This window comes from Cervus elaphus, chromosome 31 (genome assembly GCF_910594005.1).
Source record: "Cervus elaphus chromosome 31, mCerEla1.1, whole genome shotgun sequence".
Taxonomy (NCBI): domain Eukaryota; kingdom Metazoa; phylum Chordata; class Mammalia; order Artiodactyla; family Cervidae; genus Cervus; species Cervus elaphus.
The window spans coordinates 3,081,587-3,225,765 of record NC_057845.1 but is presented as its reverse complement, the minus strand read 5'-3'; the positions used below and the strand labels follow the sequence as shown (position 1 = coordinate 3,225,765).

At 47.1% G+C, this 144,179-nt stretch overlaps 1 protein-coding gene across 2 annotated transcripts; it reads right to left on the bottom strand.

The window, feature by feature from the left end:
• Positions 1-27,969: 27,969 nt before the first annotated feature.
• On the bottom strand, positions 27,970-143,627 carry RCAN1 (regulator of calcineurin 1). Of its 2 annotated transcripts, none has more exons than XM_043892716.1 (4): positions 143,195-143,627; positions 35,288-35,461; positions 32,547-32,706; positions 27,970-29,744 (listed from the first exon to the last, which is right to left on the bottom strand). In XM_043892716.1, the coding sequence occupies exons 1-4, from the start codon at positions 143,438-143,440 to the stop codon at positions 29,572-29,574; spliced, it is 753 nt and encodes a 250-aa protein (XP_043748651.1). In that variant the 5' UTR covers positions 143,441-143,627; the 3' UTR covers positions 27,970-29,571. The 2 variants fall into 2 exon arrangements, with proteins under 2 accessions (XP_043748651.1, XP_043748652.1); XM_043892717.1 differs by lacking the exon at positions 143,195-143,627 and adding an exon at positions 38,701-39,008.
• Positions 143,628-144,179: the final 552 nt, after the last annotated feature.

Here is a 144,179-nt window from a genome sequence, read left to right as displayed (position 1 = left end):
GGCTGCACTGGGCCTTAGTTGCATCACTTGGGATCTTTAGTTGCAGCATACGGGATCTTGTTCCATGACCAGGGATCAAACCCAGGTCCTCTGTACTAGGAGTGAGGAGTCAGGGAAGTCCCCAGACTGAGTTTTTTTAACTGGCAACTATGGCATGAGAAGTTAAAAAAAATGTTCCTGTTGGGGAAGTTGAGCAGATGATGGCTATGTGATGTCATGTGTGGGCTTGTGGGGTGCAGTTAACATTATATTTCTTCATCCAGTTTGTGGTCACAGGGATATGTTCCTGTTACGTAAATTGATTGAGCTGGTGCTCATTTGTCTACTTTTCTGTACAATTCAATAAACCTCAATGATGGAAAGAAAACAGGGATGCCTAAAGAATGACTCAGAATATGTTTCCACATGGGTAAACATAAGAAACAATTTGAATTTGAAAAGTACTCTGCCAAATAATACCTAAAATATACCAATTTTTAAAAATATACCAACAATAAAACAAATTATTTCTTACTTCCAGACATAAAATGTAATCTGAGTATAAAAACACACGTGAAATTATAAGTAGCAAACTCGTCATAGCAGTTGCCTCTACAGAGAGAGGCAAAGAAATAGAATCAAGTTGGGGGTGTAGAGGGTTTCTATAATATTTTATAAATATGAAACATCTGGAATACATGTTGCAAGATGTAAGTTGTCATATAGTTGGGTTCAGCTACGTGGTTAATCATAACTTTATCCTCTATTCTTTTTCCTAGTAACACACACAGATATGTACATATGTATACAGAGAGATAGAAAGTTCTATAAGAACATGCAACCCATACCATATAGAACAATAACAACCTAGGAGAATTAATAAGTGTTTTATGATCAATCCTTGGCCTCGGTGTTTCTGAAGAGAAATGGATGCATAGATCCTTTGCAATATGGAAATTTTTGGCTTCTTTTTTATAGAGAGTTCCAACTCAAAGATTAGTTACCTTGACATTTCACCAGCCCCTTGTTAATATCACATCTTTCATGAGATGTAATCACAAATTTTCCTGGAAGATAAATTGCATCTGCTGACAAGGCTCTTTAGAACCCCTGGGGACGGCCAGATATCGGAGGTCAGTGAGAGACCAACCCGGCTACTTGTTGCTTCCCTCAGCACCATGGACCATGTGAGATACGGTGAGATCTGAACTAGGCTGGTAGCAGAGGAGAAAGAAGGGTGGGGACACCAAATAAATAGAAATATTCCAAGGCTGAGCTGCCAAAAGTCAACTGAATGTGTTCTGAATAACATGGCAGAGCCCAAGAGTCCAAGAAGTGAGAAAAGGAATTTAAGAGGATAGTTGGGGTAGCAGCAAAGGCTGAGTGGCTGTGTGTCACTAACTGAGATGAGGAAGATGGGAAAGAATTTAAGAAGTGTGTCTTTTGAACATGAGAGTGAGGGATGCCTTTCAAAGTCCAAGTCTAGAAGCAGGCACTTGTGTGTTGAGTGTGGAGCTCAAAGATATACACACTGGGAGGTCGTTAGTATTCCAACAGTGCTTCAGCCAGGGACTTGCTGAGATGCCTGCCCCCCACCCCCACTAGAGAAAGGGTAGCTAGAGAAGAGATGTCTGCAGTTCAAGCATGAAGACACTCTAGGAATTCGAGTTTCACAGTTGCTCAGTCGTATCTGACTCATTGGGACTCCCATGGACTGTAGCCCACCAGGTTCCTCTGTCCATAGAATTCAGACAAGAATACTGGAGTGGGTTGTCATTTCCTACTCCAGAGTATCTTCCCAACCTAGGGGTTGAACCTGGGTATCCTGCACTGCAGGCAGATTCTTAACCATCTGAGCTACTCAAGAGAAGTGCGGAAATAATGAGGACCAATCAGATGAGAAAAGCAAAGGCTATTTACTCAGAACTTTCCAGCAAGAGAGTCAGCCACCACCACTTGCATTTTGGCAGAGATTCAAAGGCAGGACAAAGACTGTGAAAACCTCAGAGTGGTTAAAAAAACAGAAGGCTTCAGTGTGCCCTAATTTGAGGCTGTGGACTTAGGAAAGCTGTGGGGGCGTGTGTGCAGGGTAATTATTTTTCTAAAATATTTTATTCATTTATTTGACTGTGCTGGGTCTTAGCTGGGGTACACAGGATCTTTTAGTTACAGGATGTGGGATCTAGTTCCCTGAGCAGGGGTTGAACCTGCGACTTGTGCATTGGGAGCACAGTCTCAGCCGCTGGACCATGGGGGAAGTACCTGGTTATCGTCGTTTAGTCACTAAGTTGTGTCCGACTCTTTTGCAGCCCCAGGGACTGTAGCCTGCCATGCTCTGTCCATGGGATTGTCCAGGCAAGAATCCGGGAGCAGATTGTCATTTCCTTCTCCAGGGCATCTTCCCAGCCCAGGGATCAATCAACCCAAGTCTCCTGCATTGGCAAGTGGATTGCTTGCCTCTGAGCCACTAGGGAAGCCAGAAGTACCTGGGGGTGGGGGTGGAGGTGGGGGGTGGGGGAGGTAATTACAGCATTCTTATGTGAATGCTTAGGGTGTATACTTGGCTTTCTCTGATTGGCCTTAAGTTGGAAGTGGGGACAAAAATTGGAAAATTGTCAATTATTAAGTCCTGGCTATTTGGGGCCCGTTGTTGCTGAAGTTATCAATGAGCTTACTGTGTCATTAGTGGAGATGGCAGTCTGACTGCCCACACGTCTGACAGTGGGCTGGCTTCCTGGGCTGGTTACTGAAGACAAGGAGTTGGCTTTCTGGACAGATTGCCCAGGCTGTGAATCAGGGTTCTCTTTTTATATGTGATCTGACTATTGTTTATTGTATTTTCAGCCTCTCTGGAGAGGAAAGCAAGAGAGGAGACTGAGAGGGACCTGCAAGAGGTAGGAGGAAGAGCAAGAAAGAGTACCATCCTGGGAGTCAGGAAAATAAAACATCTCAAGATGGAGTGGGTGGTTAACTGGCAAGCGTTGCTGAAATGTCTAATAAGACAAAGATGCAAAAGTAAATCAAGGTTTTCCAGGTAAAAAAGAAATGCAACCATCATTCTTGATGAATTCTCACACATGAGAAACATTTTTTGTGGCAGTGGTTGGAAACAGGAGCTAAGAGGATGAATTGGGAAGAGAGGATACGGTCCATCCCTGCAGGGGGGCATCTTACCTTCTGGTGAATGTAAGGGTGCAAGGAGGCCCGAGCAGCAAACACTGCCCCCTACTGGCCAGAAAAAAAACTGTGTTGCTGGAGAAGACTCTTGAGAGTCCCTTGGACTGCAAGGAAATCCAACCAGTCCATCCTAAAGGAGATGTGTCCTGAATATTCATTGGAAGGACTATGCTTAAGCTGAAACTCCAATACTTTGGCCACCTGATGCGCAGAACTGACTCATTGGAAAAGACCCTGATGGTGGGAAAGACTGAAGGCGAGAGAAGGGGACGACAGAGGAAGAGATGGTTGGATGGCATCACTGACTCAGTGGACATGAGCTTGAGTGAACTCTGGGAGTTGGTGACGGACAGGGAGGCCTGGCGTGCTGCAGTCGATGGGGTGGCAAAGAGTCGGACATGACTGAGCGACTGAACTGGCCAGAAATAGTGATTGATTAGATCACACCTGAGATGTCCATGAACCTCAACAGGTGCCCAAGACTTAAGCCCCACCCTAAATGACAACCCACTCCAGGATTCACGCCTGGAGAATTCCATGGATGGAAGAGCCTGGCGGAGTACAGTCCATGGGGTTGCAAAGAGTCAGCACCTACTGAGTGACAAAGCCTCTGTTATTTCATTTTAGAAAATTTCACTGCTAAATAGGTCGGAAAACTGGTCCTTTTCCTTCGCAGACTGTTGGAAACAAGGTGAAGAAAACTGAAGACAGCAATCCTGGGTTTGATCCCAAGCATCCCATCCCAGGAACTTCAAATCTGCCACAATAACTTTAACCACGAGCAGAAATTGTTTAATGATGCTCTTTACTATTATAAATCTGGCTTTCCTTTTAGCTATGCAATGTAACCATGTTACAAAAATGGGTACAGATAAAATTATCCAGAATCTCTCACTCCTACCGTTGTGCTGTTAGGATCACCTTGCACTAGAATTTGATGGATGACGTAAGCAGACATTTCTGCCCTTTCATGAAGGGACATTTGCCTCATCTCTTGATGTGCACGCTAACTCCTATTCTTCTAGAAACTGACTTAGAGGCTGCAGAATCTGAGAGTAGAAAGACAGGGAAAGGACAACCTTGAGCAAGGTCAAAGCCCTCTTTAATCCTTCTCTGACTCTTCCTCCTGACCCTGCTGCTCCAACCCCAGCCCAGGCTCTCCCCAGGATCACCCAACAGTCTCCTACCTGGTCCCCAACCCGTTCCTCTCCTGGGTACCCTCCCCAAGATGCCCAGAGAGATAGATACTGCCGAACGTCTTTTCAAGTCTCCAATCTACTATCCTTCTCCCTTCTCAAAGGCTCCAGTCTGCACTCCTTACTAATACACAAAGATCCTTCCATGTCCTTCCTCCGTCAGTGGTTTTCAACCGACACTTTGGCTACACTTTAGAATCCTGGAGAGCTTTAAAAACTGCCCAGTGATTGTGGGTTAATCACCCTGGGGAGGGTCCCAGGCATCTGGATTTTAGTTCATTTCCCCAGGACCTGGTGACACTTTCTGTAATTATTTGCAGATGCCAGTGGCTCAAAAATAAGAAAGACTTTTGTGTTTCCAAGGTCACTCCATGCTGCAAACGATATGTTTCAGAAGGAGAGAAGAGGGTGGAGATGAGGAAAGGAAAATGTGGGAACATGGATTGGGGAGGGGGCTTGTGAGACAAGTGGTCCCCGGACTGGCCAGTGGCCTGAGAATGAAGGCAGCCAGCGAACGTGAAAAGGAGAGCCAGTGAATTGGTGCCCCCATGGTCTAAGGGGCACTTCCGGCTGGGGCATCATCCTCCCAGGCAGCTCTGCCCCCTCAGTGGATCCTCTCTGCTCCTGACATCCCTGGGCAGCGTAACTGTAAATACAAATGAAAGGAAAAGATTTTCCCTGATGCAAAAAGGGAAAGAGAACTCCCTCCCTCCCTCCCTTTCTTAGAGTATTTCCTTTAGAATCCTTTCTCTGGGGACTTCCCAAGTGGTCCAGTGGCTGACTCTGGGCTCCCAATGCAGGAGGCCGGGTTTGATCCCTGGTCGGGGAACTAAATTGTGCATGCTGCAGCTAAGACCCAGTGTAGGCAAATAAAATACACAGATTAAAAAAAAAAAAATAATCCTTTATCTGTCTCTTTGAGACGTGTGTAAACTTAAAAAAAAAAAATTAACCAAGCTCTTTACCAATTTGGTGTCCCAGAAGTGTCTTTCTTGGGGAACTGGAAATGTAAACAGTGAAATAGATGGTACCCTGACTCTGGGTCTCTTTTGGAAGTGAGCCTGGGTGCCTGACTCCCAAGTTGTAACTTCCTGCTTTCACTAAGATATGAGAATTGTAAGTTTCCTTAAAATGAGGTGTCACCTGCCAAATTGCGCTTTGGAACGGGTGAGGAAGGTGAGACGTTATGGGACATTGCTCCAGGGTCAGCTGACCACAGCCTAAAGCTGCAGGACTCGCCTTGGTTGATCACTGCTGAGTTTTGGAGATATGGACTGTAGACAAGGAGGAATATGCGTGTGTGGATGCCAGGTAAGGAGCTGCACTACCATGGAAAGCAGATGGCCCAGGAAGCACACAGGAGCTGACTGATGGAGGCCACCCCAAATATGGAAGGGGGATCGGGAACTCATATACATATCACAGCGGAGAGTAGGCCTAGGCACATCAAGGTTATCTGATACAGTAAGCTGCTGCCCAAAGAAAAGGTGATGGAAAAAGTGTCCCCACATCCTGAAACACAGAAGTTGCCTGCTCCAAACGGAAGATATGAGCGACTACCATCAGGGTAGACCTTGATGACTGCTGCCCATGGCTCTCCTGTACGGAAGTGGGGACAGGCATTCATTGGTCTGGAAGGACGTGCCCAACCCCAGGACTCCACTCTTGTTATTGCTCTAGAGGTAGATACTCAACCGTCTGAGAGAGAAGATGAGGTCATGAGATCTTGCAGGTTTCAGGCCCCAGAGGGCTGGGTGGAGGTGAATGAGAAGGGTCTTTGGGTCCAAGAGGTGTGGTCGGTGAGAACATGGGAGTATTAAAGAGTCATTAGAGGCTGGGAGTGTAAAGGTGGGTACACAGAAGAAAGCTGTGGGTTCATAGGCCCCATGCCAGTGGCCCAGGAACAAGCCCAGACGGGAGGACCCACCCCTGAACGATGAGCTCATTCCCGGCAGTTGGAGTGTCCGTGACTTCTACACGCTAATGATGGCCAGCATCTGTTACTCTTCAGCTGCACTCTGAACTCCAGAAACAGTGAGCTTAATAGTAATCCTCAACCTCTGTAAGCCTTGGGGGGCACTGGATCCCAAGGTGGGCTTTGGCTTGGGGTTATCACCAGCCATGGATGTAGACCTGGAAGTCCCATACCTCAGTAAGGGTGTGAATGTTGATGTTCTGGGAACTGGAGACAGACAGGATTAAACACTCCACTGCTGTGAGTCTGCTGTTGTGTCAACTGTCTAAAACACCTTTCCTTTTTTTTGATCCATGTGGCAGAGTCTTTCCTGTGTGCCAAGTGTCACCATTAGCATCAAGCCACTGCAAGAGTCTTTCCTGGGTCCTCTCAGGTCGAATGGCCCAATCCTTCCTCTTGTATTTGGTCCTTGTTGATGAACCCAAGTTTGTGTGTCTGATGGACTGGGAGGCGAAACAAACCAAAATGTCGGAGATTGAGGCAGAGAAAGGCTTATTGCTAGGTCGAGCAAGGAGAACAGATAGATCATGCTTGAAAAGCCCAAAGTCTCCAACAATTTTGGAGGAAAAGATTTCTTTTTTTTTCTTTTTCTTGGCCATGCCACGCAGCGTGTGGATCCTTGTCCTCTGGTCAGGAATGGAATTCATGCCCCCTACATTGGAAGCGTGGAGTCTTGACCACTGGACCGCTGGGGAAGTCCTGGGGGAAGAGTTTTAATGGGCAAATTTTGGGTGGGGGCAGTAAGCTGAAGGGTATGTGACCTTCCTCTGATGGCGGGTGGTGAAGTAATAGGGTGATGTTCAGCCTCTGGTCCCAACCAGATTGGAATGCTCCTGCTAGGTGGGGGCCTTGGTTCCTGTAGAAGAACTCAGAGATATATCGTTAAGTATATCTTCAGGAGGAACTATGACTAATGCTGAAAACTCAGCTTCTCTGTACACCAGTGCCAAAGTGAATCTTGGAGACAGATTTTGGGTGAAGTGGAAAAGGACAACCTTGTAACTTTGCTAGGCAAAGGGGGTCACAGTGAGCTACTGACCTTAAAACCATGTGTCTCAACTTGGGGGAGAGAGTGAGAAATTTTATAGTAACTGTTGAAAGAGGGTGTGATCAGCTCATGGACATTCTTCTGGGGGTTGGTGGTGAGGTAAGTTGGCAACCTTCAGGTCCAACTGGTCTACCGTCTACATCCTTGTGGGCAGCATACCACAAAATAGCTCAAAGACACTGTTGTGTGTGTTCACTGACGGGGAAACAGAACCTCACCCCAAGGCTGCTCTTAACTGTTTCTTCCTGGTCTCTCATCCCCTCCCTTCCCTATTTAACAACTGCTTGAGTCTGCCCAATGGAACTCAGGGAAGGTCATGGAGGCTCAGTGAAGGCTGTTTCCTATGATCAAAGAAATGGGGAGCACAGAAAGTCTTTGTGTCTAGGAGCCCTGCTCAATATCAGGACTCCACCCCACCCTGGCCCTATTGTTTCTTGATTGCCTTTCTTTTGTTTCTGCCTTGCGTCTTTCCTCTAATCATTAACTGTTTCAATCTGGCCTATGGGACTCAGGGAAGGTCTAGGAGGCTGAAACCATTTTCCTACGGACAAGAAGTGGGGGACACAGAAAAGCTTTTACACTCAGAAGGGCCCCACAGAGTCCTGCTTGGTTTCCTCCTGGCTAGATAGTAAGGATTTAGACTCATCGCTCTAGCTCCATCATTTTGCCCCATATCAGGCACCACGCAGGTGTCAGTAACTTCAGAGATGAATGACTGAATGAATTCAACAGGTGAAGAAACTGGCCTAAGGGTGGTTTGCCATTTGACCAAGTCACCCAGGTTGTTAGTGTCTCATCTCTTTGCACCAACCAGGAATAAACACCAAAACTCAGATTGGCTTTTTCATTTCATTTCATTATTCCATTTCATTTCATGCCCTATCCGTCACACTGGTATAGACATACCATGGAGTTTTTGTTGGTGGTCACGCCTATTATTAAATAGGAGTTTATTATTAAATAAACCCTAGTGCCTCCTGGATGGAGCTCATATTATTCGAAGAGAAGGAAAGCCCATGCCCCGCCCCACCCCACCCCACCCGATGCACTCAGTCACCTGACCCCACCCGATGACTCTGTCCCTCCTTCAATAAATAAGAGCAATCGAGGACATGCTGTCAACCGTTCACTACCGAGACAGGTGAAATGCCGAGAGTCGTTCAGGGTACAGGTCCATGGCTGGGATGGAGCCAGAGCTTGTCAGATGACCACGTGATCAGAGGCCACAACACTCCTTATTAAGCCACAGCTGTTTCTCTTAAGAGGCGCAGCTCTAGAATTTCTGAGCTTTCCACTCAAATCTCACCATGGCTACCATCAGGCAGGGGTGAGTTCTCATCTTCCAAAATCTCCTTCTTTAGAAAAACCACCTGCTTTACTCTAAGGGAAGTACATCCTTAGGAAAAGCAAGTTCTTTGAGGGTCTAGCATTTGAACATATGCCACCAAACTCTTTTCCTCCTGACATTTTGGAGTAGCTCCTCTCCTTGTGAACTGGTCACACTCCAACCTTGTAGAGGCACACATTTGAGCCCATGTTGATACTAAGAGTTATCTCCTAGTGATCTCCCTCCCAGAGTCCAGTTACACGGACGCAAGAAGATGGAGGGATGTTCCTCTAAGCCACGGGTGTCAGGAGTCCTCCCTTTGTCAGGAGAGCCTTCTTGTGGCAGGCTCTGAATCCTGGCCCTTGTGTTGACTGGCAAGGGGCTTTCAGAGGAAGAGGACGTCACTCCACGTGGTCTGGACCCAGATGAGCATCTAGGGTGAGTGGGATTCAGGACGATATAGGGTGAGGAAGGGGGCAGGGCGAGTGAGGTGGAAGATGAGACCCCCCTCCTCTCGAGTCAAAATGAACCACCAATTAAGTGCAGGAGAAGATGCTCAGCTCCACTGGCCACCAGGGACAGGCAAACACACCATGATGAGATGCCTCTTTGTGCCTGCCAGGATGACCAGAATGAAAAAGGTAACAATAAACAACACGTTCTGGCAAGGACTTGCAGAAACCGGAACATTCACACGCTCCTGGTGGGTGTGTAGAATGGTTCAGCTGCTTTGGAACACAGAAAGGCAGCTCCTCCAATGATTAAACATCAAGTGACCATATGACCCAGCCATTCTACGCTTGGTGTCTTTCCAAGAAGAACAAAAATTTTGTTTGTCCACATAAAACTGCACGTAGACGTTCGTAGCAATGAAACACAGCAGGACTGTATGGTCCTTGCCCCCACTCCCTGCCCCAACCATGTCCCTTGCCTGCCTTTTGCCTGTGGAAAACCTTAGTCAAGGAATAAGTTTAATCAGAGAGGTGAGAAATGCGGAAACAAAGGAAAACAGTCAAAGGAGACTAAATAATAATAATGTAGTTATTAAGCACAGTCAAGGACCTTTAGTGCTTTCTCAAGGGCTGTAGATAATACTCTGAGCCATATCCTGACACCAGGTGGAGAAGCTAGCTACATGACAACCAGACGGCACCCAGGACACGAGCTGCCACAATTCTGAGAACTGGTCGCATCATAAAGATACGGGAACAAGTGCACCCTGGAACTGAAGATTATCTGTACCTAAAACAAGCTGATGCTGGTGAGACCACTGATAACCAATTTAAAGACGACTGTTAGAGACGACTATGCTGTTTCTGCATGGAGCGCACTGCCCCCCGCGACTCTGTCTATAAAAGCTCTCACCCACTGCTTGTCAGGGGTGGGGAGTCGGTCTTTGAACAGATGTCTGCTACTGTCCCCCGCCCCCCAGTTGCTGGTATTGGAAATAAAGATTTTCCTTTCCACCAACCTGGCCTGTTTATGGACTTTTGAGCAGCAAGCAGGCAGACCCCACACACAGACTCTTTCAGTAACAGCAACACTTTTCATGAGAGCAGAAAAATAGCCCAAATGTCCATTAATGAATGAACAGATACACAGAATGCTGTATATACAAACACACAATGAAAGTCTTTGACCGTAAAAAGGAATGGAGTACTGATACGTGTTACAACGTGGAAGAATCTCATAAATATCACACTAAGTGAAAGAAGCCAGTCACAGAAGATCGCATGTACGATTCTGTCCCTGCGAAGCTCCTGAACAGGGAAGTCTATACAAACAGGAAGTAGATCGCTGGTTGCTTGGGCTGGGCTGGGGGCAGGGCAGGGGAAGGATGAGATAAGGGAGGTGATACTAAAGGGTTTGGGATTTCTTTCTGAAGTGATGAAAACGCTCTAAAATTGACTGTGGTGATATACCAAGAACCACTGAACTCTACACATTAAATGGGTGAATTGTACATCTGTATATCTCATAAAAGTGTTTCCCTGTGTCTCAAGTGGTAGAAAAATGTCTCAGGTGGTACAGAATCCGCCTGCCAATGCAGGAGAGGTGGGTTCGATTCCTGAGCCACAAAGTTCTGGAGGAGGAAATGGCAACCCACTCCAGTATTCTTGCCTGGGAAATCCCATGGACAGAGGAGCTTGGCGGGCGACCGTCCATGGAGTCACAAAAGTCAGACAAGACTGAGTGACTGATAGTAAAGACATTAAAACAAGCAAAACATAATCAAAGGCCTTCTTCCCATCCTTTTGGTTTCTTTTGGCAGCTGATTACTGAGGCACACTTTGTGACCTAGGAGGTGTGGATCCAAAGAGAGGCCGAGGCGGATGGGCAGAGAGTAAGACTGGAAGCCGCAGGCTTCACGTAAGGCTCACAGTTTCCTAAGTTATGGAGCTGGGGTTTGACCTCTCCCAGGTCTTAGAGACTCAAGCAGGACCAGTTGACATATGAGGATGCAAACCTGCCCTCTAAGCCACACCGCAACTCCAAGGAGCTGGGAATGGGCTGGTTTCCTTGTACTCATTTTGCTGGGTCCTGAGTATGATCAGCATCACCATACAGATTCTCCACCTCCCCTCTGTCTGATTAAAAAAAAGTCCAGTGCATGCAAACACTCGCACTGGTTACTCCAGCTTAAAAGAGGCCAGACTACACGCTTGCAAAGGCCCGTCTTGGGGTGTCTGCTAGTCATTTCCACACCGTTTCCACCTCCAAGTTGGTAGAAATTCCTAAGTTTCTTGAGCTTCATGAGACAAGACAGAAGTTTCTAGGGGAAAAAAAAAACTTTTTAATGGGAGTAATTTTTGAATGGAACATCGTGTAGAAGTCATTTCAACATACACTCTTCGTCAGTTGAGTTGTAGAGTGCTTGCATGTAAGATGCCTTACGATCGGAGATTATTTTGTTTTCAGGTGCTAAGGGGAATGCCTCAGGAATGAACCACTATTTCAGGTTCAGAATTATGTGACGGCAACGGTTCACCAACTCAATGGGCGTGAATTTGGGCAAACTCTGGGAGACGGTGAAGGACAGGGGAGCCTGGCATGCTGCAGTCTACGGGGTCACAAAGAATTGGTCGTGCCTTATCAACTGAACAACAACAGTGGTTCAATATTGCAGGTCAAGATAAAAAATGCAGGAACGTCCCTTCCATCCCAACTCTTCATGGTTGGTTCTACAGATCCCAAGGGGACAACCTTTCAGAAAACCGCTGAGCGTCTAGACTAATCATGTTTTCTCATCACTCAGTGATTTCTTGCTTTAGCTTAATTCTGCTGGCTAGATCGATTGGGCAGATAATAATATGAACACAGCCACGGGGTGAGGAGATGGGAACCAGCCTCTCTTAGATACAGCTGGGGAAAGCCAGGCCTGTGTTTCCATGTTGGCACACAGTCTCCATTGAGAAAACACCTGCGTGAAATATTCATATTCATTGGGTTCTACCTGCCCCTCCCCCCTCCCCCTCTCAATTGTGTTTGAGGGACCTGCCTCCATTTAGAGTCAGAGAAAAAGGAATGCAGGACCACAAAACCTTTGATCTGCTGCACTTAATTCTTTCCCTTTCCCTGTTAACAGCTGAGATGCTGCGGCCATGCAGAACCATACCGACCGCAGCTCCAACCTCTACTTCCTGGACATGGCATTGCCTTGAGTTGCTGCGTGAACAAGTGAAAAGTAAAAGTGTTAGTTGCTCAGTCATGTCTGACTCTATGCCAACCCATGGACTGTAGCCTGCCAGGCTCCTCTGGCAATCCTTGCCAGGATTCTCCAGGCAAGAATACTGGAGTGGATAGGCATTCCCTTCTCCAGGGGATCTTCCCAACCCAGGGATCGAACCCGGGTCTTCTACATTGCAGGCAGATTCTCTACTGTTTGAGACACCAGGGGAGCCCTATGAACTGCTGTATGAACAAAACTGATTATAATCCCCAGCATCTACGCAACCTCACCATGGCTGCCACTAACGTGAACCAGACTCTTGTTATGATCGGGTGACCAATTTCTTGCAGACCAACATGGGACTCATCACTGGAGTGACTTTTGGAATCACATTCCTTCAGCGGCATGGCATGCTGCTGGCCTGCTGTCTGATTCAGTTCATCACGGCCAACTCGTATGAAACGGTGTAAGGAGGCTTTCAAGACTGATGGAATATAGGACTTTCCTGGTGGTCCAGTGGCTAAGACTCTGCACTCCCAGTGCAGGGGGCCCAGGTTCAATCCCTGATCAGGGAACTAGATCCCAGATGCCACAATGAAGACTGATGATCTTGCATGCTGCAACTAAGACCTGGCATGGCCAAATAAATAAATAAATTTTTTTAAAGGGTAAAAATTAAAAAAAAAAAAAAAGAACGATGGACCAAGAGACTTGTTTTCAAAAGGAGCTGCAGCGATCTTTCAAAGACTTCCAAAGAATCTTAGAGCACAGTACATAACACACCCATCCTAACCTCCCACCCTGCCTACAGCTGACACTCCTACACTGCCTCTGTACCACCTTCAGCCTGCATCACATGTAGTGTTCCCTTGTGTGAGGCCCCGTTGTGCCAGAGTGTAGCCAGGTGGCTCGCATCTAGTCCTAGGGGTCCCCCTGCCCTGAGGCCCCATGCCTGCCAGCTCCTCTCCCAGTACTTGCAGCCTCTTACCTGGCAGCTGGCTGCCAGGAGGGCAGAAGCAGAGGTTGCCAGGCCCTCTGAGAGTCAGAACGGGCAGAGGGTCACTCCCCCCATGTTCTGTTGGTTAAACCAAGTCTTGGGGGCCAGTGCAGATTCAGCGTGGGAGCGGGTGTCACCACGGCATGGATGCTGGCCGCTGTGCCTCCTTGGGGGCCAGCTTTGCACACCGTGGAGGAGGGAAGTGCAGTGAGACTGTTAGAACCGCAGCTCTGGAGGCAGGTTAATATGGGCTGAAATCTTGACTTGACCACTTCTTGCCGAGAGTACCAGATGTGACCATGTGGTGTAAGACATAAAATGAGACTCAAGATTATGTGACCTTGACATCTGATGAAACTAGAAGCCCTCTTCTGACCCAAATGCAAGTTCCCCTCCCCACTCTGCTCCTGTGGCTAAAGTCCCCCAATTAAACACCAGTCTCTCATCAAACAGACAGGGCTTGGTTTCTGCTTACCCCCTGAGTAGTGGGCTTCATCACACGCCTGGCTGGTAGAATTACCAAACAAGGCCATTACATCTTCCCATGGGAACCAGGGGCCACTGCACTCTCTTGTTACTACAGAGCCTGTATATCACAGCCCAGCTTTTTCACCGTGTTCTCTGTGATCCCCACATGCTCTTGCCTAGTGTGCACTGACCCCTTCTCCTGGGCTGTGAGTATAGTGTGTACCAGTCACTCAGTCCTGTCCGACTCTTTTCAACCCTATGGACTGTAGCCCGCCAGGCTCTTCTGTCCTAGGGATTCTCCAGGCAAGAATACTGGAGTGGGTTGCCATACCCTCTGCCCGGAGATCTTCCCAACCCAGGGGTTGAACCTGGGTCTCCTGCATTGCAGGCAGATTCTCTACCACTTGAGCCACCAGGGAAGCCTGGGCTGTGAATTTTTGTGACTGATAAACCTCTTTTCATCTCATCTGTCCTATGTTGGGTGTGCTATCTTTATCCATCCCCATAACCCTGGGGCAGGACTCTCTCGTTCGTGAATGGTGTGAAGGGGAGGTGGTTAAAACAGATGATAAAAGCAAAGAGCTAGAGTAACAAATATTATTTTCCCTGTATATTGTCACCCTGCTTATTTAACTTATATGCAGAGTACGTTATGGGAAATGCTGGGCTGGGTGAACACAAGCTAGAATCAAGATTGCTGGGAGAAATATCGATAACCTTGGATACGTAGATGACACCACACTTATGGTAAAAAATGAAAAACTAAAGAGCCTCTTGATGAAAGTGAAGGAGGAGAGTGAAAAAGTTGGCTTAAACTCAACATTCAGAAAACAAAGATCATGGCATCTGGTCCCATCACTTCATGGCAAATAGATGGGGAAACGATGAAAACAGTGACAGACTTTATTTTCTTGGGCTCCAAAATCACTGCAGATAGTGACTACAGCCATGAAATTAAAAGATGCTTGCTCCTTGGAAGAAAAACTATGACCAACCTAGAGAACATGTTAAAAAGCAGAGGCATTACTTTGCTGACAAAGGTCTGTCTAGTTAAAACTATGTTTTCTCCAGGAGTCATGTATGGATGTGAGAGTTGGACCATAAAGAAAGCTGAGTGCTGAAGAATTGATGCTTTTGAATTGTGGTGTTGGCAAAGACTCTTGAGAGTCCCTTGGACAGCAAGGAGATCCAACCAGTCCATCCTAAAGGAAATCAGTCCTGAATATTCTTTGGAAGGACTGATGCTAAAGCTGAAACTCCAATTCTTTGGCCACCTGATGTGAAGAACTGACTCATTTGAAAAGACCCTGATGCTGGGAATTATTGAAAGTGGGAGGAGAAGGGGACGACAGAAGATGAGGTGGCTGGATGGCACCACCAACTCAATGGACATGAGTTTGAGTAAACTCCGAGAGTTGGTGAAGAACAGGGAAACCTGGCGTGCTGCAGTCCATGGGGTCGCAAGGAGTCGGACACGACTGAGCGACTGAACTGAAATGAGAGTGACACAAAGAAGGGGTCATAAGCCAATGAATGTTGGTGGCCCCTGGAAGCTGAACAAAGCAAGGATTCTCCCCTTGAACTTCCGGAAACAATGTAGTCCTGGGATACCTTGATTTTAGAAATCTGATCTCTAGAACTGTAAGATAAGTTAATGTGGTTTCAAGGCACTACGCGGACTCAGCTGTGTCCTACTCTTTGCAATCCTTTGGACTGTACACCTCCAGGCTCCTCTGTCCATGGGATTTTTCAGGCAAGAATACTGTAGTGGGTTGTCATTTCCTTCTCCAGGGGATCTTTCCAACCCAGGGATCAAGCCTGCATCTCCTGCAATGCAGGTGGATTCTTTACCAATGAGCCATCAGACTGCATTCGTGGTAATTTGTTGCCAGCAGCCATAGAGAACAAATATATCATGTTTATCTTCCTAACATCTCTCACTATCTGAAGTTTTTAAATTAATTTATTTGTACATTTATTGTCTAGTTCCTCCTACCGAGCTCTGTGAGAGCAGGCTGTGTGTTTGGTCTCCATCACCTCATCTCCAGCACCTGGAATATCTGGTGCCAAATAAATACCTGCTGAATGAGCCTTGAGTGAAACATGACGATAGCGCAACGGCCTGTGTGTGGCCTTCTCTGGGCTTCTACCCTTCCAGTGGTTCTGATAATCATGGGAAGCTTGGTTCTTAAAATCATAGTAGCATTATTTGGCACAGTTTATAACAATGCTTTGTACTGAGAATATTGTGTTCTTGGGGAAAATTTTTTTTTGCAAAATTGCTTAGAAAAGTGTTTAATGTAACTATTATGATGTATTTACAAATGCATCATTAGAAAGGAGTCAAGAAGTCAGTGTTGAAGTCAACATGGGCTGCTGCATGCAGTAAAGAGATGGTCTGGGGAGAATTCAGGTCCACAGGGGCTGCCAGCTCACAGGTCTGCCCCAGAGATGCTGGCCTTGAGCATGCTGTGCGGCGCTGTGGATCTAGCCAAATGGAGACATCACAGCTCCTCTCTAGGTTACACCTTACACCTTTGTATTAGCCTTGTATCACTGCCCCATGCATTGCTGCCAGTGTGGAAGTTTCAGACAACACTCATCACCTTACAGTTTTGGAGGATCAGGATCCAGGCCTGTGACAGCTGGGACCTCTGCTCAGGGCCTCTCCCCAGGTGAGACCCCCTTGGCGTGAAGGTGTTAGCCAGGGCTGCCATCCCACCCAAGGCTCAGGAGTCCTCTTCCAAACTCATGCAGTTGTTAGCAGAAGTCATCTCCTCGCAGCTGTAGAACTGACATCCCTTTCTCCAGCTGGCTGTTGCTGGTCAGGGGTGGCTCTCAGCTTCTAGAAGCTGTCCCTGGGTGCCTGGCACACGGCCCTCCTCTCATACTCTGCCTCTTCCCGGCCGGCAGGAGAGCCCAGCTGAGGTTCTCAGCGCCTTTCAGGACTCGCCCAACTAGGCCAGGCCCACCTGGGAGGAGCATCTTCCTTTGGATTAACTCAGAGTCAACTGAGTTGGGTACTGAGTTCTAGCTGCGAAATCCCTTTTGCCGTAACAAGTGATTATCATCTTGGGGGTGATGGCCATCACAGTAAATATTTTGGGCCCTGTAAATGAATAGGCAAAAATAAGAACGTTGTGGAGGCAGTAATATAACAAAAGGAAAAAACAAATTTACACCCTTCTTACAAAATTCAAAAACTATTGAGTACATTTTTTGTAATAGAGCTCTGTCAATGGAATTCTCTCCTTTTGAGGGAGGGATAACATTTCACTTAAGTGGAGTTCAAAGTTAGTATAACCTACAATAAAAATCAGTTGCAAATGTTCATCTGTTAATGCTGATTTGTACTGAGATTTTACCAATTTCATCTTTAAAAATGCCCTTTCATATAGATAGATATTGTCAAGTACTGATACTAATTCATGGGCACATAATTTTAATTGTGGATATTCATCAATTGGAAGACATTTATAATGTCACAGGCCTTGCCCAGACTCACGGGGAGGGGGTTGTTCCCTGGCGTGGGGTTGGGGTGGGCTTGGAATCTTGCAGGCCAGTTTGGCCAGTCTGCCAACCACAACCCCTCCACCCAGATTCACAGCTGCATTCTCACCGATTCCATCCTTTCTAAACCCAGGAGGCGCAGTCTCCGCCGGACTTCTGCTAAGCTCCAGGAACTCTCTTCATGACTGGGACAAGGCAGCTGTCTCATCAGACCAGGGGTGGCCTCTCGCTGGGTCCTCTACCTGCCTGGGTCCCTTCTCTGTCTCCCCTCCTCTCCTCCTTGTCAGTTCAATTCAGTTCAGTCGCTCAGTCAGGTCCCACTCTTTGTGACCCCATGAGCTCCAGCACGCCAGGCCTCCCTGTCCATCACCAGCTCCTGGAGTGCACCCAAGCCCATGTCCATTGAGTCGGTGATGCCATCCAAGCATCTCATCCTCCGTCGTCCCCTTCTCCTCCCGCCTTCAATATTTCCCAGCATCAGGGTCTTTTCCAATGAGTCAGCTCTTCACATCAGGTGGCCAAAATATTGGAGTTTCAGCTCCACCATCAGTCCTTCCAATGAATATTCAGGATTGATTTCCTTTAAGATGGACTGGTTGGATCTCCTTGCTGTCCAAGGGACTCTCAAGATGTCTTCTCTAACACCACAGTTCAAAAGCATCAATTCTTTGGTGCTCAGCTTTCTTTATAGTCCAACTGTCACATCCATACATAACTACTGGAAAAACCATAGCCTTGATTAGATGGACATTTGTTGGCAAAGTAATGTCTCTGCTTTTTAATATGCTGTCTAGGTTGGTCATACCTTTTCTTCCAAGGAGCAAGCATCTTTTAATTTCATGGCTGCAGTCACCATCTGCAGTGATTTCGGAGCCCCCCCCAAAAAAAGTCTCTCACTGTGTCCACTGTTTCGCCATCTATTTGCCATGAAGTGATGGGACCGGATGCCATGATCTTAGTTTTCTGAATGCTGAGTTTTAAGCCAACTTCTGCTAAGCTCTGGGAAGTCTCTTCACGACTGGGGACGATGCAGATGTCTCGTCAGAGCAGGGGTGGCCTCTCGCTGGGTCCACTGTCTGTCCGGGTTCCTTCTCTGCCTCCCCTCCTCTCCTCCTTGTCGGGCTTCATCATTTCCAGCCCCCACGGGCTGTGGTCTCTCGGCTCCCCACTCCCGGAGTGCACAGCTCACCACGGGCAGCAGGGGGCGCTGCTGGCCTTGGCTGGCCTTGGCTGGCGGGCAGCCCCAGGAGTCGGGGGTGTCAGCTCCCAAACCCACCGCAGCTCGCTGAGATCCCCGCGGCCCACACCCCCGGCTCTCTGGGCAGAGAGGCGGGCTGTGCTCTGGGCCGGGTGGATAAGGAACACAGGAGGAGGGACAGGTCTAAGGGTCCTGTGTGGAAATTAAGAAAAAAAAAAAAAAAGAAACTCTAGATTATAGCACATTTTTGTCCAAATGAAAAGCAAAATTTAAAAAAAGACCCTGATCCTGCGAAAGATTGAAGGCGGGAAGAGAAGGGGACGATAGAGGATGAGATGGTTGGATGGCATCACTAACTCAATGGACATGAGTTTGAGTAAACTCCAGGAGTTGGTGATGGACAGGAAGGCCTGGTGTGCTGCAGTCCGTGGGGTCACAAAGAGCTGGACACGCCTGAGCGATTGAACCGAATGGAAAAAAACCCAGACGCCCCAAGAAGAGAGTAAAAAGGAAACTCAGGAAGGCGCCTTCAGAGCTTGGCTGGCACGTCAGTGGAGGTCAGTGCTGGGGGCTCTTTGGGTGAACACAGGAAACCTGGGGCTCTGCCTACCACCTACCCCACCCCTACCCCTGCCTGGCTGTGCCATGGGAGAGTCTACGCCTTCCTCCGTAGGGGCTACCCCTGCCCTTGCTCAGGCCTGCACGGCCCAGGCAAAGAAGAGGCTCCTGAAGTGGGAGCCACCATTGACTCCCAGTCTCGCCAAGTTTAACTTCACACTTGGCGCTGAAACCCTCACCAGGATGAGCCAAGCTCTTCCAAGGTCAGCTCTCTCCATTTGTAGCCCCTTCTGTTTCTCCCACCCCAGCTCCAACCAGTCCTGTCCCCTCCCAGCTCTGAGCACAAATTCTTCACTCTGGCTCTTTTCTCAGACATTGGAAGCTTGACCACCAGGAAGCTCTTGATCTTTCAGAGACGGGATCGCCAGACCCCAGGACCTCAGATCCTGTTGACGTCATCTGGGGGCTCATGGAGCGCAGGGTTAGGAGCACATTATCCTGGTTCAACACTTTGGAAGGGGAAACTCTTCCCATAGTTTTCCTAATAAGCCTACAGGGATTTAAAAAAAAAAAAAAGGAGAAAACATCCATGCAAAGGAAACTTCTCAATAGGTTATGACACTAGACTCAGTCAGAGATACTGCGTAACTTTGGGGAACATATGACATCCGCTTTGGTGAAGCCACAAACAGTATGAGCGTTAAATTCATCAAGAATCTGGAATCGATCAGGCCTCAACAAAACTGAGAGGCAAATCATTTATGAAATTCAGCAGAGCGAACTTGAAGTTACTGATTTGAAGCTGAAGCCACTCAGAGTCTAGATGTTGCCCAGTTAGGTTTAGGGAAACAGTAGATGGGCAGTCAGATGCCAAATGAAAATACGTCACATCTTGGTGTGGCTTTTAAGACCCCTTTCCTGTCTGTCCCTGGTAGCTCAGCTGGTAAAGAATCCGCTTGCAATGCAGGAGACCCCAGTTCGATTCCTGGGTTGGGAAGATCCTCTGGAGAAGGGATGGGCTTACCCACTCCAGTATTCTTGGGTTTCCCTGGTGGCTCAGCTGGTAAAGAATCCGCCTGCAGTGCCAGATACCTGGGTTAGATCCCTGGGTTGGGAAGATCCCCTAGAGAAGGGAACGGCTACCTACTCCAGTATTTTGGCCTGAAGAATTCCATGGACTGTATAGTCCGTGGGGTTGCAAAGAGTTGGACACGACTGAGCAGCTTTTGCTTCCTATCTATCTCCTGGATTTGGCAGGACGGTATGTATTCTGCTGGGTTTCCCAAATGGCCCCCGTGCTAAAGAACCCGCCTGCCAATGCAGGAGACATGAGAGACACTGGTTAGATCCCTGGGTCAGGAAGATCCCCTGGAGGAGGGCATGGCAACCCACTCCAGTATTCTTGCCTGGAGAGTCCCATGGACAGAGGAGCCTGGCGGCTGCAGTCCCTGAAGTGACAAAGAGCTGGACAGGACTGAGTGACTGAGCCGCGCTACACCTGCGGGCTTTCTGCTACAGACAGCATGTACGCGGCTACTTGTCAGTACCTCTGCCACCAGAGAGCTGCCGGAAAGACCAAAACCTGAAGCTGGGACTAATGTTGCCTCATTAGTTGAAACACACCTTCAAGTTAACACAGTTAAGAGAAGTCATTTGGCAACTTTTTCTATAATAAAACTGCATAAAATGTTAGAGTTTTGTAAGGCACAAACATTCAGATATGACAAAAGCCACTACTTATAATGGTTGTTGAGGATCTTCTATAGCTTTTAAAAGTTATGTCTCCAATACTCACGGTGCTTACAATTTTGTTAATGACAAATGGGCTTCTCAAGTCCACCAAGTATTTTTTTCTTTGTTTTGTGTTATTTATTTTTATTTGTTTATTTGACTGCATGCAAACTCTTAGTTGCAACTTGTGGGGTCTAATACCTTGACCAGGGATCATACCCAGGCACAGGGAGTGCAGAGTCTTAGCCCCTGGATCACCAAGGAAGTCTTGTGGTGCTTCAATGTTTTTATTTTTTTTTTCCATTTATTTTTATTAGTTGGAGGCTAATTACTTTACAATATTGTAGTGGTTTTTGCCATACATTGACATGAATCAGCCGTGGATTTACATGTGTTCCCCATCCCGATCCCCCCTCCCACCTCCCTCCCCAGCCCATCCTTCTGGGTCTTCCCAGTGCACCAGGCCCGAGCACTTGTCTCATGCATCCAACCTGGGCTGGTGATCTGTTTCACCCTTGATAATATACATGTTTTGATGCTGTTCTCTCGAGACATCCCACCCTTGCCTTCTCCCACAGAGTCCAAAAGTCTGTTCTGTACATCTGTGTCTCTTTTTCTGTTTTACATATAGGGTTATCATTACCATCTTTCTAAATTCCATATATATGCATTAGTATACTGTATTGGTCTTTATCTTTCTGGCTTACTTCACTCTGTATAATGGGCTCCAGTTTCATCCATCTCATTAGAACTGATTCAAATGAATTCTTTTTAATGGCTGAGTAATATTCCATGGTGTATATGTACCACAGCTTCCTTATCCATTTGTCTGCTGATGGACATCTAGGTTGCTTCCATGTCCTGGCTATTATAAACAATGCTGCGATGAACATTGGGGTGCACGTGTCTCTTTCAGATCTGGTTTCCTCAGTGTGTATGCCCAGAAGTGGGATTGCTGGGTCATATGGCAGTTCTATTTCCAGTTTTTTAAGGGATCTCCACACTGTTCTCCATAGTGGCTGTACTAGTTTGCATTCCCACCAACAGTGTAAGAGGGTTCCCTTTTCTCCACACCCTCTCCAGCGTTTATTGCTTGTAGAATTTTGGATAGCAGCCATCCTGACTGGTGTGTAATGGTACCTCATTGTGGTTTTGATTTGCATTTCTCTGATAATGAGTGATGTTGAGCATCTTTTCATGTGTTTGTTAGCCATCTGTATGTCTTCTTTGGAGAAATGTCTGTTTAGTTCTGTATGTCTTCTTTGGAGAAATGTCTGTTTAGTACTTTGGCCCATTTTTTGATAAGAAGAAGAAGGATGCACATTTTGTATACTTTGCAGGAAAAATGTTTTAGAAGCTTCAGAAAGAAAGTTGACCTTGCAGAAACATACTGGGTTTTGTTTTTGTTGTTGTTACTTTGCTTCTTTTTCTAATAGCTCATTATTTTCAGATGCATCATTATGGATGTACTTTCCTGGTCCAGTATGTCACTCCTGCCTGAGGCCTGATGAGAGTGTGGATTGACTTTAGAGACCTGCTAAAATGAATTTCACATACCACTGGTTACTTGTGGATGCTTATATTCTTGAAGAAGCAATTGGTTGGTTCTGAACATGTGAAAAATTAGTCATGTATTAAACTTTAAGAAATATGACTCAAATTGATTTTTAAAGTTAAGAAATTGTCATGGGCATATCAAATTCTTCTAGGAAAGCTTAATCAGAATGAGCGTACTCTTTGGGAAGCTGCTTTGCCTTGCCGTAAAGCTCTGTGTTTAAGAATGTCGCTGTTGTTGTCTAGATGCTAAGTTGTGTCCGACTCTTTGTGACCCCATGGAGTGTAATCCTCCAGTATCCTCTGTCCTTTGGATTTCCTAGGTAAGAATACTGGAGAGGGTTGCCATTTCCTTCTCCAGGGGATTTTCCTGACCCAGGGATCAAACCCACGTCTCCTGCATTGGCAGGTGGACTCTTTACCACTGAGCCACCGGGGAAGTCCTTGAGTATTTTACCAAGCATTACGCACTTGAAAAATGACAAGGATATGGTGAACATTAAGGCCTTCCCCTAACTTTTGTCCTTTGTCTTAAGATTTTTTTTCCTTTATCCTGATTTAAAAAATTAAATCAACTTTATTGAGATACGCTTTACATAAAACGAAACACACCCGTTTTAAGTCTATGGTTCTTGATGAGCTTTGGACAAATGCACGTACTTGCTTTACAACTACTGGGCTGTTGTTACTGCTTCTGTTGAGGCATTGCTCCAGATAGAGAACATTTCCTGAAAAGTGTTTTGATGATTCAGTCACTCACCCTATTTTGAAAAGAAATGTTAAAAACAATTTTTTTTTCTTTTCTCATCTATTGATCTACCCCAACACACTTGTGTCTCCTTTTCTTTCCTTTTGATTATTGCTGCTCTAGCAGTCTGTCAGTTTGCTGGATTCAAACAAGGAGCTGCTTATTGGCTCTACTGACTAGGCAGAGGGGAATATGCCTTACTATTTTTCTATTTTGTTCTCAGTGAACTCTCGCACACCCTTTGAAATCCCCATCCATCCATCCATCCATCCATCCATCCCACCCCCACCACCCACGTTCCATTGATCCCTCCCTCACACACCCAGCTATCCATCCATCCATCCATCCATCCATCCATCCATCCATCCATCCATCCCACCCCCACCACCCACCTATCCATTGATCCCTCCCCTACACAGCCAGCCATCCATCCATCCATCCATCCATCCATCCATCCCACCCCCACCACCCACGTTCCATTGATTCCTCCCCAACACACCCAGCTATCCATCCATCCATCCATCCATCCATCCATCCATCCATCCATCTATCCATCTCACCCCCACCACCCACATTCCATTGATCCCTCCCACACACACCCAGCTATCCATCCATCCATCCATCCATTCATCCATCCCACCCCCACCACCCACCTTCCATTGATCCCTCCCCCACACACCCAGCTATCCATCCATCCATCCATCCATCCATCCCACCCCCACCACCCACCTTCCATTGATCCCTCCCCTACACAGCCAGCCATCCATCCATCCATCCATCCCACCCCCACCACCCACGTTCCATTGATCCCTCCCTCACACACCCAGCTATCCATCCATCCATCCATCCCACCCCCACCACCCACCTTCCATTGATCCCTCCCACACACACCCAGCTATCCATCCATCCATCCATCCATCCATCCATCCCACCCCCACCACCCACGTTCCATTGATCCCTCCCTCACACACCCAGCTATCCATCCATCCATCCATCCATCCCACCCCCACCACCCACCTTCCATTGATCCCTCCCACACACACCCAGCTATCCATACATCCATCCATCCATCCATCTATCCATCCCACCCCCACCACCCACCTTCAACTGATCCCTCCCCCACACAGCCAGCTATCCATCCATCCATCCATCCATCCATCCATCCATCCATCCCACCCCCACCACCCACTTTCCATTGATCCCTCCCCCACACAGCCAGCTATCCATCCATCCATCCATCCATCCATCCATCCATCCATCCATCCCACCCCCACCACCCACTTTCCATTGATCCCTCCCACACACACCCAGCTATCCATCCATCCAACTTTTTGTTGAATGTCTACCATGAGTCACGGGTCACCAGGAATCCCACCACCACTTAATTTATGTTCTACCAGGGAAGCCAGACAGTTTACCAACCACACTGAGAAGGTCATACATTTATGATGGGGAAGTCTGGGGTGCAATGGGTGACACAGCAGGAGTGGCTTGGAATGATTCTCGGGGAGGGGGGGACATTAATAATGGAGATGGAGGCCAAGGATCATTGAGTTGGTTGATTATTTCAGGCATGTTTATTGAGCCCTGCAGGCTGGGCACAGTGGTAACTGCAAGGGATTCAGACACAGGTGAGTAGGGAAGACATGGGACCAGTCTCATGGGATACACATCACTGTGGGGTTACCCAGGCAGGGCTGGGCAGTGGGGTGATGTTTTAGGAAACACATTCAGTGGGGCCCAGGGAAGAGACAAGGACAAAGTGAGTTAGCAACACTGCAAATTCCACATGACCAGAGCTTGAAAGTCAATCGGAAGGTGCAACTCTGAGCAGGGGCCATAGCAGTCACTGGGCTCTTAGTCGCTGTGTAGAACGTTATCTAATCTCTGATCAGAATCTTTAAACAGAGACGAGGATTGTAGGCGCCTCATCTCAATCACTTGCAAATAATCTTCTCTGTCTTTCACAAGCATAGTCATGATTAAAATGACCTTTCACGAACAGTGGGGAGGGAGTGCTGAAGAAAATAAGGTATGTGAGAATAAAATTCATCGACCTGATTGCCATGTAACATTTGGTGAGTCATGAGAGTGAGAATTTCAGATGTGAATTAAAGATTGCCAAAAGCAGTGGCATATTTGAAATTCCCGGCGTCCTACTTTAAAATTAGAAGACAGGAGAACTGGGAAAGAAAAAAAATGTATTTTTTATTTGCATTCTAACTTCTCAAATCATTTTAATGTAAATTATCTATGTAGTTTCCATCTGAATTGTTGACATTTAGATGAACTTTACTTGATAGGCACTTGGAATAAATATTCCACAGGATTCTTTAAATGCTATAAAATAGGACATACTCCAGCTGCTGATTCAATTTTGGTCATAACATGGCCATAGAGTGTATTTATTTGATCCTTTGCAACATTTGAGAAGATCTATTTAGTTAGTGATGAGGTCTGTACAATTTCACGTAAAACTAAAGCTCTCCAAAAAACGCAAATCTCCTCTGGGCACTAAATCTCACAATATTCTGGAAATGACAAATCCTAAATTCTCGCTGACTGCAAGTCAATGTTTTTAGCCTGAGTATTAATAGCTGCATGAAATGTTATACTTCTCTCATCATTTACCACCCTTTGTTTGGATTTAGCACACATTTTGAGTATGCTGATTTTCTTTTCTGGAATGGATGGCTCTAAGCTACTTACCAGCAGATGAGAAATATATTCTATCAAAATCTATTTAAGGAACACACCCAAACAATGGCAAAGGATGCATTCTGCATGATTCTGCCTGTTTGGTGTCTGTTGTTTTGCATTTTACTGAGCCCACTCACTAGGAGGCTACAGAGATGCTTGAATCCTGGGCACGTTCATGATTTAGGGGCCTTTGCTGAAGAACTGATGCTTTTGAAGTGTGGTGCTGGAGAAGACTCTTGAGAGTCCCTTGGACTACATGGAGATCAAACTCGTCAATTCTAAAGGAAAGTAACCCTGAATGTTCATTGGAAGGATTGATGCTGAAGCTGAAGCTCCAGGACTTTGGCCATCGGATGCAAAGAGCCCACTCATTGGAAAAGATTGTGATGCTGGGAAAGATTGAGGGCAGGAGAAGGGGGTGGCACAGGAAGAGATGGTTAGAGAGCATCACCAACTCAATGGACATGAGTGTGAACAAACTCTGGGAGATAGTGGAGGACAGAGGAGCCTGGTGTGCTGCAGTTCATGGGGTGGCAAAGAGTTGGACAGGACTTAGCGACTGACCAACAGCAACATAGCCGTCTGCCTGGAGACCAGACTGTGAGCATGCTTAGCTTTGGAATCTGAGCCAAGGCCGCCACAGGTACCTGAACTCAGAACCACTCGTCAGACATCATCCATCACGAGTGAGGCTGTTTGTTGACTTGCGGATTTCTACTCTAGGATCTGAAGGCTTCCTGGGCAATGGGACCAGCCACCCATATTTCTCCAGTTGTGTAAGGGGACCTGCAGGAAATCTGAGTTAACTGACAACACAATTCAATTTTATTCTATTTATGAAATAGAACCCTGGACCAGCACATTTCCCAATCCAGTTCTGCTCTGCAGTGGCTGCTAGTTATTCAACATGATGACAAAAAACAGCCTCACCCTCCTTCCCTGGTGGTTAATTAGCGAATCTTCTCAACAATCAGATTCAACCATCTTGATGCAAATGAGGATTTTCCAACATGCTTAGACTTCAAACATATATGAATTTAAAATATGCAGGTGCTCTTGCAGAATGACAGAATGAGGCTGCTCTTAAAAGGAAAGCAGAGGAGGATGCGAATTTCCATGGAAAAATGCCTGATGTTCATCTTGAAAAAGATGCAGACATCACTCGCAAATAAGAGAGTGTGAAAGTGGAAGTCCCTCAGTCGTGTCCGACTCTTTGCAACCCCATGGACTGTAGCCCTCCAGGTCCTCTGTCCATGGAATTCTCCAGGGCAGAATACTGGAGTGGGTTGCCATTTCCTTCTCCAGGGGATCTTCCCAACCCAGGGATCAAACCCAAGTCTCCCACATTGCTGATGGATTCTTTTACCATCTGAGCCCAAAAGATAAATATATATATATATATGTATGTGTACACATATATACATCATTTGCAAATAAACAGGCCTTTGAGTGCTGGCCAGGAGTGCACCACCATTTTTGATAAGAGTTCCAGATGAAATTCAGATAGGAGGCTTACAGATAGACTTTCTGAACATAACTGGCCTTTGCAACTTAGTATGTTCCACAGGCCTATTTTCTATAGGAAAGAAAATTCCTCAAATTAACAATCAGAAACATTGTTTAGAGGGGTGTGTGTATGTGTGTGTGCGCATGTACTCGGTCATGTCCGACTCTTTGCCACCGTGTGGATTACAGACCGCCAGACTCCTCTGGCCGTGGAATCTTCCAGGCAAGAATACTGGAATGAGTTACTGTTTCCTACTCCAGGGGAATCTTCCCGACCCAGGGAGGAACCCACCCATGTCTCTGTGCCTCCTGCATTGGCAGGTGGGTTCTTTACCACTGCCCCACCCGGGAAGCCCATTGTTTAGCGGAGCTGATGGCAAAAGGGATGTTCATCTCAGCATCCTCTCCCTGGACAAAGGAAACTCTCCAGACTTCTGATTTCAGTTTTATCCATTTTCCTCTTTGCTACGTGATGCCCCATTAGTGTGGCCGACAGCCTGTGAACCACAGCAAGGACCTGGGGGTTTTCAAACCCAGACTGATAAAGGAGTGCATCCTTCTGAGACTGCAGAAGTCAAAGGGCTCACAGGCTGACCCTTAGAAATAAAACAACAGAAAGCTTTTCCATAAAGAGCATATTGTGTCGATTTATTAGAGAATGCAGTTAAAAAAAATATCTCGAGGTTAGCCTCTCCAGTTTAAAAGCACTGAACTAGGAACACTTGAACGGCTATGCAAGCGTCTCTTGCTCATTTGTCCCCCACACCCCACCAGGTCCTGTAAACAGGGTCTGGAGACCGTTCAGTCAGTTTCTTGATAGGAACAGCCAAACGCCTTTGCTTCTTAAAGAAAGCCCTCTTCCCCTTTTCCAAAGCATGCACTGTTACTTGGCCTCAGGTATTTCCAAAGGACAAACATGGTTACAGTATCGTAAGGCCAAAAGAGAATACCTATGGACCGGACATACACAGGACAGCTAGAAAAAAATTACAAACAGTAACCTAGTGTGACAACTCCACCAGGAATTCATGGGAAAGGCACTGCTCCCTTCTTATACCCACTATCCACTTCACGTGCTTTGAATTCAAGTCCCATCAAACATCGAAAGGCATTTTCTACAACATACAATTCACAGGAGGTTAACACAGCTGACACTAGTCTTCCACGGCCATATACGTCTCACCCAGGTGCACAACAGGTGTGAATATATACTGTCGGCTTTATTTACAGGTTTATCTTGATGTTTTAGTGGGGGTAAACAAATTAATGATCTCAAATGACTACTGCCCCCGAAAAGGGTTTTGGCTATGATTCATGTTATATAAACCACCACGTCAAAGAAAGAAATGAAACCCATGTATTGTCTGATCTAAAACATCTAAACTAAAATTTCTCACCCACTAGAAGTTGGCAGTGAAAGTGCTATTTTCTGAATTTTATAAGCGAAATGCTACACAGGAATTTCAGATTGACTTCTTTTGCAAAAGCACAAGTTGTTGGTTGCATTGGACAGGATGCAGAATGGTGTGTGTATTCCATGTAGAATCCCCTCCACCCTGCCGTGAGTGCTGTTGCAAAGACAGTCATGAATCTGGAAAGGTGATAGACTTTGCGGATGCCTTCCTATCTCCCCAAAAGATGTAAAACAGCAATGGCGCAACTCTATATACGAACAAAGCTTAGTTCTGAGAAATCTGAGAAATATACATGCACAAATACCAGAACATGAAGGGGAAAAATGAAACGCTAGTTTCCACGTTGCACTGTTGCTTTCACAACCTTTCTGCACCAGACGCCTTGGGGCTTCGCGTGGTGCCTTTTCCCACCAGGAGAGAGAGAGAGAGTCTACCTTGTAGACTGATTAGACACAAAGACTCTCCCCGGGGTCGGTGGATCAATCTGCCCCTGGCCAAGACAGAACCTACCGGAAGAGAACAAGTACAAAACACTATCGTTACTGGTTTTCTCAAGATGCTCCCAGATGTCCTTGCGCGATCACCCCAAACTCAGTGATCGGCTCGGGGCATGGCCAGGAGCCACGAACACTGACTGAGGCGCAGCGTTGGAACCAGGGGACGAAGCCTCGATTCTCTTCTGAGCAACGTGAACTGGAATTTCCGCCACAGCGGTCACGGCTGCCGCCTCCAAAGCTGTGACCGGCTGCTTCCACAGTAAAAGATGCCTTCTCGCGAGCATGGTTCGGAGCACGTCTTCGTCCCGGGCGCCAGTTCAGCTTAAGTGGATGGGCGTGTACTCCGGCCTCCTGGTCTGGATAATTTTGGGCTTGGGTCTCTTCATTCTTTCCATCTCGTCTTCTTCCTCATTCTCCTGATCGCTCTCACAGACATGGACCACCACGCTGGGGGTGGTGTCGGTGGCTGCGTGCAGTTCATACTTTTCCCCTGGGGAAAGAAAATAATTGCAGGGTAACTCAGGCAAGGAGATGAGGGCCAAAAAAAGCAAGAGCAGAGGGATGTGCAGGCAGAAGCCAGCTCGCTGAGCTTCTGTGGGCATCCACTGGGGACCGAAGGACGCAGCCAGACACACTCTGGATGGTGTCTCCTTGGCTCAGACAGTAAAGCATCTGCCTGCAATGAGGGAGACTGGGCTTGATCCCTGGGTCAGGAAGATCTGCTGGAGATGGAAATGGCAACCTACTCCAGTACTCTTGCCTGGAAAATTCCATGGACTGAGGAGCCTGGTAGGCCACAGTTCACGGGGTCGCAAAGAGTCGGACACAACCCGACTTAGTCAGGTTAGTCAGCAACTAACACTTTCACTTTTTTTAGCATGTACACTAAGCTTTCTCTGAACTACCCAGGGGGCTTCCCTGGTGCGGTGAAAGTGGCACCCATTCAGGAAAAATCGTTGTATGAATAAAGGTGTTAGGTAAGGCCCTCTTGGGCACCTCTCCCCACCGAAGGCTTTCACTGAAGCTCACAGCCCAGGCTAGAGACAGGAAGCATGGGGAAGCCTCTTTGCCCAAAAGACACAGATGTGAGTTTTGAACCAGGTGCTCCAAAAGCATTTTTGACCACAGCATCCTTTTCCACACGATTATCAACCCCCTCAAACCTGGAGAGTCCTGCTGGTGTACGGCAGCCTGAAATTTATCAGGCTCAGTCAAGGGGCTTTTACTCATAAAAAAGCTGTTGCCTCTTCTCAAGCTCACACGTGAGACTGGGATGTTATTGTAACTGCCTCTGAAAGGGCTTCCCTGGTGGCTCAGCTGGTAAAGAATTTGCCTGCAATGCAGGAGACCTGGGTTCAATCCCTGGGTCAGGAAGATCCCCTGGAGAAGGGCATGGCTACCCCCTCCAGTATTCTGACCTGGAGAATTCCATGGACTGTATTAGTCCATGGGGTCGCAAAGAGTCAGACATGACTGAGTGACTTTCATTTCACTGAATGGGTGAGCGCTTCCCAGATGGCCCAGTGGTAAAGAATCTGCCTGCCAATGCAGAAGACATAAGAGACAAGGCTTCGATCCCTGGGTCGGGAAGACCCCCTGGAGGAGGAAATGGCAACCCGTTCCAGTATTCTTGACGGAGAATCCCATGGACAGAGGAGCCTGGTGGGCTACATACAGTCCATGGGATTGCAAAGAGCTGGACGTGACTGAGGACTGAGAGGGTGAACGAGCTTCAATATTCTCAGGGGGCAGAAAGTTAAGGTAGAGGGTCAGATGTATCACCCAAAATCTTGGTCACGATCCTCTTTACAAATCTTTATCTCCTGCCAAGGAGGCGTAATCCAGAAAGCAAGGGGATGGGATCACATTTGCAAAATCTTTGCAGTCTTGTTGGCTGAAAAGCACAGCTGAAATATGAATTACTATTCAAGCTCATTGTTGGATAAACTGAAAGCAAACTGATGTCTATTCTCTAAAAGGGCTTCTCAAACAAGACATCTGTAAAAAAAGCGGTAGGTTCTAGAGTGTAAAGAATGTTCATTAACAGCACTTCCGGCCCCTGGGATACTTTGACTCCTTTCTCTAGGTGACCATCTCCCTTTTCCCTTCTCTGACATTCCAGAAGTTTCCAATCCTGGGCTCTGCTAATGCACCTTAGCCTGGAGCTGCTCGGAGGAACACTGGCACTTCCAACTTGACCTTCATGCCATGGTGAGCAGCGGGTAATGTGATCTTTGCTTTCTACCATAGAGGGAATTTTCTGTCTGAGAGGTGTTAACAGCAATGTCACCTTTTTCATATGAAACTGCTGATGGTCCAGGAAAACAAAACTCTCCACTCAAAGGAACATCAATCAGATTATTGGTCAAGGAGAAAGCTGATGGCCTCGGTGTTTATTGCATTTGCCCCATGGATAGGGCAGAAGTGGGGCTCAAACCTGGTCACTCCAAGACCCCTGCCTGCACCTTCCAGTTCAACCAAACCCTATCGATAGGATGGGAACCACCAACATTTTACTGTTTCCAGAAAATAGATCCTGAGCTCTGCTGATGAGCCAGGCACTGTATGAAGTGCTTTTTACATGATGATCTTGTATACTGCGTCCAGCTCTACCGGGGAATACCCATTTTCTGGATGAGAAGCCTGAGGCCAGAGTACCTTTCTTCCCAAATGCTCACACCTTTGTCCCTTCAGAGGCACAGAGCCTCTTCATTCCCTGGCAAGCTCAGCGGGTGAGCACCCGTCTGTGGGCCTGTGTGCCTGGGGCTCCTTCTCCTCTTGTGATCTATGGGTCTCTGACTGCTCAACACCTTCAAAAGGGCAGGTGAGGACCAGGTCGATGGACAAAATTCCCTTGACTAAAAATGAAACTTAACGGAAGTGGGGAAAGGCCCATTTTCCCCTTTCAAAGTCCAACAGCTCATCCCCGCTTGGAGCAACAGGACCTGTGAGGGGGGTCTTGGGTCTCCCACCCCCCAACCATGGGCTGGGCTCAGTGGGTGAGAGGAGGGAGTCACGTGATGCGATGCAGAGAGATCACGGTGATAGATCCCCAGGACCAGCCTGCCCCTCTTCCTAAGGGAGGAGGCCAGAGGCGGGCGGGTGTGCATGCTCCCCGGCAATGGGTGACCCTGATGCAGAGGCAGAAAGCCAAACAGAGACAATTCTCAGCGCGCGCTGGCATCCATCCTGTGACCGGGTGAGGGGGCGCTCTGATGGACGCCCTGGGCACAAGATCTCCACGGGTCCTCACCACCCCCACCCCTAGTCCTTACCCGAGGGCAGGGCTTACCTGGCCCCAGCTTGGAGATAGCATATAAAAGGTCATAATTTATGACGGGAGTAGCGTCTTCCACTTGTTTCCAGCCGACCGGCGGCGAGGCGGGAGGAGAGATGAGGAACTGTTTGTCTGGATTCGGAGGGGCCAGGTGCGAACTGCCTATGTGTAAAGTCTGGAGGAGAGAGGGAGGAGGAGATGTTTCTTGAAGAGGGAAGGACTGAGGCAGCGTGAGGGCGCCTCACGACCGCCTGCGGAAGACAGGGGTCAGGGACGCAGCCGTGTCCACAGGCTCAGCCCGGGATGAATCGCCATACGGTTCACAAGCGGCGGGGAGATGGAACTTAGATCACCATGCAAACGTGATTAGAGCACCCTCCCGGGATAGGGACTCATAGGCACCGTGGACCACGAGAAAGAATGCTTGACCCAGACTCATTGGAATAGACCCTGATGCTGGGAAAGACTGAAGGCGGGAGGAGAAGGGAACGACAGAGGATAAGATGGTTGGTTGGATGGCATCACTGACTCAATGGACATGAGTTTGAGCAAGCTCTGGAAGTTGGTGATGGACATGGAGGCTGGGCGTGCTACAGTCCATGGGGTTGCAAAGAGTCGGACACACGACTGAGTGACTGAACTGAACTGAGACTAATAGAAAATATATAGAGGTAATTTTAGTACAGATGGAAAAAAAAATAAAGCGCTGTGGCCAAGGTCAGAAGGGATTTCAGAACCAATTGCCTGCAGCTCCTCATGTTACGGAGGCATTACAACATATCACAGACGCTCCAAAGGCTAAGCAACACCTCCAGGACCGACATCAGTTTTCAGGGGGACAAAGCAGGGATGGGGACTTGCCACGCTCTCAGGCTTCCCTCCCCCTTTGGGGCTCTAAAGGGAGGAAGGAAAAAATAAATGCACCTTCTAGGATGTGTGCATGCACGCTAAGGCGCTTCAGTCGTGTCTGACTCTTTGCGACCCCATGGACTATATAGCCAGCCTGACTCCTCAGTCCATGCGGATTCTCCAGGCAAGAATACTGGAGTGGGTTGCCATGTCCACCTCCTGGGGAATCTTCCCGACCCAGAGATCAAATCATATCTCTTCTGTCTCCTGCACTGGCAGGCAGTTTCTTTACCACTAACACCACCTGGGAAGCCCAGTTTCTAGGATACATATTTTAAGAAAAAAAATAATGATAAGGGACAATAACTGAGATCCTGGTTCTAGGGGCTTAAAAGTTATGCCAGTGAATGGAGGGCTGTCTGGAGTCATCTTACATTCAAATCTGGCCACTTTGGATTTTGTTTGTTCTTTAGTATCCCACCCCTCCTCCACCCCCCCCGCCTAAAAATTTCACAATGAACATGTCTTTACTTTAATAAACCAGAAAAGGTCATGGGAGGGTCTAAGCAATCACTTAAATGGAACCACACCAAACGCAGAAGGGCATCTGTTCCCAAGGATTCAAGGTCTAAGGCTTGGATCTACCAGGGGGCAGGGCATCCGGCTCCAAATTTACCCAGGCAGGGCTGGCAAGTTTGCCTTCCCCGCAGGGTCCAGAAGCCCCTCTACAGGGTCTGCTCCGAGAACTCAGGGCCCCCAAGGGGGTCTTTTTCACCAGGGAGCAGGAGCTGAAGGGCTCTTGCCCTCTTGCCAAGCTGTTAAGACTTCTATAACACCCTCAAGTGGAAATTTATGAGCTGCCTGGAAGGTGGGTGGTCTACCATCAAGGGGGGGAAGGGGCAGGAAGGGGGTGATGGGCAGGACAAAAAGCAAACCTGCCCTGGAGCCCCCCACCCCACCTGGGACTGCCCTGGTGCCCAGACCCCTGCTTACCAGAAGGATTTCTTCCCAGAAGGACTTCTTACCATTTTGTTACCTGCCTGATGAACCCATCCCCCCCGCCCCTTTCAGACTGGACCTGGCAGCCCCCGTGTTGATGTGCAGGGTGGGTTGATATGCAGGGAGTGTTGATGTGCAGATAAAGGTTCTCCAGAAGTGAGCAGGCTACTGAGCCCTGCACAGAACCTGCATAAAGCCAGAACCGCTCTAGTCTGGGGTTCTAGCAAAGTCACGCCCACTACCCTGTGGTCCTCCACCTTCCAGAGTCAGAAAAAGACTCTTTTTCCCATCATCACTCAACTCAAGAAGGTCATCTGTGAGGTCAGGGATCAACTACACCCCACTATCTTCTTAAAATAGGGGATGTGATACATTTCTAGTATGAATTTTGCCCCTCTGAAGATGATTTCTTGGAGTTTTCAATCAACATATAGGTAATGGGTGTCTAGGAACTTCCCTGGTGGCTCAGTGGTAAAGAATCCACCTGTGATGCAGCAGACCCAAGTTCAATCCCTGGGTTGGGAAGATCTCCTGAAAAAAGAAATGGCAACCCACTCCAGGATTCCTGCCTGGGAAATCCCATGGACGGAGGAGCCTGGAGGGCTACAATCCATGGGGTCACAGAAGAGTCGGACACAACTTAGTGCCGGTAACAACAATAGGTATATACACTGTTTTATGGGAAAGCTGGTGGCTCAGACGTAAAGCGTCTGCCTGCAATGCGGGAGATCCGGGTTTGATGGCATGGGATTCTTGCCTGGAAAATCCCATGGACGGAGGAACCTGGTAGGCTACATACAGTCCATGGGGTCGCAAAGAGTTGGACACGACTGAGTGACTTCACTTTCTTTCACTCTAAGGGTGAGAGGGAGAAGGGGGAAGCGTGGGTATCAGTGCAATCTACTCACCTGAGCAAAATATAATTTCATTTCCTTTCCAAGAAATTCAGTCTTATGTAGCTGGAGTCTGGCATCTGCTGCAGATAAGGGGTTGCTGAAGTTTATTCTGACCCGTTTGAAGCTTTTAAAATACTGAAAGGTGATATCTTTGTCATAAGTCCTAAAGAGGGATTCAAATTTGGCCTGAAAAATAAAAAATGAAAGGAATTGGAATCTACCTGCACATGACCTTTGACTGGACGGCTTCATTACAATTCTTATGGAGAAACTGAATCATTCATTGTTTCAAAAACTTCCAACTTCAGATCCTATTGTTCCATGATCCTCCCCAATCCAGTTCCAGAATCCCACCACTCCGCTCAGGACAATGCCCTGTCCAGCAAATATTACTTAGGGCTTTCAAACACTGGAGCTAGTTTGAAAAAAAAAATTTTTTTAATTGAATTGGGAAACAATAAAGTTAATTTTAAAAAGGCTTGCATCTTTCTTTTTTTTTTTTTTTATGCCCTATAGGTGGTAAAGGTACATTTTCCCTATGGTTGTTTGCCTTTTTTCTTTTTTTTTTTAATTAGAGGATAATTACTTAACAATATGCGATGGTTTTTGCCATACATCAACATGAATCGGCCGTAAATATGTTCCTTCCTTCTTGAAGCCCCTCCCACCTTCCTCCCCATCCCACCCCTCTAGGTTGTCACAGAGCACAGACTGTGGGTTCCCTGTGTCTTACATCAAACTCCCACTGTATGTGGGAGTATGTATCTATTTTACATATGGTAATGTATGTTTCAATGCTGTTCCCTCAAATCATCACACCCTCTCCTTCCCCCACTGTGTCCACAAGTCTGTTCTTTATGTCTGTGTCTCCTTTGCTGCCCTGCAAATCGGATCATCAGTACTATTTTTCTAGATTTCATACATACGTGTTAATATATGATATTTGTCTTTCTCTTTCTGACTTATTTCACTCTGCATAAAAAGGCCTTGCATTTCTTAATGTAAAGGAAGCAGTTTAAAAAAAAAAAATTCCCAATAGTATTTTCCCATTCAGTCGGTCATTTTTTAACTGTCTAAAATAGTACTGGTTTTTAAAAATGAATGTACTGTCAAAGAACCTGTTTCTACACACTGGCTTTAATACAGGTACGCATTTAGCTCTAGTGTTTTAAGAACTAGTGAACACTGTGAAACAGCATGAGATCTTAGAACTGAAATGCCTGAGTTCAATGATTAAAAGCCTAGATTCAGGAGGATGTTTCATCAGAGCTCCTGGGAAAAGTTCTGCAGGAACACTGCTCCCCCCCACCGCCCCCACCATCACTGGTTTGGGTCCTGGACGGGGGTGTCGTTCTGGGGAACTGGGAGACCACTGCCATCTTTTCCAACCAGAGGGGAAGGTGTTGATGGACAGTCTTGAAACTTGTAGGAAGATTGTGCAGGGGCTGTCAGTTACCAGGTTTCTGAATCTTTTTTGCAGACTAAACTCTGGGGATGGTGAGAAGCCGATGGGAGTGGCTGAGAGCTGGGCTGGGGCAGGCAGCGTGTCCTCTACCCAGGTGACTGGCGAGACGAGGAGGCCTGGAAGGACCCTGGAAATCTATAGAGGGCATGCTGTTTCTGCAAAGGGGAGAGAGGATTCCAGCAGAAGAGGAGAACGTCCCTGAGACTTTTTGGTGCTGGGAAGTGGAGAAAGGGATGGGCCTCCGGATGGATGGGTGGTTGGTCAGATTCTGCTCCATCGGGCAGGGATGTGGGCAGGGCCTCCCTTCCCTCCTGGCTGGCATCTCCACTAGGCAGGTGGGAAGAGCTCACAGAGTTTCTCTCTTCCAGTTCACTGGCTTTTCTTTAGTTGATGGAAAAGTCTGTGACTTTCCCAGGAGAGGTGTCGCAGAGAAACAGAAGGAGAGCAAATGTGCAGCAGATGGTCAAGCTTTGAGTTCATCTGGCCGCGCGTGACTCGGTTGGTCTCCGCCCCTCTGTGGAGCACGGGCGAGTCCGGGGCGTGAGGGTGTCTGTACGGATTTGGAATTTCACACGACCTCATCCATAGGCACTGTGACCAACTGTTTCGAGCTATGATTCATAACTTAAGAGAGATGACTTTGATGGATATTTTTAGACGGCAAGTCAGGGCTGAGGACCAGAGCGCAAGAGAACCCACACTACCTTGTTAATTTTGTATTGCTCTCCTACCGTGCTTTTATAAAATAATCTTATTTGTTATTACAGTTGTTGGGTGGCATCTCTACTGAAATGAGTAAACAGTGATTTTACTCACATAAGGCTAATACTAAATATATAGACTTTGTAGTAGGTTTACACATAGATTGGACTTCCCAGGAGCCCCTAGTGATAAAGAACCCACCTGCCAATGCAGGAGACTTAAGAGATGTGGGTTTGATCCCTGGGTCAGGAAGTTCCCCTGGAGGAGAGCATGGCAACCCACTCCAGTACTGTTGCCTGGAGAATCCCATGGACAGAGGAGCCTGGCAGGCTACATACAGTCCATAGGGTTGCAAAGAATTGGACAAGACTGAAGCACGCATGCAGAAATAGACCGTGCTCTAATATCTAGTCAAAAACCACGAGTCTGGCTTGTAAGCAGACTACATGATTAGGGAGTTAAATTTGATTAAAAAAAAAAAAAAAAGAAAGAAAACTTCCCAAGTCTCAGTATGGCTTTAGGCATAAGGATATAACATGATCACTGCCCCCTAAAGAGAACACACAGAATTCATTCATATACAGTCTTGTTTTAGAGATCAGTTAGATAGCTTCATAGCTACTGATGGAAATCTTGGCATTTTAATCAAATGAAGAAGTAAAGCATAGTAGTTAAAATCACTATTTATATTAATAAGTTATATTAATAACCATTGATGACAGCTGCTTTCCAGGAGGTAGGATATTTAACTTATCTATTTATTATTTGCTATGGGTGCATTTTCTCCCCCTGGAAAGACCTAGAAAGTTGAAGACAGGCCCTTATAATTACTGCAAACATTCAAATATCTCCACAATAGTGATTTCCTAAGATAAAATCAAAGTATCCTGAACTTGAGATGTCAAAGTGAAACATTCTGTGCACTGTCAGAAAAGTCCTCCCTCCAAAAGTTTACTTACAATCTACACAGAATGAAAAAAAAAAAAAAACCACCATGCTGAACCCTGCCTTACTAACTGGCCAAGGGACACAGACATTTTTAAATACTGGGCTTTAAAAAATTCCTTCAGAGCTAAATCCTCAGGCAACACCTTTTGATTCTGAAGGCTCAAAGCATTCTGGATGCATTTCAAAAATCCCCAAAACCCACAAAGAGAACCACACATCCCCATCAACTATCTCAGCTAATAGTACCAATTAACATCATGCTTTGAAAACTCTCAAAAAAAAAAAAATCACATTATATCAGAAGCCTTACCCTGGTTTCACTTTCGCTGAAGATCTCACTGTTTGCCACACAGGCAATCAAGGAGCTAAAACTGTAGTTAAAATTTCTAAAGTGCATCTTGCTTTCTTACAGTGAACGCTACAGCGACTCCCGCGGTCAAGCCCCAGGTGGACGGAGTTCCTTTACCAGAAGCTGTTCGGTTCTTCCTCGAGCTGGCACTTATAAAGCAACGAGGTCCGGCTGCCCCCGCCCCCCGGGGGAAAAAAAAGCCCTGCTTCCAGGGCATCCTGTTTGGACACCAAATTCCTGAGTCAAGCCGTGCTTGACTCGCAGGCGGACAGGGACAGAGTGTAAGTTTCTACTGGAAAGAAGTGACGTCAACACCTTAGTCATTTTCCCTATGCTAATTAACTTTGCTTGGGGAGGATGGAAAAAACGGCCGAGGTCTGCTTCGCAGCTGTTTTATCTCTCCCTATTGCAGCATAGTTTCCACTGGTAGTAATTCCATTCAGCCACTCAGTCACCAGGCTCCGCTGCTGAATGGGACGACCCTTCTCAGGATGGAAAATGTTACAGACAGAAGCAGGAAGGGCTACAGCAGTAAACAGTAATTAGCCTGTGGGGAATTTTCAAGGCTTGGAGATACCTGGAAACTGAAGTCTTGGGGAATGGTTTGATCCCTGTAATTTCCTCAACACTTAAATCAAAGTTTCATACACCGGGATATTAGAGAAGACATTTGGAAATCTGTCTTGGTCAATGACCTCTGTTTTTTAAAGAAAAAAAGTAGAATTTGTTTCGAAATGTGCCCTATCCCCTTTTCTTTTTTTTTTTCTGATGAAACTTTATTGGTTGAATGTCCTAATTCCCACTTGTATTTCATAGTGAGAATGTGGGAAGCGATCCTAGGATTTTCGTTGGAAAACTTTATAATTATAATTGGAGAACCAGGAATAGGCAGCTCTTTGATCATTTTCTAACACCTACTGAATTCGGAAAAAAGATACGAAAACATTTTAGAGTAATCTGAACCTCTGAAGCTGAGAAAGAAAGCATTAAGAGGCTGTCTGTTTGGAGACTCAGAGACTGAGTGTTTTCGGTTTTGTTTTAAATAGGAAAGGATGAAGAAATAGAAAGAATGGATAGTACAGTTGAAAAGCTAGTTCAGTTGGCCTTTTTGCAGGTAAGAGGTCTAGAAGATTTTTTGTAGGTCTAGAAGAAGCATACCGGAATAGCAGGATACCAGTTCTTTGAAAAGGCTGCAACTCCTTTTTTCCCCCAAATTTTCATTTTACTATTATTTTTTTAATTGAAGTACAGTTGATATACACTGTTGGGTAAGCTTCAGGTGTATAGCAAAGTGATTCAGTTATACATGTATGTGTATCTGTTCTTCTTCAGATTCTTTTCTCATATCAGTTATTACAGGATATTGACTATATCTTGTGCTATACAGCAGGTCCTTGTTGCTTATCTCTCTTAAATGTTATTATCACTTAGTCACTAAGTTGTGTCCAACTCTTTGCAACCTCATGGACTGTAGCCCACCAGGCTCCTCTGTCTGTGGGATTTCCCAGGGAAGAATACTGGAGTGGGTTGCCATTTGTTTCTCCAGGGGAATCTTCCCAACCCAGGGATCAAACCGGAGTCTCCTGCATTGACAGGCCAATCCTTTACTGCTGAGCTACCAGGGAAGCCCTTAATCCCCTTAAAATGCTGCAACTCTTTGAACTTCCAAGTACTTTGTCAATTTAGGTCCCTATGGCGGTCTGAGTGCTAGGTTCTTCCCACTCTCTCCAATTTCATTATCACTTAAACGCGGTCACGTTATTTATGAAAAACATTCTCTAGTCTAGAGGCACACATGGACACCTCTTAAGCTTCCAAAAGTTAAGTGGAATCCTGCTGTTCACATGAAAAAATTAACTTCAAAGATTCATTAAAGTCAGCCAATAATGAAAAGAATATATGCAATGGGAAAGAGCAAACCAGATTATTTATCCCTCCATAAAAGGAAATGCAAAGTCTTCCTGGATGAGTGAGGGTTGCTTAATCTCCATGCGTGGTTCCCTGCTGCCAGCTGTAGGGTTATGTAAGAGACCAGTTATGGTGTTTGCTTTGCCAAATCACCTGTAACTCTCAACCCAGGAGATTTAAATGCAAAAGACCTAGAAAAGTTTTGAATGCTGTAAAATAGTGTACGTGTGTGTGTGTGTCTGCTCAGTTGTGTCCAGCTCTTTGCCACCCCATGGACTGTAGCCCACCAGGCTCCTCTGTCCATGGGATTTTCCAGGCAAGAATATTGGAATGGGTTGCCATTTCTTCCTCCAGGGGCTCTTCCTGACCCAGGGATTGAACCTGTATCTCTTGTGTCTCCTGCATTAGCAGGCAAGTTCTTTATGGGTGCATCAAACACCAAGAGGACAGGGTCACGTTGGCGGGTGCTTGGTTCCAGGGACTGTGCACTTGGACTGGCTGCATTTTCAGCGCAGAGGCTGCAGGGGACCCTGGGGGCACATGCAGGCTTTGGTGGCAGCATGGGTATGGGAGGCGTTGGTGGAGGGAGGCAATGGGGAAAAGGGACAAGGAGGTAGAAGACACAGAGGTGCCCTCTACTCCCCCAGCACGCCTGTCCCTCCTCTCCTCTCTCTCCTGGAGTCCGCTTCAGTGAACAAGAGCTAAAGGGGGATCAGAGGAGGAAGAAGAGGTTCATTTCTCCATCTCCTCCTCACTCGCCTCCCCCTCCTATTAAAACTCATGACATGAAGTTCCAGCTCAATTGTGTGGGCAAACCTGGAACGTTTCTGTTCATCTGAGACAACAGCGCTGAACACACTCGTTTAAAATTGTGGCTTCACAGCATGTGTGCTCAGGGGTGTCTGACTCTTTGCAACCTTTTGAACTGTAGCCCTGCCAGGCTCCTTTGTCGATGGGATTTTTCAGGCAAGAATACTGGAGTGGGTTGCCGTGCCCTCCTCCAAGGGATCTTTCCCACCCTGGGACTGAACCCACATCTCCAGTGTCTCCTGCATCACAGGGAAAAATTCCTTACCCTCTGAGCTATAGGGGCTCATAGTGGGGGAAGTCCATGGTTTCATTATATGGATGGGAAAAAAAAAGTTATCATGAGGTATTTGAAGATGGTTCAACTGTCTTTGCTCAAAGAAATCAGTGATAAATGATAGATTTTTCATCAGGCTGTCCCTAAAGCCTCCCAACACATGCCATTCTATACCTGCGTTTGAATTGATGGTGAGCTCCATCTGAATTTCAGACAGTAAAGAAAGAATCTGCCTGCAATGCGGAGACCCAGGTTTGATCCCTGGGTGGGGTAGATCCCCTGGAGAAAGGAATGGCTACTCATTCCAGTATTTTTGCCTGGAGAATCCCATGGACAGAGGAGCATGGCAGGATACATGTAGTCCATGAGGTCGCAAAGAGTTGGACATGACGGAACGACTAACACTTTCACTTCCATCTGAATCATATTTAGGGAACTTGAGTGCTTCCATTTCTAGAGGAAAGGGGCTCAAAGTGGTGCTGATTGTAGGGAGGCTAGACTGGATGCTGGCAAGAATCACTGGGTCACAAAGTGTCCCTGAGCCCTGGCCCAGGAGAGGGCACCTAGGGTCCAACAGCACAAGTGTCCCATGGAATGAGAGGGACAGAGCACGGCCCTTCGTGATGTCCCAAAGCCCCAGCTGGCACTTCATTTGCTCACCTGAAAGTTCTTGTTAGGAATGTCCATCTTGGACTGTATGTCTATTATACATGAACTTGCATTTCTAAACATCCTATGGTATTTGTATGAGCTCCCTGTTGGTTCAGATGATAAAGAATCTGCCTGCAATGCAGGAGACCTGGGTTTGATCCTTGGGTCGGGAAGACCCCCTGGAGAAGGGAATGGCAACTCCCTCCAGTATTCTTGCCCAGACAATTCCATGGACAGAGGCTACAGTCCATGGGGTTGCAAAGCGTTGGACATGAGCGACTAATACACATGGTATTTGTATGTCGCTTGTGGTCAGAAACTCAACTACCTTCTTAATTCTTGTTTTCAAGTTGGATGTAAGTGATTTGAAGAAAACAGTGCCCACCGAAACGTCTCATTAAAACTCTCGAAAAGCATGCTAAAAATTGCACTTAAAATAGTAAAACTGCAACCAGAAGTTAGAGAAGCACAATGGAATGCTTTTGTCCTTTGAATGCTTTAGATGGTTTGCATTTCTTCCATTGATACCATTCAAAATTTGAAATAAAGCTCTTCAACCTGCATTTCTGGCTCCAAGCAGTCAGAACATATTTTCATTAAGAAGTTTCTATTTTCAGCGAGGAAAAAATGAGGTTTATGTTGAAATTCATCATTCCCATTACAGCACGCCTAAAGCTGAGTGAAAATGACCTCATCACACCCATTACATACCCCAAGGGGTTCACAACCACGCCAAGAATGTGCCACCTGCGAAGCCTTCCATGGGATGACCAGAGACAGAAAGAGAGTTCTGACTGTGTTTCGCAGAGCAGAGCAGAGGATGAAGACATTTGCCAAAGATCTCCTAGGAGGGAAAATGACACACCCAATGGAGATCAAAGATATCAGAGTGTTTATCTTGAACTGCAGGGAAACTCACATTTTAGTGGCACCTTTAGCTTCTGAGATAATGGACTAGCTTTACTGTTATTTAATATTTACAGTCCTTCCCACTATAATGTGAAGCATTGTTCCCCCAACCTGTTATTGCGCAAAAGAAAAACACAGCGGCCACTGACTCACCTTGATCACTCCCCAGTCTAAGAGGTGTTATTCACCGAAGGGACGTTCTTGTGCTCACCTTGTCAACCAAGTAAGTGTTAGTCGTGCCCGACTCTTTGCGACCCCATGGACTGCAGCCCACCAGGCTCCTCTGTCCATGAGATTTTCCAGGCAAGGATACTGGAGTGGGTTGCCATTTCCTTCTCCAGGGGATCTTCCCAACCCAGGGATCGAACCTGGGTCTCCTGTACTGCAGGCAGACTCTTTACCATCTGAGCTACAAGGGAAGCCCAGGTTCATGTCAAATTCCGAGTGGCCATGAAGACTGAACCACGAGACACAGGCAGAGAGCCCAGGACTGGACCCGAAACACTGTCAGCGGTTGATGTGTTGAGCTTCTAGTTCCTGTCTCATCCATAACGATGCTGAGGTTCAGAGGGGGTCACTGTCTTGGGGAGAGTCAGGGCTCGCCCTGATCCTCTGACCGCCAGGTCCCTGGCTTGTTCCATGGACCCCCTCCTGCACTGCAGCCTTGTCCCTGAATGTTCACCCATCTACGTTCTCTAAGTCTCTCAGGCATCTTGCATGGCTTCCTCTCCTAGGTGCCCTGCTGGTCAATGGAGATGTCTCTAGGTTTTCTGGACACCCCCCCCCCCCCGCCAATCTGGCCCTCCTGCACCCCACTTCAGGCAGCCCTCTGCAACCACGGTAGCTTTCTAATTGGCCTTGTTGTGGCCAATTTCTTATTGCTCCCAGATAGCATGTAACTCCCACAACAAAATATTTCCCGAAGCTGAGCTTGATCACATTCCTCTCCTACTAAAACTATAGAGATTCCAGTGACTTTCTGTTGCTCTGTAGGTTAAAGATTAGATTTTCACTTGGTATTCATCCGTTCATCCATCCATCTACTTAATTTTTTATCCAAGCACAGTTCCAGGTACTGGGGGTTCAAAGGTGAAGACAGACAAAACTCTCTGCCCTCATGAAGCTTATATTCTAGATGAAAAAAGAGAGAAAGAAATGAGCTAAAGGGGTAAAATACACAGTATGTTTCGATAGTGGTAAGTGGTAAGAGGAATAATTAAAGATGGGAAACGGAGAAAGAAAGTGAGAGAAAGAGTGTGAAAGAAGGGGGGAGGAGGGAAGGAAGGAAGGAAGAAAGGGAAAGCAGACAGACTCCCCAAGGCACCCCTGAGAAGATGAGAGGTGGGCACATCAAGACTTGAAGGAAGGAGGGGAGTGAAGCAGTGGATGCATGAAACAGCGTTCCAGGCTGAGGGAACAGGGCACAACGTCCCCGGGCACATTCCAGACTTTGCAGGAGCCTCAGGGTGGGCCGCAGAGGAGGAATGTGGACAAAGTGGTTGGGAGCCAGGCCGAGTGAGACTTTTAGCCACTGGCAGGTCTCTGGCTTGCATGCTGATATCAGAAGGATTTGAGCAGAGGAGGGGCATGAAGGGTCTTCCATGCCACAAAACCACTCCAGTGTCTGGGTTCAGAAAACGTAGGCTAGGGGCAAAGGTGCCCCTAAGGTAAGCGGCCTTCTCTGACTGCGGACCTCAGCTTTGCCTGCTTTCCTCGGGTCCCTCAGTGAGCTCCTCCCTAGTCTCTTCTCTGCCGGCCAACTCCTATTTATCCTTCAGAGCCCGTCACTGAACACCCCTTCTCTGGGAGGCGCCCCTCCAGGCCTCGTGTTCTCTCCCTCTTTTAATATCCACAACAGGCACCCCATGCAGTCTGCCTGACACCCTAGTTACTTCACCAGGGAAGGTCCATCTGAGAGAGGTAAAGAGCCAGCATCCACCAGCCATCAAAAAGCCATGGCCATCTGTGTTCCTAACTGGAGGGTGTCCTGTGTCTTTGGTTTAAACAAAGACCATGCCATTCCTTTTCACTGCAGGAGGTGGTAAAGGCACACGTTTGCTCAGCGGGTGCTGATCACACTCCGGGGTGCACTTCTTCCCTCCTTGCAGCTTAGCAGCTCTCGGACGTCCGGGCTAGGGGCTGCACCACCAGCTCGCCACCAGCTCGAGACTGAGGCCCCCCCATAGACACTCCCAGAGGCGTGTGACTCTCCTTAGGGGTCTACACCAACCCTTGGTCATTTGGGCAGAACGAGAACAATTTAATAGGTGTTCACTTGTCTTTTCTAAAATGCTGTTTTTTAGGGTGTGTTTTAAGGCGTACAGTATAGAATAGAATTTGTCTAGAATTTACAAATTAAATGTTTTTACTGGCAGTTGAGCTCAAAAATTTTTATAAAAAAAAATATTTTTTATCTATGAGGTTCATGATCAAAAATGTTTGGAGACCTATTGTCTCCAAGGTAGTGTGGTTAAATTCCCAACCTGCTTTTTTCATGATGATCACGTGTGAAAAAGAGAATGGAAACTATTCTTTCATATTTCCATTTTTGTTATCTCTGAGGGGTAATGGCGGGGGGCGGGGGGGGGGGTGTGGATGGACAGGGGAGGGGGGCGGAGCCAGATGCAGCTCAGAAATTTACTGTTCATGGAATTGCTTTGTGACTGGTAAGATCTGCTCGGCCACAGCGAGGGGCCTTTGCATGAAAGAAAATGTAAGACAGAGCTGATACTGATAGCCTTTTTTTGTGATGGACTTGGAAGGTTCTAACCAGAACCCCTTAGGCAAGAGAACTTACCCTATGGCTCACTGGGTAAAGAATCTGCCTGCAATGCTGGAGACATGGGAACATGGGTTTGATTCTCGAGTCAGGAAGATCCCCTGGAGAAGGAAATGGCAGTCCACTCCAGTGGTCTTGCTGGGGAAATCCCATGGACAGAGGAGCCCTGAGTGCTACAGTCCACGAGGTCACAAAGAGTCAGACACGACCAAGTGACTGAGGACACACACAGAACCAGAAACCCTTAGACAAGAGGGTGTGCTCGCCTCCCCCTACAGAGCTGACGCCTATGAATTCTAAATCTGGGGCAAGAAAACCCTCTTTAATGAAAATCATCTTCATGTTTCATAACCATCAATCTTCTGAATCTGTACGACAACATGGAAGAAGCAATAGCACATTATTGACTGGAGGTGTATTCACACCACAGGTGTTACTTTCTGCCAAAACCCCCCAGTCAGTGATGTGTTAAAACTAAATTTCAGCTTTGGTCATTTTTGATACTTTGGGAAAAAACTGGAAAAGCCTGAAATGTCATTTGATGCTCTTCATAGATTAGTATAAGATAGTGTACAAATATATTTCTGGGATATCATAGAACTTCCTATTCTTTTTAGCCAAAAATGATGGCTGCAGTGGTGAAAATGCTAGAGGTGTGTTTTAGCCGAACGGCAACCATGCTCTGTTAAAGCTTATGTGGAAATAAAGAAAAGCATGCAGTCACCCCTTCCCCAAAAACAGAAAGAAAGGAAAGACATAAAGTAAAATAAAATAACCGACGGGGAAAAGTAGAGAGGAGAAGCGTGTTCAAACCGATACCTTAAAAGACAGGTCACAGTTCATCCAAGATTTCATTTTGCTTGTTAAATTCCATGTGCACTTGAAATCCCATTAACTTTTTTCCTTATTACCTCAATCTTTCCTTAGCATTAAGACGTGAAGGTTAACCACCCCTCTGTCACTTCTTGGAAACTCAGTGTTTGCAATTCTTGAGATGGAGAAATAGCCATAGGCAAATCTAAACTACACTTGATGACTTGGAGACTAGCAGCTGCGGATTAAGGGAGGTAACATTTATCTGGAGATGACTGGGGCCCAAGCCACACTAATTAATTATTCCTTATTTGCTCTCTTTAGTCTGTTCCTTTCCAGACACACCTTGCTTTAATGATTGATTTTCACTTCTGCTTTGAGGCTGTTCCCAAGCCAGGGCACAACGCCGTGGTGACAGAAACCTGGATAGAACAGTTGTGCGGGGTGGGCTGGCGACAGGCTGCTTTTGTGTCCATCAGTCACCGTGCGTGCGTGCTCAGCCGCCGAGTCGTGTCCAACTCTTCTGTGACCCCCCTGGAATGCAGACTGCCAGGCTCCACTGTCCAGGGGTTTTCCCAGCAAGAGTATTGGAGTGGGTTGCTATTTCCTCCTCCAGGGAATGGATCTCCCTGACCCAGGGATCGAACCTGCATCTCCCGGATTGGCTGGTGGATTCTTCACCACTGAGCCACCTCGGAAGCCTTCATCAGTCCCCAGGACCTGTTTTTGGTTTTGTTTTTTTCCCCATTCCAGCTCCAAACAGCTTTCACAACCCTAGACTACTTCATTCCCACCCAGAAAATCCCTTCACATTCAAACGATGAGTTTGACACCGTTGTGTGAATGCTGGTGGAAAAGCCTTGTTTGTCTCAGTCTATGTTCCACACTCATCTTGGAAGAACTGACACAACGCAAGCTCTGGCTGGTGAGGACGCTGCCTCGAGGCCGGCCCGGACCCTGCTCTGGTTCCGGTGAGTTCTCCCAGGGAGCCTGGCACGGCGCTGTGGGCCCACGGGCACCCCACCAGTACCGGGTGAGTGACTGGCGAACCAGAGTCAAAGAGGGAAGGAATGAGGTCAGACGGAAATCTGTCAGTCTTTAACAACAGAGAGAAAACTCAGTTTTCAATAACTTGGCTTTGCAGAGCTTGTGTCCACATCTGGTTTTAAATCTCAGAACCTCAGCTTAGAAATCGTGTTTTGCCAAGTGCGGGAGAAGAGAAAAGCATTATGTGTTCTTACCTACTCTTTCCATTACCACCCACAGGCCCCATTTCCACATCTTTGTTGGGAAGTTACCCAGGGGACCACAGAGCATGCTGTCTTTTCACACTTCACATTTTCATCATCGAGGATTACTTTAAAATCTGATGATAAGTCGCCTACGGAAGTCTATCCTGTCACCTCTGTGTGGGTATCACAGATTCAAAACAGACTTCACAACAATAAACACAGGACAAACAAAACATCACATCTTGGTTATTGACAGTCACCATGAAAAAACAAGGACAATCACGCCAATCTTGTTCATTAGGAAGACTGGGGTGTTTCTGTCAAGTGACGAAATTTGCACATCCCTCTTTACACCAGAGCGTCTGAAAAGAGCGAGCTGCTTTTTCTGCATCAGGTTAGTTTGCTGGTTGTGAACTGGCAGCGCCCCTCCCCCAAATAAAACTATTAGTTGCCAATATTAAAATTGGGAGTTTTCACAGAGAAATATAATTTCTTTTTGGGGGGGGGAAGATTAAAAATAAAGGAAGCTGGATAGATGTATACGTACGTCTGATTCCCTTCACTGTTCTCCTGAAACGATCACAACATTGTCAATTGGCTATACCCCAATACCAAATGTTTTTGGTATTAAAAAAATAATAATGAAATTTTTGTTTTTTAAAAAAGGAAGATGTGGCAATTCAGAGCCCAGACGCTCATGTGGCAATGGCCGAACCCGTGGCTAAGCCCCTGCTCTTCAAATACCAACGGCTCCATCGCTCCAGACCCCAGAGGCATCTCAGTTTTTGGCCTCTGGCTTAATTTAGTAAGTCATCAAAATAGATTAGTCACCTGCTTTGAGCCAGACACTGAGAGGTAGGGACACACACAAAGCAGCTTACCCATCCATATCTCCGGGCTCAAAATGTTCTGTGTCAAATAATTACTCCAAATAATACACAGAGAGAGCATGTCCCTTCCTCCTTACACAGCAATTCTTTATTTTTCTCTGACACATCGCATTTCTACGGGTGACTCCCTGGGCATTTGCAATATGCTCTCTTCACTCCTGAAATTATACTCTTATGCAAGTGAATGGTTGGGACGCTAGTATGGAGATGGCCTAGATTCCGTGCAAACGCTTACAAACCACAGTTGGTTTCTTTAGCAATCGTTAGGGAAGACAGGATTGGGCCATATCAGGGAGGTGCACGGCTCGGCTGAGAATCAGCGCTGATGGATTTCTACAGAACTGGCTCATAGATGAATGGAGACAGAAGGTTTTGGTTACCACCGATATTCGGCAACATGAGTTGGAAGGATGATCTAAAGGTAGATTGAGATCCGGGTGTTCTCAGGGTGAGGCTTTTAAAGATAGCTTTCAAAAGATCCTTTTGAGAAGACAGCGTTTTAAAGTGGTCTTGTGAGATTCACGGATACAGTTTGATCCGTCTTCTTATGTGAAAAGAACTCTCAGAAGAGAGAACCTGACTTCACCCATGAGTGTGAGCTGCCCCAGAGGCTGTGGTGGTGCTAGCGCTCCCCTTGCGGGGGTGAAATTCCATGGCACACTCAGCAATCCGTGGCCAGGGTTGGCTGAGCCCCTACTTCTGCTCCTGTAACCAACCCCCTGCCACCAACCAACCAAAAACCCAACAGTCACTGGCTGCTCCTAGACTCTGAGACACAGGTTATTGTGCAGGAGGTTTGGTAGGGAGTATGATAGCTCAGCTGGGAAAGAATCCGGAGACCCTGGTTCGATCCCTAGGTCGGGAAGATCCCCTGGAGAAGGGAGAGGCAACCCACTCCAGTATTCTGGCCTGGAGAATTCCATGGACTGTAGGTATAGTCCACGGGGAGTCAGAGACGACTGAGTGACTTTCACTTTCACTTTGGTGATCAACGCCCAGGGCGAGGAAGGAGATGGGAGGGGTGGGAGGGGAGGGGAGAAGAAGAGGCTGGGCAGAGGGCAGGTGCAGCCATCAGGTGGTCCCAATGGAAGCCCTGCAGACCTGTGGGGAGTTCTGGAGACGGGACGATCCTCACTGGAGCAGAAGGGCTGGGCCATGATACCCCTGCACTGGTCAGCTCTGGGATAGGAGGTACCTTGAGAAGGAGGGGACTTAGGGAGGTGGCTCTCAGCTGAACTCAGCCCCAAAAGGGGGCAACTGACAAGGGCAGCTGGGGGACAAATCCAGCATTCCTGAAGGGATCTGAGTGTGTAACTGTGTCCCTCAACCCACCAACAAACCAGGCTTCCCCTGTGGCTCAGTTGGTAAAGAATCCGCCTGCAATGCAGAAGATTCCGGTTCGATCCCTGGGTTGGGAAGATCCCCTGGAGAAGGGAAAGGCTACCCACTCCAGTATTCTGGCCTGGAGAATTCCCTGGACTGTACAGTCCACAGGGTCGCAAAGAGTTGGACATGACTGAGCGCCTTTCACACTTCACGTAAGTTAATCACCTGAAATTTCTCATAAATATGACTGACTTAAACTGGACACCATGAAAATACTACTGAGTCCACTCCAAATAATTAGCTCATCTCCCCAGGCAAAGAACTTCTATAGGAATATGGTAGTGAACTGTACGTACTAAGTCGTTTCAGTCATGTCCAGTGCTTTGCAACCCTACGGACGGTAGCCCTCCAGGTTCCTCTGTCTGTGAGATTTTTCAGGCAAGAATACTGGAGTGGGCTGCCCTGCTCTCCTCTAGGGCATCTTCTGGACCTGGAGATTGAACCCTCATCTCTTATGTCTGCTGCATTAGCAGGCAGGTTCTTTACCCCTAGAGCCTCTTGGGAAGCCCCAAGTGAACATAGTAAACCCAACAGTTTAAACTTTGAGTATAAACCAGGTCAACCAAAACCCTGAATCCCTCCCAGGAGTTTGTCCTAAGGAAATCCTCAGGGCTGTGGGAAAAGATTTCGATGCAAATACATTCCCTGCACCGTTCTTTATGCAAATAACACACTAGGACAAACTAATCATCTGATCAGAAACCAGCTAATAAATATGCTGCATTAGTACACCACAGAGCCACTCAGCACCTCACAGGAAGGAGATGAAAACTATTTAACAACATAAAAAAGATGTTCACAACTTGCTATTTAGAGGGGAAAAAAAAAACCCCAGGTTTCAAAGCAGTGTTTACTGTTGTGACTTCATCTTGATGAAAAGAAAGATTGCTGAGCTTTCTTTTTTTGCTTCTTTGGACTTACTAGAATTTCTACAATGCACATTTATTATTTTTGTGACAAAAAAAGGCTTTTCCCTTCCCCCAGTCTGTGTTCTATGTCAATATTGGGTCAAGGACCATGGTTAACAGATACACTAAGTAAGGCAGAAGGTTAGAGAGGAAATCTACTCTTTTTTTTTTTTTTTTTGCATAGCAGTCTGGTGTCCTGGGGCTTCCTAGGACTGGGGCTCCGTGGTAAAGAACCCACCTGCCAATGCAGGAGATGCAGGAGATGTGGGTTCAATCCCTGGGTCAGGAAGATCCCCTGGAGGAGGATATGGCAACCCATTTCCTGGAAAATCCCACGGACAGAAGATCCTGGAGGGCTAGAGTCCACAGCATCACAAAAAGCTGGACACCACTGAGGGACTGAGCACGCACACATGCACTGGTATCATGACCTTTCATTCATTATTCCCAAATCTTTTGTTTTTAACTCACTAATATTTGGAAATTTCAACTGTAGGAAGAATCCCATTTCTAATCTAAATATCTTTAACAAACAGATTTCACCAGAAAATGTTTATTTTGTTTACCTTTGATAAGGTCTCCCGCCAGCCCTCTTTAGCTGGTGAAATGTCCAAAGTGTGTGGACTGAGCCTGTCTCCCTGGAATCAAGGTCATGCACTGGCCAGGACAGGGGCCTGTGATTCTGTTTGGCTCCACGGTGTGAGTCGCTGGGCTGAGCAGACCTCACACGTTCTGCAGGCTCCACAGTATGGTCAGCACAGAATATCTGATTTTGGGGCAAAGATCTCCCATCCAGGTTGTTCAAATGTCCCCCAGGGCGATGCCTTCTCAGAGTAAAACTATGGAGCTCTTTCAGGTCCCTGCCAAGTCCCCACACCTACTGCTTCCTCAGCTGTGTTTTTGTTTTTTTTTCTCTGTCCTTTTGTTCCAGAATCACATCCAATCTTTTCCTTTCTTCCTGAGACAATCCTGCCTTCTGCATCTCCCTTCTAACAAGACTCAATTCAGTTCAGTTGCTCAGTTATGTCCGACTCTTTGTGAACCCATGGACTGCAGCATGCCAGGCCTCTGGAGTTTACTCAGACTCATGTCCATTGAGTCGGTGATGCCATCCAACCATCTCATCCTCTGTCGTCCCCTTCTCTTCCCACCTTCAATCTTTCCCGGCAGCAGGGTATTTTCCAATGAGTCAGTTCTTCACATCAGGTGGCCAAAGTATTGGAGTTTCAGCTTCAACATCAGTCCTTCCAATGAATATTCAGGACTTATTTCCTTTAGGATGGACTGGTTGGATCTCCTTGCAGTCCAAGGGACCCTCAAGAGTCTCCCCCAACACCACCTCCAAAGTTCAAAAGCATCAATTCTTTGGTGCTCAGCTTTCTTTATAGTCCAACTCTCACATCCATACATGACTACTGGAAAAACCATAGCTTTGATTGGAATTACCTAATAAACCTTTCCCCGTGACTGTTCACAGTGACAGCTGTTTAATGTATAAGACCTGCCAGAGAATTTGCATTTAATCATCAACTTCTGAAGATCAAAGTCTCAGTCACAAGTGAATGCATTACTAAGAGGGAAATTCCAGGCAGCAGGTCAGTTACAGGGGAAAATTCCTTGGACAGGTGGGTTCTCCCAGGGCTGGGTATTTCCCTACCTGCAGATAAGACATTATTTTTCAAGCATCTACGCTGAGCAGCATCTTGTGTGGGCTGTTCGGAGTTAAGAACAGATTTCCATGTCTGAAGAAAACTCCTCGTTTGTTGCTCATTCAACCACCATTTATCAAGGATCTGCTCTGAGCCTTCTCAGATTCCACGGCTGGGTTAAATCACACCTACTACATAGTCTCATAACACTGGGAACCTCTAGTGTTTAGTATTTATCACATATTCTTGACCACATCTCACAGCTTCTGGGATTTTATTTCCCTCACCAGGGATCAAACTCCAGGCCCTTGGCAGTGAGAGCTCCGAGTCCTAACCACTGGATTGCCAGGGAATTCCCTTTATCACATTTTAATTGGTTTCCTCCACTAAACTATGGAGAAGGCAATGGCACCCCACTCCAGTACTCTTGCCTGGAAAATCCCATGGACGGAGGAGCCTGGTAGGCTGCGGTCCATGGGGTCGCTAAGAGTTGGACACAACTGAGCGACTTCACTTTCACTTTTCACTTTCATGCACTGGAGAAGGAAATGGCGACCCACTCCAATATTCTTACCTGGAGAATTCCATAGACAGAGGAGCCTAGTGGGCTACAGTCCATGGGATCTCAAAGAGCCGGACACGACTAAGCGACCAACACACAGGCATACACACACAGTATTCTGTAAGGGAGTTCAGAAGCCTAAGACACAGTTCCTGCCATTTACAGGGGCTTAACATCATAGCCTGTGAGATGAGACTGCAACTCTAGTGATGAGATAATACACATGAGCCATCTGTGTTGCAGGCAGTAAAAGCTTAGGATATTGGAGGTGGAGGGTAGGGATCAGTGATGATCCTGTCTCAGTAGCCAATGAGTCCAGCTATGGAAAGTCCTGTGGGTTAAGGCCTTAAAAATAGGGTTAGATTTTTAAATGAGAAGGAAAAGGATATAGCCCTGTATTTTCTCATTACTACCTGAATATAAGGTATTGTTGTTGTTCAGTCGCTCAGTTGTGTCCAAATCTCTGCGACCCCATGGACTACAGCACGCCAGGCTTCCCTGTCCTTCACTATCTCCCAGAGTTTGCTCAAACTCATGTCCACTGAGTCAGTGATGCCATCCAACCATCTCATCCTCTGTTGTCCCCTTCTCCTCCAGCCCTCAATCTTTCCCAGCATCAGGGTCTTTTCCAATGAGTCAGCTCTTTGCATCAGGTGGCCAAAGTATTTGAGCTTCAGCTTCAGCATCAGTCCCTCCTGTGAATATTCAGGGTTGATTTCCTTTAGGATTGATTGGTTTGCTCTCCTTGCTGTCCAAGGGACTCTCAAGTCTTCTCCAGCACCACAGTTTGAAAGCATCAAAATTCGGAAAGTTAACATTTTCTTCATCCACAATCATGCATACTCAAAAAAGGAGTTGCTTTTTATTAAAGACATACACAGTGTGATTTTGAAGAAACTTCTTTGAGTGCCTGTATTTTGGCATGGTATTGGTTAAGTGTTGGTATTTGTTAATCTGATGTTCTGGATTTCTTGGGAAATCCTACTTTTGTTAGTTTGATTCTAAAATACAAAAAAAACCACCATGCAGTACATATGGCTACATTTTTAATATTTTATAAGTGAACTTATTAGACAAGATCTTCTTTTAGTTCACAGACCCAATCTGGGGTTTTTGAATACGGTACCCACCAGTGTGGGAAGGATGCAGAGAGCTGTTATAAAGACATTTTTGGCAGATGGAATTTTCTGAAGAGAGCTGCCACAAACCTCCCCTCCCACATGCTCTTATAGAACCTTGTCATTCCCCCACCAAGAGGACAGTTATGTGTCTTCTGGCCTTGAACATGGGTGAGCCTTTGTGAGACTCTCAACAGACACTATGGGGCTTCCCTAGTGACTCAGATGGTAAAGAATCTGCCTGCGAAGCAGGAGATCTGGGTTCGATCCCTGGGTCAAGAAGATCCCCTGGAGAAGGGAATGGAAATCCACTCCAGTGTTCCTGCCTTGGAGAATCCCATGGACAGAGGAGCCTGGCGGGCTGCAGTCCGCTAAGAGTCGGACACGACTTAGTGACTGAACAACAACCACAGACGCTATAGGGTGGAAGTGGCATCACGTGACTTCTGAGGCCAGAGCATAAAAGGCCATGCACTTGCGTCTTGTTCTCCCGGAAACCAGTCACCATGCTGTTGGGAAGCCCAGGCAGCCCGTGGAGAGGAACTGAGGTCCCTGGCCCAAAGCCCTGGCTGAGCTACCAAACAAGAGCTGGCACAACTTGCCAACCGTGTGAGTGGGACCTCTGGAGTGGCTTCCCCGGCATCCAGCCAGGCAAACCCAGCAGACGCCACGTGGAGGAGAGAAGAGTCATCTCGGCGCGAGTTGCAGATTCCTGAGCAAAATAAACAACTGCTGCTGTTTTAAGCCGCTGAGTGCGGGGCGGTTTGTTTCCCAGAGATAGGAACTGGAAGAATGTTTCAGAGATGGGTGGAAGTGGCCAGGTCTCTGTAACTGATTAGACTTGGACGGTAGGGAAGGAAAGACCGAACCGATGGACTGCTTTCCCACTAAGAGTAGGCTCCTTCACAGGCAGAGGGAGAGGCGGAGGATGGATGGGTAGATTAGGGGCTGAGGTTGGGAAGGTGACCCTGGTTTTCCGTCATTTACATAAAGTGGCTGCTTTTGACCTGGCCACGGATGGGAAGGATGTAACAGAGTGGGAAAGAGCATGGACCCTGGAGCCAGGCTGTCTGGGTTGGAGCCCTGGCATTGACATTTCTCAGCTGTGTGACCTTGGACAAGGTTCTTCACTCCCATGTGCTTCAGTTTCTTTGTCTGTAAAAGGAGGATCTTAACAACAGAACCTGCCTCATACAGTGGTTGTGACAGTCGTGACCTAATGTCTAAAAAGGGTTTGGCACAGAGGAAGATCTAGGAAAGTATCTGCTGTTGTGATCCACGTAACTATGGGCCTTGCACAGTGAGGCGGGCTGAAGACCGGCCTCTCAAAGACATCCACGTCCTAATCCCTGGGACTCTGAACACATGACCTTACAGAGCAGAGGAGACCTTGCAGGTGTGATTAGACTGAGGACCTTGACATGGGAGATGACCTTGAGATTGTCCAGGGACAGTAAGAAGGAGGCAGGAAGGTCAGAGTTGGACCCGGATATGATGATGGAAGCAGGTTGAAGTGATGTGAGCCTGTGAACCAATGCTCTTGCCTCCAGAACTTGAAAAAAGTCAGGGAAACCAATTCCTGATTTTAGCCCACTGAGTGATTTTGGCATTCTGACCTCCAGCACTGTAAGATAATAAACCTGTGTGGTTGCAGGCACTAAATCTGTGGTAGTTTGTTACAGCAGAAATAGGAAATTAATCCAGATTTTAACCTTGAGGGAGGTTATAGAACATGGAGTAGACAGAATGAAAAGAAGGTGAATCAACTGAAGATGAATCAATTTTGGAACCAGTAAGACGTCTCTTTATTCCTCTTCTCCTGACTTAGCATTGTTGGGACATTTCCTCTTTAATCTTAGCTTGTGGAGTAGCCAAAGTCCCAGCTCTGGTATAAGCACAGACTCCAGCCCTCGTTTGCGGGGATTCTTCCATCAGCAAGTGCCACCCAGGAGGACCACAGTGGTTATACACCAACAGCATCTGCCCTGACTGGTGGATATCCTTTCTGACTGGTCAGCGCCCACAAGGTCCTAGTTGCTATAAATTTTGAATATTACCTCTAGACGTAAAACTGAGTTATCTGTTCTGTAACTTAGGCACAATCTAAGTCAAAGGTGACTGCTTCCATGAAATTAAAAGACACTTGCTCTTTGGAAGAAAAGCTATGACAAACCTAGACAGCATATTAAAAAGCAGAGACATCACTTTGCCAACAAAGGTCCGTACAGTCAAAGCGATGGTTTTTCCAGTAGTTATGTATAGATGTGAGAGTTGGACCATAAAGAAGACTGAGCGCCGAAGAACTGATGCTCTCGAATTATGGTCCTGGAGAAGACTCTTGAGAATCCCTTGGACAGCAAAGAGATCAAACCAGTCAGTCCTAAAGGAAATCAACCCTGAATAGTCATTGGAAGGACTGCTGCTGAAGCTGAAGCTCCAATACTTTGGCCACCTGATGCAAAGAACACACACATTGGGAAAGACCCTGATGCTGGGAAAGATTGAAGGCCAAAGGAGAGAGGAGGTGGCAGAGGATAAGATTGTTGGATGGCATCACCAACTCAATGGACATGAGTTTGAGAAAACTCTGGGAGACAGTGAAGGACAGAGGAGCCTGGTGTGCTACAGCCCATGGGGTCACAAAGAGTCAGACACAACTTAGCAACTGAACAACAACAACAAAAGTCAAAGGTGGTACAATTAGCCTAAGTAAGTAGTTCTCACAATGTACTTTCAAAGCAGCAGCATCTCTTTGCCTGGGAATGTGTTAGAAGTGCACAGTTTTGCCCCACCTACTGTACCAGACAGAATTCTAAAATGGCCCACTGTCCCCCTTCCCCGGTGGACACGCCAGGCATAACATTGTCTCCAGGACCATAGCCACGATGGGTTTTACCCATGATTGGCTTATGACTCTTTGCGACCCCATGGATTGTAGCCCTCCAGGCTCCTCTGTCCATGGGATTCTCCAGGCAAGAAGACTGGAGTGGGTTGCCATTTCCCTCTCCAGTGTCACACAGAACAGTTTGTGAAAGGGAGATTAGCCAGGCTGAGCCCTTGGAAGGACCAGGCTATTTCTGAAGTCAGAGACTTGACATGTGAGAGAGATCCTTTGTCACTGTCTTGACGGAGGAAGGGGTCAGGATGTAAGTTGCCTCAAGGGGCGAGGGTGGCCTTGGAAGGAAATGGGGATCTGAGTGTTTGCAGAAGCAGATTCCTCCCCAGACCTCAGAAAGGAAGGCAGCTCCACCCATGACTTGATGCTAGCCTTGCATGACCTGGAGCAGAGAAACTAGCCACACCACACCCCAACTCTTGACTATACACCTCGACTTCTGACTGCAGACCTGCCAGCTAATAAGTGGGTATTGAGTTAAGCCATTCCACTTGTGGTATTTCATTACACAGCAGAGAATATATTTACTGAATCAGAAGCTCTGGGTTTTAACAAGCCCTCCAGGTGACTGGAATGCATGCGCAAGTTTGAGCACCTCTGGTGTCCACAAGGGGCCCACCCAGCAGAGATTAGCCAACTTTAGATGCAGTAAGCATCATCTGCAGCTGTCCTAGCATATATCCCAATGGTCTTTCTGCTCCTCTGCTGCATTTGAAAAAATTTTAAAAATCACACACACACACACACACACACACACACATAAACACACACAGTGTTCCAGACTTGCCCTTTTCAGGTGGAATATCAGACAGATCATTAGACATTCTACAAATACCAGACAAGGGGGGCAGTGCAAACTTCCCTTTCCCCCTTCAACCTAAGTGTTCAGGGCAGTTGGAGCTATTACCCATAAAACAGCCGCAGAAGGAAGGTCCTAAGGGAAGTGGGGCCAGGGAAGGCAGGACCACACGCCATCTTCCGAGAGGCTGCGAGCAGGGCCAGGTTGACCCGAGTTTCAGAAACTATAAAAGCAGGGCCTGCCTCCTAGGGTGGCTGTGAGCTGTTAAAGCCGCACCCCAGGGCTCAGGACAGGGCCTGGCACAGGGGCACCGAGGTGGGGGCAGCTGTCCCGGCTCTGTCTCCGGTCCCATCTTCCTCCAGTTCATCCTTCTGCACCCTTCTCACTTCTCCCAGCTTTTCTGATTTGTCTTCTTTTGATTAGTGTTCGCATGGTTTATCTTTCTCTAACCTATTTATTTCATTTGGCCATGCCATAGATCAAACCAGTCCATCCTAAAGGAAATTGACTCTGAATATTCACTGGTAGAAGGACTGATGCTGAAGCTGAAGCTCCAATACTTTGCCCACCTGATGCGAAGAGCCAACTCATTGGAAAAGATCCTGATGCTGGGAAGGATGGAAGGCAAAAGGAGGAGGAGGAGAAGGAGGAGGTAGCAGAGGATGGGATGGTTAGGTAGCATCACTATTCAACGGACATGAATTTAAGTAACTCCGGGAGATAGCGAAGGGCGGGGGAGCCAGGCATGTTGTAGTCCATGGGGGTCGCAAAGAGTCAGTCGCAACTGAGTGACTGAATAATAAAAAGGGCAGCCTGTTTATCTGAAGGGATGGCTGGAAGCTCCGCCCGGTTCGCTGCAGGCTGCTCCACAGATGGGACCTGGAGCATGGGGAGGAGGCAGCATCCGGGGAAGGATGCTGGAAGGTGAGCCTCAGAGAACGCACCATGGCTCACTCTTCTTTGAGATGTTCCCAAGCCAGGTGTTAAGAACCCACCTGTCCTCTCCTTGTGAGCCCTCCTACAGCCTCCTTTCACCTTCAGGAGAAAAACCCAGCTATCCCTTGGTGCGAGTCCCACCCGTGACACAGGCCAGCTCCAGCCGCTGTCCTGGTCATGGATGCTGCCCCGGCCGGGTCTTCACGTTTCAGAACCTTTATCCAGGCAGCTCTCTGCTGGGCCACCTCCCACGTCTGCGCCACTTAAAAAACAACAGAAGCACCACTCCTCAGAGATGCTGCCCCTCGGACATGGCCGAGTCCTCTGTTAAGCACTCGTTTTCCTTCCTAGCACACGTTGACAGGGGTAACTAGTCTGGAGTTTAGGACTGGAAAGTGACCTTCCTGCTGCCTGCCACATCCAGCCCAGGTCCCGGTCCCCGGGAGAGGCTCAGAGATTCTCTGTGGACTGAGTGACTGAATGAATTCATGATCGTGTTCTCTGTAAACTCCAAAATATTGAACTGAAAAGAGGAATTTAGAAAAGAAAAGAAAAATATACCTGGCATTTTTTAAAACTTGTAAATGAGTGGAGAAAAATCTGATTTGGGGTTCCTTTCCTCAGTCATTCATCAAGCTTTTTTTGCTGAGCATCTTCTGAGGAGGAGCCACACTACCCTGAAAGAGAGCAAATGAAGGAGACACTGCCCTGCTCTCTGGAAACACCCACCTTCCATCAGAGCTTCCCTGCTGGCTCAGATGGTAAAGAATCTGCCTGCAATGGTGGGAGACCTGAGTTCAGTCCCTGGGTCAGGAAGATCCCCTGGAGAAGGGAAGGGCAATCCACTCCAGTTTTCTTGCTTGGAGAATCTCATGGACAGAGGAGTCTGGTGGGTTATAGGCCATGGGGTCACAGAGAGTTGGACATGACTGAGTGACTAACACTTTCACTTTCACTTAGAACTGGGGGGCTTCCCAGGGGACTCTAGTGGTACAGAACCTGCCTGCCAATGCAGGAGACGTAAGGGATGCCAACTAGATCCCTGGGTTGGGAAGATCCCCTGGAGGAGGGCATGGCAACGCACTCCAGTATTCTTGCCTGGAGAATCCCATGGACAGAGGAGCCAGGCGGGCTACAGTCCATGGGGTCACAAAGGGTCAGACACGACTGAGGCAACTTAGCATGCACTCCTTGAGAACTATCCTTTATGTCTTAGCCAACAGCAGTACCAGTGATACACGCAGAAGGGAAGCCCAGGGTACCACTGGGTGGGAGCAGGGAAGCCTCGTAAGGCTTGCCATGTGAGCACCAAGGTGCATTCCAGAAGGCCAGTGGGCAGTGAGATGAGATGCAGGCATCCAATATGTGGATGAAGCTTCTCCTCCGGTCCCCTGTCAGTGGTGTGAGAGCGGCTGGGACCACCTTTCCCCTGCCCTGCACCTGCAACCAGGGGTGCCTGCAATCTGGTTCAGTAGCCTCCGCTGACTTCTCAGCGGAGCACAAACTAAATCAGGAGGCAAGACCTAAGCAGAGTCACAAGACCAGCACCCTTCCCCTACACCCTGACTTGGTTTCACTGTCTCCTCAAGTTTGCCTCCTGCTCTCGGGTGGGGAGACCACAGCATTGCACAGTGGGCAGCGCAGGCCTGGTCAGCACGTGTCACCCACCCTTCCGAAACCCAGCCGGAGGACAATCTGAACTGTGGCTTCGTATTTTCCAACAAAAGGTTGAGCTAGTGACGTATGTGAGTGTGGGTCCCAAGTGAGAACCGATCTGAGTGCTGACTAAGAAGGTCATTTTGCAAATGAGGAAGTATATCTCGGGCTCCTTGTGGTTTCTGATGAAAGCTGCTGCAATGTAGGACATGGGTGAAAGAACACTGAGAAAAGAGATGAGGTCACTCAGTCTGCCCCCTGTGAAGGATGGGGGGTCGGGGGCGGGTGTCGAGTGGGAAGATCCTTTATGTCCTAAGAGTCAAGTGAGCCTATGGCTTGTCTCAGCGTTTCTCAGGACGTTTATACTCAGGACTTTTTTTTTTTTTTTTTAGTACAAAGCTATGGTTTTTCTAGTAGTCATGTATGGATGTGAGAGTTGGCCCAGGAAGAAGGCTGAGGGTCGAAGAACGCATGCCAAAGAATTGAACTGTGCTGGAGAAAACTCTTGAGAGTCCCTTGGACAGCAAGGTCAAACCAGTCCATCCTAAAGGAAATCAGCCTGAATATTCATTGGAAGGACTTATGCTGAAGCTGAAGCTCCAACACTTGGGCCACCTAATGTGAAGAGCTGACTCATTGGAAAAGACCCTGATACTGGGAAAGATTGAGGGCAGGAGGAGAAGAGGGTGACAGAGGATGAGAGGGTTGGATGGCATCGCTCACTCAATGGACAGGAATTTGAGCAACCTCAGGAGATAGTGAAGGACAGGGAAGCCTGGCATGCTGCAGTCTGTGGGGTGGCAAAGAGTCAGACCCAACTGAACAACAACAATAAACAACTTTATTGACATACAGTAAACTTCCCATCTTTGAAATGTACAATTTGACAAGTCTGACTAAGGTATATGCCCATGAAACAGGATGTCTCGGATGAAATGAATTTTCCCATGTGGTCCTGCTCTTGACATTCTAGACTGTTTCAGGCACTCCTCCTTGAAGGTCAGCAGCTCTCCCCCCACCCCACTCCCGTCACCACTGCAACCCCGATGTCTCCCACAATTTACAAACGTTCCTGGAAGGATAATAACTCTGGGATCTAAACTCAAGCAGGTTTGTTCTAACGTTCTAAGAACAGCCCCAGCGGGCCAAACACATTCATTTAATGTCTTGTCCAGCAGGAAACAATGACTTCTTTTAACAGACAGTTCCTTTGGAACATGTCATTTCAAATGGGCCCAAGGAGATTCTGTCCAAGTCTCAACTGCTCGGTTGAACACACGGAAAACTTTGGAGATTTCAGTGCATCTTGAATAAGATGACATCCCTCAGAGATACAACATGCTCTTTGATCATCGGAAGAGAGTGACTTACAGAAATAAACCGGATAACAACAAATATTTTGGTGACTCAGAAAATGCCTAGAAATCACACCAGGCAAAGGCTCACTTTTTTCCATTCAAAAGTCCCCCAAAACTCGGCCTAATAACAACCGCCAGCTCCAAACATTTGCCAGCAGGCGGAGAACTTACTAAATTTTGGCTCTAAGAGGAAATGACATAAAAATACTGACTCAATAACTTGTTCACTGTCTCTTCCTTTCCATTAGGTTTGGTTTTGCTTTAAACATGAAAATCATTTTATTTGCTTCAAACTAAGTACACTTTCATTTACAAAGCACTTACTACAATAATTGAGCATTAAAAGATTTGAAAAGAATCCCAGTAATGCTAATATATTGTCTACAGTTCAGTTCAGTTTCTCAGTCATGTCTGACTCTTTGTGACCCCATGGACTGCAGCACGCCAGGCTTCCCTGTCCATCACCAACTCCCGGGGCTTGCTCAAACTCATGTCCATTGAGTCTGTGATGCCATCCAACCATCTCATCCTCTGTTGTCCCTTCTCCTCCTGCCTTCAATCTTTCCCAGCATCAGGGTCTTTTCCAATGAGTCAGTTTTTCACATATTGTCTACAGGTGGCCCACACATGAACATGAAAGGAAAACCACCTGTAGCTTAAAACTGTCTTTGTAGTTTGAAGATAAACATAGGGTTCTCAAACACTAATAAGTGACTAAGTTATTGTAACCCTCCAGTTCAGTAAGTAGAAGTCAGGGGACATAAGCAACATCCACTGTACCAGGAACTGAAGAATAGGAGGAAGCAGGTTCAAAATAGCAATGGGTTTTCCCTTGAGATGTATATGTTACAATAAGTGTTCGATTCCATTTTAGATATGGAAAGAGAGTATCTTTTTTCCCACTGAGAGGGGAAACAGGAAGGGTACAAGTCGCTTGCCCGATTACAATGTCCTATCTGGAAAATTGAAAAGGTGGAGAAATGATGAGTCACAAGTGCATGACTTAGTGAAAATGGCCTTCTGGACTACAGGGACATGTCTGCATGAATGAGTGCCTCCCACAGCCTTCTCTGTTGGGATCCTTGCTTTGAAACATCTACACAGTGAGCAGCACAGTGGGTTTGGGTGGTGTGTTTTGTTTGGAACAGAAAGGGTCACAGAAAGGCTGCCACCAGGCTGCAGGCAGGCCACTCCCAGAACCAAGGGGCCATGGTGTCACGGAAGGACTAGGATCCCTAGCAGTGGGCATCTCAGGACCTGAGCCAGGCATGAGGGACCCTGAGAGATCTGGACTTTTCCAGTGGAGCCAAGAGAAAAACTTTCCTGGGTGATCTATCATCTCCACGCTTAGACCCTTACCTGTTCCGTGCCATGTAGGCAAATACCCCCAGCAGATACAGAAAATCTGGGAAAAGTCCCAGCAGAAAAAGTAAAAATATGTCATGAAAGAGCCAGGAGAATGAGACAAACGAAGTACCGCTCCCTCTGCTATGGACTGGATTGTATCTCCCCTGTCCCTGCCCCAATTTCATATGTTGAAGACTTTAACCTTCTTTATGGTCCAACCCTCACATCCATACATGACTACTGGAAAAACCATGGCTTTGACTAGATGGACCTCTGTTGGTAAAGTGATGTCTCTGCTCTTTAATACTCTGTCTCAGTTCAGTTCAGTTCAGTTCAGTCGCTCAGTCATATCCGACTCTTTGCGACCCCATGAATCGCAGCACGCCAGGCCTCCCTGTCCGTCACCAACTCCCAGAGTTTACTCAAACTCATGTCCATCGAGTCGGTGATGCCATCCAGCCATCTCATCCTCTGTCGTCCCCTTCTCCTCCTGCCCCCAGTCCCTCCCAGCATCAGGGTCTTTTCCAGTGAGTCAGTTCTTTGCATGAGGTGGACAAAGTATTGAAGTTGATACTCTGTCTAGGTTGGTCATAACTTTTCTTCCAAGGAGCAAGCATCTTTTAATTTCGTGGCTGCAGTCACCATCCACAGTGATTGTGGAGCCCAAGAAAATAAAATCTGCCACTGTTTCCACTTTTCCCCCATCTATTTGCCATGAAGTGATGGGACTGGATGCCACGATCTTAGTTTTTTGAATGTTGAGTTTTAAGCCAGCTTTTTCACTCTCCTCTTCCACCCTCATCAAGAGTCCCTTTAGTTCCTCTTTGCTTTCTGCCATATGGGTGGTGTCATCTGCATGTCTGAGGTTACTGATATTTCTCCTGGCAATCTTGATTCCAGCTTGGGATTCATCAGCCTTGCATTTTGCATGATGTACTCTGCATATAAGTTAAATAAGCCGGGTGATAATATATGTGGTACAGCACCCACCGCCCCCCTCAAAACAAAGCTATCAAGAGGAAGAAAGACTAGAGTTTGCTGCCTCTTTGCCACGTGAGGACACGGCAAGAAGATAATCACCTTCAAGTCTCGCCAGCGAGGTTTCAGGAGCTCTGACCAGAACCTGCACCATTTGTGCACCTGACCCCAGGCTCCCCAGAATTCAGAACTGTGAGAAATACACGTCTGTTATTTAAGCCACCCAGACTGTGGAATTTCATTACAGCAGCCTGATCTGCCAGTGTAGGAGACAGAAGAGACCTGGGTTCGATCCCTGGGTCAGGATGATCCCCTGGAGGAGGGCACGGCAACCCACTTCAGTGTTCTTGCCTGGAGAATCCCACGGACAGAGGAGCCTGGACGGCTGCAGTCCACAGGGTTGCAAAGAGTTGAACACGACTGAAGCGACTTAGTATGTACAGTTCACTACCATATTCCTATAGGAGTTCTTTACTTGGGGAGATGAGCTAATTATTTGGAGTGGACTCAGTAGCATTTTCCTGGTGTCAAGTTTAAGTCTGTCATGTTTGTGAGAAATTTCAGGTGATTAACTTATGTAAAGTGTGACAGTCGCTCAGTCATGACCGACTCTTTGCGACCCCATGGACTATACAGTCCGTGGGATTCTCTAGGCCAGAATACTGGAGTGGGTAGCCTTTTCTTTCTTCGAGGGATCTTCCCAACCCAGGGACCAAACTGGGGTCTCCTGCACTGCAGGCAGATTCTTTACCAACTGAGCCAAGAAGACTCCCTGTCAGCTTTGGAACCAGGATTGTGAACCGAAGTCTACGGGTTCTAAGCTCATGTTCCTAAGAACTACACTTTACCACTTTGTGAGAAACAGTGGATTAAGACGTTCAATGTGTTTTAATTACAGGGTACTGTTTGCTTTCAAACTACATAGGAAACTTGTTTTGCAAGGTTAGATGTGAGCTGGATGATTCAGATTTCTGAGACAAACATTCAACAGTCAAATCAGTTCTCTTAATAAAATGGCATCTCTCTGATTCCTGCAAAAGCTCTTGAATGACCTCTTAAGACTGGGAAAGCTGAGATTTCAAATGCAAACTTTGGAAAGTGCAGACTTCAAAAGGATAAAAGTGGTCAAACAGGTTAAGTCAGTACATGCTCAGGATTTACCTTTTCTGCACTATTGAAATGTTTGAAATAGGAGCATAGTATTTTTTTAAAAAACTAAAGTATAGTTGCTTCAGAAGTATATATGCTTCAACATATAATATAACAATATTATATGTTACAGCTGTATAACAGTGATTCACAATTCTAAAGGTTATATTCCATTTATAGTTGTTATAAGATATTGGCTGTATTCCCTGTGTTATACAATATATCCGTGTAGCTTACTTTATACCTAGGAGTTTGTACCTGTTACTCCCCTACCTTTATCTTGCCCGCTCCCCTTTCCCTCTCCCCACTGGTTACCACTAGCTCACTCTCTCCATCAGCAAGTCAAGCACAGTACATTTTAACACAACATTTATGTACTTAAAATTTAAATACTATTATGGCAGCAAAATCTTTGTCTTTATATTGTGATACAATTGATATTTTGCTAAACATGATGAGAAATAAAAGTTTTCACTGAAAAATATTATTCATAATAATTTTAAAAGCTGTTATGAATGTCTGCATCTCGTAGTAATTCTACTAAAGTCTACTGCAAAATGGGCCGGCAGAAGAAAGTTAAATTGTCTTGTGTGTGTGCTAAGTTGCTTCAGTTGTATCCGACTCTTTGCAACCCTATAGACTGTAGCCAGACAGGCTCCTCTGTGCATGGGATTTCCCAGGCAAGAAAACTGGAGTGGGTTGCCATGCCCTCCTCCAGAGGATCTTCCTGACCCAGGGATCGACCCACATCTCTTAGGTCTCCTGCATGAGCAGGCGGGTTCTTTACTAGTGCCACCTGGGAAGCCCCAAATTCTCTCTTGGTGTCATCTAAAGCAAACTTTCTTGCAAGTTTTATATTGTAAATTCAAGCAAAGGACTATCACAGGATAAAGCGATTACAAAGAAATGCATGCTTTTTCCTCCTTGTGCTTCTTCTGTGAGCTTGTTTCTTATTTTGTCTAGGTTCGGTGATTTTGATGACCAGCACGGTCAAACGAACTGCCCTGTGGTCAACAGCCGGGAGGGGGCCTGTGAGATTTCGTCTGCCGGATGCGGTGATGTGGCCACTAGGTGTGTCTGACGCGCCCCGTCTGTTTCGCACGCGCGTTACGGTCTCTACCCAACGGGCCGAAGGGAAGCCGCGGGGCCTTGGCCGGTGACTCAGGTGCCGTGTTCCTGCCTGCCCCGTCCGGGCCCTGGCGTCCTCTGACTCAGGCTGTCGGTGGCTCTCCAGGGTTCTGGGCAAAAGGCTGGAGTCGGGTGCCCAGCAGGCATGGCCTTGGTAGCCTGTGTTCAAAAAGGCGAAATCCGCCCCTGTGGCACTTTCTCGGACAGCCTATGACTCGGTGTAATTATTATCTTCATTTCTTCATGACAGTGTTCATTTTGGCATCGGTGGTTTAGGTGGTTTCCAGACCTAACTGTTACAGGACATGCTGTGGTTGCTCAAAGTCAGTGTTAGTGGGTGGGCAGCTAGGCCCCCAGAGGACCAACCGTGGAAGTAGATTTGGAAAATGAATACCTCTCCTCCAGCCCAGGTTGAAACAGGACGGCCCAATACTGCCTTGCTCCCAACTTACCCAAAGCAAAGGGTGGTGGTTAACTCCACTAGTGGGATCCTCTGCCGCCAAACGGACGTGACAGAAGACAGGGAGGTCAGTGGCCCCCATGGCTGACATGCTGAAATCCACCCATTCGGTGAGTATCTACCACAGGCCGGGCATGGCCGGGGGCCCAGAAACTACTGTACTGTGGTTCTTGGAGGAGCTGGCAGGGCCCAGGGTAGACCTGGACCCCCGCACCGACCCCAGGAGCTCCTGGGCACAGAAGCCAGGGGTTCGTCCGAGGGCTGACCCCCAGAAGTCCTACAGCCTCCATGGCGAGGTGGGCCAGGGATCGGGAGGAAGCAGAGCTGGGACTCCAAAGGGGCAGAGGTCCACTCTGTCACCCGTGGAGCATTCAGGATGTCTATCCTAATCCATTTCTCCTAGAGTAAAACCCTCCCCAGAGACCAGAAATATCACTTGGAAAATGAGGTTGCTGTTGCAATTCTTACTTCCACGGTAAAATTCCAGATCTGCCATCCCCCTGCTGAGATGCTGACAGGACCATTCTTGAAAAGGACTGGAAGCAATACACAAGAATCCAAGTTTAAGAAATAATTTTGCAGTTTCAAAGCGGTTTCTACGACCTTAGTCACGGGCTGAGTTGCATTCCCTCCCAAATCCCCGTGTTGATGTCCTAACCCCCCAGGACCTCAGAATATGTCTGTATTTGGAGATGGGGCCTCCAGAGAGCTAGGAGTGTGTGTGTGTGTGTGTGTGTGTACTCAGTCATGTCCGACTCCGCGACCACATGGACTGTATAGGCTGCCAGGCTCTTCTGTCCATGGTATTTCCCAGGCAAGAATACTTGAGTGGGTATCCATTCCCTTCTCCAGGGGATCTTCCTGACTCAGGGAATGAACCTTGGTCTCCTGTATTGCAGGCAGATTCTTTACTGTCTGAGCCACCCAGGCCAGTGGTAAGGAATTCGCTAGGAGACTCAGGAGACATGGGTTCGATCCCTGGGACAGGACGATCCCCTGGAGGAGGAAATGGCAACCCACTTCAGTATTCCTGCCTGGGAAGTTCCATGGACAGAGAAGCCGGGTGGTCTCTGGTTCCAGGGGGTTGCAAAGAGTCGGACATGACTGAGCGTGCACACACAACCATATAAACCCTCTTACCAGAAATCCTCATATGAGGTCTCTGCAGAAGCACAAATTCCTATCTACGGTTTGCCTGAATGTTTTCAAGTAAAAGGCACTGGAAGAAAACCATCTGGACAGGAATGTCACCGCTGCAATGCATAGCCAGCTCTCTTCTGACACACTCAGTGGGGTGTGCAAAGCTCTGCTGTGTATCTGATGGAACTCACATCCTGCCATCATCCAGGACCAAGCCCCAAGTCAGTCATTCATACATGCAAAACCACAGAACTCTCTGAAGTTGATAAAGTAAGTGAAGCAACTTGATGACAATGATTACACTTGCCTTGTCAAATGCCACAGTTCTGGCAATCATTTGGAATGGGGCTTTTTTTTCCTCCTGAACAAAGACCCAAGGAAAACAGAGGCAAGGCTTTCAAAGGTACCCATTACACCAAGGGAAGCCATCCATGAGGGTGCGTGCAAGCCAAGAGTAACTATTTTTACTCTTACATTCTGAACACTGTTTCTTTTCAAACGGGCTGTGTGAAAGGTTGCTGGCCAGCTTCTAACTGGAAAAGTCACAGAAATTTACCCTTGCAGAAAATATCTAAAACAGTTTCTTCCTTGGAAAAAAATGACAAATCCTGAATCATATTTCCTAGGATCTTAAAATAATGATGTCGATTTGCTGGTTTATTTGAAAATTCCATGGTCATAAAATAACCAATGAAAGATTCAATCTATTTCCATTGGAGCAATCAAGGGAGAAAGAGGCAGCCGAAAGCAGCTCCGATACTTTGACTTAACGATTCGTCAGCAAGTCCAAAACACAAAACCCACATTCTGACAATGGGTGGCTCTGAAATACAGCAAGCGCTGCAGGGCCTAGGGTGAGGGCCTCCCCGGAGACCATTCTTTCTTCTAACTTTCTTTAAATCAGCCTTAAGGAATTCTTAAAGCTCTCAAATCATCACTGGTAGAACATCCAGCGTTTCTCCCTTGGCCACTAAAGTTGAAATGCTTTCTTGTCCTTCTGAACTTTCTAAGCCCTGCACATTGGTGGAAGAAGACAAGGGGGGTGTGATAAAAAAAAATCTTAGAATGAAGATTAAGAGTAGAACTTGTGTTATACAGAGAGAAGTAAGTCAGAAGAGAAAAATACTGTATATTAACGCACATATATGGAATCTAGAAAAATGGTACTGATGAACCTATTTTGCAGGGCAGCAAAGGAGACACAGACATAGGGAACAGACTTGTGGACACAGTGGGGGAAGGAGAGGGTGGGACGAATTGAAAAAGAAGCACTGAAACATATATATTTACCATATGTAAAACAGCCAGTGGGAATTTGCTATATGATGCAGGGAGCGCCACCTGGTGCTCTGTGACAACCGAGAGGTGTGGGACGGGGTGGGTGGGAGGCAGGTTCAGTGGCGAGGGGACATGTGTATACCTGTGGCTCATTCATGCTGATGAGCGCCAGAAGCCAACACAACACTGTAAAGCAATCATCCTCCAATTAAAAATAGATAAAAAAAAAAAAAAGAGTAGGGCTCATGGGTCCCCTGAGAAGACTTAGATGACCAATTATTCTAGAAATCTTCTTCATACTAAGAAAGAGTATGGTCAGTGGAGAAAGGGAAGGAATTATCAGGCCTTTACAGGCAGAGTCCGGGGCGGACAACCACGCGTGTGGCTCAGAGGATGGCGTGCAGTGTGTGATGCTGGCTGAAGGGCCAGCAGGAGACTCCTGCCATGTGCCTGTGAGGCTCCTCCACCCTGGGGTGTTTCCCAGCCCTGCAGGGGGAGGCATGAATGTTAAGAGACTTGAGGTCGTGGACACACGGAGCTCTGCAGGTATCAGCATCAGGGGTGACACCCTTCGGGACTGAGCTTGCTAACTCTGCAGACAGAGTTCATTTATGCAGAGCTGCCCTGGATGGCCTGGGTACTCACGGGGAGGCCCCCAGTGGGCAGCACTGGCCGCATCTATGACCCGTGAGACCCACAGAACACCAGGCCCCACCTGAGACCCAGGGAAGCAGAGTCTGCCTGTGCACAAGGTCCCTGGGTGACGCCCCCAGCTGCTGACTTAGTCTGTTCTGTTGCTAAAACAGAATACCATAGACTGCATGGCTTAGAAACTGCAGAAGTTTATTTTCTGACAGTTCCGGAGGCTGGGAAGCCCAAGATCAAGGCTGGCAGGTTTGGTGTCTGGTGGGAGCCCAATTCTCGGTTCACTGAGGGCTATCTTCCCACTGTGTCCTCCTGGCATACGGGGCAGGGAGCTCTCCTTGGGTCCCTCTTATAAGGGCACTAATCCCATTCATGCTGCCCTGGTGGCTCAGGGTAAAGAATCTGCTTGCCCATGTCTGCCAACGGAGGGAAATGTGAGCCTGATCCTTGGGGTTGAGGAGATCCCCTGGAGAAGGAAACGGCAACCCACTCCAGCATTCTTGCCTGGAGAACCCAATGGACAGAGGAGCCTGAGGGGGTGACAGTCCACGGGGTCCCAAAGAGTCAGACATGACTGAGCAGCAACAATACTTAATCCCGTTCATGGGGGCTCTGCCTTCTGACCTGATCGCCTCCTCAAGGCCCCCCATTCCTAATCCCGTCACATGGGGGTGAATTTCAGGGGAGATCGTTCAGCATCCGTCTGTGGCACACAGCGAGGTCCAGGCTGGAAGGGGAGGGAGAGGGTCCGATTATCGCCAGTGGTACCACGTGACAGGGACACGAAGCCGTCCTGGGGTCAATGTGGGGACGGGTGAGTCTCCACAGGAATCTTGCCAGGTGGCCGCGCATGGCAAACAAGTCAAACCTGGTTGACAGCGTTCTTCCAGAGGAATGTTTATCAATCGGGTTGCCAAGGGCAACAGCGTCAACTGGACTCTCACGGACGTTCAATGGGAGTTGAGCAGTCAGGCGTAGGCTCTATTCTCAGTGAATGGTTCCACTAGATCGGCTGGTTAAAATATATATTCATACACATATACCTGGAGAAGGAACTGGCAGCCCACTGCAGTGTTCTTGCCTGGAGAACCCATGGACAGAGGAACCTAGTGGGCTAGAGCCCACGGGGTCGCAAGAGTCGAATGTGACTTCCGACTGATGGAGGACACAGATATCTCTGTTTCTCTCTGACTCTCTCTCTACCTCTATATACATCTGTCTCCCAAGCCGTCATTACTGAATGCTATTTGTCCCTTCCAAGCCTAACACAGAGGACGGAGGTGACTTGATTGCTCTCGACTGTCTTTCACTGACTTCTTTCCCAAGAAAACCACAAACTGACCTCTCTCCGTGTTTAGTTTTACTGGTCAACTCCGTTTTCAGCAGTTTCCTCTAGCGAGGTAGTTTTAAGAAACTTAGAAGATCCAAACTTTTAATCCACTCCATTTCAGCAAGGTTCCCTTTGCCCTTAAACAGGATGACGGAAGGCCAGATCACACCGCCTGGTTCTGAACTTCAAAGCACCCTTCCAAAACGCAGCACAACACCGGGAGAGCAACTCTTCTACTGACTGTGAATGATGTTGCTTCATAACCAGCGACACTAAGTGTGAAAAAAAGTATCAGAGACAAAAGGACAGAGGTCACCCCTCGGCAGCAGTGACTCTGTCAAGACTGACTGTTTTTCTGACTGGACCCTAAAGGGCTTCACCCAAAGGGCTTTCAGGTGAATGTCTATATCCCCCACGGAGTGGGACTGGAGTGGAAACCCATTCGACCTGTCAGTAGGGATGCCCAACTACTGAAGGGGCTGTGCTTTCACTCCAGGGTACTTTTCAATTTTATCTCAAAACTTATGGCTTAAAAAAAAAAAAAAAGATTCCAGGTGTCTGGAGCATTATGCCACATGATTTGCAGAACATAAAATCATGGAAAGTCACACCACTTCCTGATAGCACACCGCTCATGTTGGCCACCGAAACCCTTCTTCTGACTAATTCATTCCATGCTGTAGTTTTCCAAGGTTGACTCATAACCGTATCCTACTTTTCTCATTTCCTGAAATGATTCTGATGAAGGTTATTCCACATAAAAAGTGGAATGATATATAAAATCCAGAGACCTAGGTACAACTTAAAATCTTAAGTCTAAGACCCAGATGAACTTCTGATCATAAATTCATCAGATGGACCCATGTTTCTGGGCTTCACAAAGACATCACACACTCCAGGAGATGAGGCTGTAACACAGTCCTGGGCTCGTGATCAAAAGTTCCTGAATTCAATTCAGAATCTGATCTACTTTCTATGAAACGAGTAAGCTATAAAGCAGAAATATTTTCACACCAAAAAGAGGTCTGAAATAAAGATGAGGATGTAAAAGAATGAGAAGGAGTAGAGTGTTAGTTGCTCAGTCGTGTCTGACTCTGTGCAATCTTACGGACTGCAGCCCATCAGGCCCCTCTGTCCATGGAATTATCCAGGCAAGAATACTGGAGTGGGTAGCCATTCCCTTCTCCAGGGCATTGTCCTGACCTAAGGATCGAAGCTGGGACTCCTGCATTGCAGGTAGACTCTTTACTATCAGAGCTACCAGGGAAGCTCGTGTTTTTCAGTCACTAAGTTGTGTCTGACTCTGTGACCCCATGGACTGTAGCACGCCAGGCTTCCCTGTCCTTCAGTATCTCCCGGAGTTTGCTCAAACTCACGTCCGTTGAGTCAGGGATGCCATCCAACCACCTCATCCTCTGTTGCCCCTTCTCCTTCTGCCTTCAATCCTTCCCAGTAACAGGGTCTTTTCCAATGAGTCAGCTCTTAGGAGTATAGACCCTTCTGTTTTGTAAAATGGGATCACCATTATGCTTTATTTAAAGAAAACTACACTATTTAATCATTGATTTTTTTTTTTTACATTATTAACAAAAGGAACATGAGGTACTTTATTTTTTATTCCTTTAGTGTGGAGAACTTTATTTTTTATTTTTAAATTTTTTTGACACTTTCTAGAACTTTTTAAAGGATAATTACAATATTGTGTTGGTGTTTACCATACATCAACATGAATGTGGAGTACTTTAAATTGATTTCCCTGTGTTTTAAGGAAGATAAATGCTTTAAAATCACTTGTGTTCTCTAAAAACAAACAAAAACAAAACCCTCAGAAACAATGGACATTTCAACTCTTTAATTGGAGTCTATGGGAAAAGAGTGCACAAGCCAACTCTTTACTAATTACTTCTCAGGCCCCATGGTGTGCTCAGGCGCTTCAGTCACATCTGACTCTCTGCGATCCCTATAGCCCTCCAGGCTCCTCTGTCCATGGGGTTTTCCCAGCAAGAATACACGAGTGAGTTACCATTTCCTTCTTCAGGGGATCTTCCCGACCCGGGCGTGGAACCCAAGTCTCTTGCGTTTCCTGCATATGCAGGCAGGAGTCTTTACCACTGAGCCACTGGGGAAGCCCATACTCATCTCCTATCTTTGAGACTTAGAATTATTTTTATTTTTCTAGTTAACAACCTGAATAATATGTGTGTTTCTATATATAGATGTGAAAACATTTTGAATCAGGCAATCACTTTTTCCCTTTAAAAAAAAAAATCATGGTGACAATCATTCAACGTGTCTAATACCCACGGAGGGACACTTTTGGAAAAATCTTTCAAAGTAAGTTATGCACTGGTTGCTGAAGCACTAATGAAATGATGACTCAGGAGGCCAGGGTCAAGAATGGCAGCTAAAACCAGGAGGTGAAAAGCTGACGGGGAATTTTAGAAGCTGGATCAGACTGACCACACAGCGGTTCAGGGGTGGACTGATCTGACACAGAAAAGGGGAGACAGCAAGACAGTGTGCACCTCGGGATGGGCAGCAGTGACAGGACGTGTCACGTAAATGAAAACAGAGCTAACAAAACACTCGGACTTGACCACGTTTCAGGTCTATGAGTTCACAATACACAGGTGGATAAAGGGATGTGCTAACAGTGGGCTATTGCCAAGAAGTGTCTAGAGAGGGACTCTCTACCAGACAAACAGCCCAGATATTAGCAGATGTTAAGAAATATCAACCAAGGGGAATGGGTCTGTCTTATCTGAATTGTGATCCAAACACGCTAAATACAAAAACAGATACTTGAGGCAGTTTGGGAAATTCGGATACAGAATCGATATTTGATATTAAGAATGAACTTTTGTGACTCCTTATCTCTTAGAAATGCATATCCTTGAAACGATACGACGCTAGGGGGTGTATTTAAAACTACCCCGAGGTGTAAGGATGGGAAGGGGGGATTCCATGTGTTGATCACTGCTGAAACTGGGTGATGAGCTGAGTCCTTGGGTTTCATTAGACTATTTACTCTGTTTTTGTACATGTTTGAAAATCTTCATAAATACAAAGTGTTTTTTAAAAGTAGCAAAGAATTGATAAGAGATTTAAGATAACGGCAGCATTACCTGGGGCTTCCCTGGTGGCTCAGATGGTAAAGAACCTGCCGGTCAATGCAGGAGACACAGAAGATGCAGGTTCGATCCCTGGGTCAGGAAGATCCCCTGGAGGAGGGTATGACAACCCACTCCAGTGTTCTTGTCTGGAGAATCCCAAGGACAGAGGCATCTGGTGGGCTACAGACCAGGGTGTTGCAAAGAGTCGGACGCAACTGAGTGGCTAAGCACACATGCACTCGTGCTAAACTGACATGGTATAAGATGGCTTTCATAATAAAATGTGTAATTCAGACAAATAGAAAATACATAATTTTACATTTTTAGCAATTTTTCAAGAGAGTGAGGTTTCCAATGAAAATTTTCAGACTCTGACACAAAGTATACAACAGAACTCTCTTGGACACAACTTGACCTAGCAGCCCCAAACAGACAATAGGGTAAAGATTTAGAACAATTTTCAAAATGCTGGAAAATAGGTACCAGGGAATATCTCAGCCCATTTTTCGAAGGAGGACATGATAGAATCAAAGTTTTTGTTTCTTACTGTGTAGGAACTGAGTTCGATCAGAACTGGGTCAGGTCAGTCATGTAACCCAAAAGGTCTCAGGTCAATGCTGAGAAGGATGCTATTATGCACAGTTGATCAAACACTGGATGCTTTATGGTACTTCAAAGCCAAACCAGAGCCACGGGTAAGGGCGACATCCCTTTGACCATCAACCCACGTGGACACCTCATACCTGCATGGCTCATTACAGCCACCCACTTCAGAGACATTAACTCATAACCTCCACAACAATCCAACGAGGTGTGGCAGGGGCAACCTGCTTTTATATCACCTATGGAAAGACTGATGCAGATCACGTGATTGCCCAAGTCAGAGAGAGACTTAAGAAGAGACTTGGAAATAAAACCCAACCCAGGGACTTCCCTGGTGGTCCACTGGCTAAGACTCTGAACCCCAAATGCAGGGGCCCTGGGTTCGCTCTCCGGTCAGGGAACTAGATCCACTCGCCACATGCTGCAACAAAGATCGAAGATCTAGTGCCACAACTAAGACCTGGCACAGCCAAAGAGAGAAACAAATAACTATTAAAAAAAAAAAAAACAAAAAACCCAACCCAACACTTGGAAAGCCCGGCACACAGCTTTAAAATCACAATATACTTTGTTCCAAGCTTGGGGAAGATACTGAACTGAGCGACATATTAAGATTCGTATTAGCATGGATCAAGTGGTGAGTTTTTTAATTTCTGGAATAATTTTTTAAAAGAAAAAACACTAAAACAACTTTACGTTGGATGTATTTTCACGCTGGATTCCTTGGGGGCTCAGACAGTAAAGAATCCACCTGTAATGTAGGAGACCTGGGTTCAATCCCTGGGTTGGGATGGTCTCCCGGAGAAGGGATTGCCTGGAGAATCCCAGGGACAGAGGAGCCTGTTGGGCTACAGTCCATGGGGTCGAAGTGAGTGGGACATGACTGAGCAACTAACACTTGGATGAGAAAGGCAGTGTCTGGTTTTCACAGGAGAAGATGATGCTGATCGCCTTGGCAGCCATCGTTGACTGTGGTGATGATGAAGAGATGGGAAAACAGCAGCTCCTGTAAGCTGCAGCTTCCTACCGACCAGGTTTGGGGGGCAGGTACTTGGCCCCTGCTCTCTTTCATCCTCAGGCTTCTCCGGGACAGAAAGCGAGACTGCTTTCTCACAGACGAGGAACTGAGGCTACAACGTCAGGTGTAATTCTCTTGGATGTTTGACTTGGAATCGGGATCCGAAGCAAAGCGACAATGAAATCGTACCCGGCCTGACACGAATTCTTAAAATAGTGGAGGCTGATCCATTATACCCGGCGGCAAACCATGTTGACAAGATCAAGCCGTCAAGGAGATGCCTGTGGCTTCACTAACTACTGATGGAAAAAGCCTGATTCTCCTAATGCCTCTGACAGTTCACCAAGACACCTGGCCACTGCAGGGCAGATGTTATCCCATGCTGGCCCCCTGCCCTGACAGATTAACAAAGGAACATGCTCGAAAAAAAGAAAAAAAATCATCAAAAGATTTGCAAGACCAGTGACCTTCTATAAGAAAGCAGGCCTCAGGCTTGCTGTTTTTTTATCTTATAAACCACATCACCTCCACCTACGGCAACACACAGTAACTAAAGCTCAGACTGATGGATGAGCTGGAATCAGCTAGGAAAGGCACTATCAAGAATTGTCAAGGAAAGGGGCTTCCCTGATGGCTCAGTGGCAAAGAATTCACCTGCAAATACAGGCGACATGAGTTCCATCTCTGGTCTGGGAAGGTCCCACAAGCCGCAGAGCAACTAAGCCCATGTGGCACAGACTAAGCCTGCACTGCAGAACCTAGGAACGGAAGCCACCACAGCCTGCACCCCTGGAGCTCAGGCTCCACAGCAAGAGAAGACACAATGAGAGCCTGCGCAGTAGCAACAAGGAGCAGCTCGGCCAAAAAACAAATGTATATTTTTTAAAAAGAAGAATTAGCAAGAAAGGAAATTCTCAAAAAAAAAAAAAATCCTTTCATCTCTATTTAAGATTAAGGCAGGACGGACTGTGAAACATTAGACACTAATCTCCAAATGGCTGTCGCTTAGTCACTCAGTCGTACCCAACTCTTTGCAACACCATAGACTGCACCGAGCCAGGCTTCCGATCCTTCACCAGCTCCTGGAGTTTGCTCAAACTCATAGCCATTGATGCCATCAGTCATTCAGGGTTGCTTTCCTTTAGGATCTCCAAAGAGTTAAACATCAAACTTCTAACGATCAGAATGTTTTATCCTTTTCCTACAGAAAACTTGGCTGTTTAAGGATTTTGAAGAGCTGAGGTTTTACTCTGGTTTTCCAAGGAGCTGTGAAGACTCTTGAGAAAGAGTCCCTTGGACAACAAGGAGATCAAACCAGTCCATCCTAAAGGAAAATAGCCCTGAATATTCATTGGAAGGACTGATGTTGAAGCTGAAACTCCGATACTTTGGCCACCTGATGCGAAGAACTGCCTCATTGGAAAAGACCCTGATGCTGGGAAAGATTGAGGGCAGGAGGAGAAGGGGACAACAGAGGATGAGATGGTTGGATGGCATCACCGACTCTACAGACATTAGTTTGAGTAAACTCCAGGAGTTGGTGATGGACAGGGAGGCCTGGCATGCTGCAGTCCATGCGGTCACAAAAAGTCAGACACGAATGAACTGAACTGATGGCATCTCAGGACACTGGTCCAGGAGTCACTTTCGGTCTCTGGCCCCAGCTTTGGTAAAAACAAGCTATGCCGTGCTGGGGAGCACATTTCACCTCCTTGGATCTGGCCTACCTATTGCAAAATCAATGGTAAAGGAGCTCCAGGGGGATGACAGCAGGAACAGGAAAGATCATACATCACCTGGAACATAATTCAGCTTACAGAACAGGACAAACTGTGGGGAAGCGAAGCAGAGACATTAACACTCAAGTGTATTAATAGCTATGCTAATTGAGCACTGTAAAACCATTTCACCTGAATACTAAATATAGGCTTCCGAGTAATCATCATCGTTTTTTTAAAAAAAGAACATAAGTTACTGTCAGACTAGCTGCATGAAATTCCTATTAAGAGTCACTGGAAATTGTGAGGATGCAAAGATGGATGAATGTAGCCTTCTTATTCCAGGAATCGTTGGAAAATTCATCCAAGGTCAGGATAAGGGGGTGGGGGAAGAAGAAAGAAAACTTGCCCGAAAAATTAAGTAGTGTCAGGAAGTTTAACGTGATCTGTGTTTGATTCACAGCACAGGATTCTTTCGTAAGACCTCTTTATCTGACCCTGTTTGCTCTAGATAGGGGCGGGTAGGCTTGTGTACATGAGTTCAGACAAGTTCAAGTTAATAAGCTCCACACTGAATCCTATTATGTAGGCGGTTCTCTAACTTTCATAGGCAGGGGAGAAGATAAAGAACTTGTTTGTAAGGTGCACAAAGGTCCTGTTGGTAATGGTCTAGTTAGTTTAATGCTTCAGATGTCACTCTGTCAAATATCCCCTTGTTCCACGAATTAAGTCAGTCAAAATATCCAGAATCGGGTCCCATAGAAGGTCCTGACCATCTTCTGAGAACAAAGCTCCCCCTTCCTGGTTTATTATGCCGGCTCTGAATAATAATAATTTTAAGTTACATTCAACCCATGCTTGGCAGTTCACAAGTCTCGTCACAGGTACCAACTCATCTGAGTTGCCTGAAATCCTTGGATGATGTAGAGGAGGATTTTATTATCCTTGCTTTTGCAGAAACAAGGCTCGGCGAGCTCAGACCGGCCGCCTGAGGTCATGAAGCTCCTACTGGCAACATGTAACATGCACGTTCATGCCCTCTGACTGTTATTACCCAGGATGGCTGTAACCAAACACACGCTCTTGTAAATCCTTAAGACAGTACCAAAAAAGGCCGAGTTGAGGTATACACACATGTCCTCAGATTTCTGCGGTGAGTCAGTAAACATGTCTTAAAGGTGACGTTGGTTGGTGAGCTCATTCATGTCAGGTTCTGAACTGAGGTAAGAGTTAAGACCATTAAAATTTTTTCCTCAAATTTATTTTTGAATCTAAGATGTCAGGTTCTAGGCATTCTTGAACACTCTAGCACAAACCCCAAATCACCTAAACTGTTCACAGAGGTGCGTGATTTGTGATCCTGACAAGCATGTTTTAGTCTGAAGGTGTTGGCTCCTCAAAGGCACATGTCAGCACAGATGCAAGCTACCCATGAAGGGGCTAGTGAGGAAGCACCCACACTGGAAGGGGCCGCAAGTTTCTGTGAGGAAGGCTGGTTTCAAAACTGCTCTGTAGACATGTGTGTCTCTGATTCATGTCAATGTATGGCAAAAACCACCACAATATTGTAAAGTAATTAGCCTCCAATTAAAATAAATTAATTAATTAAAAACAAAACAACTCCTCTATGGAGAAATGCAAATCAAAACTACCACATGGTATCGCCTCACACCAGACAGTGAGATCTCACAGCATCATCAGAAAGGCTACAAACAATAAATGCTGGAGAGGGTGTGGAGAAAAGGGAACCCTCCCTACACTGTTGGTGCGAATGTAATTTGGTGCAGCCACTGTGAAGAACAGTGGACGTGCCTTAAAAACTGAAAATAGAGATACCATGTGATCCCGTGATCCCACTTCTGGGCGTAAATCCCGAGAAAACTCTAATTCGAAAAGATACACGTAACCCCAATGTTCGCAGCAGCACCAATGAACAATAGCCAAGACACATGAGCAACCTTAGCGTCCATTGGCAGATGTATGGATAAGGATGTGGTATATATGCACAAAGGAATGTTCCGTGGCTGTCAAAAAAGAATGAAATAATGCCATTTGTAGCACATGGATGGACTTAGAGATGATCATACTAAGTGAATTAAGTCAGAGAGAGAGAAAGACAAATACATGCTATCACTTATATATGGAATCTAAAAAAAATGATATAAATGAACTTATTTACAAAACAGAAGTAGACTCAGAGACATAGAAAACAAATTTACAATTACCAAAGAGGATAAATTAGGAGTTTGGGATTAAAATATACATACTACTACATAGAAAATAAATAACCAACTACTGTATAGTAGGAATACAGTATACTATATTAGTAGGAATATAGTATACTATACTACTGTCTAGTGTAGTACAGGAAATGATACTCAACATCTTGTAATAACCTACAATGGAAAAGAAGCGAAAAAAGAATATCTATATCTATATATATCTATATCTGAATCACTTTGCTACTAACACAACATTGTAAATCAAATATATTTCAATAAAAATTTAAAAAACCTCCTCTGTGAACTACTCGACATAAGGATTACAACCTAGACTTATGTAAGAACTTAAAAAGTCCTTACCATTTCTCCATCTTTCATACTTAGAAGAAACAGGTAATAGTGAATAAGAATAAAAACTGATGAGCAAGAACAGCTGCAGGCAGACAAGGTCCATATTGATATTCATCTCAGGCTGTTGATTTTCACAGGACATCCATTTACTGGAAAACATCTTTCCATAAGGAAGGTTGTTGAATAGTTTTAAATAATGAAAACAGGGTTTTATAATGGAAACTATTTTGCAATTCTTTAATAATTTAATACTTAATGTAATAATTTGAAATGTACCAGAAGAAAATCTGGTTGAAGTGACAACAAAAATAAGATGTTGAAAAATCAAAAATCATAAAAACTGACATCATTTCCCAAAGACATCAGAAGGATACATCTGTTTAGGGAACACAGCGAGAGCCTGGAGGAAGTTACATGGAGAATAATGAATGGTGAAATGATGAAACAAAAAAGAGTAATATCCAGCAAAGTCTCTCTGAGGATACTTATAAACTAATGCTGTGCTGAAATCATGATTGGTGTAAATATGGGATAAAAACGTATGCCATTTTCTCCAGCACCAAGAAACTCTTCTTGGTAAGTGGTTACTTTAAAACTTTTATTTTTAGTACAAAAAAAAAAAAATCCCCAAAGTGTATTTGTAAGCTGTGGCTGGACTATTTCTGATGTCAACAGTAGTGATCTAGGGACTACCCTGGCACTCTGGTTAAGGGTTTGCATTTCCAATGCAGGGCATGGGTTTGATCCCTCATCAGGGAACTAAGATCCCGCATGCCACTCGGTGGTAAAAAAAAAAAAAAAAAAAGCTAAAAAAATTACAAAAAGAAGAAAGAAAGAAAATAGTGATCTGCCTATGTATCCTATTTAAGTACCATTCTGATGCTCTGTATGTAAACAAAAATACATCAGACTAGTCTTCCTTTCCTCCAGGAGTATAATAATATACTGTTGCTAGTGCTACGTGGCTAGTTTGAATATTTGACAGCAGAACTGCAAGAATCAGCTCTCTCTGGAAAACGTTTACCTCTTCCTGGATTAGGTTACATAAAAGTTAGTTATCTGAGTCATTTATTTATGAAAAGAAGCTAAACAGGAATTCATACAGTGTCGACACCAATAACAGCTGAACTATTCTGTCAACACTGGCCCCGTGTCGGTGGCGGGTGGGGAGGGGCACAATGGTCTTACTGTTCAAACTAGCTGGTGCACACCAGACTGGCTCCCGGCCCACTGGATTTCCCACAGGCTCAGGGTTTGGCTCCTTCACAGGCTCAAGATCCTATCTCCTTCAATTCAAGGATCTACCCAGAAAATTCCACACCGTGTGTCATTCCGGCACACTAGTGTTACACTCCATTACATCCTCTTACATGTGACCGCATTAACCCAGGCGGGCCACTCCTAGATCGGCCTCATATTTTCTGTGATGTCAGGCAGAACCAGCGCTTCAGGAAAATCTTGAGCGCTCTGTGAATTCCATTATGAAGGCACGTAAAACAACCTTCTTGCTCTTGTTTCCCACTGGGGTAACCTCTGAAGGTCACATGTTAGCTGTAAATCAATAAAGACTTCCTGGAGCCCTGATGGTGTCCGCAATAACATCCGTCTGGGGACACGCTCGTGCTTCTGAAAAATCCAATTACTCTATATGCCATAATTACCCCCGAGCATTCTGAATATTTGGCCATCACTGGATGAATACCTACTATGGGCCAGGCATTCCTAGGAAAGCATATTTTCTAGGGGAGGCTAGACAACCAGGTGGCACAGGAAGAGAGGCCTGGGGCATGCCCTGGGGAGGACCACCGATCTCAGAGGGAGCGCATCTTTGGGAGGACAGGATGGGGGGATGGCGGTGCCAGCAGAGCCCGTGTCCTCTTGCAGGGTTCTTACACCCGAAATGTCTAGGACAGCAGCATCTCTGCACAGCAACGTCAACATACTTCACACTGCCGAGCTGTACTAAAAGGAAAAAAAAACCCAAAACAGAGGTATGAGACCTAAAATCTAATCATGAGGAAACGTCAGACTGATGGCCATTCAATGAAATGACAAATCAAAAGCGTCCAGGTCCTGAGAGTCCAGGAAATATGGGAGAGCCGTTCTAAACTGAAGGGGACTCAAGACCTCAGACAACCAACTGGGCACATGTGAGCTCCACCAGGATCCAAAGGACGCCACTGGGGACCAGTGGCGAACTCTGAACGGAGTCTCAGGATCACACGGCAGCAATATATCAGTGTTTATGTCCCAATCCCTACAGTTTCATGTGATGATCTGGCAGTGTGTCCTTGTTTTAGGGGATATTCTACTGTAGGCAGTGGTGGGGGACACGGTTGGCAACTATTTACAAGTGGCTCAGAAAAAAAAGCTGGCTGTATTGAATTTGTGACTTTTCTATAAGAACACAACAACAATAATAAACACAAAAAAGAATGACAAGGCAGACATATGGAGAAGTTCAACAGTGTTGTCTCAGGGTAGTGTTGGGGCCACCCAGGATTGAACCCCAGCTTCACTCTCGGGACTGTGCATCTGCCACCTCGGGCAAGCAGTTTCACCTCCATGGGCATTAGTTTCACATTCATAAAAAGGTATGCCAGCTCACACAGTTGTTGTGGGGGTTCAAGAGGAGACACGTACAGTGCTCACAGTGCTGGCGCTATTATCATGAGCACACACATTAATCTGATATTCTTAACCCAAACAATCAAAGATGCTGTTGATGATGCATCCTTGTCAACCTTCTGCCACCAGTGTGGCTGGCTACCTTTGTTACTTTCCAGCTTCACCTCCGCTGGACACACAGGGAAGGGCATCTTTCTTCAACAAACCCTTTATCTTAACCTCTACTCACTCCAGCCTCAGAGTCGGTCATCACCACTGCCATCATGTATTGACTGGGTGTCCACTGTTTTCAGGGGAAAAGAAAGCTGGAGAACAGGCTCTTGCCTTTTCAGAACTAACATCCAAAGCAGAAAGCCACTTCATTTGACATGAGCTACTAGAAACCTAAGACTTCCCTGCAGCTCAAATGGAAAAGAATCTGCCTGCAATGCAGGAGACCCGCGTTAATCCCTGGGTTGGGAAGATCCCCCGGAGAAGGGAGTGACAACCCACTCCCTTGTTGTTGCCTGGAGAATCCTGTGGACAGAGAAGTCTGGCGGGCTGTAGTCCATGGAGTCACAGAGAGTCAGACAGGACTGAGTGACAAACACACACACAGACAGTCAGACACGCCTGAGCGACCAACACCTCACACTTCACTAGAAACCTGAGAATACACTATATGCCCCGGTGTAAAACTTAACTCTGTGCCAATATCAGCCCCGCCTTTTTGAGCTGAAATTCAGGATGCATGGTGTTTTTGCTGAAAAGGGGCTCAGCCTTTCTGGAAAACAAGTTGGCAATGTGTAACCATGTTTATAAGGTCCATGATCTTGGACTCAATGGTTTCATTTGGGGGAAATAATTAGTATATTGGGCTTCCCTGGTGGCTCAGCTCAGATGGTTAAGAATCCACCTTCAATGAGGGAGACCCGGGTTCAGTCCCTGGGTTGGGAAGATTCCCTGGAGAAGAGAATGGCAACCCACTCTGGTATTCTTGCCTGGAGAATCCCATGGACAGAGAAGCCTGGAGGGATACAGCCCACTGGCTCGCAAAGAGTCAGACACAACTAAGCACTATTAGCATATTTTAAAAAAAAGACAAATGGTATAAAGATGTTTAGGTCAGGGATGTTCATGATAGAAAAATATCTAAGGAAATGAAGCTGGAGAGGCAAGCGGGGGCCAGATCAGGCCTTGGAGGGCCGTAGACACCATCCTGTAAGAACTGAGAGCCCACTGGAAGGAATGAAATGAGGCCTGAGACTCGGGAAGACCACTCCAGGCACCTCGCAGAGCTTGACCTGAACGGGGAACAGGGGTCAGAGGGGAGAGCCACGTAGAGGTTAGGGCAGCCACCAGGCGGAGGAGGGCCAGGACCCCGGCAGCAGTGCCAGGCACACACATGTGAGAAAATGGCCAGCGAATAAAAGCAGAACAAAAACCCAGTTAAGGATCACAACTCTGTAAAACGCTGCCTTTGCTCACCAGAAAAGATTTTCAAAGAAATTGATAGAGTAACGCAAATTGACTATGATACTCATTGATTTTCTTTTTTCTGAAAAGCTTATGAAAACCTCGTAATGATAAATATACAATTTACAATTTTAAGTCCAAGCTTTGACCCCTACTTGACATTTCGGATAGTGCGACCCAAGTGTGGTCAGCACCTGTCTGCCATGAGGTCAGAAGAGAAACTGAGAGTGTTTAGAAACTTTTAAAGCAACTTGTCAGAAGAACTGCCCATCTGCTGCATCTACCAATAAAATATTATGGCTTGTGTTTTGTCTGTCTTCCCATGCATACTTCTAGTAATTCATTTTTATCATATTCTGTTTATCAGTTGGCAAGAGGTTGAAACAAAGCAGGTCATCCTCAGAGACAGTTTGAGAAACGCTGATGAAAAACCCTGCACAGCTGAGGTCTCCCAGAGGCAGCCAGCAGTGCCTCTCAGCCTAGCCCCCACCCCACATCTGGACGGATGCGCCATTTACATGGTGACTGGGATGCTGGGGCTTAGCAGCTGGGAAACAGCCATGTTATCCAGTTAGACAGTCATAGCTGGGGAAAGATACTCTGATAGTGATCACTTGCATGAGCGTGTGTGTGTGTCACATATTACAACAGATCAGAAAACGCTGCCTAATGACTTCCCTAATCCTTAAGATTCCACATGTCTCAGGGCAACACAGCCTGCCAACTGCAACCAGGACCTGATGCAACCAAATAAGTAAATTAATTTTTAAAAAAGAAAACACTGCCTACACTAGAAAGGACACCATCACAGGGCACTAGGGCCTCTTCCTGGCTGACATCTTAATTTTTGCCGTTTGAGAAAAGGGCATCACTAGATGAATCCCATGGTCTTTCCTCTATGTGCTCTCTGAAAATTTTGCCACTTACATTGAATGAATCTTAGCCACAGAGAGATGACAGGACTTTTTATTCCAAGGGCTTCACTGTGTCTCCCTCCACAATGCCTGTGTACTTGCGTCTGACTGATGCTCTGTAAGGGCGGGCTCACATCTGGATTTTTGCTCACTGTTGTATATGCATGCATGCATGCGTGGCACTGACCAGGACCACAGATGAGTGACGCGACCTCATGTTTAGTGGCCTGTGTGGTCTGTGGACAGCGCCCGTCTACAGTGAGGTCACAACAGAAACTGAGAGCGTTCAGAAACTTTTAAAGCAATTTATCAAAAAAAAAAAAATCAAAAATAAATAAATAAAGCAATTTATCAGAAAAATTGCATGCTGCGTGTAACAACAAAACGTTAAAGCTTACGTTTTGTCTTCCTGTTCCACTTCATTCTCCTAGCAATTTATTTGTAAGGCTTTGCAAGCTTATTGTCTCAGGGGAGCTACAACTTGTCTCCTGGGCAGTGAAGGCTAATTACTGCATTCACTGGGGAGCTTTCTGTTTCTTGCCTAACCTTCCACCTTTCTGGAATGTTCTAGATAATTGCACAGTGTAAATGGGGAGAGCTGGCTTCAAAGACGGGGAAACTTTGAGAGCTGTGTAGAGATGAAAGGAGACGCCTAGGGACAGAGGAAGCGGCCCTGTCCCAGGCACAGAGGCCAGGCAGCCGCGTGGCACAGACATGGGGCGGGCCTGGAGACAGCCAGGTGGGCTCGCACAGACGGCTTCTGGACACACAAAGTCCTCCCAGGCCCCAGGCCTCCAAATCCTGTGTGAAGAATTCCAGAGCAGCTCAAGCTTAACAGTGCAGGGGTTCGAAGCAGGCTGCCTCCATGATCAAATGCAGGCCCATATACCATGTACCTAAATGGCCAGAAATTATACATCAATAATAAATTTTAAATACTTTCCATCTTCCTACTGAGAGAGTTAATTCTTAGGTACGTTGATAAGGAATCCAGTGTCCCTGAAGAGGAGGAGAAAGGGGTCTGGGACTCTCAAAGAGGAGAAAGGGACAAACTTTACTTTTTCAACATTCCCACATCTTAGTCATATGCAACATCACTTTCTTTAAGCAGAGGTAAGTGCAGGAGACCCAGGTTCGATCCCTGGGTTGGGAAGATCCCCTGGAGAAGGCAATGGCAACCCACTCCAGTATTCTTGCCTGGAAAATCCCATGGACTGAGAAGCCTGGTAGGCTACAGTCAATGAGGTGGCAAAGAGTCAGACACTACTTCACTTTCACTTTCAATGATTACACAACAAAACTTGCTTGAGGATATGATTTTCCTTAAACTCTGAACCAATGATTATATAACAACAATGTATCCTCTTTGAGGACATGTTTCTCCTTAAGAATCTTCAGACTAATCCTGTCATCTTAAAGTGTATTTTGTGGGAGTGGGTCTGATAAGATCTTTCTATTGTTAGTTCTAATCCTTTATCTTAAAATGTATGTTGTGGGAGTGGGTCTGGTAAGACCTTTACAACCTTGAGACATTCTTCTGATTTACTGTAATAACCAACTGAGAAGGAACCAACCCTGGAGAAGGAAATGGCAACCCACTCCAGTACTCTTGCCTGGAAAATCCCATGGACAGAGAAGCCTGGTGGGCTGCAGTCCATGGGGTCACAAAGAGTCGGACATGACTGAGCAACTTCACTTTCACTTAATAACCAACTGAAAAAGTATATAGCTCCCTTGCTAAGATTAGCAAGGAGGCAGGCTCCATCCACCGTCTGTGGATGTCTGTGTCAGAAGCTCTCTCTGTCCCTTTTTACACTTTAGTAAAACTCTGCTACACAAAAGCTCTTGAGTAATCAAGCCTGGTCCCTGGTCCTGAAGCTAAATCTTCTTTCGAGATCAGGAATCTGACATTATTCACCATAAGCTATCACTACCTTGAAAACAAAAAAAAAATTGCAATGCACAGAATGTTCCCCCTGGAATGCAGATGTGGAAGCCCTAATCCCAGTGTGATGGTATTTGGAGGTGGGGCCTTAAGGAGGTGATTAGGTCAAGAGGGTGGAACTCATCATCATCATGAGTTAGTGCACTCATGAGAAGAGGTCAGATGTCACTCAGTCTTTCTATTGTAAGGATAAGAGTCAGCAACCCACAAGAGGGCCCTCACCAGAACCTCACCAGATCTCATACTTCCATCCTCTGGGGCTGTGAGAAATACCTTTCTGATGTTTATAAGCTACCCAACCTATGGGGTTGTGTTATTGCAACTTGAGTCGACAGAGAGAGTCACAGAGTCCAGGAATACTGGGCTCAAAATTTAAGATCTCAAACTCCTTGGTGTCCCTCACTGGAGTGTGACAGAATATTGACCTCTCTGACCATTGCCTGCTCCCCACACCCTGGGGTCACACCTCAAGGGGACTTCCCCACTTCAGGTGGGCATCCAAGATGACGTGGTGAAGTTCTGTCCACAGCCCTGGAGACTGTGTCTCCCAGCCACCCTCTGGCCCAGCTGGGCATCACCCATGGCTCAGTCCACAGTCTGGGGAAAGAGGCTCACACAGAGCTGGGAAGTGGATTTGGGTCACTTGGAGAGGGAACTGCAGGGTCCTGAGCTCCCTTTTGAACTGTGGAGTTGGAGAAGACTCTTGAGAGTCCCTTGGACTGCAAGGAGATCCAACCAGTCCATCCTAAAGGAGATCAGTCCTGGGTATTCATTGGAAGGACTGATGCTGAAGCTGAAACTCCAGTACTTTGGCCACCTCATGCGAAGAGCTGACTCACTGGAAAAGCCCCTGATGCTGGGAAAGACTGAAGGTGGGAGGAGAAGGGGACAACAGAGGATGAGATGGTTGGATGGCATCACAGACTCAATGGACATGAGTTTGAGTAAACTCTGGGAGCTGGTGATGGACAGGGAGGCCTGGCGTGCTGCAGTCCATGCGGTTGCAAAGAGTCAGACATGACTGGGCAACTGAACTGAACTGAGTACCCAGAATGCGGCATTAATGGAGGGGTGGAGGGTCTGGGTGACACGTCCTTGGGGGCATGTGGATGTGGACGAAGGAGAGCTACTGTGGGGAAGCACTGGGCCCAGGGCTAGTGCCCGTTGCCGGGGTCTGCGGAGGTCCTGTTTACAGACAAGCAGTGCCAGGTTGCCTCCACACCCCACCCCAAACCAGACGCTTCTCAGTTACAAGGAAGCAGACCCCCTGCCTCTGCCGCCCTGCTCCTTTTCCTGTCTCCCGTCCCAGTGCGCACACAGTGCACGGGGCACACACAGACGCTGTGCACACGTGCATACCCCGGGGCTCATGCACATGAGGGCACGCACACAGACCTGGGCCAGCAGGTAAGAGCGCCTCAGGCCCAGGGGAGACACGCGGGACCATGGAGCCCTGTCCTCACCTGGGAAGGGAGCTGAGGGGAGGCCGGAGTCACGGCAGTGTTCTTTGACCTGAAGGCTTTAAACCAAAGGTCTGATAAATGGTATAGCTTTGCCATCTCCCCCACCCCCACCCCGCCCATGCAACCCCCAAGTCCTGTTATGGTTCTGCTTGTTTCTGCAATTTGAGGCTGTGTGGGCACAAACCAAGGTCTTTAAAGCAAAAGGAAACCCTGAATACGTGAAAGATGGAGAACACAGCTCTAGGAGATATCCCTCTCTTCAATAAAGGTAACCAGCCATTCGGATTAATCTTAAATCAACTTTTAAACGGAAAACTTCAGCCCAGTTTCTGACAGAGAAAATGCTTAGGGAAATCACTGCAGGATGTAAACTTAACAACCAGAGACATGTCTAGCAAGTATGGGCTCCACTGGAATTTCATACTTTTTGCTGCTGGTGTAATGGAATAGTAATGTAACAGGAAAAGGGGGAGGGGAGGGAAAGTAGCTCTCTCTTTTGTCTATATTCCAGACTTCTGTCTGCTACTGGGCAGCAGATAATCGGAGTGAACTAGACACTGGCCTGTCTCACGTGCATTCGATTGGTCTCACGGTCAGGACCAAATTTCACATGGTGGATAAAAGGGGCTTGGCTCTGAAAACAGGAGAGGGGTTGGCCAAGTTGTGTGGCCGTACGCTTACATAGCATCCACGCGGACATGAGCCTTCCACTCAGGACTGGAGCCCCAGCTTTGCAAGCACACGAGGTCCTATTGTTGGAAGCCTGAGACACACACTGAAAGCTGACTCCTGCTTCAGCACATCTGCTGGCTGCTGACGCCTTATCGAACACCTCATTGTCCCTCTACCTCCCCCCTAAAGTCAGAATTCTGTCCTGAAACCTAGACACGTTTCTGTGCTCCCGTTAGGCAGGAGAAAGGCACTCTATATTGGATGCGCTTCCTCCCCGCCACCAAATCCATAGAAAGACCTTGTTAACATAATCCGATTGGCTGTTAAGAGCTTGACCTTGAGTAGAGTGTGTTTTAACCTTAAGGTTAATTTTGAGAATTCTGTGTTCCATTTTTACAATGGTGTGAAGTTGCAGCTGAGTCTAAAATGTGCATCTGATGGTGGGAAATGGCAGGGATGCCAGGGAGCAAAGGTGTGTTGGTGCCACCTTAGTCCCTCAGCACGATTATGGTACATGGAGCTCCTTAGATGGATCTCCTTACCTTAATGGGGTGGGGGCGGGGGTGGGCTTCCCTGACAGCTCAGCTGGTAAAGAATACGGCTGCAATGCAGGAGACCCTGATTCAATTTGTGGCTTGGGAAGATCCTTTGGAGAAGGGATAGGCTACCCACTCCAGTATTCTTAGGCTTCCCTTGTGGCTCAGCTGGTAAAGAATCCGCCTGCAGTGTGGGAGATCTGTGTTCGCTTCCTGGCTTGGGAAGATCCCCTGGAGAAGGGAACGGCTGGCTACCCACTCCAGTATTCTGGCCTGGAGAATTCCATGGATTGCATAGTCCGTGGGGTCATTAAGAGTTGGACACGGCTGAGCGACTTTCACTTTTCACCTTAATGGGAGGAATTCCATACTGATGGCGTGTTAAGGATGAGGGGCTCTAGGCAGAGGGGAGCTTTGCTTCTCTAAGTTACTTTGTTCATGGACAGATGGGACGGAACCCACGGAATAGAACATGTCTACACCTGCATTTTCAGGGGCACATGGGAAAACGCCTTCCGAATCCCAAATGGTGGACTCACCATCTTCTGGAATAAAACTGGTTTTTGAAGCTGGGAGAATTGCTGCGTAGGAACTTCCCTGAAGCCTGAAAAACTGAGACTCAAAAAAAGAGCCCATTTCCCTGAAGTCATTTTTTTAAATGTTGTTGTTTCTCAGTCACTAAGTCATGTTTCCTTGCGATCCCATGGACAGCAGTACACCAGGCTTCCCAGTCCTTCACCATCTCCCAGAGTTGACTCAAACTCACATCCACTGAGTTGGTAAAAAAACGACTGCAGCCTTTATTTTGTGGTGACTCTGTGCACGCTAGCATATCTTGGATTACAAAACCAATCTGACCATGATTTGGGGGAGAGAACTTCCTGAGCTGCAGACAGAAGGCAGGGACCCCTCTCTCCCGTCACCCCAGAGCGCCTCCTGCTGTGTACCCTCTGGGCACTGCTTGGGGCAAGGACAATGGCTCAAGGCAGAGCCTCCTGGACGGAACACAGGAGGGCAGGGGAGTGGTGGGGTTAGCTGGAGGGAAAAGGAAAGAAAAGGAAGGGAAAGAACCAACAATGTAAGCACATCCTATGGGCCAGCAACGGTGTGTCAGTGCTCGCACATATTATCTGTTAAAACTTCTCATCTGGGTACATGCTAATTCCATTTACACGGGAGGAAACATTCTCAGAGAGGTGACAGCCTTGTCTGGGTTCATCAGAGTTAGTTCCTTTCTGGAGCCAAAGGTCACTGGGCTCAGGGCACATTCTCTAAGGGAGTGGGAGGGCGTGGAGGAGACGGGAGGCAGGTTCCGCTGCCCAACCACAGACCGAGCCTGGGGGAAAGGACACGGGGAAGGGAGGGCCTGTGTCCTCAAGGCCCCAGCAGGAGAACCACGGCCCCCGTCTGAATGGAGCTTCAGGAAGTGTGCTGCCTGTTTTGCCATTGCGTCACTGAGTCATGTCTGACTCTTCACGACCCCATGGACTGCAGTGCGCCAGGCTCCTCTGTCCTCCACCATCTCCCGGAGCTTGCTGAAACCCATGTCCATGGAGTCGGTGATGCCATCCAACCATCTCATCCTCTGTCGTCCCTTCTCCTGCCTTCAATCTTTCTCAGCATCAGGGTCTTTTCCAAGGAGTTGGCTCTTCACCTCAGGTGGCCAAGGAGATTTTAAAGAAAACCCATCAAGCTAGAGGATCCCAGATCATGAAAAAGACCTCTTCCTTTCTAAACATGAAGAGTTTAAAGGAAAAAAAAATTTTGGTATAGGTAAAATATGCTCTGGAGAAGACAAAAGAGAATAAATCAAGTAAAGAAATAATAATTTAAAGAAGGAAGAAACAAAGAAAGGAAGAAGGAAAGAAAGTAAGAGGTGGGGGAGAGAGGAAGTCGGGGGAGGGAGGGAGGGAAATCCAGCCAGCTCTTCTCGGGCTCAAGAATTCTCCAAAAGACTAGGTGATTTGCTTCTTCCATTAACTACATTCCATTCCACATGTAATTTCTATTAATTTAAGTACCAGTGGTGTAAGAGCCCTTGTGAAAATAGAGAAAAATATCCTAACAGGATGCAAATGACAACTTCTTAAACAATAACTTTAGACTGCAGAGCAGCCTGGCTGGCGTCTTGAATCAGCACTCCGCCACTGAAATATGTAAAGCACGTTGTCCACACTTCATGCTTTATGGCTCAAAACTCTTTTGGAAATCACTTTCCATATTGCTTATATCATCCATAACACATTTTCTGCATCATCTGTAACACATCTTTCTGATGACACATCTCTGCTCTTTGAGGGTGGTAGATTTGGTTTCTTTTCTTTCTGTCTTTGAACACTTGAAACCAAAATTTGGTACGGTAAAGTACATGATCAACCTAACAACACTATTATAAGCCCAAAATAGAATGTGATCGTGGGTGTGCATGTTATTGCTCAGTCCTGTCCAACCCTTGCAACCCCATGGACTGTAGCCCACCAGGCTTCTTGGCCCATGGGATTCTCTAGGCAAGAATACAGGAGTGGGTTGCCATTTCCTTCTCCAGGGGATCTCTCCTACCCAGGGATCGAACTCAGATCTCCTGCATTGCAGGCAGATTCTTTACTGTCTGAGCGACCAGGGAAGCCCTTAGAATGTGATCACAGTCCTCTCTAATTTTCTCATGTGCTCAATGAACTTGCTCCAAACACAATTTGAAAAGAAGACCTACAAATCACTTTTAGTAAAGCATTAGAAAATGCCTGTTTATAGAGATTTACATGGGTTTATATAAAACTATATATATTTTCAAAAATCCTTTCCCCCATCACAGACTCAAGTAAGTTGCCAACTTTAACAGAGACCCACAAAAATTAACCATGATTTTGAACCATTCTCAGAGGGAAGTTGCTTTATAAATGGCTGAAACGTGTTTAAATATGCCAAAACATAGTTTGATTTTCTGACAAAATTCTCCTGAAAAAATAAAAATAAATCACCACTTAAAAAGTGATGTCTTCTATAAAAATTAAGCATACATCTACTTCTTAAAAATAAGTATTATGCCAAACACGAATGTACTTTTAATTTATGAAATAAAAATTCCCTAATAATGCCAATGCCAACCAATTCATTTTAAGTTAAAACTACACACAGCGTGACCAACTCAATGGACATGAGTTTGAGCAGACTCTGGGAGATAGTGAAGGACAGGGAAGGCTGGCATGCTGCATTCCATGGGGTTGCAAAGAGTCAGACACGACTGAGTGACTGAACAATGACAGCAACAGAGAATACAGATGCAATTTTTAACGTTTATTATTTTAACTTATTTATTTGATTGCACCGGGTCTTAGCTGTGGCACACAGGATCTTTAGTTGTGGGATGTGGAGTCTAGTTCCCTGACCACTGATGGAAACTGGGTCTTCCACGTTGGGGGTGTGGAGTCTGAGCGAGAGTCTGACCCACTGGACCATCAGGGAAGTCCCGGCCAATACAATTTTTAAACAACTTTATGGTTAATCATTAAGACACTTTATTTAATTTGGTAAATTACAACAAACTGCTTTTACTGGCAGGCCTATCAAAGACCTAATTTAATGATCATTAACACAATTGGTGACCAAGGAAAGGCAGAGAACCATCACCCTACTGCAAGAAGAGCTCTCGTTATCACAAGGGAAATATGGCACCCTGTGTTGCTGTGGATGAGAGGCTGGAAAGTCTTCAGGGTGAGCTTGACCTTTATCTGAAGGGCATACAGACATCTGTGGGACCAGAACACGAGCAGTTAACACCCCTCTGACCAAGGGATTTCATAAGAGGCTTCGGTAAAAGAACCTCGGATTAAAAGTCTCCTGAGATATCTATCTCCTTTCATCCCTTTGAGGCTAGAATGTCAAAGGTCTGGATCTGTCCACAGCCCTTTCGGGTCCAGAACCTGCTGCTTCTCGGTGGCAGGAAGACAGCCGAGAGAAGAGAACACAGGGGGCCCATAGGCAAGCTCTGACCTTGCCTGCCCTTTCATCAATTATAAAAAAAGGGGAAATCCAGCGGGTCTGTGGCCACAGTGCCCCATGAGGGGAGCAGCTGCACTTTGCTCTATGTCCTAGGTTCAGTGGAAGAGTCCATCTCAAGAAAATATTTCATTAAAAACAACACCACCCCCGCAAAAATGAGACAAGTTCACAACCACTGAGCTTGATCTCTTGAATCCACCTGCAAGGCAGAAGACCCCGGTTCGATTCTTGGGTGGGGAAGATCCCCTGGAGAAGGGATAGACTACCCCCTCCAGTATTCTTGGGCTTCCCTGATAGCTCAGTTGGTAAAGAATCCGCCAGCAATGAGGGTGATCCCAGTTCAATTCCTGGGTTGGGAAGATCTGCTGGAGAAGGGACAAAGTTACCCACTCCAGTATTCTGGCCTGGAGAACTCCCTGGACTGTTTAGTCCATGGAGTCGCAAAGAGTCATTTTCTTTTCTTGGAAGAGGAAATGGCAACCCGCTACAGTATTCTTGCCTGGAGAATTCCATGGACAGAGGAGCCTGGTGGGCTACAGTCCACGGGGTCGCAAGGAGTCAGACACGACTGAGTGACTAACACACTTGATCTCTAAGGTTTCTCCCTGATTCAACCTTCTAAATGCCATGAAAGGGCTTTCCTGGTGGCTCAGTGGTGAAGAATCTGCCTGCCGATGCAGGAGAAAGGCATTTTCGCTCTCTGATCCGGGAGGATCCCACCTGCTGGGAGCAACTAAGTCTGTGCATCACAACTACTGAGCCTGTGTTCCAGAGCCCGGGAGCTGCAACTGCTGACACCCTCATACGCGGTGCCTGTGCTCCCCAACAACAAGCCGCTGCAGGGAGAAGCCTGCACACGGCAACCAGAGAGCAGCTCCCGCCTGCCGCAACAGAGAAAAGTCCACGCGTCAAGTGAAGACCCAGCATGGCCAAAAAAATAATTCAGTTCAGTCAGTTCAGTCACTCAGTCATGTCCAACTCTTTGCGACCCCATGAATCGCAGCACGCCAGGCCTCCCTGTCCATCACCAACTCCCAGAGTTTACTCAAACTCATGCCCATCGAGTCGGTGATGTCATCCAACCATCTCATCCTCTGTTGTCCCCTTCTCCTCCTGCCCCCAATCCCTCCCACCATCAGGGTCTATGCCAATGAGTCAACTCTTCACATGAGGTGGCCAAAGTATTGGAGTTTCAGCTTCAGCATCAGTCCTTCCAATGAACACCCAGGACTGATCTCCTTTAGGATGGACTGGTTGGATCTCCTTGCAGTTCAAGGGACTCTCAAGAGTCTTCTCCAACACCACAGTTCAAAAGCATCAATTTTTTGGCGCTCAGCTTTCTTCACAGTCCAACTCTCACATCCATACATGACCATTGGAAAAACCATAGCCTTGACCAGATGGACCTTTGTTGGCAAACTAATGTCTCTGCTTTTTAATATGCTGTCTAGGTTGGTCATAACTTTCCTTCCAAGGAGTAAGCGTCTTTTAATTTCATGGCTGCAATCACCATCTGCAGTGATTTTGGAGACCAGAAAAATAAAGTCTGACACTGTTTCCACTGTCACCTCATCTATTTCCCATGAGGTGATGGGACCTTATGCCATGATCTTAGTTTTCTGAATGTTGAGCTTTAAGCCAACTTTTTCACTCTCCTCTTTCACTTTCATCAGGAGGCTTTTTAGTTCCTCTTCACTTTCTGCCATAAGGGTGGTGTCATCTCCACATCTGAGGTGATTGATATTTCTCCCAGCAATCTTGATACCAGCCTGTGCTTCTTCCAGCCCAGCGTTTCTCAGATGTACTCTGCATATAAGTTAAATAAGCAGGGTGACAATATACAGCTTTGACGTACTCCTTTTCCTATTTGGAACCAGTCTGTTGTTCCACGTCCAGTTCTAACTGTTGCTTCCTGACCTGCATACAGGTTTCTCAAGAGGCAGGTCAGGTGGTCTGGTATTCCCATCTCTTTCAGAATTTTCCACAGTTTATTGTGATCCACACAGTCTAAGGCTTTGGCATAGTCAATAAAGCAGAAATAGATGTTTTTCTGGAGCTCTTGCTTTTTCGATGATCCAGTGGATGTTGACAATTTGATCTCTGGCTCCTCTGCCTTTCCTAAAACCAGCTTGAACATCTGGAAATTTACAGTTCACGTATTGCTGAAGCCTGGAGGCGGCCGAGAAGAGCTTCCTCAAGTCCGAAGTCAGGGGCAGTGGCTGAGATGGGCTACCCCACGTCTGAGGTCAGGGGTGGTGGCTGAGAGGAGCTACCACAGGCCCCAGGTCAGGGGCGGCGGCCGAGAGGAGCTGCCCCACGTCCAAGGAGTGGCGGCTACACAGGCGCAGAAGGGCCGAGAGGAGCTTCTCCATGTTCAAGGTCAGGAGGGGCGGCTGTGAGGAGATACCCTTCGTCCAAGGTAGGGAGCAGCGGCTGCGCTTAGCTGGAGCAGCCGTGAAGAGACACCCCACGTCCAAGGTAAGAGAAACCCAAGTAAGACAGTAGGTGTTGTGAGAGGGCATCAGAGGACAGACACACTAAACCATAATCACAGAAAACCAGCCAATCTGATCACAGGACCACAGTCTTGTCTAATGCAATGAAACTAAGCCATGCCGTGTGGGGCCACCCAAGAGGGTCGGGTCATGGTGGAGAGGTCCGATAGAATGTGGTCCACTGGAGAAGGGAATGGCAAGCCACTTCAGTATTCTTGCCTTGAGAACCCCGTGAACAGTATGAGAAGGCAAAATGATAAGATACTGAAAGAGGAACTCCCCAGGTCGGTAAGGTGCCCATTATGCTACTGGAGATCAGTGGAGAAATAACTCCAGAAAGAATGAAGGGACGGAGCCAAAGCAAAAACAATACCCAGCTGTGGATGTGACTGGTGACAGAAGCAAAGTCCGATGCTGTAAAGAGCAATATTGCATAGGAACCTGGAATGTTAGGTCCATGAATCAAGGCAAATTGGAAGTGGTCAAACAGGAGATGGCAAGACATTCTAGGAATGTCGACATTCTAGGAATCAGTGAACTAAAATGGACTGGAAAGGGTGACTCTAACTCAGATGACCATTATATCTACTACTGTGGGCAGGAATCCCTTAGAAGAAATGGAGTAGCCATCATGGTCAACAAAAGAGTCCAAAATGCAGTACTTGGATGTAATCTCAAAAATGACAGAGTGATCTCTGTTCGTTTCCAAGGCAAACCATTCAATATCATGGTAATCCAAGCCTATGCCCCAACCAGTAACGCTGAAGAAGCTGAAGTTGAATGGTTCTATGAAGACCCACAAGACCTTTTAGAACTAACACCCAAAAAAGATGTCCTTTTCAACAGCATGTATACTATCTATGGTGAAACAGATCACCAGCCCAGGTGGGATGCACGAGACAAGTGCTCCAGCCTGGTGCACTGGGAAGACCCAGAGGAATCGGGTGGAGAGGGAGATGGGAGGGGGGATCGGGATGGGGAATAAGTGTAAATCTATGGCTGATTCATATCAATGTATGACAAAACCCACTGAAATGTTGTGAAGCAATTAGCCTCCAACTAATAAAAAAATTAAAAAAAAAAAAAAAAACCCAAGCCCTTATTAAGCTGACCTTTGGAGAATGCTAAGTGAACTGACTCACTTTTCCGGAAAATAGTAAAGGGAAAGAATTAAGAAAAAAAAAAAAAAAAAAAGATGTCCTTTTCATTATAGGGGACTGGAATGCAAAAGTAGGAAGTCAAGAAACACCTGGAGTAACAGGCAAATTTGGCTTTGGAGTACGGAATGAAGCAGGGCAAAGGCTAATAGAGTTTTGCCAAGAGAATGCACTGGTCATAGAAAACATCCTCCTCCAACAACGCAAGAGAAGACTCTACACATGGACATCACCAGATGGTCAACACCGAAATCAGATTGATTATATCCTTTGCAGCCAAAGATGGAGAAGCTCTATACAGTCAGCAAAAACAAGACCGGGAGCTGACTGTGGCTCAGATCATGAACTCCTTATTGCCAAATTCAGACTTAAATTGAAGAAAGTAGGGGAAACCACTAGCTCATTCAGGTATGACCTAAATCAAATCCCTTATGACTATACAGTGGAAGTGAGAAATAGATTTAAGGGACTAGATCTGATAGACAGAGAGCCTGATGAACTATGGACAGAGGTTCGTGACATTGTACAGGAGACAGGGATCAAGACCATCCCTATGGAAAAGAAATGCAAAAAGGCAAAATGGTTGTCTGAGGAGGCCTTACAAATAGCTGAGAAAAGAAGAGAAGCGAGAAGCAAAGGAGAAAAGGAAAGATATTCCCATTTGAATGCAGAGTTCCAAAGAATAGCAAGGAGAGATAAGAAAGCCTTCCTCAGCGATCAATGCAAAGAAATAGAGGAAAACAACAGAATGGGAAAGACTAGAGATCTCTTCAAGGTAATTAGAGATATCAAGGGAACATTTCACACAAAGTGGGTTCGATAAAGGACAAAAATGGTATGGACCTAACAGAAGCAGAAGATCTTAAGAACAGGTGGCAAGAATACACAGAACTGTATAAAAAAGATATTCATGACCCAGATAATCACAATGGTGTGATCACTCACCTAGAGCCAGACATCCTGGAATGTGAAGTCAAGAGGGCCTTAGAAAGCATCACTACAAACAAAGCTAGTGGAGGTGATGGAATTCCAGTTGAGCTATTTCAAATCCTGAAAGATGATGCTGTGAAAGTGCTGCACTCAATACGCCAGCAAATTTGGAAAACTCAGCAGTGGCCACAGGACTGGAAAAGGTCAGTTTTCATTCCAATCCCTAAGAAAGGCAATCCCAAAGAAAGCTCAACAAAATAATTTAAAAAACAACAACAACAAAAAATTTCTGTTTTTTTAAATAAATAAAGCCCATGAAAGTGGGTGCATTTGGCTTATCTGAACTCCATCCCTATATCCAAGCTGAAAACTCTGTGGGCAAGCAGAAATGGCTGGTCTTATGACGGGGATCCAAGGATAATGTTCGAACATGCACTTGATATAAATGGAAAGATGGTAGCAGAGACCCCCAGATTTGGGGACTGAAAGTTCCCAGCGTTCTCTTGGTCTCTGTTCTTCCTGGGACGAACCCTGGCGTGGTGATGGTGATGGGTGTGGGGAGAGGGACACGAGCACACCGGGACTCGGATAAAGTCAGGATTACTGAACTCATCTCTTGACTAAATGCACTGATGAGAATATTCTGTCACAATCAAGTTCTCTCATCAATGTCCTGTTACCATGCTTGCCACCAAACTTCAGTCTCCCCCCTGCTCACAGCCCTGGATGTTACAAAACCTGGCCAACCAGTCCCACCACAAATACATCCTGTATACCTCAGATGGGTCTTCAAGGTTTCTAGGTCAAACTTCTATTCACTGGATGTTGCCTCAGCTGAGGTTTCATCCCTTTTCATACTCTTGAGTGCTCAGTCTAAGTAGATACCCTCCACTTCCACTTTATATGATTATCAAGCCCAAGACACTTGGATCAGCTTCTCCCCTCTGTACTGTAACATTTTTCTGTCTTGACTTGGCTCCTTGGCTATCATATCAATAAGAAACATCCTTCCTTCTTCCCAAACAGAAAGCCTTCATTCATTCCCTCAATTTTGTCCCCTCCTGTCTCCTCTGAGGCCTGAGTACATCTTATAACTACCACTGCTTGTAATTTTCTTTGTTCCTGTTATGACAGACATTGTATATCGTATAATTCTCCAACTAATAGAAAATTGCCAAAATTACCCATGTCATAAAAACATATAAAGATATCATCCATAAACAGAATGGAAATTGCCATCTGCAACAACATGGATGGACTTGGTGTGTGCTAAGACACACATACACACACACAGAGATAAACATTATGAGATGCAGCTATGGCATTTCCAGTGGTCATGTACAGATATGAGAGTTGGACCATAAAGAAGGCTGAACACCAAAGAATTGAGCTTTCAGAATGTGGTGCTGGAGAAGACTCTTGAGAGTTCCTTGGACTACAAGGAGATCAAACCAGTCAATCCTAAAGGAAATCAGTCTTGAATATTCATTGGAAGGACTGATGCTGAAGCTGAAGCTCCAATACTTTGGCCACCTGATGCAGAGAGTCAACTCACTGGAAAATACCCTGATGATGGGAAAGACTGAGGGCAGGAGGAGAAGGGGACAACAGAGGATGAGATGGTTGGATGGCATCACTGACTCGATGGACAGGAGTTCGAGCAATCTCCAGGAGATAATGAAGGACAGGGAAGGCTGGCGTGCTGCAGTCCATGGGGTCGCAAATAGTCAGACATAACTGAGTGACTGAACAACAACAAAGCATAACTCCACGAACCCAGGACATGCCCCCCAAATTCACCAACTGAGACCCAGAAGAGTAGATGAGACAGCAGCCACTATGTGACCCTCCAATGAGCCATCTCACTCATCCTCGGGACAGTTCTCTGAGGTCTGTTCTACTTGTGAAGAAACAAGCTCAAAGGACTTGAATTGGCCCTACCCAGGCTTGCATAGCATCAGAGCTGGGGTTTTCTCCACCACGCTGTTGGCTATGGTTAAGTCTTGGTTACTTTGGGTGAGTGAGTGAGCCAAGGCCCTCCGGGCACTTCCACAATCCTGCATCCCAGACGGGACAACTAGAGGAGAAAAAACAAACTGTGTGGGAGAGCTTGAGGGAGATTTTGATTCATGTCCATGAACTCAGCAGTATAGACATTCGTAGGGAAAGTGAAAGTCGCTCAGTCGTGTCCAACTCTCTGACTCCACGGACTATACAGTCCATGGAATTCTCCAGGCCAGAATACTGGAGTGGGTAGCCTTTCCCTTCTCTAGCAGATCTTCCCGACCCAGGGATGGAACCCAGGTGTCCTGCATTGAAGGCGGATTCTTTACCAGCTGAGCCACAAGGGAAGCCCAGACATCCCTAGGAATCACCCAAAGATAAAAAACACAATTCCAAGTACATGGCCCCATGTTCTTCCTTCTGTTGCTCAGTGTCCTCCTTCTGCACCATTTTTGTCCGAGAAGGATGATGCACAGGACCACAAGCTCCGCAGGCTCATATGTGCGCCCCTAGCCTCGGCTGTGCCCTCTCCCTGACCCGTTTTCTCCAGCAACAGGGCCTCTCCAAGGGCAGGGCTCTGGCCACCTTCCAGACGCGCCCGTGACAAGCAGAAAAAGAGCCCCTGGGCCACCGTCCAGTTCCAAATCCGTGAGTGGCGGCGGGTGGGCGGCTGTTAGGGGTTCAGCCATCTCACTTTAACTCTGTCTCCCATTGCCTTTTGTGCTCTTAAACTCAGCTTTCCTTTTAAAGGAAGAATGATACTTTTATTACAAACAAAACCCCAACCAGCGGCAAGTATCATCTTTAGAAGAAAGACTTTAGGGCAGCTTGAGAATAATGCAGAAACACTAAAGAAATCTGCACATTTTGGTAAACGCACATGAATGTTTTAAAATTTAAACTGGGCAGATTTCCATGAAGTCTAATTGCTGCTCGGCAGGAAATCTGCTGCAGTCGGATGAGTTTTATCATATTCAGGAGCATCGTGGGAGAAGACAATGCAGAGATACTTAATGAACCATGGTTTCCCTTTGGGGTCACTTCTAAGACTCAGTTTTTAAGTGACTTGTTAACACTCATTCATTTGTCAAACACTTGTTAATAATACACAACATGGCAGGAAACTGCTAGGTGCTGGCAATGCTAGGCAGTTTCTTTATGAAGATCAGAGGTTACTTGGGAGGAGAAAGCCTATTTGGGAGGAATAAGCAGAGCACAGAGGATTTTTAGGGCGTGAAACTACTCTGTATGATACCATCTTGGTGGATACATGTCATTTTCCATTTGTCCAAATTCATAGAATGACTGCAGCCATGAAATTAAGAGACGTTTGCTCTTAAGGAAAGCTATGGCAAACCTAGACAGCATATTAAAAAGCACAGACATCACTTTGCCGGCAAAAGTCCGCATAGTAAAGCTATGGTTTATCCAGTAGTTTTGTACAGATCTGAGAGTTGGACCATTAAGAATACCGAACGCTGAAGATGCTTTTGAACTGTGGTGCTGGAGAAGACTCTTGAGAGTCTGTTGGACTGCAAGGAGATCAAACCAGGCAATCATAAAGGAAATCAACACTGAATAGTCACTGGAAGGACTGATGCTGAAGCTGAAGCTCCAATACTTTGGCCACCTGATGCGAAGAGCCAACTCATTGGAAAAGACTCTAATGCTGGGAAATATTGAGGGCAGGAGGAGAAGGGGACGACAGAGGATGAGATGGTTAGACAGCATCACTGACCCAATGGACATGAATTTGAGCCAACTCCAGGAGATGGTGAAGGACAGAGGAGCCTGGTGTGCTGCAGTGCCAGGGGGTCGCAAAGAGCCGAAAATGTCTTAGCAACCGAACAACAGCAGGGTGCACAACAACAAGAGTGAACCCTTCAGTCAGACAGACAAAGACAAATACCGCATGGTATCACTTTTATGTGTAATCTTAACAAAATGACACAAATGATCTTATTTACAAAAGAGAAACAACTCAGATTTAGAAAACAAACTTAAGGTTACCAAACCGGAAAGGTGGCGGGGGTGGGGGGAGGAGGGATAAATTAGGAGGTTGGGATTAACATTAACTACTATATAGAAATTAGATAATCAACAAGAATCTACTGTAAGCACAGGAAATGCTACTCAATGGTCTGTAATATCGTATATGGGAAAAGGATCTGAGAAACGATAGACAGATAGACATGCATGTATAACTCAGTCACTTTGCCGAGCACCTGAAACTAACTCAGCATGGAAAATCAGCTGCCCTCCAGGACAGGAAAACCTGGCGGCTACAGCCCACAGGGTCGCAAACAGCTGGACATGACTGAGCAACTGACCGGCAACAAAGCGTGCTGTGCTGTGATCAGTCACTCAGTCATGTCTGGCTCTCTGCCACCCTGTGGACTGTAGTCGCCAGGTTCCCCTGTCCATGGGGATTCTCCAGGCAAGAGCACTGGAGTGGGCTGCCCTTTTCCTTCTCCAGGGGGTCTTCCCAACCCCAGGGATCAAACCCAGGTCTCCCGCATCGCAGGCAGGTTCTTTACCGTTCGAGCTTCCAGGGAAGCCCAGTAAGTGTAGAAGAATTGGTAAAAGCAGATGAAAAACAAAGAGATGACGGAACGGGTCTCAGGACGCGCCCTCGGGAGCAGACCAGAGGTGGACTGGAGGTTGCCGGAGCAGAACAGGAAGGCTAGTAGGAGGCTGTATGTGCATGCTAAGTCGCTCCGTCACACCCAACTCTGTGTGAGCCACGCTCCTCTGTCCGTGGGATTCTCCAGGCAAGAGTGCTGGAATGGGCAGCCACGCCCTTCTCCAGGAAGTCTTCCTGACCCAGGGATCAAACCCGCATCTCTTATGTCTCCTGCATTGGCAGGTGGGCTCTTCACCACTAGCACCAGTGGGTAGCGCCAACCCAGCTGGGAGGCTGACCAAGTAACTAAGGCAAGAGGTGTTCTGAGAACCAAGACAGTTTCCAGGTAGGATGGGAAAGTGGAAACAAATGGAAAGCATGTTGAGATGTGAAATCTACAAACCTTTTGGCTGAAACCTGAGGAGGAGAGAGAGGGCGGCAGCATTTTTCCTGATTCTGGCTCAAACAACTGCGTGGTTGGGAGGGAACCAAGGACAGGTGGCAAGTTCAGGAGTAAAGACTGTGGCCAAGGTTCGGACCCACAGATCTTGAAATGTCTGTGAGCGTCGGAGCGGAAGGTGCCCGCGGAAGGTGGCAAGCCGGGTCTGTGGCCCTCCAGAGGGGTCCAGACGTGCCAATGAGCAGACCACCAGAAGTGGCGAGTAGGGTAAGGAAGCTGAGCCAGCTAAGGTCAGAGTCCTAAGGACAACCAACACGGAGCTGAGGATTCAAAAAGGCAGAAGGGTAAGATGTGTGCTGTGGAGATTTAAATATCAGGAAATGGAACAGAAAAGCCTGGATTTCTGACTTCTCTTGGATGACATGGCCCACTTGCATTCCTGCATGGCAGCAGGAGACTGGAGCTAAGTTGCCTTCTATAGACACGGTATGTGCTCCTTGGTCCATAAAAATATTTGCTCATGGCTGGCTTCACCTATTTATATGCAAGCCTGTCACCTGTAGACATTTGAGTTTGCAATTTCCAATAGACAACCGTAAACACCTATCTCTGGTTTTGATTTCATTCTCTTATTACTGGAATGGGCAATTTTCTTTTTCTTTTTATAATTGGGGAGTTGAAATTGTGTTGCTTTTTTTTTTTTTTGTAGTATTGTCTGCATCATTAGAGAGATGCAACTATCAAATGCTAGAGTAGAAGGAAATCTTAGCAGTTGCTTAATCAGCTGTTCATGCTACATATGGAGAATTTAAGATCCAGAGAGGGGCAGGGGCAGAGGCTAACCGAGAGTTGACAGGAAGTTCACACAATGCTAAGGACAGAGTTCAGGTCACATTCCTACACCTTGGACTCTTTTGTTACTAACATACACTAACATGTTTGCTCTCAATTAAACAGAAAAATTGTATTTATATCTGGATGGGAATAAAGAGACACACACACACACACACACACACACAAAAACCCAGAAAGATGCGTGCAGTAGAAATGGAAAATTTTACATTGCCCTTGACCCTGTATCTCTCTGTCTACTTACCTCATGATCCTCCCTCCTCAATATATATATAATTTAGGTAGGCCCAATAAGGACATCATGCTGGTATCATGTTAAATGAGTACCATCTGGAAAATAAATTTTCCCCTATAGGGAAAGGAGTACATCAAGGCTGTACATTGTCACCCTGTTTATTTAACTTTTATGCAGAGTACATCATGAGAAACGCTGGGCTGGATGAAGCACAAGCTGGAATCAAGGTTGCTGGGAGAAATATCAATAACCTCAGATATGCCGAGGACACCACCCTTATGGCAGAAAGAGAAGAAGAATTAAAGAGCCTCTTGATGAAAGTGAAAGAGGAGAGTGAAAAAGTTGGCTTAAAACTCAACATGTTTTAAGATCTTCGTTTAAGAAAACGAAGATCATGGAATCTGGTCCCATCACTTCATGGCAAATAGATGAAGAAACAGTGGAAACAGTGACAGACTATATTTTCTTGGGCTCAAAAATCACTGCAGATGGTGACTGCAGCCATGAATTAAAAGATGCTTGCTCCTTGGAAGAAAAGTTATGACCAACCTAGACAGCATATTAAAAAGCAGAGACTTTACTTTACCAACAAAGGTCCATCTAGCCAAAGCTATGGTTTTTCCAGTAGTCATGTATGGATGTGAGAGTTGGACCATAAAGACAGCTGAGCACTGAAGAATTGATGCTTTTGAACTGTGGTGTTGGAGAAGACTCTTGAGAGTCCCTTGGACTGCAAGGAGATCCAACCAGTCCATCCTAAAGGAAATCAGTCCTGAATATTCATTGGAAGGACTGACGCTGAAGCTGAAACTCCAACACTTTGGCCACCTGATTCGAAGAGCCAATTCCTTGGAAAAGACCCTGATGCTGGGAAAGACTGAAGGCAGGAGGAGAAGAGGAAAACAGGATGAGATGGTTGATGGCATAACTGACTCAATGGATATGAGTTTGAGTAAACTCCAGGAGTTGGTGATGGACAGGGAGGCCTGGAGTGCTGCAGTCCATGGGGTCGCAAAGAATCGGACACGACTGAGTGACTGAACTGAACTGAACTGAATTGATTTGATCTGGAAATAAGTTAGAATATTAGATTGAGAAACTCCAGGAAGGAGGAGGGATGGAAGAAAGACATCAGAATTCTCTTGCAGGAGGAAATTAAGAAATGTATTACATCATAGGTTAGGAGGTTCCCTGCTCTGCATAACAATTAGCCAGACTCCCTGGAAATCTGAGACAGACCAAACTATGTATTCTTATCACCTCTCCACTGAGCCAAACTAGCAATTAGATAGCCAGTGCCCCACCTGGAGTCGCCTAGACAATCATTTATAAGTGGGCTGTTTCAAGTATGATGCAATGCACAACATGATTAATATAATCCGTACTGTCTTGTGTTATATATGAAGAGTAAACCCGAGGAGTTCTTATCACAAGGGGAAAAAATGTGTTTTTTTTTCTTTTTCTTTTATTTTGTATCTGCATGAGATGATGGATAGTCACTAAACACTCTGGTGATCATGCCATGATGTATTAAATCAAATCTTGATGCTGTACAGCTGAAACTTAAGACAGTGCTATGTGCCGATTACATCTCAGCAAAATAGACAGGGAGCTCAAACTGGGGCTCTGGAACAACCTAGAGGGGTGGGATGGCGAGGAAGGTGGGAGGGAGGCTCAAGAGAGAGGGGACATAGGTATATACCTGTGGCTGATTGATGTTGATGTTTGGCAGGCATCAACACAATATTGTAAAGCGATTATCCTTCAGTTTAAAATGAATACATTTAAATATTGTTTTAAATGTGGGAAAGACAACCTAAATAATGTATATTGATGATTTTTAATAATCATCTTAATTATTTATGGAAATGGGCTTTGGTGGTATTAAAGACCATGAGAAAATAAAAATGTAGATCTACTAAAAAATTTGGAAGAAAAAAGTTTTTAATAAAATAAAATGGGCCATATAGTGGAAGCCACTGACCAGGGACACGCATGGGCTATGACAAGTGAACAGAGGGTGTAACAGTAGGGTTCCCAGGCAGGCTGCAGTCACAGGCCAGCAGGTAAAATGGACAGACCAGCTCTGTTTTCAGGCTAAGCCCTGGCACCTGCTCTGGTCTTGGTGGGTCCCATCTCAGCCGTAGGGAGGTGGGCTTGCCCGGAGACAGAGAAGGCTTTCTGGACAGCCCCACAGGCAAGGCTTCCAGAGGCCTGGGGAGGAAGCTCCTGAACGCACTGGGTCCTCTGAGAGGCCCGTCCTGGCCAGAGTGATGCTGCCGGAGCCTGGCACACGTCACCAGGAGAGGTCTGGGAGGCTCTGCAGACAGTGCCTTGGCCACCTGCCCCGGCCAGCCATGCTGTCGGGCCACACTTATGCTCACGCCCTGGGGACGCCACAACGGGGTTTCCAGTCCCAACTAGGACACTTGCCGAGTGGTGCGACCCCAGGAAAGGTTGCTCAGCTCTTTGGGCCCTGGATTCCTTACCTGAAGGACAGCAAAAACAGATGAGCAGAAAAATAAACAGGCAAATGCGAAAAAGAAAGATTTGTACTTAGTGATTCTCAAAGGTGGGTTCTTTAGCAACTTTCCGGCTGGCAGCTTAGGAACCACTTGGGAAGTTTGTTAGAAATGCAGTGCTGGGACATCCCTGGGGGTCCAGGTGGGCTTGGGGTGGATCCCTGGTCGAGGAACTAAGATCCTGTATGCCTCAAGGTGCAGCGAAAAAGTTAAAAAAAAAAAAAGAAAAGAAAACCACAAGAAATGCAGTGCTAAAGACAGAGGACAGGTCACTGACATTTGCAAGCCAGTAGATTAGATGATTACTAAGTCCCTCCCAGCTCTTAAAACATATGACTCAATGCATGTATTTAACAAATGCTCGTGACCCCCAAACCTAACAGTGGTCTTGCATTACTCAGACGTCGCTTAATGCTTGCTGATGAATAACTCTTTGCTTTACAGAAAACGGAATGAAACGAAATTTAATCAGGGGTCCTAAAATAGACCCGTCTCTCATTTCCCTTGAAGAAATTTTCTAAAACTGAAATAGAATGTCCGCAACGAATGTCCCTGGGCTCGTAGCAGGGAAGTGAGGGTTTGGCAAGTCCAGGGCCGTGAACTCTAATTCCACTCGGGCCTACTGGTTTGCAATGATGACCCCGAGCAAGCAGGAGAATGCCTTTCTTCCCTTTTTTTTCCCTTTTAAACCACCTTTCTACTCTGTAAGATAGAAATAACAGCTACCGATCTGTCTCCCAGGGCTCTTGGGAAGAATCCATATGGAATTTGCTATCAAGCTCACTCTTTACAACTAACACCACGGGACAGGGGGTGAAATGCCACATTGCATCATCGTTAGACCCAAAGCACCGATGGCTCAAAAACGAAAGCTCCTGACCGAGAATTCCCAAGGAGCAAGGAGCAGGCCCCGGTCATTTCCCAGGTAAGGCGGAGTCCAGCTTTAGAACAACCAAAGATAGCTTATCTCTCTTCAAGGGTGCTGGACACGGCAGGGGCCAGGCGGCCCGACCCGGGTCAGCAGTTGCAACTTCCTCTAGCTGAACGTGCTGGCATTCGCCCTGACAGCAGGCCGGGTCAGCGGGGATGGAAAGAATGAGAGTGTGTCCTTCCATCTTCTTGAGGCTCTGGCTGATATGGAAACCGGCTGGCGCAGGCGGCAGTGGAAAGTATGAATCCATTCTTGCCTGGGGTTGAATGACTGAGGAATAATCAGATCGGGGCTCATGTTCAAATATCACTGCAGCTCACTTGACGGGCTCCCATCCAGACACGTCCTCCGGGGCTGCAGGAATTATGGGCTGCGGCTCGAGGCAGCTGGAAGGACAGCGCTTGCAAAGGAAGGCAGCAGGGGAGGTGGCGAGCTCCCAACAACTGAGGTCAGGGAGGTGATGGGGTGGGCGGTGGGGATGAGGGTGACCGCCTGTGCTCCTCACGGCCCCAAGTGCCCAGCTAGGCTCTGGAGTCTTCTCTTAGGCCGCTCACTGTTGTGAGAGCCTTACTCTGATCCTAAGAGATGTAACAGAATTTGCCCCACTCCCTGAATATTTACTGGAGAAGGGAAAGGCTACTCACTCCAGTATTCTGACCTGGAGAATTCCATGGACTGTATAGTCCATCAGGTCTCAAAGAGTCAGACACGACTGAGCGACTTTCACTTTCACTGAATATTTATTGACAGGACTGGTGCTGAAGCTGAAGCTCCAACACTTTGGCCACCTGATGGGAAGAGCCGACTCATTGGAAAAGACCCTGATGCTGGGAAAGACTGAAGGCAGGAGGAGAAGGGGATGACAGAGGATGAAATGATTGGATGGCATCACCCACTCGATGGATATGAGTTTGAGCAAACTCTGGGAGATGGTAAAGGACAGGGAAACTTGGCATGCTGCAAATCCATGGAGTTGCAAAGGGTCCGACATGACTGAGCCACTGAGTAACAACAACAGATGAGAGAATCCAACCGCACAGAGGCTAAATGTCTTGACTGAGGTTGTACAGAGCAGAGACCCCCAATCCCTGGCCCTTTGGGTCTGAAGCCTGAGACCTGGGAGCTTCCCACCACCCCTAGCATTACCTTTACACGGGTCTAAAACATTACTGTGAGCCGTGGAAGAGCAGAGAAAGGCCAGCGACACAGGGGACATTTGTGAACAGGACAGGGAAGGAGGACAGAGGGGAGTGTCAGGCCAAAACTTCAAGTACAGTTTTTAAGCCAGTACTAGGAGAAGAACCGGAGAAGGCAATGGCACCCCACTCCAGTACTCTTGCCTGGAAAATCCCATGGATGGAGGACCCTGGGGCTGCAGTCCATGGGTCGCTACGAGTCGGACATGACTAAGTGACTTCACTTTCACACATTGGAGGAGGAAATGGCACCCCACTCCAGTGTTCTTGCCTGGAGAATCCCAGGGACAGGGGAGCCTGGTGGGCTGCCGTCTGTGGGGTCACACAGAGTCGGATCGACTGAAGCGACTTAGCAGCAGCAGCAGCAGGAGAAGGACGGAGAAAAGAATAAAAACGTTGAGCAGTGAGTCTGGAGTTCTCAACCCTTCTAGAGACATCTTGTCCTAGAGCTGTCCCAGACTTGTCTCGGTCTCTGTGGGAAACAGCAACCAAACATGCACCCAGGTGGGAGAGGGCAAGGAACCAGGGTCTGTGCCTCCTGCGTCATTTTGTCGGGCTGCCCTGGTGGCTCAGAGGGTAAAGAATCTGCCTGCAGTGCAGGAGAACCCGAGTTCGATCCCTGGGCCTGGAAGATCCCCTGGAGGAGGAAATGGCAATCCACTCCAGTATTCTTGCCTGGAGAATTCCATGGACAGAGAAGCCTGGAGGGCTACAGACCATGGGGTCGCAAAGAGTCGGACACGACTGAGCGACTAACACTTTCACTTTCATCATTTCGTCAGAGCATCTTAGAACTGAAAGGTGCCGGTTCTAACATCCCAGTCAAATCAGGGCGCTGTTTCTAGGATCCCGACTGCTTCTGCTCAGAGAGCTCAGGACTGGGGTGGAGCAAGGGAGGCAGGGAATAAAGGCTTCTTAAAAACAAAACAAAATAAAAATGAATACCTCGGACAGTCAAAAGATGCTTTGGTATCACCCCTTAAAAGATCTTGCCAATCTGAGAAAGGATTATTCATATCCCCTTCTTCCCTCTTACTTGAAAAGTTTCCTCAAATGGAAGAAGAAAAATAAGAGGAAGAAGCAGAAGGAGGAGAAAAGAGGAAATTCCTTCCCCTGCCAGTCCCTGCTTGTCCCCTGATTCTCACCAGTTGCTAAATTCTGAGCCTAGAAGCCAAGAGCCCCAAAGAAAAAGAGCGGTCATTCCCAGATGGCAATCCTGTTACACATGACAAAAATCACTGAAAAGGAAGTCTGTTAACACATCCATCACGTCACAGAGTTACCCCTCCTCTTTCATGCATGTGATGAGAACACTTAAGGTCTATTTTCTTAACGCATTTCAAAAACACAGAAATATCAACCATAGTCACCATCCTGTACGTTAGGTCCCCAGAACTCACTCATCTCATAACTGAAAGTGTGTGCATTTGACCAACACCTCCCCATTTCCTCCACACCCTCCAACCACCATCCCACTCTCTGTTTCAGCTGGAGAGGGAAGATTACAATAACAGTGTGTGTGGGTGCTGAGTTGCTCAGTCGTGTCTGAGTCTTTGCGACCCCATGGACAGTAGCCTGCCAAGCTCCTCTGTCCATGGAATTTTCCAGGCAAGAATACTGGAGCGGGTTGCCATTTCCTTCTCCAGAGGATCTTCCTGACCCAGGGAGTGAGCCCCCATCTCCTGTGTCTCCTGCGTTGCCGGCTGATTCTTTACCACTAGCCATCAAGGAAACACACACACACACACTAATAGCGTTATTGGCTCAACTGTGACTTACCTCCCAGATTCATATGTTGAAGCCCTAACTCCTAGTACCTCTGAATGTAACTATATTTGGAAATAGGGTCTTTAAAGAGGTGATTACGGTAAAATGAGCCCTTTGGGGTGGGCCCTAATCCAATCTGACTGGTGTCCTTATCAGAAGAGGAGATTAGGACATAGACCATGCACAAGGCCAAGGCCATGTGAAGGCACAGCCATCTACAAGCCAAGGAGAGCGGCCTTGGGAGAAACCAAACCTGCCGGCACCTTGAGCTTGGACTTCCAGCCTCCAGAGCTGTGAGACAGTAGGTGTCTATTGTTTAAGCTGCCCAGTCTGTGGCACTTGGATACGGCAGCCCTGTCAAATACCCAGAGCCTCTATGTTGTTTGAATCTCTATAGGTTGATAAACTTAACCACACTTTATAGAGAATCGGTGACCGGGTCAGCCACTGTGAAGACCTGAAGGCTGACCATTAAAAAACCAAACTACAGGGACTTCCCAGGTGTTCTAGGAGTTAAGACTCTGTGCATCCACTGTGAGGGCCACGGGTTCGATCCCTGGTTGGGGAACTAAGATCCTGCATTCTGCTTGGTGCAAACAAACAAACAAAACAAATACACATGCACACACAAAGATAAATAGATTAAGAGGTTTAACCGAGAGCTACCTATTTATTCCCAATTACCCCAGGACAACTTTCCTTTGAACTTCCTGCTGGGGGAGGGGCAGTGGCCCCAGCTCCTGTATGGATTCCCAAGGACAGGGCTGCTCAGAGACAGCTTGCAAGAATCCTCTGGAATGCCCAGCCTGCTGCCCACCAGCAGGCAACAGTTTATTGAGTTTCACCTTTGCCAAGTGAAAAGGCTGGCTTAAAACTCAACATCCAAAAAACGAAGATCATGGCATCCAGTCCCATCACTTCATGGCAAATAGATGGGGAAACTATGGAAACAGTTACAGACTATATTTTCTTGGGCTCCAAAATCACTGCAGATGGTGACTGCAGCCATGAAAAAAGATGCCTGCTCCTTGGAAGAAAACCTATAACAAACCTAGATATTATATTAGAAAGCAGGCACATCATTTTGCCGACAAAGGTCTGTATAGTCAAAGTTACTGGTTTTACCAGTAGTCACATATGGATGTGAGAGTTGGACCGTAAAGAAGGCTGAGCACGGAAGAATTGATGCTTTTCAATTGTGGTATTAGAGAAGACTCTTGAGAGTCCCTTGGACTGCAAGGAGATCAAACCAGTGAATCCTAAAGGAAATCAGTCCTGAATACGAATTGGAAGAACTGATGCTGAAGCTGAAGCTCCAATACTTGGGCCACCTGATTGTGAAGAGCCAACTCATTGGAAAAGACCCTGATGCTGGGAAAGATTGAAGGCAGGAGGATAAGGGGACAACAGAGGATGAGATGGTTGGATGGCATCACTGACTTAATGGACATGAGTTTGAGTAAACTCTGGGAGTTGGTGAAGGACAGAGAAGGCTGGCGTGCTGTAGTCCATGGGGTCAAAAAGAGTCAGAAGTGACTTAGCAACTGAGCAACACCATCTTTGCCCAAATTCTAAACATAGAAAAGTCACACCTTATTTCAAGAAATCTCAATTTATATCCCTGCCCAGCCCTCATAGGACATTAAGAACGTAAAGAGAAATCAGAAACTCAGTTAGCCTGAAATATCCCAAATGTCTCTCTTGTTCAGGATGAATGCACCGAAAAAACCTCACAGCAAAATAATGATGAAAAAACAAGCCTTTCAATATCAAAAGTATTTCTTTCTTGATGCTTCTACCAAATTTAAGAAAACAGACATTGTTTTTTTAAAAAAAATTGTACTCAGTAAAAATAAAACTTCATAATTATAGTGTGTTCTTCTGAAAAACTCCTCAAATACATCCTTCTTGCAAAAGGTTTTCTTTTACTGACCTCCTCTTCTTTCATCGCTGACTGCAGTGGAAAATTACATTCCCCTATGAAATATAATCCCGTTGATATGAACACCCATTAAGATGTTCATCAAATTGCTAGGTGAGCTGGTGTAATTAGGGACAGGCAGGGGGAAAATTACAAAGGATGCAGAAGACATCAGCCCAAAGGAGGTAAATATTGAAAAGATCATAAGTTGTTTTTAGCTTTGGATCATGTGCTTAGAAATTTTTAAAAATGCTCACAGGCCAAGCTTCCTCAAACCACTGCAGAAGCAAGTACCTGCCTGCCTGGGGATACAGTCTTTTTTGAAGAGAGACGTCTACGCTTTCTAAGCCTGACTTAGAAAGTCAGGCTCATCAGAGGCTTCATAAGAGCATCCGGAATGCCAACGACAAAAATTAAACACACACCAGGCATGAGTCCCCAGAGCCTCGTGTAGATATGTGGCATTAGGTCTTATGTGAGGGTCATGCTTTGACATGCCTTTAGTGAACACCTTTAGTGAACATGCCTTTAGTGGTGTGAGCTGGAAGGGCAATGGTTTAGGCTCTTACAGAGCTGTCTGAAGACAACTGTGAGGACAGATGGGAGGGGCGGGGGACTGCATGCTGCTCCACCCAGAGAGTCAAGGAAGCTCTCTGTGGAGCTGACCTCTGGGCACGGCCACTGTAACTGCGGAGGTGCAGAGTAGCTTGCTTCTATTCACAGACAGCATAAGCTACACACAGCAGCAAGGAGACCTCATTTTACTGCGCGTTGAAGCGACTGCACTTTTTTTTTTTTGTCGGGGGATGGCTTCTCTGGTGGCTTAGAGGGTAAAGAATAAACCTGCAATGCAGGAGACCTGGGTTCAATCCCTGCGTCACGAAGATCCCCTGGAGGAGGGCATGGCAACCCACTCCAGTGTTCTTGCCTGGAGAGTCCCATGGCCAGAGGAGCTTGGCCGGCTGCAGTCCACGGGGTCACACAGAGTTGGACACGACTGACGTGACTTAGCAGAGCACAGCACTTTTCCAGAAATCGCAGGTGTGGCAACCCTGCCTCCAGCAAGCTACTGGTGCCACTTTCCCAACAGCGTCTGCCCACTTTGTGTCTCTGTGTCACATTTTGGTAATTCTTGAAATATTGCCAACTTTTCATTATTATTATGTTTGTTATGGTATCTGTGATGGGTGACCTGTATTGTTACAACTATGATTCACCAAAGGCTCAGATGACGGTTAACATTTTTTAGCAAAAAGGTATTTTTTAATTAGGGTATGACTTTTTTTTAGATATAATGGTATTGCACAATTGTTACTATTATTACCACTACAGAGTGATGTGAACATTAATTTTATGTGCTCCGGGAAACCAAAACATTCATGTGACTTGCTTTATTGCGATAATTCACTTTACATCAAAGGGTCTGGAATGAGACCCACACTGTCTGAGGTCTTCCTATAGATACTGATCTCTCCTCTGAGTTCTGCTTCCCTGGAGAGCCCTAACTAATACAAAAGTCCAGCAAACACTTTTCAATACTCTGTTGTTCAGTTGCTCAGTTGTGTCTGACTATCTGCGACCCAATGGACTGCAGCATGCCAGGCTTCCCTGTCCATCACCATCTCCCAGAGCTTGCTTAAACTCATGTAAATTGACTCGGTGATCCACCCAACCATCTCATCCTCTGTCATCCCCTTCTCCTCCCACCTTCAATCCTTCCCAGCATCAGGGCCTTTTCTAATGAGTCGGTTCTTTGCATCAGGTGGCCAAAGTATTGGAGCTTCAGCTTCAGCATCAGTCCTTCCAATGAATATTCAGGATTTCAACACTTAATCATTTTCCTTTGCTTTACCACTTTCTGTTCACACCGGCTTCCTGTGTGAAGGTCCCCCATTCTTTCTGCTGAGGCCTCTGCACCAGGCAGCCCCCTGCCTGGAACTATTTGCTCCCTCAGACCTCAGTTTAGACGTCACCTCCTCAGAGAACCTTCTGGGCCCCCATTAAATCCTTCCTGTCCCTGCTCCTCAAAGCTCCTCATTTGCTTTACTTGTAGCAGAAATCACAATCGATAACCAAGACATTTAAAAATGATCTGAGGACTTCCCTGGTTAAAATGGTTAAAAATCTGCCTTGTGATACAGAGGACGCGGGTACAACCCCTGGTCAGGCAACTAAGATCCTACATGCGGGGGAGCAACTAAGCCCACATACCACAACTACTGCTCTGCGCCTGCGTGCTCTGAAGCCCTCCAGCCACAGCTAGAGAATCTATGCGCTGCAATGAACGATCCAGCATGATGCAACTAAGAACCGACACAGCCAAATAAATGACTTTTAGAATATCTAATAAATAAAAAAGATGAGCTGTCTCTGCCATGCAAAGGTCCATCCCCTGATGGCCAAAGCATGGCTCGGTTGTCCCCTGGGTCTGAGGACATGGCCAGAAGAGTTGAGAAAATATTGGCTGGGCAAATGAATAAATGAATGTCTGATGAGCAGGCCACATAAGACAGCAACCTCAGGACTCTGATCTAAAAGAGGCTGAGAACTCAAACTCAGGAAAAAAACATTCTCAATTCCCTTTCTAAACTGTACCCTTCGACTGAGTCTTATCTCCAAATTATCCCGACACACGCTCTATCCGGTTAACAAACCTCCCCCTTCCCAGCACAAGACCAGCGCCTAGCACCCAACAGCATTCTGGTGTGCCAGGACCAGAGGATTTTAGCCAACGCTTCCTCCGATGGCAGAGCCAGGGCCAAAGGCTGGTCTGTCCCTCTGGGCAAGTCCTCGAGGATGGTTACAAAAGGACTGGAGGCCTCGTCTCCTAAACTTGAGAAGCTAGGAATCTCGTGGATAAGAAAAACTGAGTCCTCGTGAAGACATAAAGCCTGTCTAGCCAACTACAGCTGTGTGATAAGGTGATCAGGATTTGGATGGTCTAGAAATTTCTGGGCACAATAATATTCTCTGTTATGATCTGGGTGGGAGATGATGATAAAGATTTGCTTATTTAGTAAAAAAGTCATCCATCTGCACCCTTATAATGTGTGTCCAGGTGACACCTGTGTGGTGCTCAGCAGAAGAAACAGGACACCCAGAAGTTCTCTCCTTACAAAGAAGTGAAAGTGACGTCGCTCAGTCCTGTCCGACTCTTTGCTTCCCCATCGACTGTAGCCCACCAGGCTCCTCTGTCCATGGGATTTCCAGGCCAGAATACTGGAGTGGGTTGCCATTCCCTCCTCCAATGGATCTTCCCAACCCAGGGATGGAACCCAGGTGTCCTCCACTGCAGGAAGACCCTCCACCATCTGAGCCACCAGGGAAGCTCCTTATGACGTGTGGGGCATCAACAGCAAGTCAAGCCCAGGGCTTACCTCCTGGATGCTGCTCAGCTGACACCAGGCATAGGGAATCTGTCTGGAGGATTCCTTTCCTCATTTGATACGTACTGATGTAGGCACCTACTGTGTACCTCCCACAGCTCTAGGAGTGGGGGACACAGACATAGCGGTGAACAACCTGAAACAAACCTCCACCCATGCACAGTTCACAGGCAGATAGGAAGAAGTGGATGATAAACAATAAGTAAGACATGCGGCGTGTGAGAAGCAGGACAATGGAAAACAAAGTGAGGGGAACAGAAGATGTGCGGGGGTGGGGGGTGTGCAGCTGAAACAGGATGGACAGGGACCTGCTCCCTGAGATGATGACAGGTAAGCCAAGACCCAGAGGACGTGAGAAGCCAGCTATGCTTTCTGAAAGAAAACTCCTCCAAGGGGAGGGAAGAGTGAGAGCAAAGGCCTGGTGACCCATGGAAGCAGCAGAGACGGACTGGCCAATGCAGGGATGCCCCTTGACACTGGAGACAGGGAAATCCTGGAGGATGTGAAGAAAGGGATGGAAATCAAAGCTGAGCTTCAAACACAACTACCTGGAGACTAAACAGAGTTTTAAGTCATTTAAATGCTGCTGAATTCCAATTCAATTAATTGATCTACTTAAAAGGTTCAAGATCCCACAACTTGGATCTTAACGATGGTCAGTTCAGTTCAGTTCAGTTCAGTTCAGTTCAGTCACTCAGTCATGTCCGACTCTTCACGACCCCATGGACCACAGCACACCAGGCCTCCCTGTCCATCACCAGCTCCTGGAGTTACTGAAACTCATGTCTGTTGACTCGGTGATGCCATCCAACCATCTTGTCCTCTGTCGTTCCCTTCTCCTCCTGCCCTCAATCTTTCCCAGCATCAGGGTCTTTAATGAAAACCCAAATGGCCCTCAGTGGACACAAGTTGGTAGAAAAAGCCACCATCTCATGTAACCCACCCGCTCCCCTTTACCCCCACTACGACACAGGTGGTTTACACAGCCAGCTGCAGTGAGACCAGGAATCTACCTGTAAAAATGCCACCAAGAGTCGGGAACACTCTCTCTGACCTCCTTGCTCCCTCTGCCAGGCTTTCAAAGCTCATCATCTTGACCTCATCTTCCTTTGTCAACAGATGAAAGAAAAACACTGGGGAGTCAGGAAACCTGAGAAAAACAATCCAGTTCACCCTAATGTCTCAACTTTCATCCAGAAGAGAAGTGCTGCTTATGGGGGCCAGGGAGTGGAGCGGACACGGAGGAAGAAGGAGGGAAATGCCAGGTTGGCATTGCACCTAGGTGTCAGGAGGAGCCCGGACCCCACCCCTGCCGGCCCCACCTGCAGGCAGCTCTCTCGAGCAGCTTGGGCTTCCCTCCCCAGACAGCCCCGCTTTCATTAGTGCAGGGTGATGGCTTAAAGCTCAACATTCAGAAAACTAAGATCATGGCAAATGGTCCCATCACTTCATGGCAAATAGATGGGGGAACAGTGGAAACTGTGTCAGGCTTTATTTTTTTAGGCTCCAAAATCACTTCAGATGGTGACTGCAGTCATGAAATTAAAAGATGCTTACTCCTTGGCAGGAAAGTTATGACCAGCCTAGACAGCATATTAAAAGAGACATTACTTTGTCAACAAAGGTTCGGCTAGTCAAGGCTATGGTTTTTCCAGTAGTCATGTATGGATGCGAGAGTTGGACTATAAAGAAAGCTGAGCACCGAAGAATTGATGCTTTTGAACTGTGGTGTTGGAGAAGACTCTTGAGAGTCCCTTGGACTGCAAGAAGATCCAGGACTGCAAGGAAATCAGTCCTGAATATTCATTGGAAGGACTGATGCTGAAGCTGAAACTCCAGTACTTTGGCCATCTGATGTGAAGAACTGACTCATTGGAAAAGACCCTGATGCAGGGAAAGATGGAAGGTGGGAGGAGAAGGACACAACCGAGGATGAGATGGTTGGATGACTTCATCGACTCAACGGACATGAGTTTGAGTAAGCTCCATGAGTTGGTGATGGACAGGGAGGCCTGATGTGCTGCAGTCCATGGGGTCGCAAAGAGTTGGACACAACTGAGCAACTGAACTGAACTGAACTGAACTGATGATGCCCAAGCACATGGCCACACCAGCTGGCACTGTCCCCCGACTCAGGGGCTAAAAAAAGATTTGATAAAACCCAAGGATCAGTCTTTAGGCTGCTGTTCTTCTGAATACAACACTGCATCGGGAGGTGCTGAACATTTGGGGTGGGGTTGGGGGAGGGGTAAGTCCCATTTTCCCAGCTCCAGGATTAGTTGGCAGGTCAACACAATGCCGGGGGTGGGGGGCGGGGAGGGGGTGGCACAGATGGTAAAGAATCTGCTTGCAGTGCAGGAGACCCGGGCCGGGAAGATCCTCTGGAGAAGGAAATGGCACCCCACTCCAGTACTCTTGGCTGGAGAATCCCATGGATGGAGGAGCCTGGTGGGCTGCAGTCCATGGGGTGGCAAAGAGTCAGACACAACTGAGCAACTTCACTTTCAACACAGTGGGACAGTTTTTCCCACACTCATTCATCAGATCCTCAACCTGCTTTTTCTATCTAAACTGTCTCTCTGGGGCCATCCGGAGCCTTAAAAAGCGAACAGGACCCAATCGTCTCTTCCTTGTGTTTCCTGATCCCAAGATGGAACGTTTTCTGGGCTGAGGCTGTCTCATCCCTGACGAGTTTTTCCTATGTGACTTCTACACACTTGGTGATCACTAGGTGACGTCAATCTTCAATCACAGGAAAACCTCGCCAGCCTGACTTAACTGGGCTCCAGGAGGACCTGGGAAGAGGCTGTGGTGCTGCTCCTTTCAAGGGCATCTGGGAGCATGAAGAGGGGCTTCCCTGGTGGCCCTCGTGGTTAAAGAACCTGCCTGCCAATGCAGGAGACGCAGGTTCGATCCCTGGACCGGGAAGATCCCCTGGCAGAGGAAACAACAACCCCCTCCAGTATTCTTGCCTGGAGAATCCCGGGGACAGAGGAGCCTGGTGGGGTACAGTCTGTGGGACTGGACAGAGTCAGACAGGCTGAGGGACTGAGCACACTCTCACAGGAGCATGAAGACAGGATCGAGCTCTGGGTTCTAAGCAGAGGGGCTTTCGCCACACAGGGGCCCACAAGCACAGTCACGTGCCAGGGCTGGATGCTGGCCTTCTCTCTGAAATGAGCTAAATTCTCCCTCACTGAGATTTCAATAAAACGTAACTTGAGTTTATATGGACCAGGTCTTCATATGAGGACCTCGATCCTGCTCCAGTTGCAGAGAAGGTCACTGAGACGGTTTCATACGAGGAACCTGATCATAGAGGGAGGTGTCATAGTGAAGCATCAACAATTTTAGATTAAAAAAAAAAATGCTCAGATACTGGAGGTTTCGTGTGTTTCGACACAAAGCTAATGCACCCTCCCACCTGTCAACTGCGTGCTTGCAGAGTGCCTATGGCTACTGGACAAGGCACAACCTGTGTTTACCACATGCAAAGCTCACCCTCACAGGACAGATGCCCGGATGCATCACCACAGATTATAAAACACTAGTTACGAATAATACTCGGCTGGTGACATGGGCTGAGGTACGACATCAAATCACTAGCTTCCTTTTAAAAAGGGAAGTTATGAAGGGATGCTAAGCGAGCTGGCGTTACTGCTGTCTTGTAAGGATGGGAAGGTCCTCATGCGTGAACCCACTTGCCTTCTCTCTTAGGCAAGGGATGGGGGGAGAGGCGGCCTAAACTGGAATAACTGTGTGGGTTTTGTAGACATGGACACAGAGCCTCCTAGAGACTGGGGGAACTGGGCCTCAGTGAGATGTACCCAGAGAACAGGTATGCATGGTTTTCAGAATATGAGATAGGGTTCAGTGAATACAGAAATGGGGAAATGTCTGGGAAACCAAGGAGAAAACTGCTGTGGGTGTTCTCCTCTCTCGTGGAAGTTCTGGGCCAGTTTCTGTTTTCTTGGGTCTTCCCATCTAATACATGGGAGTTGCCCAGTTACTCCCTTGATGGACGCCTGTGGAAGGTTCCTGCCTGCTAGGCCCCAGACAGGAGGAACCAGGTACAGCCTCGACCTCCACGCAAGAAAAACACTGCCACTCTACACTTGGTTTTTTGTTTATATTGTTGCCTTTTTTTTTTTTTGGCTGCACCACATGGCATACAGAACCTCAGCTCCCCGACCAGCAATGGAATCCGCACTGCCTGCAGGAAAAGCATGGAGTCTTAACCACTGGACCACCAGGGAAGTCCCTACCCTTGGTTTATGATTGTGAGGCTGGAGGGCTGGGGGATGGACACAGTCTACCTTCTCATCCCCTTACTCAGCACCAAGGACACGTGATTATTTTCAGAGTCACTGCAGGCCAGAAGAGGGACAGAGATGTTATGTATTGACTGGTGGACTCAGGGGAATTTCGGTCCTGACCCTTGAGTCAGACAGTGGACCTGCCTAAAACAAACAGTCCAGCAGCTGAACAGGCAAATGATAAGAACTGTCCAGAGGAAATAAGCTAGGGGAAACATGACCAGTCAACACGCGTGTGGGAAGACAGAACAGTTTCGTAGTCAGAGATGCGGCTAAAGAAAGAAAGAAAGAAGATGAGAATGTTTTGTGGGAGAGAGGAGCAGAGAGGTGCTCCCTTTAGGGGAGCCTGGAGCCCCTTGAAGTCACTCAACTGAATGGGTGATGTGAGAGGGGAGGAGGGCAGGGTCCAGGGGCTGGGACTGGCAAAGCCTCTAGGCGCCAGGAAGGAGCAGGGCTTGCAGTCAGGGCCCTGGGTGTGGCGTCCGAACCCCAGGCGGGCTACTGGCCTGTACACTGACTCTCCAGGCCTCAGCATCTTCACACAGCAAGTGAGTACCTCCCAGGGATGCTGGCTTCAGGCAAAGTGAGGGACCAGAGCGGAGAGGCGGTTGGGGTGAGGGAGAGTGGTTAAGAACCCAGACTCTGGGTTCAAGTCCAGCCCCCACCCCAATTTAGCTGTGCAGCGATGAGCAGGCTTCTTGGCCTCAGTGCCTGCATCTATCAAATGGGAACAAGAACAGCATCTCCCGCCCGGGTCTGTGTGAGGATGCAACCCATCCACGTTGCTAAGCATGTACAACAGTGCCTGGCGTGGAATACACACCACACAACCATTTGCATCAGCACCCCCAGGTGCGCCCCTTGCTCTGGGCACTGGCACATAGTAGGTGCTGTGTAGACAGTGGGTCAGGTCACCGGGGCTCCATTTCCCTTCTCTGTATGGTGCTGAGAGGCAGGGGAAAAGGTCATCCCAGGGGGAGGAAAAGTTGCCCAGTTTTTAAGAGAGTTCTCCAAGATTTTTCCCTGATCATGGGGGCGGGGGGGAAATGGAGCAACAGAAGGACTAGAATCCTAGATATGCTGTGTTCTGATCAAGCTGAGTTTGACCTTTTAGCAAATTACTGACTCTGCGATGAGGGTACACAAGCCATGTATTCATCGCAGATTCCAGCGCTTGGGGCCAGGCTCTGCGGGTGGGTGCTGTCATCAGAGCCACTCTGGAAGCCTGGGCCGAGAAAGAGAAACACGGTGGGGGTTGTGATCAGGCTTCCAGGAGGCAGGCCCTCCTCCCGCCTGAGGAGCTGACACCCCAGCAGCTCACACGGGGGTCACGGGGGCAGGACCAGCCGCCCCGAGGGGCCGGGACCCGCGGTCAGACACACCAGCCACCCCTCCACCAAGCCGGGTCGCATGTGTGATGCAGCCAGGAAAGGAGACTCTCTGGGGCCAGGGGGTTCAGCCGTCTGCATACATCCAGGAAGTGCTCCCCAAATCTGCATCTAGAGCTTCCCTGGAGGGGCAGAGGGGGACTGGGCCTGGGGGGCGGGGGTCACCTGCTCTTAGGACAGGGAGAGCCATCACGTCTCCCGTGTAAAGAAGAGTGACCCTCTGTGGAGGGTGTCCTGGCAAGGCAGGCCATCTGAGTTTTCCCCATCTAGGGACTCACACGCTCCTCACTGGGAGCCCTGGGAGGGGCCCCGAGGGTGACCACCCCCATTTTTCAGGCAGGCAAGTTGAGGCACAGAGCGGGTGGAGCGTGGCCCGGCCTCATGGAAGGAGGGGCAGAGCTGGGCTGGACCCCAGGCAGTCCTGCACTCTTAACAACTAAGCTGACCGTGACCAGAGAAAGGGGAGAGCTCCTTCCAGTGATCCCATGACGACACAGCCCATGGAACTCTCCAGGCCAGGACACTGGAACGGGTGGCCTTTCCCTTCTCTGGGGGATCTTCCCAACCCAGGGATCAAACCCAGGTCTCCCGCATTTGCAGCTGGATTCTTTACCAGCTGAGCCACAAGGGAAGCCTTTCTAAGATGATAATATATATATATGTGAAGTGAAAGTCGCTCTGTTGTGTCCGACTCTTTGTGACCCCATGGACTATACACAGTCCATGGAATTCTCCAGGTCAGAATACTGGAGTGGGTAGCCTTTCCCTTCTCCAGGGTATCTTCCCAACCCAGGGATCAAACCCAGGTCTCCCACATTGCAGGCGACTCTTCACTGTCTGAGCCACCAGAGGGAGGCCTGGTAAAGGGGCAGGGAAAAATAAACTGGAAGATTTGGGATCAACACATACACACTACTACAAATAAAGCAGGTACCTCATAAGGACCTGCTGTAGAGCATGGGGAACGCTACTCAATACTCTGTAATGGCCTATGTGAGAAAAGAATCTAAAAAAAAAGAGTGGGTATATGCATATGTATGGGCTTCCCTGGGGGCTCAGCGGTAAAGAATCCGCCTGTAATATAGGAGATTGGGTTTGATCTCTGGGTCGGGAAGATCCACTGGAGGAGGAAATGGCAACCCGTCCCAAGATTCTTGCCTGGGAAACCCCACGGAGAGAGGAGCCTGGTGGGCTGCAGTCTACGGGGTCGCAAGAGTCAGAGACGGCCGAGTGACTGGACTGCCACCCTCATGTATGCATGTGATACACGGCTGACTCGCTTTGCTGTTCCCCTGAAACTAGCGCATCGCTCTAAATCAACTGTATGTCAACAATTATTTGTTTTAAAAAAAGAGTTCCTTCCTGGGTGGGTTCCTCCTGCCTCCATTGAATGAGCGGCTAGAGGGGCCAGCTAAGGAGGACCCCAGCAGTGACCCTGAGTGACTGACCAGGAACCCCTGGGGAAGAAAAGGGGCTGGCAGAGGCGGCAAGAATTCCAAGGGCCTCAAGAACAAGGCCGTGGGGCCCTTCAAGACTCAGAGGTCCTCCCTCTACCCTGGAGTCCCCGGTTGAGGGCCTTCTCGAAGGCTCTGCTTTCTTTATCCCCCTCCCTGACTTGCAGGACATGAGTTCTCTTAAGGTTTAGATTAGCCAAGGGGTGGGGAGCAATGCCCTGCTGTCATGCTGGAAGCACCGATGTTTACAATCTTTTAAGGAAGGGACCAGAAGACAATGTGAACTGAAAGGGCACAGAACGAGTGTTCCTGAGGATGCCGGAGCATCTTAGACATCCTCAGGTGTCTAAGGATGTTCTGATCTCACCGGCAGAGAGGCCAGACACTGCACCTGGACTCACCGCCGTGGGGCGTGGCCAGGCCCACTGCACCTGCCCTTCTCACGACAGAGCCTTGGCCCTGCAGGGCAAGACCACACAGCTGAAAATTCTACATCTGCACCAGCCCCGAAGCCAGACTTCTCCAGACTTAGTGGAGAAGTCAGTGGGTTAAGACGTGTTTATCAAAGGTGTGTAAGTCAGTACACACCTGGACTTCAGCTGTCATTTGAAGAAGGGACGTGGGAAGGGAGGAGTTGAGAGGAGGGTCAAGCACAGTGAGAAAAGCCAGAGACGAGAACAGGGAGCCTGGCTTCTCCTGTTTAACCACGAACGTGCCGTGTGACGCTCCGAGGCCATCCGCCACCCCTCCGGGCACAGCGGGGCTGCCGGGTCCTTTCCACGCTCACGTCCCAGCCTTTCATGTCATTCATGATGGAAGAACCGGTGCTGCCCACTGCTGGAGCCAATAGCCACAGGCGGCTATTTCAGCTAAACTAAGGGACTTCCCTGGTGGTCCTGTCATTAAGAGTCGGTGCTTCCCCAGCAAGGCGCACAGGTTCAATCCCTGGTCGAGGAACTAGGAACCCTTGTGCCATGAAGCATAGTCTTAACATAAAAAAAATAAAAATAAAACAATAAATTAAACATATGCAAAATTAAGAGCTCAGTTCCTTAGCAGCACTAGCTGCATTTTAAGTGCTCAATAGTTGATCATGATTTAAATTAATTTTAATTAAATTAATTAATTTCAATGAAATAAAATTTAGCTTCACAGTCACACCCACGTCTCAAATGCTCAGCGGCTATCACAAGGGACAGAGCAGACACAGAAGATTTCCATCAACACAGGGCGCTCCATCAGCAGCGTCCAGACTGTGCAGACAGAGACATAGGGTTCGGAAACTGTTCTTGAAAGATGCGGTGCGTGTGATCCACACGCAATGGAATACTACTCAGCCATAAAAAGGAAGGAAATTTTTGCCATCTGCAACAACACAGATGAACTTGCAGGGCAAGTCACTTAACACTAAGTGAATTAAGTCAGACAGAAATACTGTGTATCACTTACATGTGGAATCTGAAAGTTAAAGTAGTGAATACAACAGAACGGAAACCGATCCCAGATACAGAGAACAAACTGGTGGTTCCCAGCGGGGAGAGGGGCAGAGGCAGGAGCAATAAAGGTTAGGGGATTAAGAGGTACAAACTATTATGTATGAAAGCGACAGGTTACAAGGATGTATTGTACAACATGAGGAATATAGCCAATATTTTATAGTAAGGACAATTGGAGTATAACGGTCAAAAACTGTGAATCAATACATTGTACACTTACATAATATTGTACATCAACAATACTACAATAAAAATGCTTTTAATGTTCTTGAAGTCACTTCTTTTTCTTTGTTTTTTATAGTCCAGAGACCTTTTATTTTTTTTACACCTGTTATGCCCTAAATTCATAGCGAATGGGTTCCAGCAGCTCAAGCTCCTTTCTGCAGGTTTCTGCAAAGTTTCTTTCTCTGGGTGGAGCCAGCTGGAGCTTCAGTTGAACCCAAGTACCTTCCCCTTTGGCTTCCTTCTTCTTCCGATCATTTCCCTTCCCATGTTTCAGGAAGCTGTCTAGTGGACATTAATTGTCTTGGCAGGAACCATATCCTTAACTTGCTTGCTTGCCACAATCCCAACAGTACGTCAGGCCACGCTGTGGACTCTTCCAGTCTTGCCATGGGAACATTTGGGGGTATTCCACTGTCAACAGCGCCCACAAGTTGTCAAGTTCCCTGATGTCCACAATATTACCTTTTCTGTGGATTCGCACATATGTGGCCAAAGGAACGGATCCGTGTTTTCTAAGAGACCTAGAGAACACAAAGCAGGTGCCTCTCCTCTTTTCCTTTGTGTTGTTGGTCATTCTGGCGAATTCCTGGAAGATGATGACTTTGGCCAAAAGGCTGAAGTCACTTCTTTAGAAGGAGAACTGAGTGCTAGGTAAGAGAAAAGCAATGAGACAGCTGGGTGTGTCTGTTGCATGTAACCAGGTCTAGGACAGGCAAGTATTTGTCAGAGATACCAGAGGTGAGTTAAAATACCACACTGCCTGGCCAAGGTTCAGGTCAATGGTGGAACACCAGCACACTTCCCTCAAGGGTTGGCCACAAGCTCCTGTAATCTAGTGTCTGAGTGCCGTGTGAATCAGAGAATAAAACACAAGTATTACAAAGAGGATGGCAAGACTGCCACTATTTGCAGATGATGTGATTTAACACCTGCAAAATGCAGAAGAAACCATAAGAGGCTTTAGTATGGCAGATGGCTACAAAGTCAATATGCAGGAAACAACAGTCCCTTTACATGAAAGGAAAAGGAAGTCTAATGGAAAAGGAGATTTCATATTTTAATATATTTCTTAAACTTACATGAAAATATTTACACTGAAAAATCTAAAACATAAAAACAAACTAAAGGAATATATAGGCGATCTATGTGAAGAATATATATATGCATATGGAAAATGCCAAACCTGCACATATGGCATAAAAGATGGCTTAAGTAAGTAGAACACCACTGTGTGTTAGTCACTCTGTCAGTAGCGTCTGACACTCTGCGACCCCATGGACTGTAGCCCACCAGGCTCCCTGTCCATGGAATTCTCTAGCTCTCTAGGCAAGAATACTGGAGTGGGTTGCCGTCTCCTCCTCCAAAGGATCTTCCCAACCCAGGGATCGAATCTGGATCTCCCACATTGCAGGCAGATTCTTTACCATCTGAGCTATCAGAGAAGCCCAGAACAACATTATAACAACATAATATTTAAAGATGTCAATTATCCCAAAGTAAATATCAACCCAAAGGAATCTCACTCAAAATACCAACAAGGTTTGGTCGTTGCGTTTTGCTTTCATTCTTTGTAGGGGCTTTCCTGGTAGCTCAGAGGGTAAAGAATCCTCCTGCCAGTGCAGGAGACCCAGGTTCGATCCCTGGGTTGGGAAGATCCCCTGAAGAAGGAAAGAGCAACCCACCCCAGTATTCGCATTCTCATCAGAATCCCATGGAATGAGGAGCCTGGCGAGCTACAGTCCAAAGGGTTGCAAAGAGTTGGACACGACTGAGCGACTAAGCATGCACGCATGCACAGAGCATTTACACTGCGGAGGTTATGTGCAAATATGATGTCATCTACCATAAGAGACTCAAGCTTCTGTAGATTTTGGTAACCACACGTCCTGGAATGGGTCACCCATGGACACTCAGGGAGGTCTGTATAAGGATGCTCCTCACAATAGGAAAAAACAAAAACAAAACACCCAACCTAGAAACAAACTAAATGTCTATCAGTAGGAACTGCTGGGACTTCCTTAGGGCTCTAGCGGCTAAGACTCTGAACTCTCACTGCAGGGGGCATGGGTTTGATCCCTGGTCAGACTACATGGCGTGGCCAAAAGTCTAACAAAAAAGAAAAAAGAATAAACTACATTGCATTCTTATTAAGAAATGCAAGGCAGTTATCAAAAGAAATGCATTGAGTCTTGTGGAAGATGTCTAATATTTTAAGACAGCAAGTAGCAAAAGAGTGTATATAATATTTATAAATACATACACATGGTGTATATAGACTATGTATGAAAGAATACACATAAAAACTAGAGGTTATTTCTAACAAACAGAATGAGAGAAAAGAATGAGATATTTTCAGTTAATGCTTTTATTTTAGTGACCAAATGTAAATTTTATAATGAATTAGTCTTCAAAGCACAAAGAATTGATGCAAAGAACTGAATCATTGGAAAAGCCCCTGAGGCTGGGAAAGATTGAAGGCGGGAGGAGAAGGGGACAACAGAGGACGAGATGGTTGGATGGCATCAATGACTCGATGGACATGAGTCTGAGCAAACTCCAGGAGTTGGTGAAGGACAGGGAGGCCTGACACGCTGCAGTCCACGGGGGCAGGGGGCGGGGGCAAAGAGTGAGACACGCCTTAGCAACTGAACAACACCCGGGTACGGTGTAGATGTAAATACAACGGTGAGTAACTTCTTGCTAAAGTCAGCGTGTCGTGCCTGTACCCTGACTGGAAGGCTGGATGAAGGCTGAGTTATCCTGGACCAAAAGCACAAAGAAAGCACCCCAAGAATGATAAGCCCAGATCACACCACGCTAAAGCCCTTCGATCCAATCTTCAGTCCCCACGGGTGCTGCTCGCTCTCTGATGTAACCATCTGGAATGGCTGACCTGGGGACAGACTGTGGGTGCCATGTTGCTTCGGGGATAAGACTCAAGTTTTTAAAGACTGGTTCATTTAATTAAAAGCACAGCAGGCTACTGAGTATTAAGCAGACAGCATGCATTTCATTAAGGAAGGTCATCTTTCCTGGCACAATCTGATGGAAACCAGGGCAGCAGCGTTCAGAGATAAGAAGATCACAAGTTGACTTTGCCCTCTTCAGACGAGATTTGGCCAAGAACAACCTGCTCCCTTCTACCAAGGAGGCCAGAGGCTGGCTAGCACATGGGATTCAGCAGATGACAGTGAATTTCTGAAAAGATCTATGTGTCCTCAAAAAGGCATTCTAAGAACAAGGAAGGAGAAGGGAGGGGAGGGAAGCAGAGAGAGAGAGAGAAAGAAGAGGGGAGGGATGGAGTGAGGGGGGAAAACCTCAGCAGCAAAGATGACAATATATTTTTCAATTACAGGATTGTGTGTGTGTGTGTGTGGAGAAGCCTAGGATTTCTTTTCATCATCAATAATGATTTTGTTTCAGATAAAATTGATGGTTTTTTATGTACATTATCTTGCTGACCTATTTTTTTAAGTGTTTATAGTTTTCTTTGTTTTCAACATTGTGGCAACACTCATTCATGTTAAAACATGGTTTTCTAAGCATTACAAGTGATAACATGCCAGGGTAGTCTTCGGTTACAATACATTTCACAACAGTATCCTAAATGTTGAGGAAAATCTAAGCCTGTCAATTTCATACAGGCCTGGGGGTGTGTGTGCGCGCACTTGCACACACGCACGTGCAACAATTTTAACGCTGCAGAGCCTCCGTGCGCTCAGTCCGCTCAGGCCTGTCTGACTCTCTGTGACTCCATGCACTGTAGCCCGCCAGGCTCCTCTATCCATGGAATTTTCCGGACAAGAATACTGGAGTGGGTCGCCATTTCCTACTCCAGGGGATCTTCCTGACCCAGGGATCGAACTCGAGTCTCCCGCATGGAAGGCAGATTCTTTACCACTGAGCCACCTGGAAGCTCAGCAGAGCCTACTGGGCTAAGATAATGTAGGCAGCTTCTGGAGGTGCCTAAAATTACTCCTGGGAAAATAAGGCTTGACGTTTAATGAACTTAAAAGAGCAATACTTTCCTTATAATGTTAATGTCTTATTTCCACTGCTGCACAAATATTTATTAAATGCCTATTATGTGGCAGACACTATCCTGGGCACAGGATTACAGCAGTAAGCAATCTCAGATACAACAGTCTGCATTTTAGTAATCACTGAAATAAAACTGCTAACAGAAGGTATTATTCTTAACCCTTTATTTATATGCTCTTTTCATCTCATACTTTTATTACCCCATTTTACAAAGGGACTGAAGCACAGGGAAGATAACTTCCTTGACCAAGGTCTCACAGAGCTGGGATCTGAATTCAGACCGACTTGACTCTGGAGTCCACCCTTGTAACTACTGCATCTTACTGCTTCTATAACATGTCTGCACTGTGCTCAGTCGCTCAACTGTGTCTGGCTCTTTGTGCTTTTAACACACGCAACACCAAAGTAAGGTAGGTTGTTGTCATGCCCCACGCTTTTGTGACCCCACAGACTGCAGCCCAGCAGGCTCTTCAGTCCATGGGATTTCCTGGGCAAGAATATTGGAGTGGGTTATCATTTCTTTCTCCAGGGGATCTTCCCGACCCAGGGATTGAACCTGTGTCTCCTGCATTGGCAGGAGGATTCTTTACCACTGAGCTACCAGGGAAGCCCTTAAGGAAGGTAGGCATTTGTCTATAAAGAAGGTGGGCATTCTCGGGGTAACACGTGCATTCTCTTTTGGATACTTTCACTCTGGGCTAAGCCATAAAAATAAGGTGAACAACACGCAAGAAGAAAGCCTGCAAGTAGGTGATCCTGCCAGTGTGGTCCCTGGGCTATGTAGGAGAGAAAACAGAGGAGGAAAAGAAAGGAGAAAGAAATAAAAATGAAATGGCTATTCAATACATTGGCATCACTGACTCAATGGACATGAGTTTGAGCAAGCTCCGGGAGTTGGTGATGGACAGGGAGGCCTGGCGTGCTGCAGCCCATGGTGTTGCAAAGAGTCGGACACGACTGAGCGACTGAACTGATTCAATACAAAACCTCTGATCATAAAGTAAGTAACAAAGTCCTGATAAAGACTAAACAGATTATTTCAGGGTATGTTCTGTCTTCAAGTATTATCACAAACATGGCCTTGCTATATTTCATTCTCCCAGTATCCTAGTAAGGTAAAGGACTACCCAGCCCTTGTTTTACAATAGAAGATAAAGAATGTGCTCACAATCTTAGCCACAGGCTGGCTGTTACTGCCTCAGTCCAAGCCACAGATACAGCACAGTGGACTCTCTTCCATCCTCTGCACAGCTACACTCCAATAAACGCAGGAAGTCACCCCCCAAACACACCACCTCTCTACGCCCACCCAACTCATCCATGCCACCGTCTCAGGCATGTTCACAGAAGTGAGAACCAGGTCACTATCTTCATTGTGTTCCAAATAATGGAAATACTCTGAACGTGGAGGTTACAGACTACCTGACCATTCGATAATGGTATTTCCCAAGATATATCAAGGAAATAACAAGTAACAGAACACACTGGGGTCTGAGCATGCCCTGAAAACTTATAAAGCACTGTGAAGAAATACACAAATTCAGAGTTGATGTGAAAAATGAGAACCATTCTGGAAATGCTGTGTCAGGGTCAAAGAGGTGGTTGAATTTGAAGGATATATCTACGATGGGGCTGTTCCAGAGAGAGAGAGATGTTGCCAGACGTCTGCAAGGGTCTCCTGGCCGGTTCATGAACTATAACCCAGTGAGTTTTGCTAATGAGTGGTCTGTTTTTAGGAGTTTATAGTCAGTTGGACCATAAAGAAAGCTGAGCGCTGAAGAATTGATGCTTTCGAACTGTGATGCTGGAGACGATTCTTGAGAGTCCCTTGGACAGCAAGGAGATCAAACCAGTCAACCCAAAGGGAAATCAACCCTGAATACTCACTGGAAGGATTGATGCTGAAGCTCCAATACTCTGGCCACCTGATGGGAAGAGCCAACTCACTGGAAAAGACCCTGATGCTGGGAAAGATTGAGAGCAGGAGAACTGGGTGATAGAGGATGAGATGGCATCAGAGACTCAATGGACCTGAGTCTGAGCAAACTCTTGGAGACAGTGAAAGACAGGGAAGCGAGGCATGCTGCAGTCCACGGGGTCACGAAGGGCGAACACGACTTAGCGACTAAACAACAGCAGTCAGCTGACTCTGGCCTGAGGGTTCTCCATCACCATCTGAGATCTGCAGCTTAGGATGGAAAGGTGGTTGTGTGAGCAGAGCTGAGATCTACCCAAACTGTCCCAAATCCTGACTTCAGCAATACTGTCACCATGTCGCCTGGGCAGCAGATAATTCCTCAGAGGACAGGGGTCACCACAGAGCTTTGCCTTTGAAAACTAATCTCTGTAGCAACCTAATGGCAGAAGCCAGCTCAGAAAATTGCCCTTATCTCTGCAGTGAAGTGCCTGCTTTGTCTGAGTGGGCTCTCTTTGTATTTCTTTAGGCTGGTAGTTTGAGTCACAATCTGAACAAGTAACCACAGATCAGAGCAGGGGGCGGAGGACGTCACAGGGTGTACTAGGGGCAGCTGGAGAGGGGGGTCACTCTTTCAGGCGAGCGCAGCATCCTTGTTCCCCGTTGGAACCATAGGGGGCCCCACTGCCCAGCAGCAGGGAGGGTCCCCTCCCCTGGCTGGCTTTCTGGGAGGGGAGGGGGTGTCTCTCCACTTGTGAGTTTCACCTACACACCGATGATTATGATAGCTTCTCTGCAGCACAAGGAGGGAGTTCTCCCTCTGAAAATGCACGTTCTGTCTTTGATGCCAGAAATATCCTAAGGCAACCACCAGTCTCTATGGCAGAACTTATGTGAGGTGACCTCCCCCTGGTGGCGGGCGCTGGTGTTCGAACAGCCTGGGGACTAGCTCTCAGGACACCGTCTCCTCTGCCCCTCCACCAGGACCGACCACAGATACCTTGCTCTTCGGGGGCCCCCTAACGGTGGAGCAGGGACAGTTCTTCCTGTTCCAGCCGATGGTGGACTCTAGATGTCCACCTCATTATCCACATGCCCTGGGTGCCCCCTGGAGCAGGAGATGGCAACCCACTCCCATATTTGTGCCTGTAAAATCCCATGGAACAGAGGAGCCTGGCGGGCTACAGTTCAGGGGGTCACAGAAGACTCTGACATGACTCAGCTGACTAAACAGCAGCTCTGCATGCTCAGCGAGGGCTGGGGGACGGAGCAGGGGAGGACATCATCGCACAGGAAATCAGACAAGCGGTGTAACTGGCGGCTTGGGGGAAAATTCTAGTTCTGCCAGTATGTAGTGAGTTCACCCTGAGGAAACCTCAGCACCGCTCTGAGCCTTGATTCCTCCCTGCAGAAATGAAAAAGGCTTGAGCCCGAGGTCCTTTCTGCCGTGGTTCTGTAGCTGCGCCTAGAATCTGATGCCCAGTTGCCATGGGATTCTATGTGCTAATTAGCTTCGCAAAGGCAGCAGAAAGACTTTGTCATCTATAAAATGGGCAAATACAGTATCTATCACAGAAGGTTGTAAGAAGGATGAGTCGGCTTCCCTGGTGGCTCAGACAAGTAAAGAATCCGCCTGCAATGTTGGGTTGGGAAGATTCCCCTGGAGAAGGGCATGGCTACCCACTCCAGTATTCTTGCCTGGAGAATCCCATGAACAGAGAAGCCTGGAAGGCTACAGGGCATGGGGCTGCAAAGAGTCGGACACAACTGAGCAACTCAGCACAAGGATGAAATTTAATGATGTACATAAAATATTTGGCCAACGCTAAGTGCTAAAAGGGTGTTTATCACAGACTGTATAATTACTAAGTACATGTATAATGGATCACTCAAACTTCAGATGAAAGAGGGGACTACTAGTAACCTTCCTGGGACGAGATGGGCAAACTGGAGCACGCAGTCACCCTGTCGATAATAAGTGACTATCAGGAGATCTGGAAAAGTCCCTAGTAATGGACAAACTTCAAAAAAAAAGAAAAGTCCCACTCAAGTGTTCTGGCTTTGTGAGGATAAACCTCTGGCAAACTCTCAAATGGCAACTGGACAGAATTGGCTGTGGGGTCAGGTAGAGTGTCTCTGACACAGGTTCCTCTTGGAGCAATGAAATTTCCAAGACCAATTATAGACACAAGCAGTTAAGTGACTGAAATTGACCTCTTCTCTTCCACAAACTGGCAGACAGGCTTCCCAGGGACCACTGCAGGGTAAGGCAGGAGTGTGAGGATGGGGAAGCCAGAATGTCACCCCCCAAGTATGCCTCTTCAACATAAAAGTTATTTGGATCTGAAGGTAGTTACGAAGCACATATGCAGGAAACCTCCATCTTTCCTCTCTTTCCTGTCTGAAGGTAGGATATAAATGACCCTCTTAATGGAGACGTTCCAGACTCTCATGGAGGAGTGTGCCACTGTGCCCATCAGCTTCCTCCCACGAACGGACTTCCCTGCAGCGAGCTGGAAGCCTGAAACGGCTTCCCTCCCTCCTACCGTTTCTCTTGTCAATTTATTCTTTGTTGAAGAGGCTGTACAAGCCGAGTTCTAAGTCTCCACGTCGTCGTGCTGAGGGTTCTCCCCGCTGATGCATACTGCATGCGTTAGTAACTGTTTTCTCTTGTGATCCATCTTTCTCTTAAAGAGTCACAGCCGAAAACCTAGGACACGCAGAGGCAGGGTTCTGTCTCCCCTACAGGTGTGAGGCTGGAAAGCCTGACGGAAGAGAACTAGAGTCACGGTCACACCAAAGAATATTCTGTTCCTGAGCCAGTTCCTGCCAGGGAAATCCTATGGGGGAGCAAGGGGCAAAGAGGCCATCTGCGCTCCACCGACGGAAGAGCCGGAAGCGACTCGCTGAGCTGATCCAGCTCCGCCAGCTCACTTCATAGATGAAGCGGCGGAGGTCTGGGAGGACATCTTGCCCAAGGACGGGTGGTTTGTTAGGGATCTGTTAAGCCCTTGCATGTGTGTGTGTGTATGTGTGCTCAGTTGTGTCCAGCTCTTTGTGAGCACATGGGCTGTAGCCTGCCACGCTCCTGTCTCCGTGGGATTCTCCAGGCAAGGATACCAGAGTGTGTTGCCGTTTCCTTCTCCAGGGGATCTTCCTGACCCAGGGATCGAACACACATCTCCGGCACTGGAAGGCAGGCTCTTTACTACTGAGCCATCTGGGAAGCCCATGAAGCCCGTAGGCTGTATTTACATAGCATATACAATTAAGAAAAAAAATCGTGTGTCCTCCCTGCCGGCCTGGGAGCACCAGGAGGAAGGATGCTGTCTGTCATTCAACAAGGGCTGTGACCTCTCACACTGACCTCACCAAGACTGTGGGGGGTAGAGTTACTGTCCTCCTTCTGCAACTGGGCAGCCTGGGCCTGGGGAGGCTGACTGACTCATCTGGGGTCCTACAGAGGGCCTTGCCACCCGCACAGTGCTCAGAACACAGCAGGCCCTGAGAAACATGTGTTAAAATGAATATGCCCTTTGACTAGACGAATTCTCTGCCACCCATCTGAAGTAACTCATGGAAAAGTCATGTGTAACAGGAAAAATATGGAAACAAACCAAATATCTACCAATAGGGGCTGGTTAAACAAAGTATAGTATGTGTGCAATGGAATACTACGCAGCAGGAAAAAACGAGACCTTTCTGTGAACCATCATGGAAACATCTCCAAGCTACACCGTTGTGTGGGGAAAACATCAAGATACAGAACAGTAAACAAATATGCAACTTTAGTGTGTCAAGGGGAAAGAGATGAAAGTCTAGTGAAATACCCATGTTATATTCAAACATGCATATAGAAACTCTGGAAGCAGAACATTTACCAAAAATCATAGTTACTTTTGAGAGGACTGACTATCAAGGCCTGGAGAGAGACTTTTCACTATATACCTTTTAATACTTTCTGGGTGTTGAACAATGTGAGTGTATCACTATATTCAAAAAAATTAAATTTAAAAATGTATCAAAATGTACAAACTCAATGACAATAATAAAAATGAAATTCAAACAATATATTACCTAAAAAAATACTTGTTGAATGAGTGAATGAATGAATGATTGAAGGAAGGAGTGAATGAGTTGAATGAATGAATAAATGAGTGAAGTGATGGAGCCAGGATTTCAATCCAGGTCTGTCTGGCTCCAGCACCCAGGTACTGCCTTCTGCTTGAACCCAAGAATGTCATCAGGGCTGCGACTGATGTAGCAAAAGCACTCAAATATACCTGTTAAACATAAATAAATGACTGAGAGAATAACAGAGTTGTAATTCATCTGAACCTCAGTTTCCTGTGGATAAAAGAACTTTATTCATAGAGCTATCCTAGGGCTGAAATAAGATATGAAAGATATGAAAAATTCACGTGCATTACTACATACTGTAAGATGATTCCAGAACAGGCTTTGGAGTTGGCTAAAACCAGTTTTGTGCAATGTAGGAGACTGGGGTCTGATCCCTGGGTCAGGAAGATCCCCGGGAAAAGGAAATGGTTATCCACTCCAGTATTCTTGCCTGGAGAATTCCATGGACAGGACTTTGGTGAGCTACAGTCCATGGAGTCGCAAAGAGTCAGAAATGATTGAGCAACTAACATGAAAGCAGGTTTGCATCATAGGGCCAGCACTTACTATGTGACCTGGGACAGGTTACTTGGCCTCTCCTGGCCTCAGTTTTCACATCTGTAGAATGGGAATGATAGTACCAATTTCACAGAGTTCTTGTAAAATGATGAAATGGTATATATTACACAGAAAGCACTTCACATAAATGAACAGAAACTATTTTATTATCAGTAGAGTAAAGCAGAAAATTTAACAAAAATGATAAAGGTGACAAAGTAAAACAAGCTATTGTTGAGCGAAAAACAAACTCCAAAATTAGCTTTCTGAATCCAAAAACATTTTTGTCTTTTAATTCTGAATTCAGGCCAACTTCAAACACCTCTTTCTCTGGTGTTAATTATGATTACACATGGGAAATACATATTGCACCTGCTGAAATTAGTAATGAAAGGAAAAGTACTGAGCCTTCCCAACATAAAAAAAAAAAAAGCTTTAATTTTCTGAACTTTCAGTTCAGAAATGTTCAGTTCAGTATATGGACTGACAGCTTTTGCTGTAAACCTATCAATCAGATATTTTACTTACGTTAATTAGTGGAGTCTAAAATCGCATTCTTTTATAGTGTTATAGGTTCGATCCCTGGATCAGGAAGATTCCCTTGAAGAAGGGAATGGCAGCCCACTCCAGTATGGCCATGGTGTAGCCCATCACTGCTCAGAGAGCAGAGCAGAGTCACTTATAGTTTCATTAAGTGCCAGCGTATCCACGTTCTGATTAGTATTTACAAAGGAAAAAATTCTCTGTCACAACTGAATTGTATTTTGAATTACTAGTTCTCCTCAGCCCTTGAAATGGGTCCTGACAATTGTGCACAGAAAACATACACCGAGGAGGCAATTCCCCAGCCCACCCCCAACACACACACTGACATACACAAGCGCCATCAGCGTACAGGAGTGGGGCAGTCACAGAACAGGGGTGGCCTGTAGGCAAAAAGAATGGACCGTGTCATCTGCTGGCCTTTTTAGAAAGGAGTAGAGCCTGAAATATAAACACTGGAATCAAACAGCCTCTGCTTTAGCTGTTCTATCACAAAGCCTTTTTTTTTTTCCCCCGGTTCCTTTATGTAATTGTCTTGGGGCTTGAAATGTCTGTAGTTGCTGACAAGTCCTTAAAATGACTGCACCGAAGAAGATATGCTTTGAGCAATGAATGACGGGTGCTGATGGGTTGAGCTGAAAAGGGGATCGAATGCTTGCGAGGGAGGGGAACAGGGAGGAGCGATCAAAAGAACCTCGTGGATGTTAATATGTTCTGTTTGTTTATACATGAGCCAGAAATTCTGAAATTAGGGAAACGGTGGATAACTGTAAACTTTGCACATATATAATAGGCGGGCTTTTCTTAAACTTAGAACATTCTGAACTTTCCCAAATAAACTAAAGCATACCATATTGGCTTAAAATCTCTCCACACTTGAGGAGGTTTATGGTGAAATGTGAGGCCTGGGTCAAGTCTGAGCAAGCCGGTGACACTAGGCTGGAAGTGATGGTCCGGGCAGGCGGGGATGTCACGCTGCAACGGAACCCAGCTGTTAACTCTTCTACAGCACGCTGCCACAAACTGACTCGAGACAGACACAGACAGCTACACGGCCAAGCACATAACAGCCGTGCAAGTGGAAACCACGCACCTCAGCTGTGCCACTTGGGAGCTCCCCAACGTTTCAATCATCAGATCACTACTGAGTGATAACCTGTTTACTACCAAACTACAGGCTTTGGGAGGCCAAGTCTGGGATCTGACGTCTGATGGAGAGAATCCTGTGGACAGAGGAGCCTGGTGGGCTGCCCTCTATGGGGTTGCACAGAGTTGGACACGACGGAAGCAACTTAGCATGCATGCATGCCTTGGAGAAGGAAATGGTAACCCGCTCCAGTGTTCTTGCCTGGAGAATCCCAGAGACGGAGGAGCCTGGTGGGCTGCCGTCTACAGGGTCACACAGAGTCAGACTCGACTGAAGTGACTTAGCAGCAGCAGCAGGAGTGAGCAGCAGCACAAGAGGATGAGGACAGAGGCCATGCGAGGCAAGCCCACATTCGAGGAGGTGCTCTTGGCTCACGTGTTCTTGTCCCAAAGGCTGGGCTCTGGGGCTGATGGCCAGTCATCCTGCTTTATAGCCACAGGGTCAAATGGCGCTTAGGAGAAGGGAGGCCCCAGAGCATGGCCCTGACTCTCATTTTGGACTGGAGAAGACCAAGGCACAGATCTGGCTGAGAGTGGAACCGGTGATCAATGACTCAAGGATATTTTCATGATATAACAATGACTCTGGTCAGGCTAGACCCCTTTTGGCTAGACAGTGGGCCTCAACCTTGTCTCTCAATTAGAACCACCTTGGGGAGTCTCCCAGGCCACGACTCCCAGGCCAAGACTGGAGTTGGTGTGAAGGGGCCTGGGCACAGGCGTTTCGTGAACTGCTCAGGGGCCTTCCCTGATGAAAAGAATTTAAGGACACCGCTCCAACTCCTTTCATGACCATCAGGATATTTCATGTTTTCAGAGGAAAGTTATGGCAGTATCACAAACCTTACATGGACATTTGTTTTAAGAAAGGTGAGTTTATTCACTAGGAGAGTGAATTTTTCTATAATTAGCATTTTCCAAATTAGCCTGCAGGCAAAGCTCTGTCGGTCACATATACATTCATGGCTCAGACAACAGAAACATGGTATTCGTTTCCATTACTCTGTGGAACCACCTCTACTGCCTGGAAACTAACAATATTACGCGAGAACTCTGAATTTCTGTTTAGCATGGTGACAACTAACTGAACTCTTATTCCAGGGAACCAGCCAACCACTGCCAACAATCCAAAGCACAGGTAATTTCTGGTGCAAAGCACAGCTCTGCTTTCTCAGTAAAAACCAAAAAGGTTCACAAGAAGAATACAGCAGTGGAATATGCTAAGCAAACATTTGTACAACAGAAAAATAATCTTATTTTAATAAAAGTTTTCATTTATTCGTAATGGTGTGAATCTCTCTAATATATTACTTGAAATGACTAATATTACTTGAAATTAATGATGATATGGTTTCAGTCATTTTTTAGATAAACAATTAACAATACTGGATGATGATCCAGCTAACAAAAATACATTTTACATATCAGATCCAACTGTGATAGTTAAAAAATGGGCTTCTGATATTAACTCCCTAATGAACTGATGTTAGTTGCTCAGTCCTGTCTGACTCTTTGCGACCCCATGGACTGTCGCCTGCCAGTCTCCTCAGTCCAGGGAATTCTCCAGGCAAGAATACTGGAGTGGGTTGCCATTCCCTTCTTCAGGGGAACTTCCCAACCCAGGGATCAAACCCTGGGTCTCCTGCATTGCAGGCAGTTTCTTTCCCGTCTGTGCCACCAGGAAATGAACTGATAGTTCAGGTCAATTTCTTTATTTCCTTTAAGATGAAGGTTAGAGAATGACATGAATACACATGGGAAGAACACTGACACAGCCTTTTTCCTTCACATCACCTGCCACCCTCTGGATGCCTGTTTCCCCCAAATTCATAGACTGATGTCTTCCCTCTCAAAGATGATGGTATCAGCTATTGGGAGGTCATTAAGGATCATGAGGGTGGGGCCCTCATAATGGGATTAGTGCCCTTGTAAGAGACCCCCACAGAGCTCACTCATCCCTTCCACCACATGAGGACACAGAGGAGCCTACAACCCACAAGAGGGCTCTCACCCAGCCACGCTGGCCTCCACAACTGTGTGAAATAATTTCCTGTTGTTTAGAAGCCACCAGTCTGTGATATTTTGTTACAGTAGCTTTAACAGGTTAAGACACTGTCACTCACCCAGGTGACCCTCCAACAGACCAAGTAAAGATACCTGCAGGGCCAGACCACCAGAACAAAGGGGACCTCTGTGGGCAACACAGTTAACAGTCTGCCTACTCAAGGGTCAGACACCACTGACCTCAAGTAGAATCACATTTTCACTACAGCACCCCAAGGTGACACTCCAGCTTTAGGAAAAATGGCCTTCAAAACAATAAGGTTGTCCAACTGAAATCTCAGAAACTGCATCTTCCCACCTGGAGGGGTGGTGTTGGCTAAATGAGAGACTAGCTTTCTACTGGAAGGCTCTCCAGTGGTCTTAAGGACCCTGTAGATGGGCAACCAAGGCACAGAGCCCCCCTGCCCACATTCGGAGCTCCTGATCCCCAAATGGAGAAGAAAGCACAGTTTCCAACCCCACCAGCCTAGTGCAAACACCTGGCCAGCTCCCCTGACAACCTGAGCTGACATGCTCACAAGGGGCCTCCTTTCTGCCTCTCCTGCCCACCCAGCCTCCCTCCCCAAAGCCATTCTCCAGCTAGCTTTTAATTAGAACAGGACCCGAATCCCTCACAGGGCCTCCCAGGCTCCCAGGGAACCATTCCCTGGCTGCATCCAACCTCGGCCACAACCATCACCCTCACTGGGCCCTGGAAAGGCCTTCGCTCATCCCTGAACTGGAACTTTTGCATCTGCTATGCCCTCTGCCTGGATGCCCACCACAAACTATCTACATGAGGAGCTTCTTCCTGCCAGCCACATCCAAGCAGTGCAGAGTGGCCTTCCGGGGCCACTTGGTGTAAAGTGGGCTGCAGGCTGACTCTCTCTGTAGGTCCTCTTTACCAGCACTGATCCCAGGGCCGTGTTCTGCCCCCTCCACCTTCTCTGAGCCCTGACCCCACCTACCAGCTGCACTGCTTGGGGTCCCCAGCCTCCTGGCTGCCAGCTTGGTTCCACCAATGATGAGATCAGAAAGCTGGGGCAAGTTGGGGTACTTCTTAACCTGCAGCTCACTGCTTCAGCATCTCAGTTCCACCCCTCCATGTCTGCAGCTCCTGCCAGGAGGTTCCTCCCCAGCAACAGGACTTTCCTCTGTCCAACACTCTCTGCTGATTCCCTCAGTCCTGCCCCAACCAACCAGTTCTTCGTTAAACCTCCTGAACCACTGCAGTGTCCCTGCTAGGCCCTGACTGCTGTAGCCCAGTCCTTGTCCTCTCCTCGGTCACTCCCTATCACATCATCCTGATTCCCACCTGTGCACCCCCTTTTTAACACTGTCTCTCCCTTCCTCAGCCTCTGCTAGAACATAAGCAGAAAGCTCATTGCATTCACCACTCTGTCCACTGGGCCTAAAACAGTACCTGAAGCACAGGAAGCATTCGCTAAACAGTAAAAGAATAAATGAATGAATGGTGTCTCTGCTCAAAACGGTACCTTGTGAGTAAGCCTCTTCCCAATCGTTTCATGGTAAAACAGCCGTCCCCCTCCCATCCCTATCTCCTAAGGCCAATTTTTTTCCTATAGTACCATCACCTCCTGACCTATTTGATATGTATTTGTTTCTTGTCTTGTTTTCCCCAACAAAAATGCCAGTCCTGAAGGCAGGAAGGCTCTTTTCTTCACTGCTGTGCCCTCGGAGCCTAGAATAGTGCCTGGCTCAAAGCAGAATCTCCACGCATTTGTTAAAGTGAAGAGCTTGCAAGGTGGGCAACATTTCAGACGCAGCAATTTCAGGATGGTCTCTGACACAGAGAAGACTGCAAAACTATGAGACTGCTAGGCACACAAGCAGCATCTTGTATGATCTGATCTTGCTCCTTTGGCATGACAGCCTAGGACCCTTAAGAAAGAGACTCCGTATGCTGAGAGACCTCAGCCTCAAGAAGAGAAAAGGTTTTAGAGTGAAAGGAGTTAGACCCTGTATTTGCGCCAACTGGAGCTTTAGAAAGCAGTCACAGACCCTTATCTAAGCACACAGCACTGGACATCCTTTCTGAGAGTAGATGGGCCTGTACCTGATGGTACTTAAGGGCACCATTCTCAGTTCCAATGGTGTTCCTCTTGGCAGCCGCCTTCAACTCCAGTTCACTGACAACTGCAGACTCAGAGCCAAGCATCCGAAAGCAACACTTTCTTTGATAGTTGCTCCCCTAATGAGGCATCTCTCTCAAAGGCAGGCTTTATCCTGCAATGCCCGATGAGGTCCACATTTTATTCTGCACACTGATTGCAGATCAGAAATAAATCCCTCCTCCCCACCACCATCTGTTACTCATACCTGCCCCCTCACCCTCCAACGTGTATAAAAGGTGGGGATCTGGAGGGGAAAATAAAAACAGAAAACAAAATCCAATTCCCCCTTTACTGAGTATCCCCTGCCCCCCGCCCCTTTAGGGAGCGGGATTCCCGACTAACTATCCTTAAGGCCTAGGAAATGGTCCCCTTCCCCCAACTCCATTCGACCAAAACTGGCCAAGCGCTGGATAAAGAGCAACCGCGGCTCCTCACCCAAATATTGGCTTTCCTTCCCAGACGTGCAGATTGAGAATGCGGAGACGCCGTCCTATTTATGTACAGTGAGTCAACGTCGCGCGGCCAAATGTCTCTGTTTTCTCCTCCCTATGAATGAAGCGACCCCTCCTCAAAGGAGTTAAGTAAAGTGCCCGGCACGACCCAAGCCCCAAGGTGAGGGTACGCGCATCCCCGGCCATCTGGGCAGCTTATTCATCCTCCGATCGTCTCCTGCTATGGCGCCCCTCTAACCCACCCGAGTTCACACCCGGGGGCGGGGGGCAGGGGCATCGCTGGGAGGTGGTTAACAGCCAGCCCAGGTGAAAGGTAAGCCCCTTTGAAGATCCCCACCATGGGCGGGCAGCGCGCGGCCCGGCAGGTGCTCGGGAACCCGGGATCTCGGGGAGGGCGCTCCCACCCCAGCCGGGACAGAGGGGGACCGAGGCAGGGTGGCCGGGGACATCGCTGCTTTGCCCCGCCGGCGGCCGGGCTTGAAGAGGCTGCCCCGGGCCGGCCCCGGACCTCGGCGCCGCCTCGTCCCGGCAACAAGTGTCCGCCCTCCGCCCGACGGGCCGCCGCGCCAGGGCCCTCACCCGGCACAGGCCGTCCACGAACACGCGCGGGTCCAGGTGGCAGGCGATGGTGGCGCTGGGCAGGTCCTGCAGGTCCACCTCCTCCATCATCTCGCAGTCGATGAAGCTCCAGTCGCCGCCGCCCTCATCGGGCCCGGCCGCCCCCGAGAACTGCGCGAAGGGCCGCAGCGTGCCCCCGGGCTGCGCTAGCGCCTCGGCCGCCTCGGCCGCCGCCCCGAGCCGGGGCCCTGCAGAGCCGTCCTCCATCCCCGCGCGGCCGCCCGCGGGATCCTCGCGCGTCTCTCCGGTCTGCCGACTTGGCTGTTAACCGCCTCGGGGCTCGCGTCGCAGCCGGGGGCGGTCACCGAGGCTCCGGGAGAGCGCCGGGCCCCGCCCGCCGCCTTGCCTTTCGAGGGCCCCGGCCGGCCACCGAGGGCAGAGCTCCGGCGGAGACAGCCGCGGGCCCTTTAAGGCCGGCCCACGTGGGTTGTTGTCCCCGTGGCCGTCCAGCAGAGGAAGCCAATAGAAGACCGCGATTTTCCTCACGTGATCCGTAGGCTGCCGCCCTCAGTCTGAAGTCTCAGAGTGGCCATGTTGGTCAGGGGCAAAAAGCTCCATCTCTAGTTCCGCTTTTCTGACAGCGGACGCTAGCCCAAGGCGCCGGGCAGTGTCTTGGCGCACAGGGATTATAGCTAGAGCGGCAGCGCTTCTGTGGGTCCCATGTGGTGACGTTTTTCAGGCACAGAGGCCAACTTTGGGGGATTTAAGCGAGATATAGCCCTGGCTGCCGCCGTTGGCAAGAGGTTAGACGCTTACCGTATATTGTCAGATACGGGCGCAATGAGGGAACTGAACCAGACCCCGATTAACAATACCCTCCTTTTTTGATTTTTAGCTTATTAGTCATTATATCATTGTTCACAGAAGTAGTCTTTGAATTACTGTTATGAACGGAGTTCCTGCGTGCGTGCTAAGTCGCTTTAGTGGTGTCTGACTGAAACCCTAT

Bases quoted from the DNA above. Each gene is read 5' to 3' on its own strand.
- RCAN1 (XM_043892716.1), bottom strand. From the start codon at position 143,440: ATGGAGGACGGCTCTGCAGGGCCCCGGCTCGGGGCGGCGGCCGAGGCG. The intron at 35,462-143,194 runs GTGAGGGCCCTG...TTTATTTTTCAG, and splicing joins TCGTGGACGGCCTGTGCCGG to GCCAAATTTGAATCCCTCTT. The intron at 32,707-35,287 runs GTGAGTAGATTG...TCTCTCCTCCAG, and splicing joins TGAAATTATATTTTGCTCAG to ACTTTACACATAGGCAGTTC.